Source organism: Silurus meridionalis, chromosome 27, assembly GCF_014805685.1.
Source record: "Silurus meridionalis isolate SWU-2019-XX chromosome 27, ASM1480568v1, whole genome shotgun sequence".
NCBI lineage: Eukaryota > Metazoa > Chordata > Actinopteri > Siluriformes > Siluridae > Silurus > Silurus meridionalis.
The window spans coordinates 11,523,081-11,630,148 of NC_060910.1; the positions used below are offsets into that span (position 1 = coordinate 11,523,081).

The window sequence follows — 107,068 nt, forward strand, 5'->3', positions numbered from 1 at the left end:
TTCTTTTTTAATCATTTAGCAGTTAAAGTCATCGCAAAAACAGGACTAGTGTAATTTGTTTGTCACTGAGCTAATGTGGATGTGTCCTAAACCAGATGGCTGGTGACTGTATAGGTTGGCTGCAACAGTTAAAAAGCATTTCAAAAAACAAAAACCCAACAACTAATAAGAAAACACTTCAAAATCAGACAAACAACACATCCATCACAACATTAATGCAACATGGAGAAGTCGGCCATCATTAGAGTTCACATGCTTGTTGCTGATTGAATAATGTATGTCTATCCCAAATTAAAAAAATTATGCATTTTTTATTTATTTATTGTCTAGTTAGGCCCAAATTATTGCAAGGTTTCTTATCCTACTAGCATGAGGAGAAATGAATAGTATATTTTAATTTCTTTTAGCCAGAGTTTTAGTGTGCATGTGCAAATATGACAGCATAAAAAATATTATTCCAATGCCCTTGGGTAAAAGTAAGCACAAATAAAAACAGTACATTTTTTTGTACTGTAAAAATCCTTAATATCTCTGAAATTACATGCTCTGCAGCCAATCAGCAATGATTATAAGATGTTTGGTGTAAACATAAGCTTTCCATTTAGATTTAAAGCCAGTTGGGTTGATGAGCTTCCGGAATTGCTGTTGTTCTTCCTGATTTGCTAATGCAAAAAGGGAGCTTGCCCTCTTCTTACTTTTAGCACTAAAACACATTGTAATAAATGATATACTGAATAATCATTAATTCATTACACTCATCATTGAAAAAAAGATTTTGCTCAAAATGTTCTCATTCTTTATTTTAATCATTTTTGCAAGTGACTAAAAGTATTCGTTTGCACAGCTCTGAGTATTTATAAAACTTAGTTAGCCTCCTGACATGAGATGGAGAGTGTGAGTCAAGGGGGAATGCAAGATGGAAAAAAACTTACACATAAATCTGAAGAAGATCCTTTAAGCTGCTCCAGAAATCATCAGCAATTAGAGCAGCTGCATTGGCTCCATCACTGTTGAATTAGGTTTGATTTTCCTCAGGCCAGCTACAGTTGCAGGGCTTTATTTAATAGTCCTGTCAGCTCAGCTCTTAAACCCCGGAGCACTGCTCTCCACATATACTCCGGCCCGGCCAACACGGATATCGGGTGACACAGTGTCTGATGTCGTTGCACTGTCTGTCATATTTAATATTTAGATGTTTTCACAGGGGCAATTTATTGCCGAGATAATGGCAGGGAGAAGACAGATGTAAATCGTGCTGTGTGACCTCTTCCCAAACCATTACAAACATAATCTTTTCAAAGGTTAAAGGGTTACCTGGATTTATAAAGCAAACAATTGACAAGGGAGAAAGGGAGTGACCAAGTGAGGAAAAAAGAAGTACCTTTGCTCCGATATAGACAGTAAAACAAGCTACATTCAACTAGAGTAATAATGCTTTTACAAAATTGTACCCCAGTGAAAAAAAATGTCAAATCAAAAAGTGTGGTTTTAGTTTCAAAATACCATAAAATAAATCATAAAATAAGTCATAGGTTTATAATAATGTGGTTATTGTTTCTATAGTAACAGGTCATACACACAGTTCTTGTTTGCTGGAAGCTCCACATAATCTGAAACCAATATTAAATAGACAAAAAAACATGTTATTTAACAAAGATGTATGTTTATCTGTTAATTGCCATATGGGATTAATAAAGAGATCCATCTACAAAATCTCTCTATCTATCTGTCAGTGTAACTACAGTCCCTTTCTTTATTTTGTTTATATGCAATAAACTAAGTAAAAGTCAAAAATATGAAAATTGGGAATGACTAGAAGCAAGTGGACGGATTAATGCAAATTTGACATTTTTGTCTCTAACAGAAAAACCTATGTAAGGAGACTGAGAACAGGAGAGATGTTAGCAGACTGCCTCACACCCACATTTAAACATGGAGGTGAAAGTTAACGGTTTGTGATTTGCCTGAAGCAGGGAATGTTGTAGACTTATTACCATTGAAATAAATACTAAACCAACATGGATACCATTCCATACTTCGAAGTCATGCAATTCCCGAATGGACTGCACCTAATTAGAACCAACTTTACCATACAACAGGACAGTGAACTGAAGCATATGCCCAAGCTCTGTAAGCATCATTTAGAGAGAAAACAGTTGGCTGGAGTGTTATCCCTCAGATAATGACCTGCCCAGTAAATTCACCTAAATACTATTGAACTGCTCTGGGATTAATTGGATTGCAAGGTCAGAAAGAAATATTCTAGTGAAGAACACCACTGGCAAATTTTCCAAAATGCATTACAAGAGTTCTAGCTTAATATTTGAAGTAAAAAATTGTTCATGTGTCTTTGATTAATTAATTAAAAGCTGTTTTTGTTGGAAATGTACTATAATGTAAGAGGCACAAACATTGGAGAAAAAAAACACTATGGGAGGTAGCATGAACGTCTCTTTAGATTAAACCACCACATCATCTATAATTTATTTATACTTCCATTTCCAGTTTTCCAAAATTGCTTAATTAAATACTGTATGCCAAACTCTGGGAACGTTTCCTTAAAATGAAGTATACTGTATACTGTAAATAATCAAGCAAGACTTTAACAATAAGATTCTATCTAATATAACTAAGGGCAGTAACACTACACTAATGATTGCTTTGCTGAGAGATGGGAGACACGATGATACTGTGAGAGAAAAGAATGAACCAACTAAAAACATCTGCTAGAATGGTTTCAGTGTAATAAAAAATAAATAAAAAAAGCTACTACATGTTGTTTAAGGGTGATATTTAAAAGGTTGCATAATACCTACATAATCCCTATGATTAACTTACATAACTATTAAAAATGTGGAATCCAAATGGCATAACGTGTCAAAGTCGGCTTCGGTGAGATTTATTTTTGAAGATGAAGCATAATACATAGTAACTTTCATTTGGCAAGATATAATTATCACAATTATGGAACACTGACATGTATTGAGCTGCATATCCTGATCAGAAGTTCTACAAAAAAGATAGTGACTAGATAGAGCAAAATCTTTGGACAACAGAACTTGGTGCTGATTATTTTTTAATAACAACAGCTCTAGAAGTTATGACAAATGCTGTTGCATTGTATGTTATGAGTTATACAATATTATTTTATTGTATGTTTGTGTTGCCTGGCTGTACAGCAGTCTGTATGCCTCTATGCCTGCCTGTATGGCGATTGCACCACACAATATATTGATATTTAATAAAGATAAACTCTAATCATGTTGTCTATGATGTGCTGTTTGAGGACAAATGTATTTACCAATTAAAGAAAGATACTCCAATTTGTAGACTGGTGAGGAAACACTTTTTTGTAGTTGAAGCAGTCAATAATAGGAACAATAGGTACTTGTCTTTACTTGGCCATTATTGTGAACAAAAGTAAGGAATCAGATGCACAGGGAAACACTGCAGTTACATCAAGAGCGTTATGGCAACTCAAAGCAATCTACGTGCCTCCAGGACGTTATGGCTAGTCAATCTGTAATTGGCATAATTTTCCGCTATGCTGCGCTCTTCAGTAAACCAGAACAAGTTTTATTTTTCCAGTGATTGGGGTTACTCACGGCTCTATAGTGGGGAATGACTATCCTTGGGCACGCAATATAGTTTCCCACCAGTTTTATTTTTAGAAATTGGAAATCCAAACTCCCAAATATTAGCATACATTCATTAATAGAGAGAATTCATATGTAAATATTTCATTGAATACATACTGCATATGGAGAGAATTACCCAAAAAACACCACAGGTCCCAGGATGCAGCTTTCCAAATTCAAGCAAATTTGCAGTATACCAAACTGCATTATATTAAAATGAAAGATGCCATGGGTCCCCTTACTTATCAATGTATAATGATTAGAAAATAAATAAAATAAATAAATAGAATATTACTTTATAAGATGTTTAACTTATGCAGTTTCACTTTCAAAGTTTTCTATTTTAATGAAATTTCTAAACGGTATAATATAATCATAGAAACAATACCATTAATTCTACAATAGATGAATATCGTACTATAGAATTAATGCCTAAAATAATTCAGGCTATAATCTATACAGTAAAATCATTGACCTCTAATGAGAGACAAGAAGCTGGTTCTTTTTTTATTTCTACAATAGGTTTTTCTACATTTATATGTTTTTCTACATTGGGCTCAAATTCAAATTCACTCATATTGTGTACTTTTCATTTCAGTTGACATTTTTTTGGAGATTAAAAATAAAACAAAATGTTATAGTAAATATTAAATTACAAAATAGGATCTGTTTTAGTGGCTTTCCCTTCTATTGTCATATAATGCATTGCCATATCAAAAATACCAGGGACCAACTTTGGCTCACGGGCCATCATTTGGACGTCTCTGTTCCAGCTGTACTTTACAAGTATTACAGAAAAATTGCATAGAATGCATCATTACAAGACTTTCTGAAAGAATTAAATTGAGACCTAAAAATGATTTGGTTCCTAAAAACATAGTGACATCCATTCTTTAAACAATGTAAAGACAGAATGGCATCAAAAAGCAAACATTGTTAGAAATATTATTGTTTTCATGAGACATGACTTGATTGCACTTAACATAAATAACACACCGGATTTTCATAGTTGTCACAATACGAAGAGAACACGGCTATCAGAAAATCTTGTGTATTTGAAGTAAACATGAAATTGCTGCATTTGAACAGAGTTAAAATAAGAACATCTCTGATCCAATTCTTATTTGCATTTCCCCTTGAGTCTTTTTCTTCTTCTTTCAGCTTTTCCCATTAGGGGTCGCCACAGTGGATCATCTGTCTCCATACCCCCCGTCTTCTATATCTGCCTCTTTCAAACCAAGTTCCCTCAAAACATCCATAAACCTCCTGCTTGGTCTAACCCTTTTTCTCCTGTCTGACGGCTCCATCCTCAGCATTCTTTTACCCATGTACCACATGTTCCTTTGCTGCACGTGTCCAAACTACCTCAATCGTGCCTCTCTCACTTTGTCCCCAAAACATCCTTGTCACTCTCAATGAAAATCTCAGCATCTTCAGCTCTGCTACCTCCAGCTCCACCTCTGTCTCCACCTCTGTCTCTGTAACCCTGTCTTTTAGTCAATGCCACTGTTTCTAATCCATACAACATCGCAGGTCTCACCACAGTCCTATAAACTTTTCCTTTTACTCTTGCATATACTCTTCTATCACAAATCACTCCTGCTGTCACTCTTCTTCACCCACTCCACCCTGCCTACATTCTTTTCTTCACTTCTTCTACACACCCTCCATTACTTTGCACTGTTGTCCCTAGGTACTTAAACTCCTCCACCTTCACCACCTCATCACAGATGGTCACCTCTTCTCTCAGCCTGGCTTCCACTACTCTTTCCCATAACTTTATAGTGTGAGATCAGTACCAGCACACTCCTTCTCTATTCCTCAGGCATCTTCTCACCTTCCAAAATCCTGTTAAACAATCTTGCTAAAAACTCAACCGCCATCTCTCCTAAACATCTCCACGCTGTTCTCACTTCCTTCTTACTAATCCTACCCACTTCCTGCTTCACCATATCCACATCATCCACCATTCTTTCGCTCGCATTTTCCTCATTCATCAGCTTCTCAAAATACTCCCTCCATCTCAACACACTCTCCTCACTAGTCAACACATTTCCATCTCCATCCTTTATTGCTCTAACTTGCAGCACGTCCTTCCCAGCTCGGTCACTCTGCCTGGCCAATCGGTATTAATCCTTTTCTCCTTCCTTAGTGTCCAACTTCTCATACAGCTCCTCATATGCGTTTTACTTGCCGTTCGCCACATCCCTCTTTACCTGCTGCCACATCTCCTTGTTCTCCTGCCTCATCTATCTTCCGGTCTCAATTCTGTTTCACCAGCCTCTTTCTTCTTATGCTCTTCTGCACTTCCTCATTCCACCACCATGTCTCTTTGTCTTCCTTTCTATTTCCAGATGTTACACCAAGTACCTTTTTAGCTGTCTCTCTTATCACTTCTGCAGTAGTTGCCCAATCATCCAGCACCTCTTCACCACCACCGAGCCCCTGTCTGACCTCTTCCCTGAATCTCACACTACAGTCTTCCTCCTTCAGTTTCCACCATCTTATTCTTTTTCAGTCCTCACTCTCCTCCTCTTCTTCTTCTTCTTCACCTCCAAAACCATCCTACAGACCACTATCTGATGCTACACTGTCCCCTGCCAACACCATACAGTCTCCAATCTCATTCAGGTTGCATCTCCTGCATAGAACATAGTCCACCTGTGCCCCTCCTTTCCTGTTAAAATCAATATTTACCACTGCCATTTTCATCCTTTTAGTAGAGATTTGCCCTTCCACAGTCCTCTCTTCAAGGCCATACATACACATCACCACCTCAATACCTCTGTTCCCTTCACCAGCATGGCCATTGAAATCTGCCCCAGTCACCAATTGTTCATTCCTAGGTACACTCTCCACCACTTCATCTAACTCAGTTTAGAATTTTTCCTTCTACTTCATCTCACAACCCACTTGTAGAGCATAAGCACTGATGACATTTAACATCACCCCTTCAACTTCCAGATTCACCCTATCAGAAACTCTCTTCACCTCCACTACACTCTTACTGTACTCTTCCTTCAGGATCACCCATACACCATTTCTCTTTCCATCCACACCATGATAGAACATTTTAGACACACCTCAAATGTTCCTGGCCTTACTCCCTTTCCTCTTGGTCTCCTGAACACACAACATTTCTACCTTTCTTCTCTCCATCAAATCAGCTCCCTCTCTCCTTTTACCAGTCATAGTACCAAAATTTAAAGTGCCAACCCAAACCTCCACTCTTCTACAATTCTCCTTTCCCTGCCGTCTCTGTAGACGTCTTCCCCCTCTCTTTCTCCTCCTTTGGCCAACATTAGCCCAATTTCCACCGGTACCCTGTTGGCTAACAATACCTGTGGCGGTCGTTGGTAACCCGGGCATCAACCGATCCGGTATAAAATTCAAGTTTGTGATATGCACGTTTGATTTGGCACATGTTTTACCCTTCCTAATGTAACCTTCCCCATTTATCTGGGCTTGGGACCGGAACTAAGAGTACATTGGCTTGTGCAGCCCTAATGGCTGGGTTGCATTTCCCCTTGAGTGTGTCAGGTAATTATCTCATAAGGTTACATCAACTGTTAGATTCGGAAAAGCCGTTGCAAAAGAAAAGCAAATAATTGCGTACAAAACAATTTTCAGGCCGATGGCATTTTTGAACTATAATAAAGAGTCAAATTCCAGTGCATAAAAATAATATAATAATAAAATAATAATAGTGTATAGTGTTTTTACAGTAAAAGAACTATAAATGGATAATATCAGTATAAACGGTGTGTAATATTTAATACATTTGTCACCTCATATAATCATTAATTCAAATTCATAAGTCATAAAATAAAAGCTCCTATTTCAAAATAATCAAATCACAAAAATGCCATGACCACATGTGTGAAACCTTAACCATGCTGGCACAGTGTGCATGTAAAGACTGCCTGGAATAAGACACAGAGGGCAACTGTCTTTTTATTAGATAATGCTATTTTATGGATTAATAAAGTTTCTGGCCTGCATAACGGAAACCCTTAGAGCTCATCAATATTTTGGAAATATAACATTATATCCAGGACTGTGCCACAGATGAAATAAAAGACACTTATTGTGCACGCATCAGAGCTAGTATGTGCAGCTCTGTGGATATAGTATTCTCACTGATTTTCATTAGCTTGCTTCATAAGGGGCTAACTCAATCAAGCCATGAAACTCACGGGCTACAGCAGCTGCTGATGTGGTGGGTGATGTTTGTGCATGATAATTACTGACTGTTTAGGCATGGTGTTTTAGCTTTGTCACACCAAAAAGAAGATGATTACTAAGATATTAGATACTGACCGTGAAACATGTAGGGAGTAGCAAACAAGTGCTGAATGCAATAGTCATTGTGGGTAAGGCATGAATCCTAATGAGAATACAGAGGTCAATACTAAGCCAGACGGATAGTGAACTAGAAAAGATCACACTAAGAAACACTATACATGAAAAAGGGACCTTAAACTAGCCAATGATGCAAGGTTAGACAAACAAATAGTAATCACTAATTAATGGAGAAGAGGTAAACACCATAGGAAAACAAACCAATGGCAGCACAAGGGGTGGGCCAAAAAACAAAACTAAACTAAAACCAAACATGAGAACATGGTATATTTTAAAGGATGCATCTTAGCCGATGCTATTTTGGTAGCTTAATCTATTTGTTTTAGTGGTTTAGTTTTTGCTAACAAAAATTCTCATTAAATTAGACTAGAAACCTTAGGCGTTGGAATGAATGGGGGAAGAAATAGAAAAGAGAGGCCTAGAGAAAGTATACAGTATGCTGAAAACTTTTATTTTGTTCATCTTTATTAAGTTGTAATGTGCACAGGTCTCACTGAAGACACGTTTATTTTATTTGAATTACACGTCTACTGTATGTTTCAACTTCGATTTTTAGAACTCTTTTAGAGATTAAGTTTGTATTAATGTAACTTACCTGACCTGAGACATTGTTACTGGATAATTACAGTATATGAACTTTGCTCTTACATGAACAAAACAGTAAGAGGTTATTGAAATTGTTTACCAAAACGCTTCTAATTAAAGTGTGGATATTTAATTAGAGAATTACAGGAGAGTAATACTTCAGGTAACTCTACACTACAGACACAACATCACTGTCCCAGATGTGCTCCAGATGATCCAATGTTCATTGTCAGCCTGTTTTCATTATGATGGCAAGGTTTGACCCTTTGTGCCACATGATTCACTGCTAGTTCCACAATGGCCTTAAGACTTGCATGCTTGTAAGATTCATCTCAGAGCGACACTGATTGCACAGAACTAAATGGACTTGTACGTTATTTTTTCAGGAGACTTTCAGTGATGACTGCAAGTTCAGAGAGCGGTTTCAAGAGAACAGCTACAACACATATGCATCAGTGATACACAAGAATCACCGGACTGGGAGAGAGTGGTTTGTGGCACTGAACAAAAAAGGGAAGGCCAAAATGGGTTCCAGTCCAAGAGTGAAATCCCAACATGTGTCTACTCACTTTTTACCAAGGATGAACAGGCACATGAAACTGGAACAGGGCTTTATGATAACAGATAAAGAGCAGGAACGGACTCAGGCACTGCCAAAACCTCAAGCCCCCAAAGTTACCATAAACGCAGGGCAGAAACAAATTCAAACTGTGAAGTACTGGCCAAAATTTAGGTTTGGATAGACCACGTTGTCTTAAACTTGGAGAGAACTTGAAATCAAGACAGCAGTTGTAAAAGAAGCATTATTTCATCTGACTATCAGCATTCCATTCAACAAATGATGTTCAAATTTGACTTGTTGACATTGAGGTATTACAAAGTTAATCCCTCCACAATAGCATTTATATATGTTCCTTAATGTTTTTTGTGAATCTATTTATACACTCTATTTATGCTAATGTATATGTAAAATTTTCTATATTTGCAAATGTCTATTATTTGAATGGGAATGATGAGAATGAAGATATAATACAGTTTTAAAAAACAGACAATAGCATTATTCAGAAAACTGAGGATAAACACCAAATACATTTGTGATCATAATAATAACTAGCACCCTTTCACTGCTAACTCATGTTGTTTTATTTCATATTCTACATAGATTAGTCCGTCTCCTCTCTTTCATATTTCACAATAAGATATCTGTAATTTAAGACAAATTCAAGACAGGCATTAGCAAATCAGTTGTAATGTACTTTGCCACAAACCGCATCTTTAATGCAGACCTTTTACACATATTGCATCCTATTAAAAAAAAAAAACTAATGTATTTGCATATGGTTAGAGCAGTCTTAATTATCCAATGAATCCCTTTGTATTAGTGGGTCTCCTTATTCAAAATAAGCAGGAAATCAGAATCAGAGAACACTAATAAATCTAAACAATTTTCTTTTATAAAAATACAATGTACATTTTTTTTTTATAAATTACAGACATTTTATAACTATTACATTTAGCAAAAGACTACTGTTTAAAATGATTAGACAACATATATCGTATCATATGATATGATATGATATGATATGATATGATATGATATGATATGATACTATAACATATCATTATCAACTATTTAAGATGACTTTGATTTTATATGACTATACATATATGCAAAACTTAGGTTGGACTTGCAGAACAGAATCATGTCCAGAAGTGCAACCACAGCCATGTGTTGTTACACAGCTGTTTTTTACTTTTACAAGGCCATGGGAAACCTGTCAGGACATGTCATTATGAATTCTATCCAGTTCTAGAACATTTTCTAACGTAATCAGACTGACTCTGCTGTGAAGCAAAAACTTTGTTGTTGGACTGTCAGGCAAGACAATGATCCAAAACATTCCTCCAGACATGCACAAAATTAACCATCTGCAATGATCATTTTAGTCTCGAAAATAAAACAATATATAAAATGATTCTGCATATATAGTAAATTTCTATATAATGTTCGCAGAATGGTTGCACAAATTATCCAGCATTTGATGCTTTGAGCATTTGATGATCAATGATCATTTATTTTAAATTTGTCAGGTATTCTATTTAAAGTGTCAAGTTTAGTCAAATAAGTTTGGGGATTTTGAATGTGGCTTTGTTATTTGCCATTGTGCATGCTAGTTCCCTACAGATCCTATGCATGATGACAGTAAGAATTATTTCATCAACAAAAAGTTAGGCTACAACAAGGCAAAACCAATCCAGTTTAAACATAGAGGTGCAGATTTCTCCATTTTCCAGATTGTCTCTGGTGGCCACGGCATCAGCAAACCTGGATTTGAGAAGTGGAAAATGTTCCCTGAATAAACAAATCTAGTTCCCTTCTGTGTTGAGCAGGAGAAGGATGTGAATTTGGACTAACAACATCTAAACATAGATATGCTGTTTGGTGTGAACTGTGTAGTTCAGTGTAAACAGAGTAATTATTCCAAATCACAATCAAATTATTTTTAAATGATTTGGGAACATATCCATAAGTTTTGCTTACACAGCACTTTAATGTGATAACGTTTGTAATGAGTATGACTCTGTAGTGTGCTGTTGACACCTAACTACTGAGGATTTTTTCTTGAGGCAGAAATGACCAAAACCATGAACTTTGAACCCTCTTAGTTCTCATCCTGGACGTCCGCATCCTCAACGGCTCTTCTGTGCAGGTTTTAATACTCACAAGGAGATTAAATGAAAAGGGACAAGAGTAATCATGACAAACTTTTTACTGCTTCCATCTCAATCTTGTAACAGCTTAAAAACCACTAGAGGGCACAATTGACAAAAAAAAAGGGCTGGAGAACCTGCTGTGCCCAGTAACAGCAACTGGGTTTTTATACACTAAAACTTTCTTTTGGCTTCTTCCATTAAGGGGCGCCACAGCAGATCATCCGCATGTTTGATTTGGTACATGTTTTTATGCTGGATGCCCTTCCTAATGCAACCCTCCCCATTTATCCAGGCTTGAACCACATAAGGCTGGAATGGACATGAGTCCCAGTACTTTTGTCCAGATAGTCTAAATGTATCTACTGAGTCCTAACTCATTTAGCTATCATTAACCATCTTTAAAATCATAGACCATACCTCATCCATGGTGGTTCTTACTGGTAGTCACTGGAATTCATACAGCTATGATTAAAGAGCAGATGATTATGTTTTGCTGGTTTGCTATGGTCAAACTAAGATGTTTTACGAGATATACTGCAACAAACGCACTGTATGACATCATATGTCTTCTTAATTGCAATGCTTTTTTTTATATCTTAGCCTGTGCAAGATGAAAAGCCTTGTGTTCTCTTGAATCACTATATAGGGCTACAGGAATGTAGGAAAAAACACAGGGATGAGCATGACTGTTTTGTTGAGCTAGTTATTTGGTATTTAGATTATACACATACTAGCTTAACTTAAAAAAATTGCTTTATACTATATTTAGAATTTTTTGTAAAGTGTATCGTACACATCTTTTTTCTTTCTGAACAGATTTGATTCACTGTGAACAAGAGGCAGAAATGCAATCTTGAGGGGACATTAGTTCATCACAGTATTAATAATGTAATGTTTTAATATATTGCATTCTAAAATGCAATAGAAGCTTCACAATTCATTTTATGACCATTGCATAAAATACAGCAATATTCTATGGGAGTCACAAAAATGTTTTAAAACTAAAGTTATGTTATGATATGATATGATTTATGCAATCCTGGTACAGGGAAATAGCCTGTACATGTGTTATACAGTTGTTATTTGCATATACTGTATATATTTTAAGTAACCATTCTAGGAATGTAGTTTTGTATACTCTTACATAAGTGACATAATGCACACTGGATATTTTCTTTGACTTTCAGCACAGTTCAGCACAAGTTTTTGTCTAATTTGAGTCATTCACAATATTCAACATACCACTGAAGAAGAACATATGAACACCTACAACATTCCCTACATAAGTGTATTAGAAAGGACATCAATCTTATAAGTGTAAGGGGGCAGCAACTGTAATGTGATCTTAAACAAGGTTGTGATCTTATACAAAGTTCATTAGGAAAACAAAAAAAGAGATTTTATTTGATGTCAAGAATAAAGTGATAAGAAAAGCTACAACCAAAAATGCAGTTTTAACGTAACCATTTGTAACCTGAATGTGAAAATTGACTCTGCATACATGTCTACCTCGACCCTATCCATACATAATGAAGTACAGATATTTTTTTAATATTTTTATTATTTCAGCTTTGGGTTGCTTATTAATATGACACTAAATCGTGCTGGGACATACTGCAGAGTTAAATATAAAACATTGTCGTTATCACTTATGTTTGAGCTCTGAGGTAAGTAAGCATGATGTGTCTTTCATTTGCTGCATTAAGTTTTCTTGGCCGACCACTGCATCTACGCTGCACAACATTGCATGTTTATACTGAGGCATGTAACTACATTGTGTCTTGTTTCTGTGCTAAGTCTTGACATTGTGTAGGACCTGTGACATAAAACTGTCTTCCACAAACTCACCTTAGTAGCAGAGCCTCTTACACAGCTGTTTCTGTTTCAGTTAATGACTGTGTTTAAACCTACATATGAAATTGATGATCAGTAGCAACTGCTTGGTATAATTGGTTAATCATACACCTGACTCTGTTTAGACAAAATCCTGGACTTTGTGCAAGTGTACAAAGTGTGCAAAAGTAAGAGCTAAAAAATAAAAGGGTGGTCACACCAAATACTGATTTAATTTGGATTTTAAATCTGTTCACCCACTTTACATTTTGTAAATGTATACAAACAAACAATTAAATCAATTAATAAATATATTCACAACTGACCTCACCAACAATACCCAGGAATCGCCATCATCTCTTATCTGTCTCCATAAATATAAACTCCACACTGTTATTTAACACTAACAACCCTGCACCCTTGTTTATATTATGAAATTATTATCATTTGCACCACCTCACTTTTACATACCCTACAAATTGTACAGTCTATGTCTTTATTTATTAATTTATTATTGTATTTTCCTTATTCTTATAGTTTTTATTTTTATTGTAATGGCACAGGAAAAATTCATTTTTCAAGTAAAATTCAAGTAAAAACTTTTGCACTACGTAAATGGTTGCTGTTCTCGAGTTTTGGGAAACCTATCCGGTCACGTGGCCCCGTTGCTATGGAAATCATCTGTCTCTACCACCTTGCCAAACAAAATGGAGAAAGACGGCGTTAAAGCGGATTTAGACGGAACTCTAGATGAATTTCTTACTTACGACGACTATTTAGACTCTAAGATAACGCCGTTAGACCTTTATTACCTCGAGGTAAATGTAAACATTTCGGTTTTCTTTCATTTCCTTTTATAGCCCAAGTTGCAACGCCAATATGGCGTTCTTGTTTAGTAAAATAAAAAAGCATAATAAAAATGTAAAAAATTAATTCAGTACTAACTGTAGGTTTGTAGACAGTGCTGGTAATAAAGTCCTAGTTTGATCGAATGTATTTAATCTACAGTGATTATTAAGTGAGCAACGCATTTAGTCTATTATACCGCTAGATGGCGCCATTAAAGTGTTGTAGATTTAATTTACTGTGCGCCCATAAAAGGAAGTGCGGAAATTACCATATATGGTGTCTAATTTATGACATCATAAATAGTGTTTGGAGTTCACTTATATAGCCATGTTTGGGGTCCATTATATGATGCAAATTACACTAATTGTAAATGCTATATATCTATATATGGGCCAAGATACAAAATTATATGTGAACAATATGATACAAATCACCCATAAGCAAATCTATTAATTGTGAGTGTTGTTAAATATGTGTTGTTAAATATAATACAATTATTAATCTAATAATATAAAATACATAAGTATGTAATAATATGTGCAAACGATAAAAAAATGTTTTCAAGATTATTTTAATTGTCTGTTACAAAACATCTAAATAAAGATTAAACCAAACATTTTTAACCTAAAATTTGTATTAAAAAAAAATCATGATTGCAATGGTGCAATTAATTAATCCTGTATTTAGTTTTATAGTAAACTAAGAAAACTTCCTGTCATTCCATTACTTTTAATTCAAATTAAAATACAGGATTCAATTTACATAGGTTTTAGGTTTCCAAACAAACACAACAAAAGAATTCCTTTAAGTGTTTGTGTCCTTTAAGTAGCTTTTTTTCACTCAAAAGCTAAGAGTACAAATGATCTATAGTGAGCATAATGCTCATAATAATTTTTTGCTTTTTTACCTTCACTGTCAAATCCATCACAGCAGACAGTCAGGCATAATCTTAGGTCAAGCTTTTCATAAGAAGTTAATGTATTTGCTGAATACAAAATAAATTATGTGTTGAACCACGTTTGAGATAAAAGTAAACTTAGACCAACAAATCCTCGAATTGTTCAATTGAACTCTGGACACAAATTTTCTTTGAATAAAAGTGTTAATAATCAATGCTATCTAGAATCATAATTCAGGGAAGAAAATGTAATATATAAAAGACGTTCTTTTGTTAATATGTAGTCCGTAATTTTCTTCAAGTTAGGTATGTGATCCTTTAATAAGATTTTATGGCTCACTGCATTGCTGTGGTCATATACAGGGGTTGCATAATCTAACAATATCATTACATAAGGTTACAATTTAGTGCTCTCCCTTGCTCTGTCATCTACTTCATCCAAGCGTTGCAGGTACTTCTGCCTGGTATGAATCCTGGAAACATTCTCTCTGGACCCCCCAAGGACCCAAGTCGGATTTCCAAATAACATTTTTCCGTCTGACTGCTTGCTTACTTGGGATTTGTTAATGTGGTGCTCAGGAGATGAGGTTTATAAATAATTCAAACATTAGGTGAAGGAATTGTCCGCAATAGTGAACTCATTATGTGTTTTGTTAACTATGATTACCCCAAGGGGACGGTTTCAGACACATGTTAGGGATCATTTTTCATTGCCATGGCTCATTTTTGGTTGCAGAAATGTGTGCGTCATAAAGTTTATGGTTTCAGGTATTCACAGCAGTGACTCTTGTTGTTATTCCAAGTCAACCATCCAATATGGAACTTTATTTAAATGAGCCTTTATTTAGTTAATTAGCTGTCAATAACTCACAAGTGTATTATAAACTTTTATACCACAGTGCTGTTAAATTCTCAAATCTGATTGGTCAGAAAAGCTTGAATAATAGCAGCTCGGACAGTAGTGGTAGGCTGCAAGGGACCTTTCAAGTTTGTTGTTCGCACTTGTTCGAAAACATTCGTTTCTATAGGAACAAATAACACAGAGGATTGTGGGGCAGATGTTCCCAATTTACAGCTAATAATAAGCATATAATGCCACAAATATAATATAAATGCCGCAAATATATACAGTATATAAAAAAACATTTTCTTATTTTCATTTATTTCTTTTTTTAACATTGTTTATATGGTGAAGTTTCTGTGAAGAGTCGTTTAGTTAACATTTATGGAAGGGGTCTCCAGTGCCAGCATACTGTAACAATCAGTGAGTTTTGCAACTTCTATCTCTGTTGATTTTCCTCTCAAAGGCCATGGTAAAAACACAGCTCTGGGATGTAGTGTTATTTACTAATCATGGTTCGGGAAGTTTTTTTAGGAGGCTTCATCTTATTTACATTTGCATGATACTGTAGGATGAATATACCCTGATCTTCAAGGGTGTGAATTGCTTTTTACAGTGACTTTGCAGCTTGTCAAGATATATATATATCTTTTTAATTATTATTAAAAACCAATTGTTTTCTTATAATAATATTTGGTAACTATTTCACTCCTTTGATTCCACTTAACACATGCTGCTATGTTTACTAGTTTATAATTTCTTAAGATTTCTAAATGATCACAGCGGTCTTCATGAAAAGAATAAGTCTCCACCTTTGCCACCTCAAAATGCTTGAAACAATTTAGCTGCCTTTAAATTTAAATTAAGAGCTTCCACTTTTTCCCCCCACATTGCTGCTCCTTCCTAACCAGTCCGGCTTCACCAGCTCATTTCCCCATGGCCACATAAAAGCAGACATTTTGTTTGAAGGCCCAGGAAGTCTTTCTAAGTCATGTGGCTATTGCATGATCCATGTTGAATCGACTCACTGACATGCGACCGAAATCCTTGATCCAGAAAGCCATGGTGTGTTTTGAGGATGATGTTTTAACACCAATCTATATCCAGCTACACTAAACTAGCACCAACCTACTGCAGACTAGCAGTTACTATATTTACCTGCAAAGTGAAATTTGTAATGCATTGGTATAACGTAGGTAATACTTGATCACTGTTTTTCATTTTGTTGAAAGCACCCCCTTCTGGCCTGTGCAGAACTCACCAGATCCGATTATTGCTCTTTCAGGATGAGAAGTTGGCTCGCCAGGTGGTGGAGCTGGGCCTCAGGGGCACTGGCGAGGTCTTGAAGAGAGAGGAATTCGAGAGCAGGAAAGCAGCTGCTCAGGCCTCCAGGCTCTCCAAACGGAGTGAGCAAAAGTAAGTTAATGTGTGTTGACCGCAGCGAGGGATGATCTTCACACCATTGTGTGACCTTGAAAGTGCACATTTGCCAATGTGTTTTCCAGTAAGTCCATAAGTAACATGTTTATTCAACATTTCAAGGACAATGGATTGACTAACAGCATAATGTCAGCCGATTACGTCTGCTGCAAGTCCAAAATAAAAATCAAAACAAAATAATGAATTCTGCAGCCCTGTTGGTTAATTTTTACTATCAGGTTGAATGAAACGACAAATTTAAAGAGTTTATCTCAGTTTGCGTTGTGCTATATGAAGGCATGCGCCAAAAAATGTCACCGGATGAGTCTCGTGTGATATTCTAGGACTTTGTTGCCTGGACTGGGATGAGAGTTAAAGCAGTACTTTCTGTGTGTTTGTGGGAGTTTTGGGATGCCGTAAACTTGGACTCGCACTCAGCAATGATTGCATAGTTGGTGTGGTCGGTCTTCAGGAAACATTTTTGGAGCACTATATTTGTGTTTTCTCTGGCTGCTTGCGGCCAGCTCCCCTGCCTAAACCACCTGTAGACGTGTCTCTTTGGCATTCGACCCTACTAAAACATGGTTAGACATTCTTGGTTTCAGCTTAAGTAAGGTAATACATCAAATTCAAAATGCTGATTGAAAAAAAAAAAAAACTTTTGCTGAAAATAAAGTTACAAGCAGAGGAAAAGCAATCAAAGGGCTTCTTTCTATTCCAGGTTTATCTGTGGTCAAAGTGCTGATCTTGATTTAATGTATAAATCACCTGAACTTGGAAGACACCATATATTAAAAACATTTAGCTGCAATTGCTTTTTCTTTAGCCCAACATAATCATATTTTACTTTCGCATCCAATGGATGGCAGTCAATACAAGGCTGTTTTAAACTTTATCTAATTAGACCACCGTTTGTCCCAGTGGGCATTCCTTTTATCTATGAAAACCCATGGTTATGTTGTTAAGGCTAATAGAATGCACCTTGTAATTAGAGATTTGGGAACCGCACAGAGAATGACCCTCTGCACAATTAAAAAGGGTGGTGCAGTACCGATGTGTGTCTCAACTCTGTTTGTTGCTAAATAGAGCGAAATACCAATGTACAGCCCTATTGTGACATTTATACTAAGATCAAGCTGAACAATATGTTGCATAATATACAGTCTTAATATTAACTGACACATTGAGCAGTGTATCTTATTTTTTATTTTACATTTATTAATTTTTTTGCAACCAGACACAGCAGAAATAAGCTGTGCATAAGCAAGTTTTATGAGTCGGCCAGTAACAGGACGTTTTCATCACATTGAGCTTTTCCAAGAGCTGCTGTTTTTTTCACAAGCGGTGTTTCTCTCGTCTTCTGCGTAAGATTTGCTCGTCTCTATAACTCTCCACACTCTTTTCCTTCCCCTTTCTCTTTCTTTTCTGCAAGCCCTCACATTCTCAGAAAGCTTTAGTGCCTGCAGGTGTATAAATAGAGCTGTTTTCAATTAGGATAAGCTTTGCCCATAGCGTGCATCTGATCAATGAATGCCCTTGCACCTGTGGTAATAAAATACTAAGGGAAGAGGGAGATTGTGCAGTGAATGCTAATCAGATGTTGCCCTTTTGTTACCCTGCTAAAGGCTAGTATATAACATGCTCCATTTGACAGCTTTCCGTGGAGGTATCTTGCCAGCAAAGTGTGAGACGAACAAACGAAGGGATTTTGCTTAGCGAGGACTTGTGTGAAACTCAAACCTCCGCCCCAATGAAGAAAATGTGAATGAAAGAGATGCCTGAATGAATGATGGCTGTTCGGGTGAAAAGAGGTTCTGCATTTAGTTATGACTGCATTGAATCAAGGACAACAGTAAACTCAAGGTTTCCTTTGTGTGATTAAATGGAGGCCAGGGACTGTTTGAATGAGTCAGCCTCCCTTTGCTAGGTCTCTCTCTTTTCTCTTTCTTTTTCTGTGGTTTTCAGTGACAAATACAAATGAACCAAATAAACTAAAAAGTATTTTCAATAATCCAGATTTAAAGTGTCATAATTGGAACCTATCTGTATATGACTCTAAAAAGTACACAGTCAAAATCACTGTGCATATTGTAATTGGCATAATGTTTAGATTAACACACAGTATCTAGACTAGAAAATCAACTCGGAGCCCAATCTTCACGTTTACAATTCACAGTATCTTCACAAATCTACCACTGCTGGCCTCGGATCAAAAACAGCGCAGGGTCATGCAGGTCTCAATGTGCCAAGAAGAGGCATGGTGGTTTAACGTTGTACTGATATGAGATATTGGAATGAGCCCCAAAACCCGCAACTTGGCCAGCTCCCAGCAGTAAATGTCAGCAGATGTCATGACCTTATGTGCCCGTAACGGGCACTTATTTCCTTGCAGCAAGCTACCACAGTCATGCTCTTTGTCCATTGTTTTGCTCTTTCCAAAAAAGGCCTCCGCAAAATTCTAGTCTTTCTACCTCAATGGCCGGAGGAGCCATCTTTCCTCGGCCAAGTAAAACTGTGCAACGAACATACACTGTACACATGCATCGAGTGTTAATCTCTCGTCTGCATAGGCTGAAATTGGACCCTGTGTTTTCAGGGCATAGAGGAGCAAGCCTGTACGAAGATGCCATGGTGTTCAGTGGTTCCTGGCATCAATGGCTAGGTCAACATGAGGCGTATGCTGTACATTTTTTACTAAAGTGGAACAATTCCAAAATTATTTAGCACTGCTCCACTTTTAGAACCAATATAACAAAGGTTTCTGAAAATATTAAAAACTGAAATATCATCTCTTGTATCGTGGTTCTTGTGTGACGTCTCTGCTTATAACGCACGCCATACAAGTTGTTTGTAGGTTTCTTTCTTCTGTATTGTATACATTGCATATAGATTTTATATATATATATATATATATATATATATATATATATATATATATATATATATATATAACATTTTTTTCCTTTTAGAATTCTTTTTACAATCAAAACACAAAACTACAAATTATGTACAAAAAGGTTTTATAGTAATACCTTTTTAAGTAAACTATTATTTATCATTGTTATTGAGCCCAACTAGTTCTTTTGAGAAGGGTAAATATGTAAAAGAGCCACCAATTATGACCATATATGTTCTTCAGAATAGAATAATGGACCCGTTTGAGCAAAAATTAATTGTGTGTGTTGGATAAAAGTCTTTTCCCACCTTTCATTACTGAGTGTTCCTGTTGAATGGAACTGTATATAAATCAGCTGAACAAATATCTGTATTCACTGGGCTTAAATGCCAGGTCTCTCATTCAGCTTGTTAGCGTTGAAAAAGAATTCAAAAATTGGCAAAAGCCGCTTCCTTGATAGATTTGCAATGCATCAAGGCAATCTGGAACAAATGTTCTTTTTAAAATTGTGTATGCGCATGTGTCTTGAATGCGGTTGATAGCTGTGAACGTGCTATGAGCTGTTTCGAATGAAACTTGGCGGTGCAGAAATTAGCTCGGCACATGTGTGGCTCAAACCAGAGGCTTGAAGGATAACAAGTTCATTTTTGTGTGATGGAGCTCTTGTCACGTAACTAGCACTACAACTCAAATTTGTTTGATGAAGAACACGGGAGGTCATGTCATCTACGATTTACAGTTTGGTAAAGGAAATTAAAATGTACTGAACCTTGTTTAGCACATTTACATTAGGAGCACTTGTCAGACTTGGATGGATTTTTAATAATGTTGGCACTAAAAACCTACTTAGTGCTTTCTTTCAGAAGCGCCATTCTGTACTTGTGCACCACATGACTCAAAAACTGGCTCTAGAACATTTGTATGATTCACATTAGCACTTAAGCAAATGAATCCCTGAAACACTATTGTTTTAAAAAGACTCTAGTTGTGCTATTCAATGGGCTTTAATTAAGAAGATTGCATTTATCAGACTTTTTTTTTAATTACTACAAACCAGATTGCCAGATGACCAGACCATAGCTCTGTCCTGAAATCATCTGGCTCTGTGTGCTTGTGATCATTTTCATCACCACATGTAACGACTGTGTTGTCAAGAATTAAAGATGGTTTCATTTAGTCTGTTTTTGTAACTGATTAATCTTCATTGAGTCCATATCAGCTTCGAGATTAAGAAACATAATTAGTGCTCACTCAGGACAAATATGTTCTAAAAACGGTCACCAAACCAATTCTAACCAGATTCAACAAGAGCCGAGCTGAATTTCTGTTATGGCCATAATGAAACCATCTGTTTGCTTGTTCTGCTATTAACCATTTCCTCGCTGCGTCCCATTTGTCATGTAAGCGGCATTATTCGAAGAGGGATCCAAGTTGGCGGAGCGGTGCAGCGCTTTTTCCACCCACCCACCCACTCTGGACTTCTTAGTAAACCATTTTTATTAGGAACTGTTACAGTGGTTAGTGACCACGCAGAGGTAGGCACCATATTCATCTTAATCCTTTACATTACACTCCAAGGCCTATGATGTGTGATGACTCATAAGCTGGCCTCTAATATCCCAGAGCAGAGGTGGAAATGTTTTTTACATTATATCTCTATACAGCAAAGACAATCGACATTACTATCATCCACTTTGTAGTTTGACAAATGCAAATGTTGGATGTATATGATGAATTCCGCTAGCTGTTATGTTAAATGATTTCTTGAATAAAACTTGAAGTGGACCACCAATCAGGTTTTCATTGTTATTTCATGGGATACTGGTACTAAAAAACTATCAATGCATCAAATGACTGAATATGGTACAATTCCACAATTTACAATTTAATATTTCAGTATTTTCATATTGTGTTAAGGTTTTTTCCCCAAGTTCCATAGCTGGATTTTTTTCTTTGTCTGCTATTCAACAAATAGCAGTGATCCTTTCTTTTGCTTATTTCCTTTACTTTTTTCAGCCTTCACTGAAATGAGCCATGAAGAAAGTGATGCACTGTGAGTTAATTTAGAAACTGGTGGCATAATACAAATGACACTAATTTAGCATGTTTCTTAATTTTTGGATCCATTAAACTTAATGTGCAGTCTACAGCTTCTCAATTAATCTTTTATTATTATTATTATTATTATTATTATTATTATTATTATTCACAAACTTGCAAAGAGAACTGAGGTGCTTCTTATTGTCATGGTCAGACTGGTTACTCAGATGACTGGGATTTATGGTGCTTTTATGTCACAGTGTGGTAAATGGCCACCAAGCTAGAGTATGATTAGAAGCCCTTACAAGTTGATGAGGCTTAAACCCACAAAGCCAACATGTGCAAAGCAGATTAATGTAATATCCCATGGTTTTCTGTAATGGAGGAATACAGCTACTTAGTATATGCTATAGTCATGTTTAGGTCTTTAATAGTAATCAATCATAATAAGTATATAAGATTCATTAAAGAGACACACCAAAATGGATAGGCGAGTTCATACTTCCTGTCTGAAAGTATTCAATCATCTGTCAAAAATTAAGTAAAGAGTGACACATTATATAATTTATTTTGCTCTTTGGACTGCTTATGCATTGGAACTGTGTCAGATTTCTATCCGAAACTCATTTAATTTGAAAAAGAAAAAAGTTACAAATGTATATCGTTAAAATGAGGTATAAATTATTCCGTGGAAAAAAAAAAGACAAAGAATTAACTGGTGCCTATGTTAAAACATGACAGCAAACCTTTAGTTACGTGTTTTTAAATGCAAATCAGTAGGTACAGGGAAAAAACAACAAGGATTATGTTATTAAATATCTCTTGTGTCTAAATGTATGACAGCTGTGGGACTCATTTACAGGGTACCTTCTACATTCTAACACATACATGAAGAGTTAGTAATGAGGGTGGAACAGCGAGTACTTGTGTAATTGATACATTTGGCTCAATTTAATCAAAGGTGACAGAGGAGTTCCAAAAAAAGAGAGTTAAGTAAATTGTCATGCTGTGTGGAATTTCCCTTGACGTTCAACAGACCAAAATAATATTTTCCATAAGATTCTTTTCACCCAAGTACCCTCAGGAAAAATATTCCAAGTACTGTAAGTGCTGATTTTTTTTTTTAGAAATCACTGTATTATTAAAAGTTGCCATCTGCCTAGCTATTGAGAGCTACATTTTATTCTCATAGAATGTAACCCAAAAAAAGTCTTCACACATCTGCCGCTCCCTCAAATACGTCAAATGTCTTCAGGGAATCCTTTTTTTTTTTTTTTTTAGGGTAAGTAATTTGTTTGCAAATTGTGGGCGAAGCCACGATTTTATGATGAATGTCAAACATTTTCCAACTAAGGGATTTAAAAGACATTTCATCAATAATGGTTGAAATGATTTGCCCTAAGAAATTTCAGGGTGGAAGACGAGACAGTGGTGTTTAATGATAATTAGGATTTGGTAAGTATCGAATTTATTTGACGTAGGTGATAGAATAGCAGAGAGTTAGTGGTCAGGGCAGTGCGCTGTATTGAATTTCTTTTATTATATTCCAGGCGTTAAACACTGCCTCTCCTCCCAGCTGTACAAACAGATAGTAAATTTGAGCTTGAGCACTGCTCAATGATAAATCATTATTGAACATGCTGGTCAGTGCAAAGTTAGGGGAGCGCCACAGGAAACACCTTTTGTCATGCACTTGATAAAATTGTGCTTATTTTGCTGGGCTTCAGTCTCTCAGGCCCTTAAGATTTCTTAAATATGGTTGCTTTGTGATTTCTTAGTTTTCAAGGATTTCTTTACCATTTACAGTATAATAATTTATAGGAGAGCACTGATTTGGCCACTCTCAAATCATTTGCAGTTAGCATAATATTAAAGGAAAAAGTCCACGTGGAAGAAGGTCGAATGTAAAATTCAGTTTAAACATCTGCTTGAGGTAGGAGGATTTATGAGGAACTTTGGCCTTCTCATGCAAGTGGTCATCTGTCCAAAGCAAGCAGCTCTCTCCAAATCCTGTTTATCCTGTGCAAGAATGAGAGAGCGAGAGAAGTGGGGGGGCACGATGTGAGCATCATCAGTCATCTCAACACACAAAATAATACATTTATATTATACAATAATATTATATGTTTATGGCTATAAATATACTTTACAATGTATCATAAATGCATTTGAGGAAAATATAAGAGCTTCAACTACAGTCTTCACCTAACTGTTAGCATTTCTGCCACCATATGATTTTTTACAATTTTTTTTAATGTCTTTTATATCACTTCCATGTATTAATCATTAAAATTTTTGTAGATTGTTTGCACATCTTGGCTCTTGCCAGCTCTTTACTTACATGAACTGTTAGACCAGATTGTAATAAATGGAGTCATCCAGCCAAAGTGTTTTTGATGCATCTGCCAGCATGCAGCTGAATGGAACATATTAGGGATGCCAAAGCATTTGCTGAATAAATTGTTTGAAAGATTATTACAGGAGGAAAAAGGTCCCATGAAATTGCCTTGCCCGTAAGCATCCCCGCATGTTAAAGTGTTGTTTATATTGCTGTAAACACATTCAGAGATAGTTCATAGATCTTCTGGTTCCATTGACAAGCCCTTTACCCCCAGCAGAGACTGTATTACTCTGTGGAGGGTCCGTATTAGGACATAGCCTTATTTCGATCAAGTTTCAGTTTTAGGATTGCCACATGTAGAGTATTTTCAATAAGTCAAGTATGTGAATTTACAATAGGAAGTAATGCAAACCTGTAATGCTGTGCCATCATGGTAAGTTCATATTTGTGTTGCCCTATTCGATTGATTCAGTTTTGATGTCATTAGTCTAATAGCACAAAGTCAGCCATAATCAGATGCATGCATGCTAATGTTTTACTAGGAGTGTAAAGATACACAAAAGTTGTGTTTCGGTATGTTTTTAAGTCGCAGTTTGGTTAATTTTTTGGTACAGTTAGAGAGAAGACATACAAAACATAAAATTGCTTGTAAATTTTTATTAACACAGCTTATTATTATTGACATTTGTGAACATCAACAGATTACAATGTTAAAACAATTTTTACTAAGATACCTGATTTATTAAATAATATATAAAATAATATTTATTTCTAAAAACAAATCAAATTAATGCAATACACTTTCTATTATATTGATTGAAATGATTGATCAAATTGGCACAAATTCAGTTGATTAAATAAATGGAACAATTTAATTAAATAGTTTACATTTCATTTGTTAGGCCATATTAGGTTAATACATATGTGCATATAAGTGTGTGTGTGTGTGTGTGTGTGTGTGTGTGTGTTTTACATTTAATATTACATTTTCTAAAGATATATTCTTGTTAACTGTTCTATTTATTTCAGCATACTTTAACAAATGTTTTTATTCCTCCTATCCTTCATTCATTTACTCTCTCAATATGTGGAATTGTCAGGATTTTCTTTTCTTAAGAGAAATTGTTGAAGCAAACGCTAAAGAATCCATATCAATAGTGTTACCAATGGCAGGAAGTGGCAGCGAATTTGCGCATGCGCACTACAAATTTTATTTCCTGTTGCCACAGTGACACTGCACTAACTCTAGTCTATTTTTATTCCCCTGGCATTGTTATGTATGTTTTTAAGTTTAATAATAATAACAAAAATACAGTGACACTACACAAAAGTGCAAGGCGGAAACTAAACAAACTTGCAGTCCACCACTTAATATGTTTATTTATTCTATTTTAACCGCATGTAAAAAGAATTGCATTCGATAGAAATGTGCATCAAAATGAAAGCCTTGTACTAATACGTGTACCGTTACACCCCTATATTTGACATATATAATGTCTTTCATTTGTATAACACTTTTCTTAACCTGATGGATGCATAAAACACACACACACACACACACACACACACACACACACACACACACACACACACACACAAAAACATAGAATTAGTCAACAAAAGGTAAACAAAAATACACACATACAAAGTGACCTCCATGCAGATTGAAAAAAACACAATAATAATAATAATGAATGATATTATTTATTTATGGGAGCAAAAATACTCTGTCACTTTTACGCATTATTTAGTCCAGTATGTTAAACTCCTGTGTGTGTTTAGGAGTTTATTGTGTGTTTATTTTTTAGGCAGGTGTGAACGTCTCTAGGATACGTATGTAACCCTTGTTCCCTGAGGAAACGAGACACTGCGTCAAAACACTTTGGGAACGCACCCGAATGTTCATGCTTTGAATTAATGTGTGTAATCAGTCAAAAATTGGATGCTGGCCGTCACTGGTGGGGTGACGTCACAACCAGGAAGTATACAATGCATATGGAGTGAGGCAGCGTTAGCTTCTGTAAGGAGAAGGAAGCGCTGCAATGACGCATTGTGGGAGGTGTGGCATGGATACGCAGCATCTCGTTCCCTCAGAGAACTAGGGTTACATACGTAACCTAGAGATATTTCCTTTCAGGATCTCAAGCTGCATCGAAACTCTTTGGGAACGAGTCTTCAATCATGCCAGACTCTAGTGTGTATCTGTCAAACACAGCTAGAGGAGGACAGAGGGACCAGAATATAGAACCGCACAAAGGTTAGCTGGGTGGACCAACCGGCAGCATTAGAGGCAGCCACACTCCGGGTGGAGTGAGCTCTGACTCCGAAAGGAGTGGGAAGACCAGAGGACTCACAAGATGATGTGATGGCATCAACAGTCCACCTGCACAGAGTCTGCTTATTAGCAGGGAGGCCTCTCTTGGGAGAGCCATAGCAGACAAGCAGCTGATCGGTCTTCCTCCAAGGACTCGTCCTGTGGATGTGGGTGTTGCTGGGTAATTTGCTGGGTAATTTTTTCCTGGTCTGGGACCTGGAACGGAGGAGGATAGTATGCCTGTAAACTTAGGGGTCATGGGACGACCGAGAGCACCTTGGGGATGTAACCTGTATGGGGGTTAAGGAAGGCACTAGCCATACCTGGGGTAAACTCCAGGAAGGAGGGGGCCACAGAAAGGGCCTGCAAGTCCCCTACTCTGTTGATGGCCTAACAAGAATGCGGTCTTAATGGAAAGGTGCCTCCAAGATGCCTCTGCTAGTGGCTCGAAGGGGGGCTCAGACAGAGCACCCAAATTGACGCACGCAGGCACTCTAGGTCGTACCGGGGGCCTCAGCCTCCAGGTGCCGTAAAGAAAAAACACGTTACCATAGGGTTTCTGCCCAGAGATTGCCCGGCTAAGGGAGCATGATAAGTAGAAATGGCGGCCGCATAGACTTTCAGGGTGGACAGAGCCAACCCCTTGGCGAACTGTCCCTAGAGGAAATTCAGCACTGAGTCAACCGGGCAGTACTGGATCCAGCTGGTGGTGCTCACACCACGAGCAGAACAGATGCCACCTGGCGGCATATGACCTTCTCATGGAGGGAGCTCTGGAGTGAAGAATGGTCTCTATCACCTCTCGAGATGCGATTAGATCCACCTCAGCTTTTCCGAATTTTCTACCAAACCTGCTCTTCCACTCCCCAGGTTTCAAACCTTGCCTCGACAGGCTGTTTGCTGCCTCGTTCAACCGACCCGGGATGTGAACTGCTCTCAATGAGAGGAGTTTTTCCTGGGCCCAAAGAAGGATCTGGTGTGCCAGCCTGCACAGTGGGCATGAACGCAGTCCTCTCTGATGTTTGATGTAGGAGACCACCACAGTGTTGTCTGTACAGACCAACATGTCGTGACCTTTGAGGTGTGGGAGGAAATGCGTCACTGATAGAAGCATTGGCAGTTAATGTGCCAACGTAGATGGGGCCCTTCCCACAGACCTCGGGCAGCAGGACCACTCATGATTGCTCCCCACCCTGTGAGAGACGCTTTTAGCGTTAAGCTACGACCGGGGACTCCCAGCATGGGGCCTATAGATAGGAACCTGGGATCTCTCCAGACATCAAAGGCACATAGCCAATCGCCCCTCCATGAGAACCCACGGGCCCTAAGCCGAGGGGTCTCATGTACAGCAGACCAAGTGGAAAATACACTGGACGCAGCTGCCATAAGCCCTAGCAGTTTCTGAAACTGCTTGACAGTGAGAGGCTGCCCTTCTCTGACCTTCCTGACGGCCATAAGGATGCGGGCAGTGGAAAGCTGCACGCGCAAAGTAGTCGAATCCCATATGACACCGAGATAGGTGGTTCTCTGTAATGGAGAAAGCACACTCTTCCTGGCATTCAGCCAAAACCCCAACACCTTCTTGTGGGCGAGAACGAATCTTGATGCCAGGGAGCCAACTGCTCTGATTGAGCTAAGATTAACCAATCGTCGATGTAGTTGATGCGGATGCCCTGAGACCTCAGGGGAACCAGTGCTGCATCCTCACATTTTATGACGGTATGGGGCAAGAGGGCAAGGCCAGATGGAAGAACCCGATATTCCTAAGCTTTGGTCCCGAAAGCGAACCTCAGAACTTCCTGTGAGAAGGTAGGATGAATACATGAAAGTACACATATTTTAGATCTACCCTGACCAGTCCTTGGATCTGATTTGAAGCATGGCCAGCTTGAGGGTCAGCATCTTAAATCATGAGTCTCATGAGAGAGTGGTTCAGCTGACGTAGATCTAAGATAGGACACAACCCTCCGTCCTTTTTTGGAACTATGAAGTAGAGGCTGTAGAACCCAGACTCTCGTTGTGATGGAGGGACCACCTCGATAGCCTCCTTTCTCAGGAGAGTGTTTACTTACTGTTCCATGACCAGAGACTGCTGGCTTTCCACCAGGGTGGGAAGAATCCTGTGAAAACGGGGCAGAGGAGACCCGATCTGAATCGAGTAGCCTTGCTCCACAGTGTGCAGGACCCACTGAGACACATCTGAAAGAGCTTTCCAAGCTGCCAGAAAGTGCCTCAAGGGTATTAGTCTCTCGAGACTGACCTCCGGTGTGCCTAGAGCCGGGGCAATGCCCTGAATCGACTCTAGGGGCCTTGAGTAAGGCGGCCATGCCCTGAAGCACCGAGTGCTACATGGTTAATGTACCAGGTCCCTGGAGGTGCCTGGGACAGGGCGGGCAATGGATACAGCGGTGCGGCGCACCCCTTAATGGCTGGATCCCCAGAAGGTCCTGTTGAAGATAACAGTCCTCTGATCTATCACCTAACAAGGCTTTCTGTACTTCCTGGTGGAAGGTGGAGGGTTGTGGTTGGGGCTGTGCCCGCCGAGCAGCCCCATGTGAGCAGCATTGGAGGTACCGTTGAACGCCACCGCCTGTTTCTTATTCTCCTGAAACCTTTCAACCACTAAACTAACAGAGGCTAGAACAGGTTAGCGGGGCATCCAGCAGTACAGCCCTGTCTCTATCAGACATCTCTGACAGAGTGAGCCACAGGTGCCTTTCTGTGGACAACAGAGCAGTCATAGACCGACCAATGGCCCGAGCAGTCTGAGAGCCAGATCCACCGTGTGGCAAAGCTCATCAAAATGGCTGCCCAGGGCACCTCCCACATTCAACTCATGCAGCAGGTCAGCCTGATATGCCTGTTGCACCACCATGGTGTGCAGGGACACAGCGGCTTGACCTGCCGAAGCATAGGCTTTAACTACGAGTGCCGATGTATTGCATAGTAGAGGCTTCGGCGGTAGTGTCAGGGTCTTAAGGGAAGAGGCAATCCTGGGCAAGCGTCTCTTTAACCCGTGGCATCGCCTCATACCCATGTTCTTTCCACCCCATAATGTGAGAATACACAGTGGAACTGGGGGTGTGCAGGTCAGGAAAAAAAGGAAGAGCTTGATGTGGACGTTGGACGTGTCAGAGCGCTCATCTAATTTACTGGATGAAAGCACTTTCCGCTCATGAGTCGGCCAAGTTATATCAAGCTATATCACAGAGAGCGCCCGACCCTCACCCCCCCTTCTTGGAGGAAGAGAGGCAGAGCTGCATGTGCTCATCACAAAGGGAAGAATCCGCCAAAAGGCAGGCTTCCGAAGCCGACGAGCGCTGGACCGAGCAGGTGAGTTTGGAGATAGGGACAAGCCCGTCTCGAAACCCTCTGCAAGGTGCAGCTGCGAACCCCAGGAGCTGGCACGATGCTCTATCTCGGCAAAAGTGGGGCCAGAACTGCGAGAAGCAAGGGCACCCTCCTCAAATAGTGCCCAGTGGGAGTGGAGCGAGCGCAAAGACGTGAGCACAGTAAGCGCAGTCGGCTTCCTCTAGAACTGACTTAGCATGCTCCGCTCACAAGCAAGCCACACACAAGCCACACAGCCGGAAAGTGTGCTTCACTTTCTTGCTTGTTTTCATTTTCTTTTCTTTTTTTTTACTTTTGATAAACAATATGACAGACAACACACACAGAGCACTTCATGAACAAACAGAAGCTGGCACTGCCTCACTCCATATGCGTTTTATACTTCCTGGTCATGACGTCACCCCGCCAGTGACAGTCAGCATCCAATTTTTGACTGATTACACACATTATTTCAGAGCGTGAACACTTGGGTGCGTTTCCAAAGCATTTCGATGCAGCTCAAGTTCCTGAAAGGGAACACGGTAATCACACTTGCCCATCAAAACATCTTTATTGAAGTGGTGTTTGCCTGATTTCAAGCATTGAGAAAGAGAGTGGACAATGAACCAACTTAACTGCAAAAACTTTGCTGTGGCTTGTGGGTGGCATTGTGGGTTGTGAGCTGTTGTACTTACCATCATAATTTGAGAAAATCTGATAGGTGAGAAATTCCCTAGGTTAAAAAAAGAATATTTTTTGCCTATGAACTTTAAATTATGGTTTGTCAGTTAGATTTGACATAGGGCTAAATTTTTCTATAATCAAATATTGTTTTTTTTTCTTTACTAGATGGTAAAATATTATATATAATTATGTACTTTCGTGACTTTTGATGGTGGCACAGGAGGACTAAAAAAAGTTTTGATGGAACGTCAGTATTTAATTCTTGCCCATTTTATTTATTTCATTGCAATTTTTTACATTTTAATGTAGCTGTAAACGTGTCAACACAATTTGCAGTTACATTAACTGTATTCATCTTGGATGTGTGGGTCAGAACTATAGAAAACTAGCTAGATAATGATCCTGCTGAAAAATGTTCAAAGCTGGTGAGGTTGGATTTGTTGTGGGTTTCGATTTGCTTCTAATATTTGCATTTTTGTAAGTGTTTTGAACCTTTCTATTTTCTATAAGAAATTTGTATTTTATTAGCTAGCTCTTCTTTATCACTTGACAGTTATCACCACCTGGCACTGTGGCATCAAACATTTGTCAGGATACTGAATTACATTATTATAAGTGGCAATTTTTTCTGTTTTAAAACTCTTGTAATTATTTTAGAATATTTTATCCTTTACATTTCTTTCACAGATGAAGTTAAATTTCCCAAAGTATTCTGTTCTTTTCTTATTATTATAATTAAACTGTAAGTCAGCATGTGAGTTTACTGACATCATTATCTGTTTATTTGAGCACTGTCTTCTACCACTGTGTAATAGCTGGGTCCTGTTTAATCCTCACAGATGATCCTCAATAAAGGTTAGTTAATTTTGAAAAGGAAAAGGATGAAATGTTTCTGTGTAACTTAGTAGGTTGTTTTATGCTCTCATAGCGTGATTTTTCTCTTGCTACTGGATGGGGGTAACCCCATTTACGCACCTCCTCAGCACCTGTGTTTACATTGGGGCCTTGGCCTCCATGACCTAGCAACTTGCGCTGAAGATGAAGTAGGTTCCCAGTCTTCAAATATGTGCTGCCCCTGCACTTTCACCACTATGCGATTCCTCTAAGACTTCCATTATGAGCATTGGCCAGAGAAGGGTATAAATTACATTCCTCTCTCAATTTTAAGTTTATTTTAACATGCAAGGGGGTAAAAAAGAGGAGAGTCTGTGCAATATTACTACAGTGTATGAGTATCGAGTAGGAATTTAATGATTGATTTTAAATTTTACTGGCAACAAAACTTTATGAAGTTGTAAAAAAGTACACAGGCACTGAAAGTATAACTGTAACTGGTAAAGGTAAAAATAGGGAACTGGAAGTAACTAGAGAAGTACAAGAGATAACTAAAAACCAGAAGAATAACAAGGAGAACAGGAAACTAAGAAGGCTTGGCTGAAATATGCAATAACACAAAGAGACACAAACAAATGAGGATACATCAGACTAACAAGACAACGTTAATTGGTGATTGAAAAGATCTTGTGTTTGTCCCAATAGTCTATGTTTCCAGTATTTAATATCAATTTAATTGTTAATTGTTTAAATGGGGACATTTTGGTTAAACAAATTTTCATTGTTCACTTTACACTTGTTTTTTCCCTGAATCTGTCCAAGTTTCACTGTCTAAAGTTTTTCTCTAAGCCTGCTGTTGGATAACTGTAAGAGTTAAGCTGTTTTATATACTGTATGTTTAGATTGTGTTCCTGCAATCTGAGAATGTACTGTAAATATGTACTTGTACATGTTTATGGGTTGGCAGCTCCATTCATCTCAAAGGGAGGGGATTGTGATTTTCTGTGTCTAGTTCTACACAGCCATTACTACACTAATAAATGATATACTCATACTTAAAAATAAAAATGTGGCCAACATCTGTCCAGAATGTTTTGTGCATGACTGTATCAAAAAGTTACATTATTCAAAAATAGTACATCTGAGACATCTCACTCTTGTGTGTGAAAACAAAGCGTTTTCCTCACAACAATTTTGGAATTCAAAACATCTGGAACACCGACTGTTTGAGCTAAGGACTTTTGACAGGACCAATATATTTCATGACAGGGGTTGGATACTGATATTAAAGTGTAACACACACTATTGGAGTTGGTTTACAGCTGGAACCTTTCACTTTGCAGGAATGAAAAGCATCTATTCATTCAGAATTACAGTGACATTTGTCGTATGAGACCTTATGGTTTCTCTCTCTTCATGTCATTTTACATTTCTTGGACTATTCCATACACCAGTAATGTACAGTTTAGTCTTACCTTTATTATTGTGATAATTACATCGGGGAGTTATAAATAAAGCATAATGACCATCTGCAGTCTATTAGGAGGAAGAATTTATTTTATTACACATAACTGAGAGTAATTACTTCCTTTATGAATACTTGTTTTAAAAAGTGACTATGTAAACAGGGTCAAGAATTCAGAAGGTACAGTTAACAGATCATTCAGGAAAAAAATAAGAAAAGAAGTGATGTATAAAACTTAATAGGCCATATTTAATTTGTGTGAATCTTGCACATTTTAGAACAAGGACATACACATACACCCATTGTACACTTAATCTTTGATTTGACATCAAGCAATCTTTTATCCACTATGTCTTATATCCAAAACACCCTCAAACTGGATGTAAAAAACAAGGCCCATGGTGTGCATCAACACCATATTTCAAGGCCACTTAGGCTTGTCCTCTAAGGACCATTTATCATAGCCCTATAAAAATAGTGACTGATTCAGATGCTCTGAGACCACATGACCACGTAGCACAGTCCAAGACAAACCATTTCCCCCAGACCTGTACTCCTAGGAGTCCTTCTTCTTGCTATATTAAAGCTATATAAAAATATATGTTTGCCTATATTTTTATTATTCTGTAAAATCCTATATGTTGCAGTTTCCCTACTGAAGTTCTCTAAACTCAAATAAAAAAAATGTTATTGTTGGTGAAAGGAATCATAATCAAACACAGAAGAGCAAACAGATATCTTGGTCTCCATCTTCACCACATATAGGTGCCAGAAAGTAACGAGCTTTAAAGGTATGCCGGATATTAGGAGCAGTGTGGTCGATTTTGTTGGACTGAAATAATGTTTTCTCAGAAGCTTTCCTCCCACCCGCTGAATATGTTTGCGGCATCTGGCAAGTGGATACATGTGTACTTTCCAATTTGCTATGTAAAATTGTAATTAAGGCACATCTGTTTGACACTTGCCCAGGAATCCAAACACTGCACAAATGTTAGATTATTTAGTTTCATCACAAGTAAAAGTAAGATACCAGCTTAACCTATAATTCTCACAGTGATTCCTGTAGTGTTTTTCTTGCTTTTAGGAAATGTTTTAACCACTCATGCTGATTATCATATGCATGACCTTTTCCTATGTAATTCATACTTTGCAATTGAGATTAAACATATATCAAATATTAACATTTATGGCATTTGGCAGAAGTCCTTATTCAGAGCAACTTACAGTCTTACGATTAGATTATTTATACTACTGAGCAGTTGAGCGTTATGGACCTTGATCAAGGGCCCAGCAGTGACTGGGGGAATCGAACTCACAACATTCTGATCTAAAGTCCAATGTCTTAACTACCAAGTTACCACTTACCCAAATGTAAATGTAAATCATTTCAAGAGTTTGATTATTTTCCAAAAACTATGAACTTTTATAATTTTTGTTTAAATGCAACAAACTCTGTAAAAGGAAAAAAACTGAAGAATTGGATGAGTCCAAATTTGGCAATTTTAGCTCTAATAGAAGCTGGTACTTATTTAAGATGAATAAAGGGAAGATGTTAGCAGACTTGTTTCACACCTACAGACAAACATAGAGGTAAGAACTTAATGGTTTCAAATTGTTTTGGAGCCGGGAATGTTGGATACTTATTATACTGAACCAACATAGCTACCAGTCCATACTTTCACTCCATACAAGACAATGACACTAGGCACACATCCAAGCACTGTAAGCTTTATTTACTGAGCAAACAGTCAGCTCAAGTGTTATCTATCATAGAATGACCTGCCCAGTCGCCGCGCCTAAATCCTATTGAACTGCTCTGGAATGAACTGATCTTAAGGTCAGAAGGAAATATCCAACTATCGAAGACACTTTGGCAAGGTTTTCAAGAGGCAAAGCAAAGTATTTTAGCTGAATGTTTGGAGATAAAACTGTCCAAATACCAACAGTGTGTAAAGCTGTTAATAATGCTAAGGAAGTATTATATTTTTTTATATGAAAATAATGTTTAGCTTTTGTACTTTATATATTTGTTTGGTCAATGTAAACCTTCAAAGTGAACCTGTAAAGTACTTACCGTATTTTTTGGACTATAAGCCGCTACTTTTTTCCTACATTTTGAACCCCGTGGCTTAAACAACGAAGCGGCTATATCATGGAATTTTCCTGGGTTTCCGGAAAAAAAAGACGCACCTCACCTGTGTTCTGATCTGCACGGCATCGGGAGAAAAAACTTCCACGGAAGGAGGAAGACAGTGAACAATGACTTACTTAGTAGGCTACTGTTTAGATACAAGCCGTTGTAACGCGTTGAGTCTGGGTCATGGGAGAGCTCGCTAACTCCAGTTACAACAGAAATCATATGAGCACAGGCAGGTTTCCAAAACTCGTGCTTTTTTTTATTTTTCTTGGCAACAGCGTTATGGGTTAGTTAAAGAAACTTAGAAATGAGCATCAGAAAATAATAAGGACATATTCCTCGGTCTTGCACACATGCAGTAATAGCGGAAAAATGTGGTGGCAGGCTATTCCCAAAATACCGCTCTGCTCTTAAAGGAAGCGCAACATATTTCACCCGTTACACCGTGTAACAGACACTGTCTTTCGTTAAAGCCTGTGTAAAGTTCATTAGTTTCAGTGTAGGCTTATTTATGTTCAAAATAAAAATATTTGTCAAATTCAGTGGGTGCAGCTTATATATGGGTGCGCTTAATAGTCTGGAAATTACATTAGGGTTTTTTTTGCATATGAACAAATGCATGCATGTGTCTCTCAGAAATGTAAAAGCCTAGATGTTTTTAAACTTTTGACAGGCACTGTACATTTAATCATTTTATGTTTATCTACAATGTTATGGAACATATGCAAAAACATTTGTTATCACTTATGTTTTAACTCCATAATTATACAAGCATGTTAAAACACTCTTACAATGGAGACTCATTATAATATCACTTAATATCTCCTTATAAAAAAAAAACATTAAACAATAATTACGTGCATATATTTTACTGTATGAAGTGTCCACCATTCAGGTACTAGTGCAAGTTATTACTGAAGAAATTATTATACATTTGAACAAGTGCAGTAATATTCTGTAGCCAATTTATATGAATTACAGTTGGCACTGCTGCCAGAGCTGCTGTAATAGAAAATTAATCAACATTTTTTGGCCAATTGGAGGAGAGTTTAGTAGGTGGTGATAAAATAGAATGAGTAATGCATGCTAATTATTTTATGTTTTAATCATGTGATGTGAATTAATTTAACATTTTTCCTCAAATTCATCATTTATTTTAGCTCACAGCTCACCTTTGGCAATATTTTGGTATCATCTAGCTAACAATGTCTTGTGACTACTTATATCAAATTATATTGATGTTTTTGCTTTTTTTTTTTTGTGAAATTGTTCCAGTATTCCACCTTTGAACATTATTTTAGTTTGGAAAAGTCTTGCACACCTGCATTAGGGGTGTCCAAATGTAGCAATCACTTTCAGGGTAGTGTCCATGCAGCACTTGTCTAATGTGATTCTTTAATGATGTGTGGCACTTTGTTATCTGACGTCTCTACAAGTATTCATCAGACAAACAGAACATTTCAACCTTATGTTGTGCCAAATGTTTAGTTATCACAAAAACAGAGAAAGAAAATGCTTAGTAAACGCAAAGTTATATAGGAAATTGCATTCAATAGTTATTATTACAAGGGTGGTGCTTTGATAGAACTGCTGGTAATGATTTTAAAATAATGGACATCGTTTGGAGCAAGAATTTTCCCAGAACAGAAACAAGACTATTTTGACCATTATCACTAAAAACTGTTAAAAAGAACAAGCATTATATACAGAAAGACATAATTACTGCTTTAGGCCTTTTGTAGGTCTGTTGCTGTCAACACCGAAATCTTCTTTCTGTATATTGTGTTTGCTATACTCATGCGGAAGCTATATATTTAAAGCATTATAAGCCATTAAAAGTGTTTAAACATGGCATTGTAAGTGTTTAAGAGTAGAATTGGTTTTCCTTTTAGAAGAAAAATACTTATTCTTCTGCATATTATGTACTTATCCCATATTAAGAAATGTTTTTCTTATACACAGAAACTGAGCTGAATTTTTAAAATAAATTGAATCGTACAATTTGCAGCTTAAAATCTTCCTAGCCAGGATTCTGTTTGTGACTTCTTCTTCTCATAAAACTGTGGTTTAGACAAAAATATAATTGTATGAAAGTGTAAACTGCAACTTTTTATAGCTACTACAGTATGAGTATTAGTATAAGTAATAACAAGAATGCTGGTGATCTATCAAATGGAATTGAAAAAAAAAGGATAATATTTGTAGTTAATAAATGGAGTAAATTGCTGTAGTAAAGTATAAGTCAAAACATGTTCAGGATTGTTAACCCATTAATGATTTATTCCCAGTGAAAGCAAATCTCCAGGGTTTTATTCCTTACTTAATAACAGTTAAATCATTTGTTAAACTTATAAAGATATTGTTAACCTTTACTTAAAATATTTACAACAAACTTTGTGTGTGTGTGTGTGTGTGTGTGTGTGTGTGTGTGTGTGTGTGTGTGTGTGTGTGTATGTATATATACAGTGAGGAAAATAAGTATTTGAACACCCTGCTATTTTTCAAGTTCTCCCACTTAGAAATCATGGAGGGGTCTGAAATTGTCATCGTAGGTGCATGTCCACTGTGAGAGACATAATCTAAAAAAAAAAAATCCAGAAATCACAATATATGATTTTTAAACTATTTATTTGTATCATACCGCTGCAAATAAGTATTTGAACACCTGAGAAAGCCAATGTTAATATTTGGTACAGTAGCCATTGTTTGCAATTACAGAGGTCAAACGTTTCCTGTAGTTTTTCACCAGGTTTGCACACACTGCAGGAGGGATTTTGGCCTCCTCCACACAGATCTTCTCTAGATCAGTCAGGTTTCTGGCCTGTCGCTGAGAAACACGGAGTTTGAGCTCCCTCCAAAGATTCTCTATTAGGTTTAGGTCTGGAGACTGGCTAGACCACGTCCTCCTTGGTTATCCTGGCTGTGTGTTTCGGGTCATTGTCATGTTGGAAGACCCAGCCTCGACCCATCTTCAATGCTCTAAATGAGGGAAGGAGGTTGTTCCCCAAAATCTCGCAATACATGGCCTCGGTCATCCTCTCCTTAATACAGTGCAGTCACCCTGTCCCATGTGCAGAAAAACACCCCAAAGCATGATGCTACCACCCCCAAGCTTCACAGTAGGGATGGTGTTCTTGGGATGGTACTCATCATTCTTCTTCCTCCAAACACGTTTAGTGGAATTATGATCCAAAAGTTCTATTTTGGTCTCATCTTACCACATGACTTTCTCCCATGACTCCTCTGGATCATCCAAATGGTCATTGGCAAACTTAAGACGTGCCTGGACATGTGCTGGTTTAAGCAGGGGAACTTTCCGTGCCATGCATGATTTCAAACCATGACGTCTTAGTGTATTACCAACAGTAACCTTGGAAACGGTGGTCCCAGCTCTTTTCAGGTCATTGACCAGCTCCTCCCGTGTAGTTCTGGGCTGATTTCTCACCTTCCTTAGAATCATTGAGACCCCACGAGGTGAGATCTTGCATGGAGCCCCAGTCCGAGAGAGATTCACAGTCATGTTTAGCTTCTTCCATTTTCTAATGATTGCTCCAACAGTGGACCTTTTTTCAACAAGCTGCTTGGCAATTTCCCCGTAGCCCTTTCCAGCCTTGTGGAGGTGTACAATTTTGTCTCTAGTGTCTTTGGACAGCTCTTTGGTCTTGGCCATGTTAGTAGTTGGATTCTTACTGATTGTATGGGGTGGACAGGTGTCTTTATGCAGCTAACGACCTCAAACCGGTGCATCTAATTTAGGATAATAAATGTAGTGGAGGTGGACATTTTAAATGCAGACTAACAGGTCTTTTAGGGTCAGAATTCTAGCTGATAGACAGGTGTTCAAATGCAGATGTATCATACAAATAAATAGTTTAAAAATCATATATTGTGATTTCTGGATTTTTTTTATTTTTTATTATGTCTCTCACAGTGGACATGCACCTACGATGACAATTTCAGACCCCTCCATGATTTCTAAGTGGGAGAACTTGCAAAATAGCAGGGTGTTCAAATACTTATTTTCCTCACTGTATATATATATATATATATATATATATATATATATATATATATATATATATATATATATATATATTAGAATATTAATTAGTTAGTCTACCAAGGTTGCTTGGCCTTGCTCATTTTTAAGTACTTGGCATACAACTGCAGATTAGGTACTACAAGCAGCCATATAGGATGAGCAAAACGAATGGCATGTGTGTGTTTCATTTACTTAGAGCTGCCCCTGACACACACACTTTCTTTTCATCATCCAAAATAAACAGAAGAGTCTCCAATCGCATCATGGTCTGCTAAATCCTTTCTGAGTGGAGAGGCCTGTTTGCAAAAGGTCTTCTACCTGTATCCGTCTGTGACCTAAGTTAGGCAAGAATTGATGATGACTTAAAGGTAAGAGGGTTTAGAGGCCCATTAGGGATATTAAAGCGTCTGACCTGTGTAGGTGCATGACTTTTGACTTCACGCCTATTTGCATAGGTCAAACCCATTAAACCTTTATTTCTGTCAGTGGAAAACAGCTGATGTGAAAAAACAGACCTTTCAATGTGACCTGCTCTAAAGACCATATATCACTGTGTTTTAAGTTTGGAAAAATGTTAATTATAGCTGAACTTATTAAAAGTATGTTAAATTAAGCATTAAAACTTTGTGCTTTTTGAAATGTCTGTTATAAACATAAAAAAAAATTAATTACATTTGAGAAAATGTTAATAAAGGGAGAAACGTTATCAAAGTTACTATAAAACTAGAAAATAAAGAGAGAGTGAGAGAGAAAGAGGTGACCTGGGTCAGTTGAGCAGAGCTAAGCTGTAAACAGAGCATGAGAGGTAATATAATCTGTACTGTATATATTAAGCAGGTAAGGATCGGTCACGCTGTACCCAAGCTACCCTTTTCACCTCTCCGTGCACCTCACAGAACAGTGCGTAAACCAGAGCAAGTTCTCAAATACCTGTTTACTGGCAAGAGGATGATTCTGCAGACATAATGCAGACGCTATGAAAGTTGAGCAAAGTGAAGGTTTGGAGAATGACAAGGCGCTATTGCTGGTACTACACTGTGAAAGGTGCAAGATGAGTGCCAGCGTTTTGTCAGGTGCCACGGATCCTGAAGCATGCCAAACCTTTGCTTCCATGGCAGGGAATCCAATCATGCTGAAAAAAGCAACATTCAATGTGAGATAGAGGCAGATTGCAGGAGAGAATATTCATGCAATAGCATTTCCCACTGTGATTAATTACCTCTAAAATCCCGTTATTGGACTGAAATCACTCACTGGGACTGTGCACATTTTGCAATTCATAAATCACTCCTTATTTTGTGTGTTACATGGTTGTGATTTAATGCCGTTTGGCTGCATTTATTTTTTCCGTTCCATGTTGAAGTACTTAGGGGCTTAATATATTTTAAAAATGAGACCTTTTATGCTGCAGGTTCAGGCCATGCATCTATGTGAATTTTCATTTCAGCACCCCCGTCTGGGTCCTTCCTTTTATTCTGGAAGTGAGTTTACTATTTGGTCAGCTTTGGTTACCTCAGAAAAAGGTGAATTGATGTAATGAGTGCTTTAATAACTTATAATAAAAATATACTGTGTGTGTGTGTGTGTGTGTGTGTGTGTGTGTGTGTGTGTGTGTGTGTGTGTGTGTGTGTGTGTGTGTTGGGGAGGAGGGGTGGGTTTAATTAAAGAAAACTGTTGAACATTTTAGGCATTAAAGAACTTTTTAAAGGAACATTTCAAATGTTTTCAATGTTGACTTTTCCAGGACCCTGGCAAGTGCAGGAAAAGAACTCAAAGACAACTTCCTGAGAGCCCTGGCCGAGCGTGAAGAGGCCAACCGCAGTGGGAAAAATCATGTGAGTACATTATTACAGCACTGTATTCACTACCTAACGGGATTCCCCCATCAAAATATTTAGCCAATTCCATCTGGGAGTAGAACAAATCTACACTGTGTTAAGCAGAGGACGCCTGAATGCACACACACACACACACACACACACACACACACACACACACACACACACACACACACATTTGCACACACGTACACACACACATACACAAATGGTGCATGGTTAACAGAAATGCATGGTGAACATAAAATTTAGTTTAAAATTATTCTTTTTTTCATTTTCATAACTATGTTCATATTGATATTACATAGTGCAAACCCAACAGAATATGCATGGTTATAAAAAATTGTAAAATAGTATGACAAAAAATATTTTCAAATTATATATTCATATCTTAGTCAAAATGTATCCTGTAATTTTTTTTTAATCGCTGCTAATTTTAGTCACCACAATTCATGCAAAAATTACATAATAAAAAAAAAGGATTACTACCATATTTGTAGTAGTAATATTTAATATAGTTTGCTATCAATTTATTTCATTCAAGAAACAGTAAACCAGCCACTGATCATAGTTTACATAGTTACCGTGTTGTTTGTGATTTCTATCACAGGTGCATATTCTTTCATTGTATTGACAAATGTATATATGTGTATGTGTACATACACACACACACATGCTATATTGCCAAAAGTATTGAGTGACCTGGTCATAAGTATGGTATATGATTTTTGAGCATTGCATTACACATTTAGACCCAATTTGCTCTTATAATTCTCTCCACTTTTCTGGGAAGATGTTCCACTAGATTTTGGAGTGTGCTTATGGATAATTGTGTTTATCAGCCACAAAGGTATTACGAAAGGCAGTTACTGATGTAGGTGAGGAGGCCTGGGGTGCAGTCAGCATTTCATCTTATCCCAAAGGTGTTCAGTAGGGATGAGTTCAGAGCTCTATAGCAGGCCACTGAAGATCTTTCTCTTCTCCAAAGCATGTAAACCAAAATCTTCAAGGAGCTCACTTTGTGCACAGTGGCATTGCCATGCTGGAACAGGTTTGGGTTTCCAAGTTCAAGTGAATGCAAAATGTTATTATAGCACATCTAAAGACGTCCTATACAATTGATTGACTCCAGCATTGTGGCAACAGTTTGGAAAAGTTATATTAATCAGGCACCAATAGGCAGTATGTCATGTTACAGAGAAACCTGCATGTTTTTACTTTTGAAGATTTTTTTAACCTGTCTCTTAGCCTTAGATGAAACCTAAATAGTCTTTGAAATCCTTGTGAATGAGCTGTTAATACAGATATGATACTAGGACAAGTGTATTAGTATAAACCTGTGATTCAGACCTGGCATTGATCTCTGTGCCATGCTCTTATAGAAAAGTAATCGACAGCTTCAGATTTGGGAATTCAACAGCACTTCGGTATGACTTTCCTGCAAGTGTTTGACACAGTTTGTTTAACGTCCAACATGTCTATACACTCCTGAATTAGCTTTGCTTTTCACGAGTTCAAGACTAAAATGACCTGTTTGTTTCTTTGACCTCTTCCATGGGGTTACATGTTTGTCATCACTACTTGTCATGTGCATCAGCCAGTGACAACATTACATGTTTTTAATGAAACAAGAGCCGCGCAACACGAGAGACATGAATAAATGATGAACCGGAGACAGGTATACATATCCCAGCAAATTGTATATGACCCCTTAGCAGTTGCAATTATAAGATCACGTGGCACGGCATGCAAGTGTAGACCGAGTCCCTGGGCAGATTTTTTTTTCCCCAAAATGTTGATTCTGTAAACAATACTGCACCTCAATTTAGCATTATAAGCTGGTGTTACTGAGGCTGGTATAAAAGACTCAGTTACAGCTTTTTCATTTACGCAAATATTCAAAGAAACCACTGTAGCTGGGTAAAAAAAAAGCTGTGAATCAAGGACTGTCTGTAGTGTTTCCTGTGTTTAGAAATAAGGAGAAGAAAAACATCAGAACAAAACACTGTTGTGTATTACCAACAATATTATGCCAGCATGACCCCCATGACCCCTTTTTGCATTTTGTCCCTCAACTAAAGTGTTTCCTCTGATGAAAAATTGCATTTGGAAAAAGGTTTATTTTTTCTTAGCCCCCTCCCATCCACCCCAGCTTAAAATCAAACCAGCATTTGAGCATGTTATACCACAGCATAAGAATTTTTACCCAAAGATAGACAACATAAATGTCTGCTATACTTTCACATTATTTATTGTCATTTTTATTTATTGTCATTTTTTTGTATTTTATATATATATATATATATATATATATATATATATATATATATATATATATATATATATATATATATATATATAATTATAAACGTTTTATTAAACACTTACATAAATATACTCGTACCAGCAAGCCTTAAATTGAGCAGATTAGTCAAACATGATTGTAGAAGAAAGCCTGAATTATCCCCACTGCTCTCGTTTTCTGTGTCGGTATTCTTTCTAGTTTGACATGATCTGAGGATTATGCCTCTTTTAGACCAGATAAAATACTGCTCTCAGAATCACATTACAAAAAAGAATCACATTACAAAAAAAAAAGGTTAATCTCGAATATTAAGACCACCCACTAGTGTAAACTATACTGTAAAGAAGCCTATCTGAGCCCTCGGGATTGCCTGATCAAACATGTTCTCTCAGCACATACTGTAGCATAGTTCTATTACTAATACGCTTTGTGAATTATTAACCTTTCCATTTATAAGTGCAGGAGCGTAATGTATGGTGTAGTCTGCTAAATCAGCAATTAAAAGCAAGACCACACGGCATTTATATTTAATTTTTTTTTATGTTATTTGGAGAGCAGCCCTGCTGTGTTATAATGGAACTGTGTCAGATAAATGCTTTGTTAATAACCCGCTGACAGGTTTAAAAATATTAATAAAACTATTTGTTTGTCTAGCCTAAAGGCAAGACCTGAAACAGTGATCCCATCAAATAATGTTTAAACAACAGAAGCTAGTGTCATTTAATGTCTTTGCCAACATCTTTTAGAACAGGGTGTGTTGAAGGGAACGACCCGGCCCTTCCAAGTCTTTTTTTTTTACGTTATCTGTGCCATCAGCTGAGCTCATAAAGCCTCGAGCTCGGACGTATTGTGCTTCTCCTCCCCCGGTCCTGTTGCGAAAGTCGCACCGCTGCCAAAAGTCACACACAAACAAAAGGTGCACCTGGGAAGCTTTGGCATTATTTACTCTGGGTAAGAAGTTAAGTTTATCAAATCCAGGTCACACCTGTGCTAAGGTGCCTCAGGGTCTCCTTTGTTTGGGAGGTACGCATTTGAAACCGAAGGTGTTCTAACCCCCACCTTACCCTCCACTGCACGCCACCCTCCTATTTGTTTTTTTTTTTCCTCTCTTTTTAGCAAGTGATACGATGATGTCAGCATTTGTGCCCTGTTTTTTTCTGCCAGCAAAGTCTTAGGATTCATCTGTATCTTTTCTTTAATAGATTTAATCTCATGACTTAGTATTCCTCGTCAGAAATGGCTTGTCAGGGTCAAATTTAGCCCACTGATACATCAATTTATTAACACTTCTCTGTCAGTCCAAATTTTACACCTACTGGACCACCAGATTCATACATTCCATGCGTAGCAGTTTTAAAACCCACAAAGCTCCTAAAAATGTATGTTTAAAATGTCAGCACAACATAAATACTGTGCACATATGGATGTTATAATTTAATACTGTGTCAGGATTGATAACAGTAACACTCATTGTCCTGCATATTGTGGCTGGTGTTGAGGATGTGCATTGAGGATTGACCAAATGTTATGAAGACTTTTATTTTAAATATTTGTTTGTTTGTTTTGTTTTTTGCAGTGAAGACAGGTAAGACCGGAAACTTCCAAAACTAAGAAATAATAATTCAAGAAATAGGAATATTTTTCCAGAGAGCTTGCAGTTATTTTGCCAAATTATGTGGTGCCTCAAGTTGCTTTTTGTTCTTGCTGAGTGAACGGTAAGACTTATATAACCTTAGAGCTGATAATGTGGTATCGAACAGTGCAAGTCCATTTGCAGTTACTAATAATTTTCTAATTGTTTGTAGACATTGTTCCCATAAAGTAAATATTACCATAGTAATTGTTAGATAGGCTGGTAAAGGTTTTTTATTTAATATGATTACCTTTTCATTAGAGAACTGTTAACAAAGGCCTTTCCTTACTTGTTTTGTTGATTTTGGTATAATACATTTGTTTCAAATGTATCACCACAAATGTATTATTTCTGTATGAAGGTTTTGACTGAATATAAATAGAGTTTTACCATTATATCCAATAGGATTTCTTGTACAAAGCAGGTGTTTGTCTTTGGTTTGTGGACCCAGCATGGTGAATATTGATAAGCCTTGATCATGTATAGATAATAAGGTGGTCAGTCATGCAGTCCAAAGATCACATTTAGTATAGAAATGAGAGTGGAATTCCCAGCCAGATCAGTTTACAGTCAGTGCGCGAGTCGGTCAGTCGACCCTTTGTCCCTTGTCATGGCCAGTAAAATAACAATAGCATGTTGGTTTCAAAGCACTTGACCAAAGGTGAAAGCACCTTCGAAAAAGAGTCGTACAGAGCTATCATGTGACCCTGCCTTGAAAACCACACAAAGGCCTGGGGGTCGGTTGAAGTATTTGACCCCACAGTTTATCTTCATTAAAAGAGTGGACAAAGATATCCTTTAGTAAAAGGTGTAAAAATGTGAATATTTCAAAACTTCCATAAAGTCTTCTCAGGGTTCCTTACAGGGAAATGTCAGGGAAATATTTCTATCCTGACTTTCCATTGGAAGTGATCAATGATGATTACAAATTGATAGATCTTAATTAAAACACATAGTTCCCAATCTACACATCTGAAGCCTGATTCTTTGAGAAAATAAATAAATTACCACAGGTTAAACTCATTTAAAACTTCTGGATGCATTTTTTGGATGCAGGGAGCTTTTAGACCATTTCCTGTTGCTGGTGCTTAGATGCGTTATGGAAGAAATTGAAAATAATTTTACAACTATCACTCTGTTATGACACGTTTGATGTTTTAAAGCACAGTGAAGGCAGATCCCATTTCTCCATTATTCTCCTCAAAGATATTTGAGATGATTGGCCCCAGTTGGAAGAAGCAGCTGCCATTAATGAAAAGCTTGGTTCCCGCACCATACCCACCAAATGTGACCCATGAAATAAACGGTATAACAGATGTAATAGATGCAAGGTGCAGTTGCATGATCTTGGGCTATGATTTATGCTAAATAAAGCAACAAAAATCAAGCCAGACAGAATTTGGACATTGCAGTATGATTTGAACATTGATAAAAGGATGGTGAAAGCATGGAAGATATCCTGCTTAATAGGACAGCTGTGACCTTTTTAAAAACCATCAAAATGGATCGAGCATAGTCTGATCTATTTTTACTTTGCACGTTTTCAGGCAGAGAAGTAAAATGTGGCTTATCTGGATTTGCTCAGCAAGACGTACAGCTTCCCAACAAGCTTTGTCAAGATTTAAAAAAAAAAGACTCCAGTCTTCTGGGCATTTGTGTATTTAAAGCAAGATTAATTGGAAGAGTATATTATATTCATGGCCACACCCATTTATTATACTGCAAGGACATTTGAGGATAGTAAACATTGGTGTTTTGGACTGTTTGACGTTGCCTGCAAGAAAAAAACTCTAATTAAATAAAAAGTGATTATTAGTAAAGTTCTCTTCATTTAGTTATAAGATATACACAAGATATGGCAAAAATATGTGGACGTCTGACCTCTGTACCCAAAAGTGGCTATTCCTAACAAATTTGTAAGCACAATATTATGTAGTATGTTAATGTTTGCTGTGGCATTAAAAATTACCTTCACAAAAATTAAGGTGCCCAGACCTGCTCCTGCATGACAATGCCCCTGTACTAAAAGCAGGTCCAGTAAAACATTGTTTTTAAAGATGAAAGTGGCCGACACTGAACCCCACTGAACTACAACATTGGCAGCACCCCAAGCTTCCTCACCAAACATCAGTACCTGATCTCAATAATGGTCTCATGGCTAAATGAACATAAATCTCCACAGCCACTGTCCAATATTTAGTGCAAAGCTAGATTATTAAATTCTACAAAATGCTGTTTCAGCTGGAATGGGAAGACATAAATGTGATGGTCAAGTATCTACATATTTTTGGCAATATAGTGTGACTAAATCACTATATACACTATTATACAATAATTTTCTGCAAAAGGGGGTTGCAAAATATTTTTAGAAAACGAAATATTTATTAACTGGGAGTCATAAGTATCTGGTATAATTGATTTATTGCAATAATGTGATTTCAACCAGTCATACACCAAGCAATGATTTATATGGAATTTTCACAAGTCTGGAATAAACAGATTTTTTTTTTCACAAAACAGAATGTTTGCTTTGAACTCTAAAAACCTTTACTTCAAAAAATGAAAGTATCTAAGGATGATGCCTGTTTGCACCTTTTAAATACCAACTGCATCATGAAAGACTCTCGGTCCTGTTATCCTTGTCGGCTTGATGGGTTCAGTCTGCACCTGTTTTTTTCACTGTGACTATGGAATTCCGTCTTATCCACTTTCCGACATCAAGATATTATGATAGCAACTCCCACCTACAGGCCTCATTTTTCAGCAAGACATACAACATGTGTTCATATACGTGTAAGGAACCGTTTAACCTCTGCTCTCTGAAGGATTTCTGGCTCTTCTTTCTAAGGAATGTACACCTGCTCCATAACAGCCAGCAATACGATTTCCAGGCATTTATGTCAAAGCTGGCAGTATATTAGATTTTAGAATTTCATCTGAAGATAGCAGAAGTAGTTACTTCCTCAACAGTTTCGTTAGTTATTTGAAACATTTAGGTAAGAGCATTCATCTTAATTTTATAAATCTGAAGTACATATATTTTTATTATAAGTGATATAATAAAAAAAATATATAAGTGGTAAATAAAGAGTTACGGCTGGATCTCTCATGAATCCATGTTGTTGGTCAAGGCTGACTATCCAACTGGGAAATGCAATTACACTCGAGCAGACTTAGGAGCACATGGAGCACATTCTTTGGAATCCTCATTGTTTTGTCACCACACAGTGGCCTGCTTAGATGTGTATTATTCCACCTGAGTAAATACTGTACAGCATTTCTCCCACATAGGTTTGAACATGTATTCTATGAGAGAATCTTTTTTCCCTCCCTCTCTCTCTCTCTCTCTCTCTCTCTCTCTCTCTCTCTCTCTCTCTTATTCACCGCCTTATATCTTTTCTCTCTCCTGCTTTATTCTAACACCTTGGAGGCTTTGAACTTTTAATCTTGTTAGACGAGCTCAAGGAATGTCTTTGGTATGCATATCCGTTTGCCTAAAATATTATTGTGAACTGTGTATGGACACTTCCTGGTGAATTATTGTCATAGTTTAATGTATGCGCCAATAAACTTACCTCACTGTATAACTTGTGATTTAAAAGGATATGGCATGCCAAATTCCTCACATAGTTCCATCTGATTGTAATGCATGATTACAGGTGCATAGTTCAAGATTTATTCATTTGCAAGAAAGTCAGATAGTATTAAATTAATCACTTTACCCTAAGAGAAGTTCTACTTCAAATCTCAGGAATTCACAGCACATAGATTTTTCTTCCGCACAAATCATTACTATTTATGTAAATTTGGTATTCCACGTGTCATGCCGTGTTATCCATTGATTCAAATTGGGTCTGTTTACAGAGAAATGTGCAAGGGTTTGATCTGGTTGAATATTGATTGCATACAAGTTGTAAATGTGGTGTAATGTGGCACAGCCATAATAACTCATCCATAACTGATTAAATGAATACATTATGAATTCATCTTAAACCGTAACCATCTTAAACCAAGAAAGGCATTGTTTGAATTAAATTTTGACACTGGGAGGAACAGTAAAAAAATTATTTTCAAATGTTTTTGCTATCTGGGTCTGCTCTGTGTTTGGCAAATTAGCACACGAATCTCATTATAAATTACAGATAGATTGTCGTGAAACCAGCCGTTATCCTCCACATGTTCTTAAGAGTTAAAATGTCGTCACTCTCCTTATCAGCTTCCTGCACCCAGCCACCATCTGGCTGAGCTGATATTGCTGCGTTTGTGATGTAAAACTGCTTCATCTTGTTTAGCTTCACCTCCTGACAAACAAAATCTGCTCATCTTTTTAGTCAGAGGAAGGCCTGGTATTTGTCACTGCAAACTGACAGAACCGATAAACACATTTCTGTAGAATAAGCACAGGCTTAGCTTTAGCCTAAGTGCAATTGCACCTGATGGTAAGTTAATGTTCTGTGCTAAAATAAAAAAATGTATATTTAGTAAATATTTATCCATCTTGTTCTTCTGGTATTTCGACATAACAATGCAAGAGCAGAAGCGAACTTTTTTCCTGCAGCTTATTTGTTTCCACGAGGTGGTCTCAAGTCAAATATGCAGAAACGAAAATGGGTAAGAGTTACTCAGTTTCTTTTAAAGCTGATTAAATCTAATTGATTTATATGATCAAAAACTACTTCTTGGTTATAACCATAACCATTGACTTCCTATAATTTGGCCCTTTGTGCAAAGTTATATCTATTTTGAATGGGCTTATATTTTCATGCTACTCTATTATCTTACTTAGTGGAAAGAGAAAAAAGATTGGAAAAAGAAAAATCTGTCCAGGATTTAATTCTAGGCCATTACAGCAACAGCCATGGCCAGGAAAGTGTTGTGAAAACACTGAAACCTCAGGCCTATAGCACACCAGCACAACTGCCCTTGGGTCTCATTGGCAGTCTTAGGGGAGCTTCTTACTGGAGTCACAGGCCAACCCAAATAGTGTCATGTTTGAACACCTATTTCCACTGGGAAAGAGGAAAAAAAAGAACTGCAGCGCTTTAATCAGAATCTCACAAACAGGCAAGCCTTTGATAACAGTCCATGCTGTCCATTTATCTTTCTACTCTGAAGTGTGTGCTGGCTTATGTCACCTACTTTGATCCTGCTTTTTTGGAACATGATGTCGGACATATCTCCTTTGCAGCACTGCCTCCAATAACAGACCTTTAGTTTGGGATCCATTGCAAAATCTACTGGAGGAATTTTAAGCCTTGATACTTCCCGTTTTTGTCCAGCTTAAAGTATCTTCTAGCTTTTATAAGAGCCTGGGGACACCTAGCATTTCAAAATGTTTTTTTTAATTTTTTATTTTTTTATGTGTGTGTTTTTATCGGTAGCCGTAATAAGTTTATATTTGTGGCTATAAAAACAATTAAACTTAGCAGCTGCAAACACTTCATGCAACATTTTTTTTCCAGGCTTTTCTCAGTGATGCCGTGCCACCACTTTGTAAGAGTTCCAGAGGTTTTAAGAGCCTTTTTTTTAACACTTCTTTTCCTAAATATTCAAACTAACCTCTTTAGCATGATTCAGCCAGACACAATGTTGTCACAGACAGCACTACTTTTTTTCTTTACAGATATTTTTTATTTAAGATTTCAGTATGTTTAGGTTTGTCCCTAATTATTGTCCCTCATTATTTGTAAAATTTGAAAAAAGTTTATAAAAATGTATATCAAGATTACAGTTACCTTTTTTAACATTACTTCTGCCATAATTTTATGGCTCCGACATTTGAACAATGCTCAGGTCATAAAAACAAGCTTAAAGTCTTCTAAATGCATTGTTTATGATAAATCATGGCAGTTTCTTTCAACCTTCGAAATGAGACCATAACACTACCCTCCAATGAAGGAGGAAATACAGCAACAAAAGTTTAGATGTTTCAGACACATTGGCCAGCCAACAACCATTCAGATCATCTCTGGAGCCCTACACAAGTTTCAAGTGAATAATGTTTATAGAGACATTTTGCCTGGAATCCAGTAGCACCCACAGTACCATTTTGGCTCTCGAGTCACTTTTAGACCTCAGCTAACTAACAATAAATGAAAAGATACTGGTCTAAAATGTTGGATATCAAATCAGATTTGAGGTTTGCAAAACCACTCATGGATTGTTTATTGTGGAATCATGGTATCTTGAGAGACATTGAACATTCATCTACATGTTGGTTGGTGGTCAGGTTGGTCAAAAAAGCCTTGTGGTTTCTGGCTCAATTATTGTAATTATATCATTATTAGAACAATACAGGGTAGGTAAATTTATGTACTAAAATTTCAAACGTAGATTCGACCACAGATAACTGTGACATTCCAAGCTAAATTCATTGTGATACAGTATGTACAATGGTAGTGCAATAAAATGGGTCTGTGTTTTGGTGAATGGCAATAACAGTGTAAATTATTTCTTGGAATAATGGGTCACAGTGCTTTGCTTTGATAGAGGATGAAGGCAACTTTAAGGAACGGTTAGTCTGAGTGTACAGTTTCATCACCTGGTTCCACAAATTAGCCTTATGAGGCCAAGGCCTAAGCTAATTACCTAAATTAAGACCTGTGAAGACAAATTTTTTGGCATGCTTATTTTTCAAGCACTTAAGAGGAATTTTCCTGCTGATTTACCACGTGGTGAAGACAATGGATGCACCACTAGCCCAGCAGTGCCTCATTGGTGCAGGACCGCATTATCAAAACTTCATGTTTACCACATGTTTAGCACCAGGCACCTCACAGAGTATACAAGAAGAAGCATATTGGTGTTTCAGAGCAAAGCTTAAACAAGTGGGCCAATGGGGTTTTGCTTTTTTTCCGGTCACACGTATAGCTGCCACTTATCCAGATCGAATGCAGAGCCTCCACTGGCCAGACTCAATGATCAAAAAAAAAACTTGACCAAAAAAACTCAGACTTACAAGGGAAGATTTATGAATAGCTTTCAAATTACAGGGAGACTGACAAAACTCTGGTTAGTTTCAGTGCACTGGTCATTACAGTCTTTCAGTACTTAATAGCTACAGGTGGGAGCTGTTAAAGAACAAGTTCTGTAGAGATTAACCCTTACTATCACTGCACATCACTGGCAAAGCATTAGCCTTTATTTTAACTACTTACTGTATTTCCAGCTTCTGTTAATTTAACTAGTTGACACAACAGTGAAAAATTTCTTTACATGATGTCAGACCATCAAGCACAATGTGTGTGTGTGTGTGTGTGTGTGTGTGTGTGTGTGTGTGTGTGTGTGTGTGTGTGTGTGTGTGTGTGTGTGTGTGTGTGTGTGTGTGTGTGCGTGCTATTCAAAAGTTTAAAGCAGGTATGAAAAGATATTTTAAAAATAATTGTTAATAGATTATTTTTATCAATTAACAAAATGTAAATGAACAAAAGAGAAATCCAAAGTTTGTTGTGACCACCCTTTGCCTGCAAAACAGCATCAATTTTTGCACACTGTTTTCGAGGGAACTCTGCAGGTAGGTTATTTCAATCATCTTGAAAAACTAACCACAGACCACAGGATGTAGGCTGCATCAAATCCTTTTGTCTCCTTATATAATCCTAGACAGATTTAATAATGTTGATATCAGGGCTTTGTGGTGGCCAAACCATCACTTTTTCCTCTACGCTGAAGATTATTCTGTTTAAAATTACTGTATGTTTGGGGTTGTTGCCTGCTGCAAAATAAATTTGTGGCTAATCAGACACCTCCCTTATGGTATTGCATGATGGTATAAATATTTGTCTGTATTTCTTAGCATTGAGGGCACAATTAATCCTGACCAAATCTCCAACTCAATTTGGAAAAATGCAGCCCCAGCCATGCAAGAAATCTCCACCATGTTTCACTGTTGTCTGCATACATCAATTATTGCACCGCTCTCAAGCCCAAACAAACTACATCCTGCTACAGCCAAATACTTACAATTTTGACTCATCAATCCAGAGCAACTTATGCCATTTTTTTTGCATCCCAGTTTCTATTTTTTATTCATAGTTAAGTTTCTTAGCCTTGTTTCCAAATCGAAGGTATGTTTTTTTGGCTGCAATTCTTTAATAAAGACCACTTCTGGACAGACCTCCCCAGACAAAATATGGGTGTACCTGAGTCCCACTGGTTGCCAATTATTTGCTGATGCCACTATTAAACATCTACCAATGTTGAAGGGAAGTAAGTGTGTCTTTTTCTTCCGCTACATTACATTTCCTTTGGCGGACTAAGGTCCTCAGTGTTTAGTTTATTGGTGCTCCTTCCAAATAGTTTAAACAGCACATCTTGAAACCCCAGTATTGTCACACTTTGATCAAAAGTCGGAAACCAGAATACGAATAGGACGTTTATTAGCCTTGGGAAACAAACAGAAGCTAGAAAGCAGCATGAAAACGGGTATGTTCCGTAGATTGGACGGTGAGCCTTATAAAGGGAGGGTGTAGATTGGAGACAGGTGAAGGTGATTAGTATGAAGGCAAGGCGCTCCAAGTGTGCTGAGTGCTGAGGGGGGGCATGGCCGGTGGTTCCCTGACAAGTATACATTGAAATCTTTGCCTGTGAGAGAACTTGCTGATACAGTGTAACTACTATACCTTGTGTCCTGTTGCTGTGCTCAGTCCTGCCATGTTGTATGACCTATAAAATTAAACTGTCCTCCACCATCTTACCTTAGCAAATCAAAGTTTCCCTTCAGGAACTCGAGCTGCATCAACAATGCTTTGGGAATGCTTTGACATGTCCATGCTCTGAATCACGGGGGCAGCCGCAGCCCAGCACAAGTGGGTGTCGTGAAAGCCAGAGACAGAGCATCACCACTAACACTCTCCTTGCCAGGGAACCTGGGTGGCACTCTAAGCACCCTAGAGACCCTGACGGTTCAGGGAACTCCACTGGGGGTGCGTCCTCTTCAGTACATGGTGCCCATCCTTCCTCGGTGCCTCCAGGATGGCGGCTTATTAACCCTGCCACATATGGCGTTTCAGGGCACAGCGATCTCCAGCTTTTGAGCAGTCGCTGGGCAAGGACCCATTAGTGACACGATTTCTCAACGGTACCTGGAGGCTGAGGCCTCGAGTGTGATCTAGAACGCCTGTGTTCTGGAGGCCCTTTCTCTACTCCTCCTCCTCCAGTGCAAACACGGGACACATACGTCCACAGAACGAAGCTGTGGGAACGTCGGAGCAGCTATTCGTCTGCTATAGTCCCTATAAAAAGGGACTCCCTGGGAACAAGCAGATCCTCAGCAGGTGGATTATGGATGCTATATCATCCTCTTACGAGTCCTCTGGTCTCCCCTACCTTTCGGTGTCAGAGCTCACTCTACTCGGACTGTGGCGGTCCTCTAGAGCATCTCTCCAAGACATCTGCAACGCTTCTGGCTGGTCTACCCCACTGACCTTTGTCAGGTTATACAGCCTTGACCTTAGGGCCACTCCTAGGCAGTGACTGGTCAGTCTGGTGTTATTGGACTCTCGTGTCCTGAAGTGGAACGTCTCTAGGTTACATATCTAACCCTGGTTCCCCGAGAGAACGAGACACTGCGTCTCACTGCGTCTGCATCTGAACTCTATAATGACTTGATAGAATATCAGATGTTTCCTCTGTCCTATTAAATGCACACGCTTTCCTTTAAATCTTTTCTTTCTATATTCTTATATCTGAAATGTTTTTGTGATTGCTATAAAGAATATCTATCATTTATCTAAAAATATTGTTGTTCAAACTAGCAAAAACCAAACACAGCATATCAGCACAAACATCTTACAGTATACCAACTGTCAAGCACAGTGGTGGAGGGGTGATGGTTTGGACACTGTAAAGACTTTAAGTAGCCTATTAACTCCTCTGCATACCACAGTATTCTAGAGTCAAATGTGAGGTCCGAAAGCTAAAGCCTGGCTGAAATTGTGTCATGCAACATGACAATGATCCCAAGCACATCAGCAAAGAGTCAAGGTGTTGCAATGACCAAGTAAAAGTCTAGAGCTCAACCAGCCCTAAATACTGAGAGAGAGCTGTGCACAAACAAATGCCCACAAACCTCAATTAACTGAAACAACATTATAAAAAAGAGTGAGTTAAAATGCCTCCATAATAATGTGATAGACTGATCTTCATTCATAACACAATTTCTTCAAGTTTTAGCTGCTAAAGGTGGTTCTACAGGCTATTAAATCATATGGTATACTTAGTTTTCCACACAGGTCTTCTCCATTTTTGCTTCATAAAAATAAATGTTTGTAAAAATAAAATATGACATGGTGTAGTCATGTGTTGTTCATTTCAGGATGTACATCTTGTAAGAACCAAATGACTTTTTTTATTATGACCTGATACATAAATCCTTAGAATTCAAAGATGGTGTACTTTCATTTTCAAATGACTGTATATTCATAGTCAACTTATAGTATAGAAAAATAAAAAATAAAACAAAATAGGAGTCCTTGAGTTTCTTTCATTTCACGTACTGATGTAAGGAGGCCCGTCAGCATTTCAATTCATTCCAAAGGTGTTCAGCAGGTACGAATTCAAAGCTCTGTACCAGGACACTCTAGACATTCTACTTCAGAAGATATAAAGCATATCTTCATGGAGCTCACTTTGTGCACAGGGGCATTGTCATGCTGTAACAGATTTAAATCCACTAGTTCAAGTGAAGGGAAAATGTAATGCTACTGGTTTCAGTGTAATCCTGCACATTTGTGTGCCTCGAATTTTGTTTTAGTTTTGTTTCAAAAGAAACAGTTTGAAAAGTCATGTGTCTCAATATTTTTGTCCATATAGTACACATCAGTGTTTTAACACTATTATGTTTCTACTAACTATGAGTTCTGTATGTAACTGTTTTGCACTTGTAAAATATTGCTATATTTTTGCAAATCACAGAATTACAAACAGATGTTGCATTGACTTTTAGTTGTTTAGTAGTTTAGTGATTAGGTATAGTAATTACATTTAGAATTTGATTTATAGTAATTGTAGCACATGCATTTAAATGAAAGGGCTTTTCAATAACACTAATATTGTGGTACACATAGCTGAAGTCTACCATGTGTGCCTATGACTATAAGTGAGACAGATTTCCCTAAAATTAGAGGGTCTTAATCTAACTCTACTAATTCTACCGGATCCCACTGTGTACATTTTGTCTGGATGTAACAAACAAATTCTGCTTGCAAATAGTTTACATGACAAATCAACAGGAAGAGGAAGTATCAAGGATTGCTGTAACCAGAGCATAATGTGTATGTGAAGATTTCCTTAAAATAGACGGTATTAAGGAACATCCGTGCAGCCACTTCCAGATGTGTTGCATAAAGCTGGAGTATCACACAACTGCCCTATAATTGCCCTCTGAACTTTTTATTAAAGTAAAGCTTTTTTTCATTTATAAAATTTGTTGATGAAATATTGTTGAAATTCATTCACATAGTACTAAATGGAAATGTTTCTAAGAAACACTCAAGAACATGTTTTTATGCCAGGATTACCTAGGATGATCAGGCTGCTAAAAGACACTCCCTACTTCCGCGAACTTACCCTCAATCTTCCATTTAGGCTAATTAGGGGAAAGTCAGTTTTTTCTTTCAAATAAAGGGATCTGATTCTCAAATGCTTATGTCAGTTTAAATAACCAGAGTGATTGCTCATTTAATGAGAGACAAATGAAAGCAGCTTAACTGGGGTATAGTGCTGTTTAAAACTGATAATGTAAACCCTTGAATTACATATTTACTTGAACACTTAGAGCTTTTATGTGTTTTGGCAGGGCAACTTTTAACACAACACAGAACAGATTGTCTAATGTCCATAAAACTGTCCGTTATTTTTGGCGTAGTGCTAATATAAAATGAAGTGTTTATTGCTGTGACTTTATTAAAACCACATTTTACTCCACTTTACATATCAATGTGTACCAATTCTCCCACATTATTCCTGAGCATAAGCACAAAACATGCCTGCGCACTGAGATGCTGCTTTTTGACATAAAAAGCATTTCTTTTGTTGAAAATAACAATGGCAAATCTAATTTTATTTTCTATCTATGAATTTTCTATCTGATCTAATATCCATTTTATTCTCGTTTTTTTCTAAATCCTGAGTTGTAGCGCAGCCTTAAATATCTTTTTCAGCCAAGTACTGATTCTGTTATACAAATGTTGGTTGTGATATCCCGCACAGTGAAACACAGATATATTCATAGATTTCTTTTGTAAAAAAATAAAAATAAAAGTAATTTCCACTCTGTAGATTTTACTCATGTTGAATGATGCAATGTTTTTAATTATAAATATAGAACACACTTGTCTTCCTATTTAAGCATATTCTACACTTCAAATTTCTAATCATATCCTCATTTCCTTGCTGTGTGTATTTTTCTATGTTTAACCTTTAATTACCAAACTAAAACAAGAATCAATCGTTAACGAGTCTTTTAATTGTTAAATAGTTTTTAACCACTGAAATTATTTTTAGAATCCAAAACCTGTTTTTTAGAATGCGATAAAATTTGACCACATTTGCAAGTGCTTAAGTGAATAAACTACATGCTAGAATTTTTTTTTTATCCGTTTGAAATACTACAGTTTTTAATATATTGCTATATTAATGCAAATGTCCTTGTTTTTTTAGTCTTTAAATTTATCAGGCATTAAGTTTTAGACCCATCTAAAGGGGGCGTTTATTTTTCATGATGATTGTTCATTGTTGGTTGATGAATTTTAATTCATTTGTGTTTGTCACAATGTTTGATGACAATCAAATCATGGGGAGTTGTGCAGTTTATAATTCTAAGAACTTTAGTGCCATCAAATGTTGGCTGATCATGGCACAATAGCATGTGAGCAACAGAAGCCTACATTGTTGAGGTGGTTCCCCTACAACACAACAGCTACCAGCCAGGGAGGTTGTAAGCTGTCATGTGCTTCCTCTGAGATGCTGCATATTTTCAAGCTGCTACGATTGCCACATCATTAGGCAGCTGAACACACTCTGAGAAACTGCTCCCTTCAACATACAGTACATAAGCTCACAACTTCCAACCCACAATGTCACTGTGACTGACAGGGGAAAGAGTAATGCCGGAGAGCAGGGCTAGTTGTGTTTTCTTGACTCACCCAAAATGGATGGGTGTGGTTTCTTTGGGATTTGAACTTGCAATCTCCTGATGATACTTAAAATACCTTTCTGTCTAATTAGTTGTAGTAATGTACTTTTTGCCTGCACCTGTTTAAAAAGATACTGCTAAATCTAACTAAGTCGGGTCTGAGATTGATGATTCTTGAAGCTTTTCGTTTGGCTGAGACCAAAGAATCTGTGTGGGGGGAAACGTTTAATGTTGTATGCACAGTTCAGTAAGCACAGAATCTTTGATCCACCGATATAGCAATAACACCAGGCCAATAGGGGAACTGGGGTGCAGGTGTGCACCTTCTTGCCAATTTTCTTTTCTTTTCTTTTTTTTTTTTTTCTCTGTTGTTTGTTTGTTTTGTTTGTTTCTACACATAATGTCTTCTCTTTGAACAGGAAAAGAAGGAAGAATTTATAGCAAGATCATTATCTATTTAGTTTTTGTTGTACATAAGAAATCTCTTTTTGTGTAGCTGCAAGCCGGCTGCAAATATTGACCCTCAATTATGTTGTGCATACTTCATAATATGGAAGGTTAGCTAGTATAAACATTCATTACAACATATTTATAATCTGGATGGTTTGGGGTGTGGTAGTATTAGTGCATAAAGATGTTTGGCATTTATCCATAAAGTGTGTGTGTGTGTGTGTGTGTGTGTGTGTGTGTGTGTGTGTGTGTGTGTGTGTTCGTTCGTTCGTGTGTTTGCACAATTTACTGCAGTCAATCATGTTTTGTATCAGCACAGTAGGAAAGGAGAAAGTTTTCATTTTTTTGTTATGAGCATTACCCTCGTTGTTCAACCCTTTAACAGCCACCGTATTATTTAATTATCCATCATGGTTTTATTCAGTAACTGTTATGGTTTTCTATGTAAGGATAAGTATAACCTAATAGAAAAGAAATTTCGTTATGAAACTGAGGAAGTTAGACCTGGACCAGCCAACAGGTCCTGAGAGTTTAAGTTATCTTATTTAAACACTATTGTTCAATACACAGTGAAATATCAGGAACTGGGCTGTACGTATGTACATATCTACACAATATGTACATTGTGTGACTAAAAGAGTAGATAGCAGATTAGTCACTGGGCGCTGCTCTGCAAACCTACAATCTGCTTTGCAACATGCCATGTAACCCAGAGTGTAAATGTTAATAGTATTTCTAAAATCTAACAACCACACTGTAAGCTGTTTACACATACAGACTAATGTAATTATATTTTTAAATGTGTTGGTGCAATAATTGAAAATTTGTAACATTAGAGTGAGGTCAAAACTTTGGGACATATCGTGTACTGATTCTTAACATGAAAGTGTAAAACGTATGTTTTGTTTTAGGTCCCACAGTAGCTTTTGGGCCAACTTGTTAAGATCACAATAATGTAAACATCCAAGGGTGGAAATTACTCTCCACCCAGTGCTTTGAAGACATGCATCCTCCCCTTTTTCCTGTTTTTTTTTTTCTTTTTTCTTTTTACTTTTACCAATGATTAGAGTAGGAGCCCTGCATATTTAAAAGATAAGTTAAAGATTCATGTTTTTTCATATTCATTAAAGAATCATTATCTGAATAGTGGGATGCCTTCTATCTGTTATAGATTATGAAATAATATTGACCATTTGTGCTTGGTTTCCTACAATCTAAAAGTATTTCCAGTGTAAGGCTGTAAAAGTGATTGCATTTAAATAATGCCTGTACATTAGTCTGTAATTACTATAATTATATATGACTAAAACTGTGCCATAGCTTGTAATAATCTTGGCTCTTTGGCAAATTTACATTACTTGACCACTTATGGTTACAAGATGGGCATTCCCTAAAATGAATGTTTGTGGGCAGATAAAAAGCATTCTTTGGCTACAGTAAATAACACCATTTTGAAGTCTATGCCAGAGTTGTGTAATTAACAAAAGAGAACATCAATAGCTTGACCTGGCATTGTTATTGTTTGATTTTTGTTTGTCTTTGTTTTTTAATTGGAACTGTAGGGTATTTTATGTCAGTAATAAAGATGGTAATGAAGATGGTTAAGCAGCCAGAGGACATAGGAGGAACTTTTAAGATCTCTTTTGTGGGAAGGAAAGATTTTCTTTCACACTCTGGTGATTTCTGATTAGCCGTGTATTCAGAGATTTTAGACTGATGGCATTCTTTATCTGTGTCGTAATGAACTTGTATCAGGATGTATTTATTGATAGAGACTTCAAAGCATGTCTGTAAGTTAATCTGAATAAGGGCTTCTACCAAATGCCATAAATTTATATGTACGTAAATTATCAATTGTGGGGACATTTTGGAATTAGATCTATCTAGGGTAACAGAAGCAAATGCTGCCCAGCCTCATACCAAAAGGTAGAGATAATAATTGCTTCTCAAGGGTGTTTAGTTTTTGAAAGGTGTTCTCACAGAAACACAACACCCTCCACCACCACATCCACCACCTAACCCCCTATTGTGAATGCAGCATGCACCTGTGCAGCCTTCTTTTGACATCTCTTGTGACATTTCGCAATCACACTCCTTTTGATCAAAGTGGCCACGAATCGTCTCTCACAGAGATATTAGATCTCACGAGATAGACGTTGGTGTTTTTTTCTGCACCTTGTCAGCATCGCTGAGAACAATGAGCCGACCACTGTAACGCAAGATGGATGAAGTTGCCACGGAATCCATGCTGTGTAAACAGACAAGGGTGCTCACTTTCTTTCTCTTTTCCCCCCTGTTTTCTCTCTCTCTCTCTCTCTCTCTCTCTCTCTCTCTCTCTCTCTCTCTCTCTCTCTCTCTCTCTCTATCTATCTCTCTCTCGCTCTCTATCTATCTTTTTCTCTGATGTGCTGGACCACCTGGCAGTGCTGGCTCTCAATGAAAAACCAATGAGCAAGTACAAACTCAGCTCAACTCCAGATAAAATGCAGGGCTAATTTTGTAGCAGCCTGAGTAGCCCAGGCTAATTCCACTGGTAGCTGAGCCAAAGCCTTTAGCACCATTCCAAGCAAATGGAAGAAGAATAGATCTTAAAGCCAGAGAGTCAGTAGGGCAGAAGAAAAGAGAAGACTGTCCCAAAATTCCACTGTTCACAAGGGCAGGAATGTTATCACAGCACATTTGGGACTGTCCCTCCTAATTAGAGCAGGCTTGGTCTGTTCAGGCCAGAGGCTCTGTGTAATTATCTTGATTGCAATGCATTAGGATATTATTAGACTGCTTTTTTATCAGGATGTAGGCTTACAAAGTATATATCCACGCCATTCTAATGACCTTGAGACATTAGCCATAATAATTCGGTATTATAGTAATTATACATATCAGGTTTTATTTTGAATTAATAAAATCATGTTTTGTTAGAGGTTTGGTTAAGATAATCATTTCACCGCTTTCACAGTTTACATATAAGTTCTGACAGCTTAAGCGTAACAAGAAAACGTCAACGCAATGAGAAATGGCACAGACTATGCAGAAATTTATACCATATCTCTTTGGTCTGGCTAAAATAAATCAAACTGCCTCTGTTTATTGCCACTGGTAGAAAAACTGTTCTTAGTTGCACAGCTCCTTCTTTTTCTCACTCTCTATCTCTCTCTCATTCTGTCTGTGGTTGAGAATAATGAAAGGAATGTCAAAGGGAGTCACCCTATGTGCCGTCCAGCTGCAGAAAACCCCATGCTGCACTTTTCAAGTTAGCGAGGCACCCATTCTTTGAGACTTTTTTATTACTCCCAATGAATACCTATGTGCCACATTTATTTGCCCCTTACTCACTTTAAAACATCCCTCTTAAATAACAGGAAGGGAGTACACTGCAAAATAAAGTTGGATGTGGCAGAACTTTTATGTCTGACCAAGGAATTTGAGAAGGTTGATTTTCACATAAACCTTCCTCATTCATTCAGGCTGGTTGTTGTGGGTGGTTGTAACTATAGGATGTTATGTTTTAGTAGCAAGTGATTCACTTGTCGCCGGATATCGGTAATGCTGGATTTAAACGTGGTAAGAACTTTATTTTAAAATTTTAATTACAAAAGAAATTGCAATCAATGTTTCAGTCTAAAAACAAAAATGAAACCCTGAAGCATCATTCTTAATTAAAGAATATAAAGTTTTAGTTTACTCTAAATCAGGTTGAATGTCTTGGCTTTAAATCAATGAGAGTACTCAATGGTCCGAATCATCCTCCGCAAAACCAAGGCAGGCAATAATGAATAAAAGTAATGTGTAAGACACATAATCGCTTTCACAAGCCTTCTCATCTTGATAAAATGCCCCTGACAAATCCCAGTACTCAGGTGCCATTGAAGTGAACCTGCAGGAGCAAGGATGCAGTGCGTGTAAGCTTTCAGCCTTCTGTTAATCTCCTAGATGGAAAATGAAGACTTTGCCCCATGCATCTGATAAATCTGCTTGAAATAAATTGTAAGCACCTGCAACAACAAAGAGAACATTCTTTAAATTCATATTTGCGTGCCAAGGTATGTTGGATACGATAAATAAAGTACTTATGCCTCAGGTTTACGTTAATGATTAGTAATTCTACTATTTTTAATGGTTGATCATTCATACACTCAGGGGAATATCTGGTTTAAATTACTGATTTAAAGTACCGAAGATTCCCGGTGGCCTTCACCTTTACACACTCAGGTAGATGAGGATTTTTTTTAGGCTATGACATGGAGCAGTTTTGCAGGTTTTATTCAGGCCTGGTTAACCTCAGCTTTGCTTTGCTTTGCTTTGCTTTGCTTTGCTTTGCATCACTCTCCTGTGTAGACAGTGAACACTTATAATGACAATGTCATTTCCTTCTCAAACCCAGAATCCGTCATTAGTTTGTACAAAACTCTAGGAAACCCAATTCAATTCCGGAAACTTGTTATGCCTCATCATAGCAGGGTGTGTAAAGTTAAACACTGTGGCCAGAAGAGCATTTGGAGATTTTGTGAACTGAAACAATAGAGGCTGACTTAAAACACAGCTCTTCACTTCTGTACTGTATGTGCAATAAAAAGCAAACCCATCTTTCTTAATTACTGCTTGATTTGTCTTCCTAGTGAAGTATAGAATTCTACAGTGTCTACATGAGCATTAAAAGTTATGACATGGAAAAGGATAAAATGGTTGAGCCTCTAATCCATGTATGTCATTAGTTGGAAAAAGCTCTAGCAGATTCACAAATATCGAGGTCTCTTTGTGCTGAGGTACTCTGCACATGTCTGAGCTAAACTTAAAATTTTCTTTCCCATAAGTAATTTGCAAGCCAAAAGTATGTGGGAAAAGGAAAGCCATGTCTATGTTTGGTCGAATCAGTGTAGGAAATCTAGGCTTGACTGATCTGTGTTTTTGTCATTGTAGCCAAAGGTTTTGAGCCTATAATTCTTGATATAATTCAGTAATTTATGTTTTTCAAGAATTTGGTATGTGTATTTCAAGACACTTATTTTTCCTCAGAAGCTTTTTTGTTTTTCTACAGAGAAAAATATTTTGCTTTTCACACCTGACACAGTGACAACCTGGTCAAAAAGGGACAAGTCTAATCTTTAATTCAGCATGCTTTTAGTTACTGTTTCATTAGACACTTTAAAGGTAGATAATATCAATATGTATAACTAAAATTTAATGCACGGCTGTATATTAATTTGAATATTTTGAAACATTGTTTTAACCCCATTTTGCTGGTAAGCTGGTGTTTCTTGGCTTGTAATAGCACACTGGAACATGATAGGCTTGTATAATTTATAATGCTCAACAATAACTCACATTTGCCAACATGTTTTTCACTTCCTTCGTGTTTATTTAAAAAAATGTGTCAAAAGTATTCCAGTGATCATGTTTACACTTTGACCAGTCTGCACATAATATTTGGACATTGTCATAAATTTAAATATTAGTTTAATATGACGTTATGGTAAATAGATATTAATAGTAATGTTAAAAAAGTAAAAAAAAAAAAAAAAAAGATTTCTTACAAAAAAATATTTTTTTTTTTAAATGGCTTGTTTGTTTACTTTTGCCGATCACCCAAGGTTGTTAAAATAAAAGGGTCTTAAGTGTAATTTGATAGTTTTAGTCATCAGGTATATGCAAAAGTATTTGCCAATAAATTCTCATCCTCCTCTTCTTCTTCCTCCTTCTTAGAGGCTGAGAAAGCAGCAGATGGCTTATTAGTTTGTCCATCCTACAGGACACCCACCTCACAAAACACACGGCTTCTTGCTTAAGGATAGTGATCAAATGGATGAGTAGCTATTGCCGTTTGTAGTCAGTAATCACAAGCATGCATTTAAGCTAGTTTTATTTACAGAGAACCCAGCATAGAGTGCACTTAGCATGGAATACGATGTAGCAGATTTGAAGTGACTTCATTTCTTTCCATTATTTCCATATGGCTGAATGTGGAGCTGCTCTTTCCTTTACTCCCAATGCGCTGTGGTTTTAAGATCTGTTAGCCACATACAGGTTTTTTACAGGGCAGTCCTTATGCTTTCCTGATTGAGCTGGAAGGAAGAGACATTACCCAGAGCTGTCATGGAAGCAATCTAGGGAGAAATGAAGGTATGAAGAGGTTTGTGAAGGTTTCAGGTCTAAACTTTAAACCTGGAAAAATTAAACAAAAAAACTGGAGAGCATTTCTGATTTTCAGTGCCTTTTAATTTGTTGTATGTGGGTTCTGAAAACCACTTATTCTGTGGTTTGAGCTCTGCTGGCAACTTGTACAAAAAAAAAAATCAAGGACCAACACAGTATGCTCTGAGCTGTATGCCAGGCCGATTGACCAAAAGTGTCTACAGCTGCAGTTGTTCTGTCACGTCTCATGTTTGGTTATTGGTCATTTGGCATTTGGACAAGGGATAAGAGGACACCTGGCCTTGTTTTGTTTGCTTTCCTGCACAAACACCTAAGCCATGGAGATGCTGAACACATGGGTAAACAAATCCTCTAATCCCCTTTCTCCTCACATTTTTATAAGAAATTTTTTTTGCTCTTCTCTTTTTTTGAACACATTCTGGGCTACTGGTGACCACACAGCACTCCACAACCCTTCAAGATGCATTTCCCCAAAAAATCCAACCATTGTTCTACCACCTGTTTCAAATTTTATTTCCAAAGATAGCAGGTCTTGTTTTGTTTACTTTCTATGCATTTTCTTTCTTTCATTGTTTCTTAAGTAGTGTTTGATCACACATTGCTAAGAAGTACCTAAAGTTAAGTAAATACAGATTGAAACTGCTAACCACACAGCCGTGCAAGCATCCTCTTGGTACAGCTAAATTCATACTTTTTTCCCTCATTTTTTTACCTTGTGCCAAGACATCTGTCTTTGGACACACCCTATGATTGTAAGTGCAAGGAAGCAGCATCTTTTGATTATTTTCCTCCATACTGCACATACATGCAGAGGTCTGTCAAAGCCATTCTAAAAAAGATATACAACATATGCCATATTTGATTAATTTAAAATAGATTTAGCAGACACTGGTAAAAATTTACTGACAGATTGAAGAGTTAAAGCTAAAAGTTTAAAATGCAGACACCTGCTAAACTAAGCATGGCTTTTAACTAATTATCACATTTTTTTTTACAGTTTTTACAGGCCTGCAAAAGTGTTAAAATGCATACGGAAGAAATTAACTGCACAAAAGGTACTTCATCATGTTATTGCAACACTCCCATGAGCTGCATAAAACACAGAGAAACTATTCTGTAAGCAGAATAAAAATGATATAGATCTCACTGTGAGCTAGCAATATATTTAATAGAATGTCTTCAGTATTATGTTCTGCATGTGAGTATATTTCTATTCCTGCATTAGTTGTCATCACTGTCAGCTTTAATTTATTTGCTTTAGAGTGCTTTGTTTTGCAGTCTTTTAACAAGAAAAAGGTGGTAATTTACTCAGGCTTTAGTGTTTATGGTGTTTTTGACCAATCATTTGGCAAATATTCATGAAAGTATGGACATCTTAAGATTTTTAAATTCAGGGAGCTGCGATAGTGAGTAGACTGTAAAATATAAAGGCAAAGACAAAGAGTTTTAGGAGAATTAATAGTGATTTAGAGAAACATAGACCTCAATAGATTACTATAGAACTCTATAGAGCTTTTTTCCAATTTTGTATTTTTTATTTCTCTGATCGGGTACCTGTCTGAACATGCTGTCATTTGGCAAGATTCATATTTTTAATAGTGAACAACTGTTAACTTTGTACAATGCAGCCATAGAACCAAAAAGTGCCGTAAGGTGTTCTCAAATGTTCATGCCAACTGTAATTGAAATTCCACAATGAAGTTGGGTATCAGTTTTTGGTGCATCCCAAGAGAGTGGAATTGGATGTTGAATCACTGCAGAAGCAGCGTACCTCAGCACATCTGGTTTCCACTGCTGCATCTATTACACAAGTCCTTCTGTGTGAAGTCACTTCCAAGTCAAACAAGCCACCCCCACCCCCTTTTCCAAAAGGAACACCTAAAGAGGGACAAGGAGTAAGCCTGCCAAAAAAGGACTAGGACCTCAAACATTCCTGTCATCCAGGCCATGTTTTCATTGCCCCAACAAATTTACACAGTTGTTAGTGATGGCCTGGGATTCCTCCTAAAGCACAGCCCACCAATAATAAACAGAGAGCAGCTGACACCCTCTTAGACACCTGCACAAGCCTTCCTGACACTGCATGATTGTTCTTGTTGTGAGGTGGAAGGATAGAAGGGGATATACCAGGAAAGCTGAAAGAACACTACTGCACTGCTGACTTGTACCACCCTGATGCTCACCTCTGAGATAAAATGAGTCTGTGGAAATTCCCTCTACAAAAAAACAGCGCTTGTGCAACCCTGCGATAAAAGCTATACTGTCATTTTCCATTTCTCTGCTCAGAGTATCTGAGGGGTGGGTATTTGAGGGTTTTCAATGCTTTGCAGGAAACAAAGGCTGTTAGAGTATGTTCAAAGCCTTTGGATATAGTTAAATAGAGTGGTCCAAATATTTGATAATGATACTAACTCTACCACAAAATAATGAATGCAGTTATACTAATTGTGTCTTCTTGGTACAAGTCACATAGAATTTGTCAATAAGATATATAAAAGTTTTTAAAGGAGGATGGTTTCTAGGATTCATTTAATTAGACAAAAAACATAGTAGGGAAAACTTCGACTGAGTGTAGACTGAGCTTCATTTGGTCTTGTATGAATGTTGTCTTTAAACCTGGGTGTGGTCTTCAGAACTTCCTGTCTCACAGACCACTGCCAGGACTTGACAACAAGTAATTGTAATGTAAACTTATCATGATACATATTATTTCTAGCATTATGACTACAATGAAAGGCATGTGGTCATCTGTGGGTAAAACTAAGAGCCCTCTACATAAGTGTTCTAGGCAGGGCATTAAAAATCTATATATATTATATACAAAATATAATAAACTAATTATTTCTATAAAGGCTTCAGTCGAAGATTCAGTTTATCCAATCCAAGATTAGAGGTTAAGTAGGAAAGAATACATATATTAAGTAAAACGTATATTAGTTTAAAAGTATTGATAAGAATACACACAGGTGTTGTTATTTCAAATTTTGCATAGATTAGAATTGCTATATATCTAATCTAATAAGTGGTATATCTAATTACTTTGTTATTCTGAAAGTGGAAACTAACATTTGATGATAACTCATTTTATCCAAACAAGACCAGAACTGAAGTATTCTAAGCCAAAACACGTAAACAGCCTTAGAGGTATTTGGTTTTAATGGAATGCCTTGGTTTTACTTCAGATATCACTAGTATAAAAATCTCAAGTCCTTCTGAAGGGGGAACACCTGTTCTCCGAAACTACATGATGGAACCTGGCAGTTCCTTTGAGCCATGCTTTTGTTTTATTACTTTGCCTCATGAGTTATGAGGGTGAAGGTAGCTGTGGGCCGAAGGGTTTTGATTCCCTTTTCTGAAATTCGAAAGACGATCCACTTGCCTTGTTCTTCCCACTGTATTTCTTATCCCTCGTCTGATGATTTCTTTTCAGGGGAGTGCAGAAGCCACAGATAAGGTAGATCGCCCGGCCTCTGGGCAGCTGTGAACCTGATAGCATCTGTTTAAAGTATATAAAGAGAAGCTCATTTCTTTTTTTTACGTCTGCGGTACCAGTTATCTCACTTTTATCCCCACACATGTAAGGGAATCCACAGATGGCCAGAGTTCAGACAGAAATACAAATATGATATCAGTGACTGGAGTGTTGTTCGGTAAAGGGAAGGCTTCACAGTAGAAGTGTCACCCTTTCATACTGAGGTAAACAGACAAGCCAAAACAAAGCTCCTATTTTCAACATATGTTATTGGAAGTCATACTTTCATCATTATCATCTAGACAAAATAACCACTAAATGTTTTTAAACTGTTAAATCCATTTTGTCTCGAAGATGTCCTTTATTTGAAAAGGGTTGTCTTTGATATATGATTTGATCAAAACTTTTTCTGCCTCATCCTTTGTCGTTATCTCAGTCATGATTTTTTGTTCTAGCACTGAACCAAGTCTTGCTTTAATTATTTTTTTTTATATTTTATTCACAATTGATACAAAAGCTATACGAATATTTTTCCTTACATTACACCACCGTTTACATTTATTGTTGTAAGTCTTTTAATCTTCACTCTCCTTTATTGTTTTCTGTGTCTGATTTATATGATCATCTGTGTTGTGCATATTCCCTGCCTATATTTATGACACATTTCATCTTCACTGCTTTGCAAGTTAATATTCCATTATATTCTGCTCAATATCATTTATACAACATGTGCTTTTTTCTTTCAGTCTATAATTTTCATAAGGGACCACAACGCATGTGGACAGGAAATATCTGGTTATATAGACTACACCCACAGACTTAAATGTGAAGACTTTGAACCATATTTCAGTGGGAAAAAAAGACTTTTGCCACAATCAACTGACTTGAGGTAAGCCTCCTTGTTTTGTTACTAGTTTAAATGACCCTTAACTAGTCATTGCTTATTAGTAATGTGCCATAAAGTTTATTTTCTAAGCCTTCAAATGTGTAAATTAAGAAATATTGGCACAACAATAAAGATAACACACAAGAATCAATGAATGTATTGATTTCTCTGGATCATGATTAACTAAGCAATCGCTGTTCTTCAAATGTAAAGATTATCAGATATTCAGAGCTGAAATCTCTCGGGTGTTTTAACTTTTATATGTGTGAAGGTATAACATGGTAAAGCAACAACACCAACAAACAGTGCTATCGCCATAAAATCCTCTAGAGATTCCTCTAGAACTTTATTTTCTCTGTGTGTTTACCCCCTCTTTCAACCACTTTTGGTGCTCAAAAATTAAAGAAGCCAATATTTTATTGTAGTAAACAAAACAAAATCATGCAACCAAAAATCACAAAAAAGTCCTGCATCTGTCATGAAGTAGTCCTTTCTACAGGCTTTGAAAAGTCACAAAATGTTATTTTACAAATTGATGGAGAAGTTTTCCCATAAACATTAAATAGATATGTGTTACAAAATGTTAAAGAATTACAGAGGGATTTTCTAAGGTAACTTAAAGTTTTAAAATCTTTTAATTCTCTTGGATTATTTACAATATACAAGTCCTTATGAATTTGCTATTTATATAGAAATGATGAAGGCATTAGAATGATATTGGAGCAGCTGGTATGCAAAATTATTCGATAGCTTTGGATTGCTCAATGCAGCATTAAAAATTAACTTTAATATTTCTGACTTTTTACAGTAGATTTCTCACCACTACCTTCTTACTGTCAGAAGCTAAAAAAAAATTTGAAATTCTACAAACAATACCCCATTATGACACCGTGAATGAAGTTTGTTGGAAATCTTTGAAACTTTATAAAAAAATAAAAGTAAAAAAATAATTGGTACATAAGCTCAGGGGCATCCGGCTTCCACTGATCATCTTTGAGATGTTTCTACAACTTGATTGGAGTCCACCTCTGGAAAATTCAGTTGAATGGACATGATTTGGAAAGACACACACCTGTCTTTAAAAAGGTCCCACAGTTAACAGTGCATGTCAGAGCACAAACCAAGCCATCAAGTCCAAGAAATTGTCTGTAGACCTCTGAGACAGGATTTTATCAAGGCACAGATCTGGGGAAGGGTACAGAAACATTTCTGCAGTATTGAAGGTCCCAAAGAGCACAGTGGCCTCTATCATCTGTAAATGCAAGAACCACCAGGACTCTTCCTAGTGCGGGCCTCCAGGCCAAATTTGAGCAATCGGGTGAGAAGGGGATTAGTCAGGGAGGTGATCAAGAACCCCGATGGTCACTCTGAAAGAGCTCTAGCATTTCTCTGTGAAGAGCAACAACCATCAGAACAACCATCTCTGCAGCACTCCACCAATCAGGCATGTATGGTAGAGTGGCCAAATGGAAAGCACTCCTCCGTAAAAGGAACATGACAGCCCACCTGGTCTTTGCCAAAAGGCACCCGAAGGACTCTTAGTTCAGACAAATTTCTCTGGTCTGATAAAACAGATTGAACTCTTTGGCCTGAATGCCAAGCATCATGTCTGGAGGAAACCAGGCATCGTTCATCACCTGGCCAATACCACCATCTTTCAGCAGCAGAAACTGGGAGACTAGTCAGGATCAAGGAAAGATGAATAACAATTACAACAGGACAACTACCCTGAGCACACAGCCAAGATAACAAAGGAGTGGCTATGGGACAACTCTGTAAATGACATTGAGTTGCCCAGCCGGAGCCCATACCTCAACCCAATTGAACATCTCTGGAGAGATCTGAAAATGGCTGTGGCCAAAAATATGTTTGCCAAGCTTGTAGCATCATACTCAAAAAGACTTGAGGCTGTAATTGGTGCCAAGGGTGCTTCAACAAAGTATTGAGCAAAGTCTGTGTAAATGTGATTTATTTATAAAAAAAATTTTTTTTTAATTTGCAAAGATTTCAAACAAACTTCTTTCACATTGACATTATGGGATATTCTTTGTAGAATTTTGAGGAAAATAATGAATTTAATCCATTTTGGCTATAACATAACAAAATGTAGAAAAAGTGCTGTGAATACTTTCCAGATGCACTGTATTGCAGATGCAGATTGCACTGTCGCCATGATGAAGGATAGAATATAAAAAGCTTAATTTTTATAATTTTAAGTTATTTAAGGACTTCTGGTAGTCCTGTGCGTCATAAGACTGTGAGATGTCCCTGCAACATCCCGGGAACAACCCTGAAAGGTTACCTGTTCAACTACTTGGGGTTGCACAAGACAGTACTCTCTAAAATGGGCATCAGGAAGGTAATCCAGTATTAAACATGTCGGTCAGTGATCCAGCCCTAACAGGAGCAGCCTAAGAACACCAATGTAAACTGATAAATATTATTAAAGACTGAACATTTCTCAATAAACTGTAACCTATAATACATATTAGGAACAGGTTGATAAACTATGTTTTTCACAATCATATTTTTTGTTTATACAACACCAACTCATCGTGAATGCATGTTCTGAAATTCATCCCACAATCCAAACACCAGTCTATTCCAGGATATGTTGTGTATGTATAAAGTACATTGTCTATCAAATTTTAGAATATGTTTGACTAGCACAGTAGTTTTAAGTGGTGCTGCGTGTTCATCAGCCCACCCTTCCAGCGCATATTTCAAATAAACATATTAAACACTTTCAGAAGTCAGAAGTGAGTCATCACAATGTGTTGGGCATTATGAACTAATGTTCAACATTCAATTCAACTGTGCACTGCCAAGGAATTTTTAAATGCAGGCAGTGATTCATTAAACCATTGCATATTAGACATGTGCTTAGCCATTGGGAAAAGTTATCAGATTCACATGTTTAGAAATCCAATAAAAATTGTTAATTGTTTGTATGTGTGAGGGAAAGAGAACATGTGTCTTGAGCATATACTGGAAACAAACATTTTAGATATTTACATAAGATTTTTATTTATGTTATGACTATAAAATGACAAATTGAACATCAGTTGCAGACTAGAAGAAAATTATCTATACCTTTCTGAAAGCATTTCTTTTATTTAAATTGTATTTCTTTTAGTTTAGATTTTAGAATACTTAACTACATGACCTGTTAAATTAAGACAAATATTTTGAGCTTGGATAGGAGTTTTGTTATGTAACATATTCCATGTGAACTGTATTTGGTGATGTCTACACCTGAACTAATTCAGGATGCACACACACTTGAGCATACTCCCTACTGTAAACAGTGTAAGCAAAGGAATTAAGTGCATTAGAACATAACCTTGGACGCCCCCCCCCCCTTCTCTCTCTCTCTCTCTCTCTCTCTCTCTCTCTCTCTCTCTCTCTCTCTCTTTCTCTTTCCTTCTCCTGCTCTCTCTCTCTCTCTCTCTCTCTCTCTCTCTCTCTCTCTCTCTCTTTCCTTCTCCTGCTCTCTCTCTCTCTATCTCTCTCTCTCTCTCTCTCTCTCTCTCTCTCTCTCTCTCTCTCTCTCTTCCTCCCGCGGGAAACATAACAGCCAGTGCTTGCGGTCACTCGTAACATGGAGCAGATGAGTTCTTCCCGTACAGATGCACAACTCCACACCACAATTTGGAATCCGTCTCCCTAATCATAAAAAAATAGAGTTGGAAAAAAAAAATGTGACCACCAGCTGAAGACATCTTCAGACTGTTGTGAGTGCAAGTAAGATGTGTTGTTAAAGAGACAAAAGAAGAGCCAGTGTGCAACACCTAAATGATAAGATATTTTGCAAATTATATGATTTAATGTCCATAACAGACTCAAAAAACAGCTTTGTGTCAAACGTTTTTTTTTTTTGTTTGTTTGTTTTTTTTACTAAAGTATATTATGCACCAATCCTGCATACAAGTTTTTTTAGTTTTACTTAAAAAAAAAAAAAAGTATGCAACATATTGCGGAATGTGTTTTAGTTCTATCCCAAACACAACGTATACAATTCATGGTCAATTTCCTCTGCCATCTCCTATGTTTATCCCACAATGATCATCCTGACAGATGTTTAGAAGCATTGCCTTTTTTGGTGCATTTGATTTTACCACAATCGTTTGCATGCACAAGTACAGTACCTCATTGTATATTAATCTTTGCGTGCATGTGCAGCATTTGTGTGTATGCAATTTTGAAACAAACAGACTGAGCCTATATGTTTTTTATCATGCTTGATAAAATTTAACTGTAGAAATTAACAAGGTTTCTTCTTGGCCAAACCCTTTGTGTCCACCCGTGCTGCATTCCTGCAGTGCACCTGTTGCCCAAAGATTCCCAACAATTAAAAAAAATATATCTGCACTGCCATCTCATTCTATTCACTTTTAACATGAGTAGACCTGAGATAAGCCCAGGAATAAACACGGGTTTCAATTTAGCATTGACCATAAATCTTTTTGACATGTCACATGTTGTTAAATAAGTAGAATATTGAGAAAGGGCAGATATTTACTCTGTATGATTTTTCTAAAAGTTGAGAAAATCAAAATGATATGCAGCGTTAGTCATAATTTAATATATAAATCTGAAAAAAGGCTTCCTTTTTGTTTTTTCTAGTGTTAAGTTTCACACTAAAGGCATTTCCACAAAACCCCATTTTTCTTTTTTTTTTCACACATTTTTTCAAGGCAGCATGTAAGTGTAGCTATCTACATTGTGGATGTAAATTACTTAACATGGGTAAATGACACCACCAGGAAAAAAGTAAAGCAAAAACCCAAAGTGCTGCATTGGTTATGTTTTTGTTTTCACCAAATGAACAGATGAAAATCAGTGACTGTCAAGCCTTTCAAGCCAACTTGAAATTTTTAAGGCTCTGGAACACTATTTTGCCCATCTTTTCATGTTCTCTGTTAAAATATCTCACATCTGTCCTGTTGCTTTGACCCAAAAGTAAGTGGTTCACCATCGCATAAAAGTGGTAAACCCAAAAATGTTAATTGCTGGATGGCATTTCAGTATAAATAGACACCAAAAACGCTGTCAAACCTTATTCTAAAAAAGAGGAAGTGCAAATGAATCTCCAGTTCTAAGCTTCTCGCCAGATTATTTTCATTATGCATACATTCTATGCCATATGGGTAAACGGAAAGACCATCTCTTTAGGAAATCAATGTAGATCATTCAGGACATTAACCAGCACTAGGATGTTTGATTCAGGCTGCAAATGGAGCATTGGTTAAACTTATGATTTCATGCATCATAGTATTTGCCCCATAGAACCTTGGCTCTAGTGCTAAAGCTTGCCATGTTTACTGTAAAGGCAGTCCCCATGTAGGCTGACCACAAGTGAAGGCAGAAAGGTCTTCCCCCGATGCAGGAAGGTAGGCAGGGATCCTCTGAGGATGTTTAATTCAGACCATTACATTTTGTTTAGTTCTTATTTTCCTGTTTTTTCATTTAACTCACACTGCTTTGTTGCTGACGATGGCTCCATGGTTTTTAGTCAGTTTAGTAGGAGTGTTGAGGAAACCTTAAGACCACATCTCTGTTTCTTTCACTCACACTTTCTTTGCATTGTATCTGCTAAAGCCATGGTGATAAATTAGAGATATTTCAGATTGTTACACTCATGTAGATTTAGTATATGGCCCCAACTAATAATGCTATCTGAATAATGGAATGATGATCTCTTAGGTTGATTTAAAAATGCTGGGTGTGGAAAATAAACCAGCTCTAAGTATCCTGGTGTACATTACAGATACTTTGTCATTAATTCCATTATATTTATATAAACATCTAGTAAATAGGCCTATACTGTACATACATCTGTGATCATCATGCAAATGCATCGTTTTTTTATGCTTGTCCAGAGACTGCTACTAAAATCAATCTACCAGAGTCTGGACAATCAGCCAAATGTAGATGTCATTTGAGTTTATGAGTGCTTGAGTTCTGTGATTTATTCCTTTAATGTCAGGTTCTTTATATCTGATGGTAAGAACATATTGCATGTTTAAGCAACATATCAGAATGCATCATGCATTGGCCAGGTGCCAAAGTGTTATCATTATCTGGCTTGAAATGCTTAATGTGTGCTTGCTCTTTCAAAGTGCCTCTCCCTAATTTTTCTAAATCTCATTCTCCCTGAGTTCTAACATTGCTCTTGGATGTTGGACTGTTGCTTAGGAATAGCTGAAATCCATGTTATCCAACCCACCACTTTTTTTTTTTTTAAGTGTGACATTTGGAGTTCTACTTTTCCCAAGCAGCTGTCTTTCACATAGTGATACAAATTGCTAGCTATGCCTAAGTATCAGGCAGAACCCGAGTGCACTCTATTACTGCTCATTGTGTACATCAATAAGAGTTGGATTCTCTTGATATTAAATCATTGGGCTGGAACAGTTAAATTTTTAAGGGATAGCAATGGACAGAAAAAATTTTCCTGTGGCCTTGTTTGATTTCTTTACAAGACTAAAGTTCGTATTTGAAAATAAATTAAAAAGTTTGAAAATGTAGGTCTAAGTGTTTCCAGTCTACATCCCAAAAGGTGGGCTCATCATTCTGTCATTTTTTATATACTTTCTGTAATTTTCTTTCATTAGCTGCATTATATGTGGAGCATTGTTATGTTCATTTGTTTATTAGTTTATTGTTTGACATTTATTTTCCTACAATTATTTTAGTTTCTACAACTGGAAAACAAATGAAGTAGTCTCGAATGACAGTGCAAACTACCAGGTGATTACGAACAACTCAGCTGGCGTAATCTTCATGAATAAGAAGGATCGAAATAGTGTGAATGTTGACCCACAGGTAAGAATGTTTTTAGCACTTTTTAAAAGCATATAAGTGTATGAATAGTATTAGTTTTATTTTATAATATAAGATGTTCAAAGATAAATTAGTCATAAATAAATACATTACAAAAAAAAACACTTTAATGGAGATGGGAAATGATGTACAGTGGGTAGTGTTTTGCCTAACATCTTTAGGGTCTCTGGTTTGGTCTTGAGCTGGTTTGGTCTTGAGTGTCTGCTTTCTGCATGGGTTTCATAATGCTTCTGTGGTTCCTTCCACCTCCTGAAATATGCCTGTAGTTGAAATGCTGAGAAGTCTCTAGGCATGAGTACAGTATGCATGTGCGTGGGGCTGTACAATAGAGTGGCATCCTATTTATTTTGGATCTCACCTTACACCAAGTGTTCATAGAAATCACTGCTACCCAGATAAGGGAAATATGGCTAGGTTTGCACTTTAGAAATACATTATTGTTATATATTTTACTAGAAGTTTGTTGATAAAGCATAGTGTATCATAAGACCACCCAGATTGAAAAAAGATTGACTGCTTTGCTATCCAGCGGCCCTCTTTTCTTGATTCAAAATGAACCTTCACTGGAATACACAAATCCAGACATAATTGCATTTGAGAAAGATCTTTACATAGGTGCTTCCTTTCCATCTTTGCTGTGCTTTAGTTTTGATAAAATGCAGGAGAATGTCCAGTGAATTCCAGCCTGGAAAACTGTGGCACTTTGGTTTCTTCATCTCTGCACTTCGAGGACGGGCTATTTTAGTAAAGACGCAGGGCTGCAGACGGGCCGCTTTGAACGCACATTGAGGCCAAGATGGCAGAGGCAAATTGTGCCTGTGGTCGAGCACACCCCGACCAGGACGGCTATTAAAAAACGAAAGGAAGGCTTGAGAAACCCAGATGCCAAAACCACCCAAGCGCCCTGAACCCAGCCCAGGCCCCTACTAGTCATGACCTCATTGCCCATAGAGATGCATTCCTACTGACAAAATGATGCATAAAACACTGGTTTTGGTTTTTCTTAATTTTTTACATTTTTGTTTTAATTGCTGCAGATAATTGGCCTGATTGAGGGACCGTTTCTTATCATACTAACTATTTAATGGGTTATGCATATCTATTTATTGCTTGTCTAAAGTGGAGCTTTGGAAGTTTGGTTCAAAAACAGTGTGCCATAAACAGACTCAAACCAATTGCTTGTTTGTTTGTTTTTTTCTCCTCTGAAGTGTTAGCTTACAATCAGCAGATTCATGCTTTCATAAGAGGGTTTTATAAAGCTTGAACTTTAAAATGTATTTTTTTTGTTTGTTTTTTTTACAGGTGACTTAGCAGAGTTTTTAAAAATTTTGATTGACATTTCAGTTTAAAATTGTGCAACCTATCAAATTTAGCCAGAATATCACGGCTTATAGTAATAAAAAGATGCGTTTAAATGAATGTGATTTTTTTTTCAATAGCACAAGCAGATTAATTAGTACTATTATTCTAAAAACATTCTCTTTATCTCCACAGGCATCACCTTGTGAAAACTCTCCCAGAGTGTACCTGAAGTCTGATATCTATCATCACGTTGCCATCTTTGACCATTATATCAAGTGTATAATCTGATATGCAATGTGTGTACTGTTTATTCCGTACACACTTTAAAATCCACACTTTAAATGGCTTGAAGAACAATTGGTTTTCAGGTATTTAGTGGTAATTGTATTTTTTTTTTTCAACTTTTCATTACATTAGCCTAGCTTTAGCTGGTTTAATTGTTTGTTCTAAACAAATGTGTAGCAATAAACAATTCTGCAGCTTCTTGTGTCTAAGTTGCTTTCTGCAGAGAGTCTTGTTGGTGTTTTTATCTGAAATAATGTCAACTTAATATTACTTTCTTAAATGGCACAAAATTCACTGTAGCATATTCATGTATTAAAAAACAACTTAATAAACTGTCCATTTCGCATAGCATTACTGGAACCCACTCCTCAGTTTGTGTTTATGTATGGTAGGATTTTTTTTTTCCCCTGTAAACACACCAAAAATGATGTCTTAAAAATCACGTTGTTGGCTTTGTATGTCAAGAAAATATAGAGATGATAACTTTCAGCTTCACTCGTTCTGAAAGACAGTCGTGGGGGGGGTTAAGCCTAGACCACCAGTCTGTTGTTTATGGAATGGACACAATGCCTCAATGGGATCAAACTCTGCCTACAGGATGTGTGTGCTCAATGCCATTGACGGCCACAAAGTCTTTAATGCCTGTTATAAGCCACATCTTTTAGTCTCCCATCCCAGACCAAAGCTTTTCTGAAAGATTTTATCCACTGACCTTACTCCAAATGAGTCCCACTAACTTTTATGTGTCTTGTTTTTATATATAATCGATCATATATATATATATATATATATATATATATATATATATATATATATATATATATATATATATATATATATATAATATGTAGATGATGGCATCTATCATTTAGGAGTCTATTAAATATTAATTATGAGATTTGAAATCTTGAAGGGCTCAATTATTTTCTTCCTCTTCTTTTCTTTCCCTTCTTCAATTTTTCCTTCCACAATCTCTCTTTCTGCATCTTTATTTCCTTCCAACATTTCTCTCTTTCCCCTCTACCCTCCTCCTTGTGCTTATCTGTGTCTGTCCTGTGGCTAAATCTAAGGTGAAGTACCTCAGGGTTCTCCCCTAAGCCCTATAAATCTGCAGCCCATTCCGCTCGGCGCTCATATGAGAGCAGAGCGCAGATGCGATTGGCTCTCCCTCCAGCGGTGCAGCGTCCACGCACAAAAGCCCGAGCGCGCGCTCCACACGCACCATACTCAACACACTCCTCACACACTTCCTCCATCCCCACCATCACACTGCAGCTTCTTTTTAGGGGCTTCTCTTTTTTCGCTCGTTTGATAAGAATTTGTAGGAGAGTCGAGCGCATCTGATCAGCACAGCGCGAGTTCCTTGTACAGCTTTTCCACGGCGCCATGGATCGCTTGCTGGTTCTCCTTCTTGGATGGAGCTGCGTGTGTTGTGGATATTGTGCCCTGCTGAAAGATCACTTCTCTAGACTAACGAAGGATTTTGGACACAAAGTGGACACAGACCAGTCTGAGAAGTCCGTGCAGGATACAGTGTCTGAGCACATGCAGATGCTCTACAGCAAGTACACGAGCGCGAGCTTTCCGCATCGGGACGGCAACACGGTGCGCAGCTTTAGAGCGCACCCGGGTATGTGCCTGTTGCATTGATTTCATTAGTGTCGTGATGATCCGTGTGTGCTTTTGTATAGCAAAACGATGTGTTGCATGCATTACTAAGTCTCGAATACTACATATCGAATGTAAGTTGCGCATTTAGTATTGCGCGAGCGTTTGGGGAAATCCACCTGCTGTACTCGCTTGCTTTGCAGTCAAATCCTCAGCGCATGCACTTTTCAGCCCTGCTGATGAACACATGAAGTACTTGCCTTCTTAAATGCAGTGCTGTCTTTCTTTTTTGACCGCAAACTTTGCATGCACTGTGCGTCTTTTAAATGAAATGGTGTACAATTTGGAGTGCGCACGTGTCAGATGAAGTGTGTGCTCATAGATATTGTCTTCAAATCTTATTTGAGAGCCAAATAGACAGTATTCGTGTATAAACACACATTCAAAATGTGTCAACTCACTCACTTAACTCAAATGTTGAGTGAGTATTGAATTGGGAAAACACGCTGATATTCTCCACACGTGTATCCGAGTTATTACATTGCAATAACAATACACTGAATAATCAGGGGTTTACTACTGATCTTGTTGTGAGATGAAAATCTGGCTGGGATTAGTCCTACCTAATCTCAGATGTAAATACATGCTGTCCTAATATCAAGGGGTTTTAAAGATGTAGAGGCAAAAAAACATTAGTCAGAGCTAAAAATTTTCTGATGATCAAGCAAAATCTTGCTGAATGAAACAACTTGAATTATGTCGAAAATAACTTTCGATCTCTGTCCAGGTACCATCAACAACAAGCAGCTTCAGATCTTCAATCTTACATCCCTGACCAATTCGGAAGATGTTCTCTCAGCAACTCTGCACTATTATATCGGAGACCTGCAGAACAGCAGCCAAAGATGCATAAAGTCCAAAACGTGTGCTCGTCATGGCCTCAGGCGGCATGGTCACGTTCACCTCGGCGTCTGGATCTTCGCCTCTCTGAACGACAGCACCAGAAACGTCGGACACTTCCACATTAATGTCTCCACTATGTACAGAGACCTCATATCTTGGCAGTGGACGGACATCACTCGTGTAGTCAACGAGGCAAAGCATCATGATGAGCTTCTCATCGGCATCTCCATCGATTCACAAGGACAACCATGGAAGAAGCTCTTGTCCGACCGATCGCCGTACATTCTGGTTTACGCCAATGACTCGGCCATCTCCGAGCCCGAAAGTGTGGTGTCCACTCTCCAGAGGCACAAAGGGAGCTTAGTGCCTGGACTTCAGAAACTCAGACTTCACAACCACAATAGTACTTTATCGCACAGGACGAAGCGCTCGGCTAATATCCTTCTACCACTGCAGAACAACGAGCTCCCGGGCCCTGAGTACCCATATGAGATTCACACCTGGGATGAAACAAGCCCGTACGACCCTGTCGAGAACAAGGCAGCCAAGCGTTCACGCAAGAAACCTCGCAAGAACCCCAGAGACAAAAACCCACTTCTGCAGTTTGATGAGCAGACCATAAAAAAAGCGCGGAAGAAGCAGTGGAACGAGCCAAAGAACTGCGCTCGCAGATATCTGAAGGTGGACTTCGCAGATATTGGCTGGAGTGAATGGATTATCTCTCCAAAGTCTTTTGATGCCTATTACTGCTCAGGATCATGTCAGTTTCCAATGCCAAAGGTATGTTTCTTTTTCACGCGATTCACATCATTTTATACAGATATAATTATTCCAGTGTTCTTTTTTTTTTTTTTTTGTTAATTTCCTTATGTGGGGAGAAGGTCTCTTACATCAGTGGATACGTGTTTTCTCTTATGAAATCATAACCTCTAGAGTACAAAGAATTGGTTTGGATGGAAAACTTGTTTACACAAAGCAGTCTAACATACATGCTGAAATAGATAGTCAGCTCCACCCAGTGGTAAGATGTAGTCATTTCCATCATTTGGCCTTTAAACATTGCTAAATAACATACCCAGGTACATAGTAATAATTCACACAGGAACACTTTACTGTACATATTGTATGAATGTATGAATGTAAACGATTTGTCATTGAATCTGTGATATTTAAAGAATTAAATTGTTAGTGAGGAGGTTACTTAACAAACGAAAAGCCTCATAAACATGTTGGTGTATTGAGAACCATTCATTCTGGGATTTTTAGTATCCTAGTTAGTTGTCTGAGCCTGATATCCATCCGATTATTGTATGGCATTCAAATCTTTCAGCTGTTATTTGTTTCATAATTTCAACAAATCTCTATTACAAAACGTACAAAACTTCTCAATAATAAGTACAGAATTATTGTCAGATAATGTTTAGAAGTATTTCTTCAGACAGTTCAAGTGCAAAACTTAATACTTCACTCACATATTTTGCTGTTTTAAATATTTAAAACCCAGTGAGATTATCATTGTACTCACTGTACCTGATCCCTTATGGATGCTCCTGAAGATGTCTGTAACTAATTCCTCTAACTTTGCTCTCACAGTCACTGAAACCCTCCAACCATGCCACCATCCAGAGCATCGTCCGAGCAGTCGGAGTCGTCCCTGGCATCCCAGAGCCCTGTTGCGTCCCTGAGAAGATGTCCTCACTCAGTATCCTCTTCTTCGACGAGGACAAGAACGTGGTCCTGAAGGTCTACCCCAACATGACAGTGGACTCCTGCGCCTGCCGATAATAACTTGTTTAATACGCCAGACTCTGCCTGATCATCTGATCTTCCTGTTTATCCCATTCCCATTTTGCACTGGATGAAAGACTACATCCCTGTAGATGAAGATGATTCCGTTAGAATTCTTTGGACAAATGCTATTTGTTAAGCTTCAAGTCTGCACGAACCGCCTGGAAGGAAACCGCAAATTTTGCAGAATCGCCCACCCGATTGAACACAGGGTAATTCTTTGACATTGCTGTTATGAACATTTGAAGAGACTTCTATTCTTGTTTGTGCGTCTGTTCTCTTTGTATGTGTAGAGTAGTGTGTTGGGGATGTAGGGATGAAAGATAATATGAATTTGTACAGTTTTTCCTCCCTTTCACCATTACGCTGTTACTATTATGTCACATTTACTATACTCATACTCAGCTTACTCATAACGTTCTTATCTATTGCTGCTATATAACAGAGATATATATTATATTCCAATGCCAAAATATTTTCTTTCCTCCAGAACTCAGTATGTTGATTTATTTTATCAGCAGCATTGTAAATGGGTGATTTAGTGCGCTCCTCACACACACCGTTTGCGTTGACTGTTCAACATAGTACCTTAAAGTCTTAATTTAGCATGATAAATAAATGAAAGTAAATAAAGCAATATTTGTTTTTATTGATAGAATTTGCGCACAAACCACAATCCGATCTCAGTCTGAACTTCAGTGTACTTACTGACCAAGTGTCCTTGTTGACTTCATATTGTGGAATTTCATGTGAACAATAATGTTTTCCTATGTAAATACCACAAAACCACTATTTTGGCTCAGAATACTTTAACTCAGTCATTCATCAAGGTGTCACAATTTACCCAAGTTTCAAGAAAAAAAAATCTTACAAGCAAACCTCTGTCTGTCATTATTATTGTAAACTTTGTGCCAAGACACATTTTCAGGGCCTTATTTACAAAGGTCACTGCGTTTTCCTTGAATATGTTAAATAAATTACAATACGCCAAGTCATCAAAAAAGTAAAGTATACTAATGATAAAGCATATAAAAATATATCCAGTCTTTAACTGTATATACGATATGGTTCCCAAAAGTGCCTCAAATTTTTTTTTTACATTTGTTTAAAATCGGTGCTTCAGTTCTTTTTGTTTTTTATACCTATAAATGTGACAAAATATTAGTTTTTTCTTCCATTTCATCGACTTCTACTTTGACATATATTTACACAGAACTAATGCTTGTCTCTTTTTCAATGCATGTTAATAAATGTATATTTTTTCCATGTTGACAATTTATACACATCCATTGTATGCAGATTAAAAGAAATATATATATGTAAAAGTGAGCAATTACCTTAATATATACCACAAAATTAGCAGAAAACAGAGCACTCCTTCAATATTTGTATAATATATTTTTTACAGAAAGGCTTCCTATACTATACTATGTTATCTATTGTGTAAATGATTTAGTTCTAAGGTTGTGCTTGTATAATAAGCTTCATAAGAAATTATATTTGTATATGGAAATGAGCTTTAAGTGCATTTATTTATTTTCTTTATGTCGCATATCTTGTCAGTTTTTGCTCTCTGCAAGGAAAGCCTTCGGTGAGATCTGGGTTGGAGCCTTCACATGAGTAATGTACATGCATTTATAGTTACTGATAGAGTTTGTTTCTGTTCATTCACCCCACCTGTAAGATTGCTTTCTTTTGGACATAAATAAAGTTGTATGTTCCACTGATCTGATTTTTTTTATTTATTCAGAATTTTAATCAGTCAATTAAGCAATACTTTGAATTATACACTATATGGACAAAAGTTTGTGGACACCTGACCATAAGATTTGCATGTGCTTTTTGAACATCCCATTTTACATTTAGTCCACATTTACTGTTATAATAACTTCAACTCTTCTGGGAAGTGTGATTTTGGAGATGTGTGTTCATTCAGCCACAAGGTGTTAGTAAAGTCAGGAACTGATGTAGGTGAGGTGAGGAGGCCTGGGATGCAGTCAGCGTTCCAATTCATCCCAAAGGTGTTCAGTAGGGTTGAGGTCAGAGCTCAAAGATATTCAACTCCAGCCCATGTAAAGCATATCTTCGTAGAGCTGGCTTTTTGCACAGTCATGTCAGGACATTGTCATGCTTGAACAGGTTTTGGTCTCATACTGAAGTTCAAGTGAGGGGGGAAATTTCATGCTTCAGCATTTATAGACATCATATACAATTGTGTGCTTCCAACTTTGTGAGAACAGTTTGGGGAATAACTGCATATGGCTGGAAAAATCAGTTGTCCCAATACTTTTTTTCACATTGTGTATGTCCAGAGAAAATACAATTCAAACAATTTTATAACAGTATGTCCTAATATTCACTAATGTATGAAACTAAAAACATTTCTAGATGTGCACAAAGCTTATTAGAATGTGGGTTTGGCTCAAGTGCAGGGGGCAAGGTAAAACTGAAACAGCACTTTCCAAGCTTTACACACAGTTTCTCAGTGGTTATAAATATTTCACACAAGTCCATTTGAATGACAAAAAAAAGCCAGCAGTTGAGCTCATCTTCTGTGGTCCAACTTTGAAGCCACATCACTGGCGTTCACACCCACATTCGGTTTGTGAGTTCACAGGTTCGGCACTTGGCTTCCAAAAGTAGCCACATCTCACCTTCTTGGTTCTCCAGGTCAAGGAAAGGTAAATACTTTTTCTGGTTTCACGTCATTTTCTTTGCTGCTCGTAGTCCACAATTTAAACAAAATAAAACCTCTTGGGCAAGGTTCTTCGGAGAACTCTGTGGTATACATTACCCAGCAGTTACAATCCATTAATCTCCAAAAGCGGGCAGATAAACAGGATGAAATGACTCTATAAGACTGAGCAGGGTTACCAACATCATCCAAATAACACTGGCCTAGTTCTTTTTCAAATGCCACATTCCCAGCTGGTTCTTCCTCCTCCATACTGCCACCTACTCCAGCACAAATATGGCCTGCACTCAAGGCTGTGCTTTGTCAGAGGATGTTGTGCCATACGCTGGGTTTCTGATGGCTTTGTGGTTGGGGGAAAAGGATGATGTAGGAGTTTTGACCTTTTTCACACTGAGGTATGAAAAGGAGGAAAAGTAAAGGTTGTTAAAAGTCCATGTCCCATCCAGACAGTTCATCAGGGGGAATTTCATCTTCAGGTGGATAGTTGTCAAAGTAGCTATGGTCTGTTGGTCCTTTCAGCTAGAAAAAGTGCAAGATCATATCTTTAGGTTACATTCAGGTCAGAATGACACTTTTCAACATTTAAAACGTAATCAATTTGGCTCTTTGGTTTCTTTACTACACATTAGAAATTGTACAGTATTATTATCATCACATCAGTGTTGAATGTTTGATTCTGATTTGATTCCTTTCTATAACAGCAGATCTTACAATAGGTCCAGTTGTGAGGTTTGGAATATTCTATTCGTTCTAACATATTACTAACATATTTCTATACTAACACAGGGACTTGTACAGTGGGCATGCCACAAAAATAGATTGAAACATGTTCATATGATCATTTCTTATAGGAGATATTAGGTTTTTTTATGTCTAAAGTCTCAGTGCTCTGAAATAATCAGAAGTTTGTGTGGAAAGCATTAAGACAGGTTTTTCTTATTGTCCCAGTAAAAAAAGAAGAAAGAGAAAGAACAAAAGTGTCAGTTTATAGCTGTTATAATGTTGAAGAGACAATATGATATGTAATATAATAACTGATATTATCTCACTCTGTGCATGCATCACATCAAACCACCACAGCCCTGAGTATCTCCCCATAAAAGCACTTTGTTTAAATCCAAGGTTAATTATGCGCATAAGAGCATTCCAAATATTCCCATATTTGTACACTGGTTAAATAAGCTATATGCAGGTTTATTTCAGTATGTTCAGAAATTTTGCTGAGTCATTTAGATATTCTCTGCTCTTCTGATCATAAATTAAAGGACTTAGCAGCACCAGCTCAACCGTGTGACTCTGGTCAGCGAGCCTTATCCTCTCTTACCTCTCTTTTCAGTGGTGATGTCAAAGTCCTCTCTTTAAGGCCATTCCAGCTGAAGCCAGTGAACCACCTACACAGCAAACAAACAGCACATATTAAGACCACATTGCATTTCACAACCTGTCCTCAACATGATATTACATGATCAACACTGATTGCATGCAGAGTTAGTGGTTATAACAACAAACAACGTATAATGAAATATCTGAAGGTCTGTCCAGGATCCTGTCTGAACTGAGAGGGGAAGAAAAGATATTTTTCTTGACTATTAGCGGACCATCCGCTATGCCTGGGGCTGTGTGCGGCAAATCAGATCAAGCCGCAGATTGCCACAGAGATCAAGATCCATCTGTTTGACTTTATACACCAATTGGATTAGAAATTCTCAGTGAAGCACGTTGAGTTTACAATAATGACAGGACAAAGGTAGCAGTTGTCTGTTTTGCTATTATCTGTGTAAAAAATATATATTTTTCATATTCGGAAAGTCGCATCCTAGCTCCCTTCCTAATTCAATGTGTTACAGAGAATTAAAGAATTAATTTATAACTATATAGAAAAAATCATGTGAAATCAAATAGTCTGAATTAAGAACATATTTAATTCTGCTCACATATTTTAGCACTTGTGAGCTTTATGTTAAACACTCATTATGACCAGCATGGAAATGCAAAACACTAACATAATTTAATGAAGATTAAAAAATACTGATGCTTAAAGAACCGCAAATCAGCAGCAGATCTCAGCTCTCCCTTTGACCACAGACTCTTTAATTACAGTCTAAATTAAGTCTGGCTGGAAATGTCAGGAGGTAAAGCACAGTCTTCCAAAACTCCACAATAAACACACTGTTCAACATCCACCTGTCAGTGCATCAGTATGTGTTATTTCTTCACCTGTGTTTCTTGATATCTGTTATTCCATTCTTCATATTCCCAAGACGCTCAGAAGGATTTTGCCTACGCAGGGAAAACAAAATGGTTAATAGTCTGTTTTACTTATTAAACCTTTATTTATTTATTTTTTATTATGTGATGGGCAAGAGATGGTGTAACCTCAATGAACTTATCAGTAATTACAGTGAAACAATTATTTTTAAAAATTAATTGCAATTTCTTTTTTGCATAATGCATAATACTCTCAGAAGAAACCACAATCTGCCCTCTTCTACATAGATACAACTCGGAAATGCCTGGAAAAAGTGTATGACAATCTGTTAATTTTCTGATCTTCTCAATGCTGCAAACGATTTTCTCTTGTGTATGAAATGACATCTTGGAACTTTCAGATCTTACTTGCAGAGCTTTCGAATGAGATCTCCAGGCCGTTTTGTGATCTTCTTTGGGAAGTCCATTTTCTCCATTCCTTTCAAAATGAAAGTATAGGTCATCATCTGATCTGAGCCAGTGAAGGGAGGGCTGTGAGAGAGAGGTTAGTTAAAGAGTTATGTAGGTTTGTGTGTGGTCTTTTTTACAGACAGCATGTGTTCCTCAAGAATATAGAAAAATATTATATTTTCAAAGAATTTGTCCAAATTTATAATTAATATTGGTATTGTTTTATTTCTTTTTAATATTTGTATTTTTATTATTAGCATTTATTCCATAAACATTATTGTTATTATTATTATTAGTAGTAGTAGTAGTAGTAGTATTACTATTATTATTATTATTATTATTAATGCTATTAACATTATTATTATTATTATTATTTATTATTATTATTATTTATAATTATTATTATCATTATTATTACATATTTACACTATTTTTGAGGTTTATTTAAGATTTATTAAATGTACAATATAAATAGAATTTGAATTACTGTTTATAATACTATTAATATTAAAATCTAAATAGCATAATTAAAAATGAAAGTCTATGGTCAGCAGTAACAAATGAGAAAAAAATATTTAAATCCTTTTGATTTATGCAACCTTCAAGAAAACAAGCAAAAATGTTGAATGCTGCCTGTGCTGTCGCAGTTACTCTGTAACTTAATAACACCTTAAAATATTTTTTGCAGCACTTCAAAGCAGATAATCTCATTTTCAATCATTCAAAAAGGTGTCAGTTGGATATTTAGTAGGTTCAAACCTTCCAGTTAGAAGTTCAAAGATTAGGATTCCCAGTGACCAAAAGTCCACACTGGGGCCATGACCTTTATTCAGAATGATCTCAGGTGCCACATATTCAGGAGTCCCACAGAATGTCCATGTCTTCTGGCCAGACTTGATCTTCTTTGCAAAACCAAAGTCAACCTGACCGAGAACATTGACCAGAGTGAACCATGAAGTGTTTTAATAAGCATGTACTCAATAATATCCAGTCTATTCGCTTTACCTACCAGTTTTACATATCCATCTGAGTCTAACATTAGGTTCTCAGGCTTTAGGTCCCTGTAAAGGATTCCTTTTTTGTGAAGGTACTCAAATGCTTCAGTCACACAACCCACACAGAACTTGGCAGTGTTCTCGTCAAAGCTTCCCCTGAATATCAGTGACACAAAAAAGTCAGTAATGGAGTAAGAATGAAAGAACTATACATGGAATCATATTGAGGCTAACCTGTCTCTCAGCAGACTCCAGACTTCTCCACCCAGACATGCCTCCAGCAACATGTACACAAACTTGGTGTCCCTGAATGTACGGTACATTCTAAAAAAAGGTTTAAAACATTGCCAAAAAGTGTTATAAAATGTACACATGTAGAATAGACATAATAGCATAATAGCATTGCAAACTAGCACTATTAATAAGCAAGTGTTATTTTGTTGGGATCTTTTTAAGTTAGCAGATTGCAAAATTACACCAATAACTAGGATTTATTTGTTTGAAGATAACACATTATAGATAGACCTTATTCCTCAGTATATACAACCCTAAGTTTTTATCTGATTTGTTGCATGTTCCAACCACCAACACCAAAAACATTTACACAGAATGGTGAAAACTACTTTCGGGTTAAACATTTGGTATTTGAAACCTTCTGACATTGGTAACTGGTGTTTTAATGATTTGTGACCATTTTAGTGGTTTAATGACTTTTTCGAGTCAGAAAACAGAACCGTGCCGTGGAGATGGCGCTAGCATCAAAAGTGAATTGAGTGCTTGCAGGGATGCAGGGAGTATGGCCTGGAGATGCAGCATCTCTTTCCCTCAGGGAACCACAGAGGAAACGTGTCACTAAAGGGTTTTTCCCTAGGTTGGAAGGAGACAGCCCTTTTGGCAAACTGTTCTTGAAGAAATTCCAGCACTGGGCCAACCGGGCAGTTAACTGGGTCTAAGTTGTGACCTACTCCTGGAGTTCCGTAGCACTCCCTCGTTGAGCTCTCGCAGGTTGGCTTGATAAGCCTGAAACACAGCCATGTTGTGCAGGCAGCCAGCGGCCTGACTTTCCACCATATAGACCCCGGCGTGGAGGCAGTAATATTGGTCACAGCAAATGTTCGTCCAGCTTGCTTAGGGGACATAATTCTGCATAACGGCTGGCAAAGCGATATCCAGCTTAGCTGGAGGAGGTAGAGAGGTGGAGCGCATCGTTCTCTGCACAGGGGGAACAAACCCCCAAAAGGCGTGCTTCCAAAACTCAGGGAGAAAGTGCTGGATCTGGCAGGTGAGGTATAATAAAGGAACAGGCCCGCCTCTAAACCCTCTGTCAGATCCAATTGCGAGCCCCAAGACACGAATGGCCACTTCACCTCGACAAAAGCGTGGCCAGAACTGCGAGGAGTGGGAGCACCCTCCTCAAAGAGCGCTCTCCTGGAGTGGAGCGTCTGCATGGACATATGCTCGCAATGTGGGCTCCTTCGAGAGCCGACCGAGCATGCTCTGGCCCTAAGCAAGCTACACACAAGCTGTGTGGACCGCTTGCCTTTATATTTCTTTTGCATTATATATATATATATATATATATATATATATATATATATATATATATATATATATATATATATATATATATATTTTTTTTTTTTTTTTGTTCTTTTCTCTTTAACGCTTACCAAGACACACAAACACAGAGTGCTTCCTGAACAAACAAATGCTAGCACAGACTCCAGGGCACGTGCTTTTATAGCTTTTGTCTCTGTCTTCATATTTAAGTCCAAACTGAACACTGGGAAACACAAGGGAAAAACTAAAAGTAGCGCTGTCACATGGTCTAAGAATTAAATTGACTCAATCTTTCTCAGCCTCATCATTTCAAGTTCATAATTTCTTTAAGTTAGAGATGTAAAAGAGAGAAAAGTTTTTCTTTTGTTTGTTCCTGACCATAATATTTTCTGTCAAATGCAATTCCTGCTATTTCTCTAAATATAAACAAACTAAGAGCTTTATTTAAATTCACTATTTGGAACAAATTGTATTATAGTCATTCATTAATGCATCAGTGACTAATGCTACTCTGCATACATGCTGCATGAACACGTAATTGTGTAGAGGACTCATTTTACAGGAAGCATTTAATAAATTTTTTAAACAAGAATGATGCATTGCAAGAACAGACAACTTTAACATACTTGACAATAAAAGGGGAGCAGGTCTCACTCAGGATTCTTCTTTCTGAGTGAATGTGTTCTTCTTGTTTGTTGTCCACAATGTGACGTTTCTTAATACACTTCAGCGCAAAGGTCAGATTGTCATTCTTTACTTTAACCTGGTGAAAGAGAAACCATTCAAATACATGTCATTGAACAGTCTTTGCAACTTGTTTTCAAACTATTTTATATATTAAACCTGAAACTAAATTATGAATATATAAACATGGGAACACTGGATGTAAGGCAGGAATACACTGTGGGTGTTCATTCTTTCATTTACACTTTGGGTCAAATAAATTAAGCACAACTGCTCACCAGTTCAACCCTACCAAATCCCCCAACTCCTAAAGTAGCGATGATCTCTAGGTTTTTGAAGGAAAGAGAAGAAGTAATGTCTTTCTCTTTGGGTTGCACCTGATCAGTGGCAAGGGGAGAGCTGGGAGTACTACTTCCTGACCGCCTGAATGAAAAAAAAAACAACACACAAGCCTCAGAGAGAGTAATATTTCTCTGAAATCAAATATAAATTGATCTGGTACTTAATGTATTTGTATGACGGGTGAGAAAAATACTTTTACACTTTTACTTTTACATTTCTGCTATTTATAGTTCTTAAAACTGTATTAAAGTGATTAGGCTTATGCTACAACATGCAGCCATCTAAAGTCTTTATCATGAGCATAAAATACTAGTGCAACTAAAGAAGTATTTCAGGTATGATTGGAGACCAATAGTTTGAAGAAAATTAATAATTCCAACAGAACAAAACTGATATAGTAGCCAATCATAGGTGAGCATATTTATGTGAGGATGTAAGAAAAATGGGGCAGATAGTAAAATGTTGATGCTGGCAGCAGATTGAAAAGATAATGGTTGCCTATGCTTGATTTAAAGTGTATTGTCATTTGATAGGGAAGAAATAACTGGTGGAAATTCAATTAGAGTCACTTAGGGAGAAAATCATAGGAAAAAATGAATGAATGAATGAATGAATGAATGAATGAGCATGTGGCATTCACTCTGTGATGAATAGAGATTTAAACAGCAAAGTTATAAGATAATCTAGCCAAGATTTAGAAAATATGATGATATATTTATGATTATGATGTCATAATCTGTTATGAGTGTTGGACAATGCTTTCTTTTTTTTTAACTGAGTGTGTTATTAAATATGTACTTGTACAATTATACCTGTTTGCCTTATACTGTACTAATACCATTATTCATCATTCATTCAGCATTACTCAGTATTAATCATTATTCTCTGTTTTGTTCTGTCTCAAGCGAGGACACTATTACACACTGTCCATGTTTGTTCTTACATTTTTTAACAGCTGTGTATTTTATAACACATGCTTACACTTGCATCACTCACTTTGCATTTCTCTTCTTGTCATCACGGGCTAATGTCTCAACATAGCCTTGAAGATATTTCTTGAGTTCATCAAAGGTGCCAACAGTTTGAGTAAATGTTCTGGGAAGAGAATAATAAAAGTTATTAAAGAACAAAGTCTAGCTATGCATTAGTAAAAGAGAAGAGAGTGCGTTCTTACTCCCTGTCAATGACGAGGCATTCAACACCATCCTCATCTGCTATGATATTAGCCGACCTGACGTCATCACTGAAAAAAGGAGGAAATTACATCATCCCTGTATAATTTAAATGTACCCTAAGGGCTGTTTGAAATCCCATTTTTACTTTAATGGAATAAAAAAATCACTTTAATTCATCATTAATTGTGCAGACAATATCTGAAAGTAATCTGTGGCATAAAATTATGAATTATCTTAACAATTGTAAAGAAAAAAACTACCTGATGAGGGCTTTCTCTCCAAAGTAATCACCTTTCTGTAAAGTATTGATGACCTGGGGCTCCTGGTGATCCTTGGTGCTTTGGGTTACTTTAACCTAGTAGAATCACATTAAATATGATATACAGGGAACACATTGCTTAGTCTATCATTTATGGTGATTCACCCAACAAAAGTGATAAATCATGATCCATTAATACTAATTAACAAATCCCAGTGGAACACTGTACTACCATTATATGACTATATCCATAAGTGGGATTGGATAACTAAATAGAAATATCATAACCGAAAAGTAATTTTTAGATTATCAATCCAGTGTTTAAAACAGTGTTGTGTCCCAACACAAAAAAAATGGATCTTCCTGCTAATAACAAACAGTTCTGTAATAACACAGAAAATATATTCCAAAGTCATTGTATGTTATTTCTGGGTCTCTAATCTCAATCTATGATTAGATGCACAGTTCCTCTTGTAAAGTGATCCACAGCTGACCCTCTTGACCTAATAGGCAGCTTTTTGGTGGCTAACACTAATGGGCTTATTCCCAACACGCCGCCTTGGACAGGGTGGCGACAGGCTGACGAGAAGCATCATTTCCGGCACTTAAATGGCTCTCAGAAAAAAACATCTGTCTTCCCCATTGCAGTCAGAGTTGCAGCTATGGGGGGGCCCACCAGGGGATCCATGACCGGGTAGCTCATGATAAACAGTTCCTGTAACTTCCCAAAGGAGACCTCTGTCTCTTAACCCCTGCAGTGTCAGGTTACTGATTTATCTCAACATGCTCTACCTCCCACAAAAATGGACACACATTTCCTCTATAGCCCCAACATAGTGATGTTGAGGGAAAGTCACCATAGAAGAAGCCACCTTAAGGGGAGGAAGACTAAAATATTAGGATTGGTCAGTTTTTCAAAGAGTTTAAAAAAAAAAATAGGTTAAACTAGATCTATCTAACTTGAGATTATGTACAAACAGCTAACATCTGATAATCTGAAATCTTGATTTAAATCCAGTATGTGTGCAGTGATGCTTTTACCTTTCCATTGGCAATAATGTAGAATGTGTTTCCTTCCTCTCCTTCCCGGATGACATAGTCGCCTCTGTCATAATACTCCTAATGAGGAAATACAAAGAAGATCTTATTTAGCTATTGATTTCCCATTGAGTCAGTGCTGGTGTACGCCTGTAGAAATATTCTCGAAGGAATATACAGGAAAGCTGCCACTTTCACTCAAAGGTACAAAATGAAATTATGATAAAAATTTTAGTAGAGAACTAAATATGTGTTTACATATATACATGCAGCCTTTCTCATTATACAGTATACACATTTTTGTCTTAATATTTCGTTTCATTAGTAAGATAAATATATATTTATATATCAACATCTGCCAGCACTTAAATCCTGTATTTCACAAACACATATGAAATCTTGGATACACACACACACTAACACACACACACACACACACACACACACACACACACACACACACATACAGGCAAATCTGAACACTCATTCATACCTTTTACACGTTTTTATAGCTAAAAGGAAACCAAAGAAACCCACCAGGGAAACCCACAAACACAAGGAAGACGTGAAATGTCACACAGACAAGATCAAACAACGCTACAAAATGCAAGTTCTGGATTAAATAATATATGCAGCAAAATTTCATAAATTATTCTTAATTTCTAAATTCTTTCTCTTCCTTCTTTTAATTAATTAATTAAAAATAAAATGTCTTGCTGTTTCATGCAAGAAGTTTCCTGTCTGGAAACTGCTACATTTTTCTGAGGTGAAACTGGACAGCTTCCAAGCTACGCTTAAATGGAGTGGTGGGCCGTGCATTTGGTTCCTGGGTCTTCAGTGGGGACTTACCTGACTTAATCCACCTCTTAATACCACCACTATCAAGTCGCAATTATAGAAACCATCAATACTATACAAAAAACGCAATATAACAACACAGAGAGAGAGAGGCATTTCACATTTGGAGGGTGAATACCATTTTACTAAAGCAAGAAACCCAGTTAAGACTCCAAACCTCTACACTACAACCGCAACTGTGCCACATACATCATCTGAAGCAGTTCAGAATCAATATCTGTCTAATAACATCACAAAAACATAAAAATGTAAATAAAATACAACCTACTCAACAGAGATGCAGACTCATAATATGCAGCGCTACATAATATTTACCACTCGTATTCACTGGTTTGGAATTGGTAAACAAACCATTTCCCATGCTGAGACAAGCTAGGGATGGCCGACCTCCTCACAATGTCTAGCTTTTCTTGAAAATGTATTTTTAAGTATGTCCAAGACCAAATCAATTTCTCTTTTTCCGTAGGCATAAAAAAGTCTAACTTAGATGTAGTAATGTGCGCAGAGCGCTAAACACGTGTTTTGCCAGTCGAACTTGGCTGTAACAGTTTTCATCTGACCAACTAATCAGAGGACGGAAAAATGCTAATGCTATTCTGGGTCAGTTAGCTGGCCCTGTGAGGCGAATATGAAATCTGATTGGTTAAAGAAACAGATCCATTGCTTACAGGGACTAAGGTAAAAGAGTCAGCAGAACAGACTTTGAAGGCCCTGGGCAGATTAGATTGACATGGCAGCACATAGAGGCTGAAATCTGATTGGACAAAAGGTTTAACATCCACATATACGTACTGGAAGCAGTGCAGCCAAGAGAAATAGTATGAAATGAAGATAATAAACTATTGGGAATAAATTAATACAATTTCATGGAACAAATATTAGATTTTATGTTGTAAATGTAGGTCAGTGCTTCTGATAGTGTTTAGGCCAGCAGAGAAGGCCTTGCTGGCCCTGACAGCCCACCACTGCTTAAACGTCAATCATGATTAATATTGCTAGTATTTTTTTAACATTAGAAACCAGTAACAGTTTCTTGAAAGTCAGAAAGCCAGTTCTAGCCCTTCTTTCAAGATTGTGATTCCTATTAATTTATTCCTGATCCATCCACGTGTCCTTCTGACATAGCTCTAAGATCATTTCATCCAAGAAGTTCTCTAAGAGAGCCCTGGATCTTTTTACACTAAATTCAAGACTCCCTCACCACATTATTTTTAATAATAAGTCCCCATATTATCTGAATTTCACAGTACGAAACATCTACACCACTAATGAGTGACATTGCTTGCTGTCCCCTTTGGGAGGGAATATAATCATCTTCATCAGAATGATTAAAAAACAAAATTTTCCCATTCGAACCGAGGGGCACGTGATGTCCTTGAAGTATTTTTAGAAGGTGGGGAATGTGAATGGGGTTATTTGACACAAAACTGACAGAGCCCACACTCTTTTAGAAACGTTCATTCAGCCCCCTCAGAGAGACTTGAAATAAATCAGTCAGCAGCCCGAATCAGCTGTCCAACAGATCTTTAACAAAGCACAGACTGTGCCACATTTCTACACACAACCTTTAAATCAGGAACACTTTACCTGGCCCAAGTCAAATAATTATGGTAACAATAAGTCAAATAATTCTGATAACAATCTACTGGCTGAGCAGATGACAGACTAATGCCTGCACTTTCCAACACAAGGTCATTGATGTGAGGTGTGATTACATTTTTTGCATTGAGGAGAATATCAAGAATAGAGATCTTTACTTACCACCTCCAGGCAGTCAACAATCTTAGTCAGCTTGTTTTCTGGAAGATTGGCCAAAAGTGAAACACTGGAACAAAAAGAAGAAAATAAAATCAATGAAAAGGAACTAAATATATTTAAAACAGAATACAGATCCTTTTGTGAAAGGTATGTGCAATTGGTTATCACAGGAGAACAGAGAGCAAATGTGTTTGTTTTTTATTACACTTAATTTAGATCTGAAACCAAGTAATGTTAAATATGTAATTAGGAAGATAGAGACAGAGAGATTTCCTTTAACCCAGTATTCATTCGTTTGGCAGCCAAACATTCAAGATTAGCTGCTGCTACTTTCATAAGTCATATGTAAGAAAAAACATCCCTGTATTCTTTTGTGTATTTAAGGTATTGTCCCGCACTTGCACTTCAAACTTTGTAACACTGTATATAAGTAGAAAAACAATAGTGTCTAGCTGGACTAAGGCTTAATTAATAGAAAATAATAAATACAGTAAAGCTGAGGACCAATGCACTAATAACAGCATGTTTTATTACTTTATAACGCTGCAACTTGTCAGTGCAAGATTTATTCTTTATTTCTGACCAATCAGATTTTCAAATTAAGCCAATTTAATTTAATATCGTAGCTGTAACAGTGTGATATTTTAGTTATATCACCTTCTGAGGAAATTGCGGTGCTGCTCATGTCTTGCCTCAGCAGTCATTCGCATGATGTTGTGAAAGACCTCCCGGTCAAGGACCCAGGTCCTGACATTACTGGCCGCTGTAAGAACATCAAAACAGCAGGTAATGCAAGGAAAATGCAAGTATGCGCCCAAAGGTTAACCTCTGCCTCACTGCTTGAGACCAGATTAACATGTGGTGAACCAGGCACCAAGACACAATAACTACATCTAACAGAGACGTTAGAAAGTGCTAAAGTTTTATTGCAGTTTGTCAAATCAAAGTAAAAGCTAGAAATTGTTGTTAAAGGATACACTATAAAGTGTTATACTAACTGGCTGGAACCAAGATTCTGAACAATATTGTTATGATGCGTCTATTTTCTGATGCATGATGTGTTCAGCTTGAGAAAGCAGGAGGTTCACATGAAGTCAGTGTTTCTTTAAAGTTCATAATGCATTTTACAAAATATTAGAGAAAGTGCCTTCAGCCAAAACTAATTCAGTGTTGATGTTGAAAGCTACAAAAAATAGTGTCAAAATCTTGTATGTGATGAGTATGACGATGTCAAAACCTTAAATATCCTTCAAGTCTGAGGTCACCCTGTTTAGTTAACACACACATGAACTGCTAATCTAAACAAGAGCAAATGTTCAGGCTATTTTATTTTATTACATTCAATTATTAGTTTTTTATTTTGATTCCAAATAAAAACTGTTACACAATACTTCACCTTTTACAGATGCAGTCCGAGTGCAATTATATAAAATGGCAAGTTCACCAAATGTTGTCCATACTGCAATTGATGTGAGCAGTTTGTTGTTCTGATACACATCCAGGTTGCCATCTGGAAGCAAATAAATAAATATATATTCAATATAAACATCATTCAACAGCTATATGGTGCTTTAATAATAAATTTAATTCATTATTGTTGGTATTGTCATCAGTTTCTTTTCTAGGCCGTATCTCCTAACAGACTAACTAACAGAATTACAGACCTCGCTCAAGAGCCCAGCAGTGGCAGCTGGATGTGCTGGGAATTAAACTCACAACCCTCCGATTAGAAATCCAACATCTTAACCACTAAACTTAACCACATGACACATGAAAGCTAAAGCCACATCCTGCACTCTATTTAGCATATGTTTTTATTACAAATGGTTTTATGAAAACTGTAATTATACTGTACCATGGCTGTAGAAAATACTAAAATGAATTGAATGATGTGTTATATTTTTATATCAAAGTACCATTGAATTCCTTAATCGGATCAAATCACAGGTTCATGTTCTAATGATATCAGTTCTATCATTAAACTTTACACAGAAATATATATTTGGGCTCTGTAAATATATTTTGAATTCTGTAAGATGTTTGACTGTTTTAATTAAAGACTCCTTACACAAATGTTTATCAGATTGAAAGATCTGGATTATACTTTTCTGACACAAAAAACAAATGTGTATATATATATATATATATATATATATATATATATATATTCTTATTTGTGATCCGCATATTTGATATTTGATTTGGCACATGTTTTACGTTTATTATAATGGAAGTTTATTGTTACAATTTAAGCATTATTTATTAAATGTAAAGTGTCATGACAACTTATCTCAGCATCAGCTATATTGTGTTTCTGGTGTGGCCTTTTTGTGCAACAATTTTAAACCAAGCTAATAATATTGTGCATCTCAGTACTGTAGATTCTTACCTGCCAGCACGAACAGGTGGTTCCCCGGCTCTCCTTGTTTGATAACACACTCTCCTTGTTGGTATGTTTTCTCATACATGCACTCCACCATGTCTCTAAGCTGCTGTCCTTCCAGCCTCTTCAGATATCGATTCTTGTTCAAAGCATCTGTTAGAAGCTTTTTCACACTGTGATTAGCATAAAATAATCAGATAATGAGATCATGAGATCAGATTAGATAATGAGATCAGATCATGTATTCCTGAATAATAATTATTGTACTGTAAAATGATTACTGAAACATCTTTAGCAAGCTGAACAATATATATAATTTGTGTTAATCAAAAACATAGCCATTTTCAATGATGATGTCTCAATACATACTAATAAACTGTATAAATTGAGTGGTCTTAACGAGGACAGATAAGCAAATGCTTTTTAGGATGCTTTTAGGGGCACCAAACTGATGTAACAGATTTATTTTTTTAATTATTCAAGACAAGCTAATTAGACAGCACTTCAGACCCTTTCTTTCACTTATCAAATGCACCAGTTCTTAAATTGTCAATACCAGCATGCAGAATAGTTAATTGTCCCCCAGATGGTATGATTTAATATAATGAGAGCTATCACAACATGGTCTCTATAGAGATTACCATCTGAATGGCACATCCTAATAATTCATGTATAAAAGATGAGACAATTATTTTTCTCAACATTAAAATTCTACCTGGTTGTACACACTAAATAACAATAAATGCAGTTTATTCTCCTGACCTTGGATCTTTCCACACTCGTGCACTCTCAAAGTAAAACTTGGGCAGGCTACTTGAATCATATGTCCTAGATGATGGTTCAGCAGAAACTCCAGCTTTGGCTCCTTTTCTCTTGTCTCGCAGCAGTCCGCTAAGTCTCTGACTTGCCTCAGTGGGTGAGTTCATTAGTTCCAAATCTTTCTGTTTCTTCAGAGCTTCTTGTAAACTACTGAGCTGGAGACACTTGGTTCTCAAAGCATCTGAGATGTCAGCAATGACCTGGTTGTTCTGGGTGAGCTGCTCTTCCAGCTGTTTGATCTGTAGCTGCTGGGCACTCAGTTCTTCTTCCTTCTTCTTCAGCTGGCTCTCCAATTCCTCCACCTTCATTTTGAGGCGCTGAGGACCACTGCTCGAATCAGTGTTGTGCTTCGATTTGGCTGAGCCATTAACATGTATGAAGGGATTCAGTTTGGCTGAGCTGTTTCCCATTCTTCCACTGCATTAACGAAAACAAGTGTTATTATTTTAATCAACTAACATAATTTATATATACTACATAGGCAAAAGTATTGGGACAACTGACATTTTTGACAATATTTTCTTTTTTAAACAGTTACCACTAATTTGGAGGCACACAGATGCACAGGAGGTTTTTGAATGCAGTAGCATTAAGTCCCCCCACTTGAACTAGGAGATACAAACCTGTTCCAGGCCCAACATCAGTACCTGACTTTTCTAAAACCCTTGTGGCTGAATGAGCACAAATCTCTAAAAGCACACTCCAAAATCTAGTTGAAGTTGATATAACTAAATGTGGAATGTGTTGTTCAAAAAGTGCATACAAGACTTTTTAGTTTAGGTGTCACAAACCTTTGTCCATATAGCTTATTTTACTATATTTTGCATTTCAGAAGAAACAGCAGGGGTCCTCAAACTATGGCCTGTGGGCTGAATTCGGTCCACCCACCCATTTGGAACAGCAATGCCAAAGATGTAATGTAATGCTCATTTTTATACATGAGATGGCGCACTGCATGGAGAGCGCAATATCATTTTTATTTTTGGATTTTTTTTATAATTTATTAATTCTATAATTATATTTATTAATGAATATATTCATTTATATTTGCTTTAGCATATTTTCATGATTCAGTACTGTTTTTTATTTTTTATTTTTGTAATGAAGTTCAGTACTATTTTTTTTTTTTTTCCCAGTACATTTTAAATACTACCAGTTAAATCCACTACTGGTCGACCTGTAAATATTAACTTAGCCTAATTATTTGTTCCGTTCACCCACCAGCCATATATATAGGCATAAGTATGTAAATGTTTTGATTTCAATAGCAGTAGGTATGAAAAAATGGTATTATGGTAGTAATAATGTTCGTGTAATAGGCTATATATTTCATGAAAAGTAATGCTCATATCTCTGTATAGTGCATAACTTAAAACCATAATCACAAAATCTCCACATTAATTGTCACTTGCCCTGTGATTTTCTGTTACAGGCACACTATTAAAGAAAAAAAGAAATTTGTGGCCCACAAAGAAAAAACATTGGGGACCCCTTATATACAGGTCAATACAACAAATTTGGCTTTTGCCAAATTCTTGAATAAATTGGATCTACTGTGGCAAATACTAGGAGAAGATTCACATATGGGTGTGACAATCAGGGGTCAACTAAATATCATCTATATACAGTATTGTATGTCAGTTTATGTGTTACCAATTTAATTTATTTATAACTATCTCAGTTTCTGTTTGTTTCATTTGTATTTTAAGTATATTTACACATTCCTTCCTATGTTTGAATACAATTTCCTGTAAGTGTTTCACATTTTTCATTCTAAGCAACATCAAAATATATAAAAAATTATATAATATAATATATAATATAAAAAATTATAAAATTAAAGCTAATATTAGTAGTTAGTAGTTACAGTTTGTATGGTAATAAATGGGTGTGTTACTTTGGGAGATTTTTGATTTGGTGCTAGCATTTGCATACTACAGATCACAGCTTTATTTGATGATAAAGGTTAGAGGGACATTTATCTATTAATAAATGATCTCTTAAATGTGAAATGATACTGAGTGAGAGAGAGAGATGGGGAAAGAGAGCGAGGGAGAGATTTAAATGTAATACAGGACCCCAACGTGATTCATCCTACTGATTAATTATTCAGAAGGCATGATGCTACTCAATAGCTCACTCACACACCATGTGGTCATGGTGTTGTTGTTAATGATGATGATGATGATGATGATGATGATGATGATGAGCCTATTCTTTATTTTCAGTCTGACATTTATGGAATGAAAAGAAAATATACAGAAAATGTATACAACAACGCTGTACATTATGCACTGAATACTCCTACACTCAGCCTGAAACTGTAAAACATAAATGAGCCTACAGTGTTTACTATAACAGACATGTGACTCGTACAAACGCCAACACACTATTACACCATGCACATGTCCAGTTTTGTCCGAGTTAAAGAACTCCTACACCGAAATAACATTCCTGCTGTATGACCAACTCTGAATTCCTCCATAAATATCATATGAACGTGTTTGAATACAGGATTAAAAGATGTTGTAAATATTAAGGAATATTAAAAACCTCAGCGACAACAAAACTGGATGTAGAACAACACAACAAAGAGTTGTCCTGATTGGAAAGCATTCCAAGCTAGAATCTGAGAAGCTCTTAAGGAGTGTATCGAGCCGGGGAGATGAGCATTAACTGAGACAGACACATTATCACTTCCTGTCTTTACTGCCCCAAACATGACACAGCAAGTAGAAACTCTCTTATGTGACCAGTTAAAAGTGATTTTTTTTAATTTTAACCACATGTATAAAACAGTAAAGGGGTCAAATTCATTATTTATTATTAAATCACACTTTTTTGTATTTTTGTCTTTAGTTTGAAATAATTACACATTTCACTTTTACCTTTACAGTCTGATTTGGAAGAAATAATTGTTTTGTTGAAGATGGTTATTATACTTAGAATCAAAAAAGTATATCGACTAGTTTAATGTAATAAAATATAGCTGCTATGAAAATAGCACAGTTTGCTACTTAGTATGCTACTTACACTTATATGGTTTTATTATTCACAGTAAAACATTTACATGATCACTATATTGTGTGTATCTGTTACGACTATATCACGAAATGCCATGAGACTGTGTTGCTGATTATCAGTTACATTAGATAGCATGAGGACACGGTTACAGTAAGGAGCCTTTATGATGACTCGTTCATTTTCCCGATTTTTATTGCCCCCCAGTTATTAGACCCCGGCTGATACACCTGTTTTCTTACACTTCCGTTCACACATTTCACTTTTCTAACACAACACACATTCATTAGCTCACCTGTTTGTGTCCAGTAGCTCCACCCAAGTCTCATCCGAAAGTGAAGGGAAAAAAGCTGGAGTGATGTTTCCCTGAATCCGACTCACTTCTGTGTACACTTCAGCTCCAAGCGTGTGTGTGTGTGTGTGTGTGTGTGTGTGTGTGTGTGTTTTCTGTCTCAGCTTCCGTATGATCCCACTACAGCCTGCAGGGTCTCATAAAATCTGATGAATAGGATGACGATAATGATGATGATGATGATGATGATGATGATGATGATGATGATAACTAAGGATAAAGTTAACAATATAAGGAAAATTCAAATAGTTATACACTTAACATTACGCCATTTCAGATACTGATTATGTTTGTGATAATAAAGAGGAGGAGGATACATTTGGTGTTGTTGTTGTTGTTGATGATGATGATGATGATGATGATATTGTTGATGAAGAAGAAAATTGTGTTGATTAAAGTGAAATGATTATTAAACGGTTTACAGACATACTTAAAGTTACATTATTATAATTGCAGTAACAATTATATTATCACTTTAAAGTGCTATTCTACATATATCTAGAATAAGTTAAGAAATATGAGGTTTATAAAGTAATCCCTTTAAACATGTGTAAGTAAACAGCAGTACTGTACTGTTTTCAGTGAGGATGATGATGATGGCAGTAATGGACAAAATGGCAAATCACTGGCTTTTATCTGCATTAAACTTTGCTGTTATTTAAGACAAAAATGTCTTTTTTTATTTATTTATTTTTTATTCCAAATTCATATTCAAAGTAAATTATTACAAAAATCCTCTATTAATGTTTATTTCTGTGTTAACCTAAATCCACAATTTTATAGTTAGTAAGACCTAACTGACATTAACTTTCATTAAATATAAAATTCAAAAGCAAATCCTTTTCTAAATTTCAGACTTCTGTTGGGTGGAAAAGTATAAATATTTAGGACCCGATCATGATGGAAATAACACTTTCATGACATCTGATGTCAGCGTGTTATATGCTGTAATTGACACACACTGATCCACTGATCCAAGTAAACATTCTCAAGCTTCAAAAATCTCCCACTGACCCCCTGACAAGCTTACATAATCCCATGTTCAATATATAGACAGCACACACAGTGCGTCATGTATTGTATTATATGAAGTGTGTACCTGATACATTAAAGATATATTTAATGTCAATTCTGATTTTCCGACATATTTGTTCAGTTGAGACATTTGCTTTGAAAGGAATGCTGCTGTGATCTCTTCACTTCTGCAAGTCATCCTTAGTATTAAATCATCAGTGAAGCTATTTGGATTGATCTGTGTGCATTTAACTGGATCACAGCCAGGGGGTTACATTAGTGCAGCTACAACTTCTGTCTGAGGAAATAATCAATAATTCAGCACATAAATGTTACAGGAAAAAAGTATGACATTTAAATCCCTACAGCTTTGTATTTGATCTTAAAATACATTATAGTTTTATTCAATCTTAGTTATTTATACATATATACAGTATATTTAAATTGTTGGCTATTTTTATTTTATGCTAATGTTCACTGTGACATTTGACACATTTCAAAGTTAATAAGGTTCTCCTCCACCCTCATCCTTTATGCCACTTTATCCCACTTTTATCAATTTATAACCATAATTTGCACATAAAAACTAAATAATCTTACTATACACCTTTTAAATATCAATTTTATTTTAGGAAAAAAAAAATCAGGAATAAAAATGATTGTTTATAGAGGGCCAGCAGATGGAGACAAATTCTTTCTCTATAGGTCTGAGTGTTGGTTCGAGGACCTACTGAATTTTTTAATATGTATTAATAGATATTAATCTAATAGATATTAATAGTATTTAATAGATATTTCATAAAATAATTTAATAAAATATATTATTATTATTATTATTAACGTCACTTTTCAATGAAGAGAAAAGTGAAATAGGTGAATCGTCATTCATTAATTAATATTTTTTATGAATTGTTAAAAAAAACTTTTATTTAGACTAAATAATTCTTGTAAAATATACATTTTGTAAAATCTATGTAAATAAATGTCCATGTGCTTCATTATCATTAGAGTGTCGAACACATGTTAGAGCTACATTACACTACATTACAGTAGAGTCCTGTGTAAAGCTGACCAGAACAAATAATAAAGTTTAAACAATGTAATTCATTACTCAAACAAATAAATTCATTCATTCATTAATAAATTCCCACATTGTGTAGCGTTTCAACTTGAAAATATTGAAACTAAAACTGACTTCTTTATGATTAATACACGTCATGAATTCACAAAGACCACAACACCTTTTATATTCAAGTATTATGAAATGATTTACTATATAAAAAACAAAGCCTTAATACCTAAACAATGTATTCACCCACTATTTACTGTCAAAAATGTTCTTTCAGAAACTTTTATTTGGCATCAAAGTTATCAGAGTTTTTTGTAATAAAAGAGATTGTCTTTTAAATGTTTTCATATTTAAAAATTAATTAAATATGATTGAATTATAAGTTTATTATAAGTTAATTTGGTATTGTGGCTTTTTATGACTAGTGATTTGTTGATAAGATCATTAAAAGGCTAATATTTTGCCATGTTGAGTCTGGCCGATCAGCTTTTTTTTTTATATGAAATGAATGATTGACATTTGGATAATGAATGTAGTTGTTATCATAGGCCCCATATATATAATCTGAACCTCTTGAAATATATTGGGTTTTTGTTTAATGATGGGAGAAGGCTATGACTGGCTCGATCAAGTAAGAGCCTGCAGAATGTCACAGTACATGTTGGAGTCCATTTTTTCCCTAAATGAACGCAGCTCCACAGTACCAGCAGAACTCATACAGCCCCAGACCATGATGCTACCACCACCATGCTTGACTGTAGGCAAGACAAAATTTTCTTGGTACATTTTACCGGGGCGTCACCACACTTGCTGGACACCATCTGAGCCAAACATGTTTATCTTAGTCTCATTAGACACAGGACATGGTTCCAGTAATTTATGCTCGTGGACAGCTTGTCTTCTGCAAACTCTAAAGCAACGCTGGCAGCACTCATTCATTTGTTTTTTAAAGCTAACTTCTGCACCTGACGCACAGCACGAGGACTCAAATTTGATGGACTTTTGTGAGGTCTGTTCTGAGTGGAACCCGTCTTGGAGAACCTTTGTATGACCCTGGTGCCTGTACTGTAACTCAGGTTCAGGGTGTCACTGATCTTCTTATAGCCTCGGTATCTTTGTGGAGAGCAACAATTTTAATTCTCATATCCTCAGAGAGTCTTTGTAATTAGGTGCCATGTTGAACATCCAGTGGTTAGTATAAGAGAATCTTACTAAAAAAAAAAAAAAGATACGTAATAAAGATACACAAATTTGTATGGTCCTTTCAAACAGACAAAAAAATAAAACTTATGAATAGGACATGTGGCTTTGCATGGTAACATGACATACAGCTGTTATTACTTAGAGTGTACTCACTGTTGCTGCCAGTTATTTAGACAATAATGGCTGTAGGTTGAGTTATTTTCACAAGAAAGTAAATCTGTACTGCTATACAAGCTGCACATTGACTAAAATATATCAAAGTTTCATTTCTATAGTATTGTCCCTTTGGAAGATCTACTACAGTGATTGCTGAAATGTGAGAGATGTACTCACTTTTGTGAGAAGTCTATTATTTTTATTTTATATCGTTTCTATCCAATCTGATTTCAGCATTTGTTTAATGAACCATTTATACTGTTGTGTGTTCAATTCGCCTTCATTTCAAATCCCCAGGAAAATCATAATGCATGGCAAAAATGCACAAAAATGCAAGGAAAAGTCAAACATTTTATTAGAGTAATATTGATGCTTTGTTAGAGATTATGTATGCGTATCGCACAGCTGTGGCTACAGTGAAAGGAGACTTGTTGAATTGTGTTCATTAGGTTTCATGCTTTAGTTATGGCATTCATTCTCACTGCACTTTTTTATACTGGATGTCTGTGTAATATTGATGATTTCTATAACCATGGCACCATAATGATGATGATAATAGGTGGATTGATTCAGGTTGGACATCACTGAAGGTGTAGGTGCTAATGCACTGCATTGCCACTGGATTTAACTAATAAAATGTGTAAGCGCTCCACTAGATAATGAATGCAGTGATTAATATGTTTCAACACGTTATTTAATTGGAACTGAGGCAGGGAGTAGCTTCTTTTAAGAAAGACCAAATCGGAAAGACATATCCTGTAGTGGTGGAAAAGATGTTACTGTGTCAAATTATTGGCCTGCATAAAGCAAAGAAAAGAACAATGAGATTGCAGAGACTCCTAAAATTTGGATAAGAAGTGTCCAATGCATTATTAAAAACTGGAAGGATAATAGTGAACCTCTATCTTCTAAGAAGAAATGTGGAAATGTAAAAAAAAAAAAAGAAAAAAAACCTTGTGATCGTAACCAGACATTGCATAAAGTTTGGTCAAATGAAATTAACAACAGAACTATGTTTAATATGAAAAGTAAGAGCATTTCCATATGCATCAGAAATGTTATGTACCCAAAATATAAGGTTAACTTACTACCTGAATGACCAGGTTTTTCTATCAATGGATTTTTTCTTCTCTAATGGCACAATACATGATTACATTTACAGCTTTTGGCAGACTTCCCCATCGAGACCCACTTACACGTGAGCA

General features: G+C 36.9%; 4 protein-coding genes across 4 annotated transcripts in view; 3 read left to right on the forward strand and 1 right to left on the reverse strand.

Moving 5' to 3' along the window:
* The window catches only part of fgf5 (fibroblast growth factor 5), a 13,394-nt gene extending 3,769 nt beyond the window's left edge, over nt 1–9,625 (forward strand). Inside the window, exon 3 of the mRNA XM_046842148.1 lies at nt 8,972–9,625. Coding sequence (XP_046698104.1) covers nt 8,972–9,328 — 357 coding nt within the window. The 3' untranslated portion in view covers nt 9,329–9,625. The remainder of the gene's footprint in view (nt 1–8,971) is intronic.
* A 4,148-nt stretch (nt 9,626–13,773) lies between these two features.
* cfap299 (cilia and flagella associated protein 299) lies at nt 13,774–77,723 on the forward strand. The gene is made up of 6 exons (XM_046841899.1): nt 13,774–13,951; nt 17,007–17,137; nt 40,968–41,058; nt 68,953–69,095; nt 75,791–75,920; nt 77,433–77,723. The coding sequence occupies exons 1-6, from the start codon at nt 13,841–13,843 to the stop codon at nt 77,526–77,528; spliced, it is 702 nt and encodes a 233-aa protein (XP_046697855.1). The 5' UTR covers nt 13,774–13,840; the 3' UTR covers nt 77,529–77,723.
* Nucleotides 77,724–78,546: 823 nt separating this feature from the next.
* bmp3 (bone morphogenetic protein 3) lies at nt 78,547–83,551 on the forward strand. Its single transcript, XM_046841897.1, has 3 exons — nt 78,547–79,155; nt 79,921–80,816; nt 81,630–83,551. Exons 1-3 carry the CDS (start codon nt 78,912–78,914, stop codon nt 81,819–81,821), a joined length of 1,332 nt encoding a protein of 443 aa, XP_046697853.1. The 5' UTR covers nt 78,547–78,911; the 3' UTR covers nt 81,822–83,551.
* A 257-nt stretch (nt 83,552–83,808) lies between these two features.
* prkg2 (protein kinase cGMP-dependent 2) lies at nt 83,809–102,499 on the reverse strand. Its single transcript, XM_046841872.1, has 19 exons — nt 102,365–102,499; nt 98,992–99,465; nt 98,236–98,402; nt 97,243–97,356; nt 96,504–96,609; nt 95,850–95,913; nt 93,234–93,311; nt 92,194–92,288; nt 91,933–92,001; nt 91,755–91,853; nt 90,695–90,839; nt 90,359–90,495; nt 88,407–88,496; nt 88,187–88,328; nt 87,937–88,100; nt 87,136–87,258; nt 86,737–86,799; nt 85,844–85,910; nt 83,809–85,038 (listed from the first exon to the last, which is right to left on the reverse strand). The coding sequence occupies exons 2-19, from the start codon at nt 99,456–99,458 to the stop codon at nt 84,943–84,945; spliced, it is 2,286 nt and encodes a 761-aa protein (XP_046697828.1). The 5' UTR covers nt 99,459–99,465; nt 102,365–102,499; the 3' UTR covers nt 83,809–84,942.
* Nucleotides 102,500–107,068: the final 4,569 nt, after the last annotated feature.

Coding starts and splice junctions, on each gene's coding strand:
- cfap299 (XM_046841899.1), top strand. CDS start 13,841: ATGGAGAAAGACGGCGTTAAAGCGGATTTAGACGGAACTCTAGATGAA. Junction 41,059..68,952: donor ACCGCAGTGGGAAAAATCAT/GTGAGTACATTA, acceptor TTTTTCTTTCAG/TCTATAATTTTCATAAGGGA. Junction 75,921..77,432: donor GTGTGAATGTTGACCCACAG/GTAAGAATGTTT, acceptor TTATCTCCACAG/GCATCACCTTGTGAAAACTC.
- bmp3 (XM_046841897.1), top strand. CDS start 78,912: ATGGATCGCTTGCTGGTTCTCCTTCTTGGATGGAGCTGCGTGTGTTGT. Junction 79,156..79,920: donor CAGCTTTAGAGCGCACCCGG/GTATGTGCCTGT, acceptor ATCTCTGTCCAG/GTACCATCAACAACAAGCAG. Junction 80,817..81,629: donor GTCAGTTTCCAATGCCAAAG/GTATGTTTCTTT, acceptor TTGCTCTCACAG/TCACTGAAACCCTCCAACCA.
- prkg2 (XM_046841872.1), bottom strand. CDS start 99,458: ATGGGAAACAGCTCAGCCAAACTGAATCCCTTCATACATGTTAATGGC. Junction 98,403..98,991: donor CGAGTGTGGAAAGATCCAAG/GTCAGGAGAATA, acceptor TGCTAATCACAG/TGTGAAAAAGCTTCTAACAG. Junction 87,259..87,936: donor TTTGAACTTCTAACTGGAAG/GTTTGAACCTAC, acceptor TCTCTCTCACAG/CCCTCCCTTCACTGGCTCAG.